General features: G+C 37.5%; 2 protein-coding genes across 3 annotated transcripts; one reads left to right on the top strand and one right to left on the bottom strand.

Moving 5' to 3' along the window:
* Positions 1–49,465: 49,465 nt before the first annotated feature.
* On the top strand, positions 49,466–89,782 carry LOC141504195 (tissue-type plasminogen activator-like). The gene is given in 14 exon segments (XM_074209025.1): positions 49,466–49,572; positions 66,891–66,984; positions 68,398–68,440; positions 69,779–69,916; positions 70,955–71,072; positions 72,262–72,435; positions 72,554–72,645; positions 75,001–75,178; positions 76,065–76,150; positions 79,051–79,249; positions 82,880–83,016; positions 83,328–83,474; positions 84,812–84,978; positions 88,842–89,782. Coding segments are annotated over 13 exon segments (1,698 nt in total). The 5' UTR covers positions 49,466–49,572; positions 66,891–66,924; the 3' UTR covers positions 89,001–89,782.
* Positions 89,783–92,962: 3,180 nt separating this feature from the next.
* LOC141504193 (AP-3 complex subunit mu-2) lies at positions 92,963–131,869 on the bottom strand. Of its 2 annotated transcripts, XM_074209023.1 has the most exons (9): positions 131,838–131,869; positions 129,238–129,566; positions 106,056–106,227; positions 104,645–104,782; positions 103,775–103,860; positions 103,405–103,538; positions 101,853–102,060; positions 101,310–101,454; positions 92,963–95,114 (listed from the first exon to the last, which is right to left on the bottom strand). In XM_074209023.1, the coding sequence occupies exons 2-9, from the start codon at positions 129,508–129,510 to the stop codon at positions 95,014–95,016; spliced, it is 1,257 nt and encodes a 418-aa protein (XP_074065124.1). In that variant the 5' UTR covers positions 129,511–129,566; positions 131,838–131,869; the 3' UTR covers positions 92,963–95,013. The 2 variants fall into 2 exon arrangements, with proteins under 2 accessions (XP_074065124.1, XP_074065125.1); XM_074209024.1 differs by lacking the exon at positions 104,645–104,782.
* Between the last annotated feature and the right edge of the window lie 12,310 nt (positions 131,870–144,179).

Below are 144,179 nucleotides of genomic sequence, written 5' to 3'. Positions count from 1 at the left end.
ACATAATAGTTGCAAATTCAGCCAAACAAAATCTTCTGAGTAAACCAAATTTTCTAATGCTAGTGACATTTCTTCATTTCTCACCTGACTGCACTACTTTGGGAAACCATCTCTGAAACCATCTCTCTTTCTTAGGGAACCTACCCAGGCCACCTCAAGAATCTTCCTTCTTCTTGGTGTTTTTGTCTTCTTTCCTTAGACTGTAGGGTTCTTGAGGTCAAGGAGTTGAGTGGCAGTACTTAACAAGGCACAGTGACAGGAACATAGTAGACACAATAAATGTTTATTGACGTTAAGTTTTCACTTTGTGATTCTGGTGAATAATACTGGAGGAAATTTGGTTCCTGTCCCCTTCCTTGAAAGTATCTCATTAAATAGCCTCTTCAGTAGATGGGTCCAGAGTCAGAGAACTCAGGCTCACATGATCACAATTTGTTAAACTTTGATAATATCTTTAATTTTCCAAGGCCTCAGTTTCCTTATCTATGAAATGAGAGAATTTATTACATGGTCTCACTGCATATCTACGATTCTATGGTTGATATTCTCTTTTAATTATAGGATTTAGACTTGAAGTGGTCCTAAGAAATTATAAGGGTCCAACTGAGACCTAAAGAGATTGTGATTTACTTTTCAGTCATTTTTTCAGTAGTGTCCAACATTCCATGACCCCATTTGGAGTTTTCTTATCAAAGAAAATGGAGTGGTTTGCCATTTCCTTTTCTAGCTCATGTTTTTTACATATGAGGAAACTGAGGTAAGCAAAGTGAGGGGACTTGTCCAAGGTCACATAGGTAGTAAATGACTGAGAGAAAGTGTTGTTAGAAAAGAGAAGAGATCTCAGGATGGACTCTTGGATTGTACCCACACTTTGGTGGAGACTAAGAAGGAGTAACCAGAAAGGTAGAAGGAGAATCATGAGAAAACAGTGTAATGAAAACTCGTAGAAGAAAAAAAAATTATCTAAGAGAAATTGTCAACTGTTAAATACTACAGAATTCAAGAAGAATGAAAGCTGAGAAGAGATCAACGGCAAACTAAGAGATCACTATTAATTTGGAGAAAATAGTTCAATGGAGTGATGATCCTGAATCTCAACTACAAGGGCCTAAAGAGTGAGAGGGGGAGAGAAAGTAGGGGAAAAATGTTTAGATAGCTGTTTCTAGCATTTGGCTATGAAAGGGAGAACATAGGATAATATATTGAGGAATAGGAGGGGCATAAAAGGGTACCTTAAAGATCTAACCATTTTGTAGGTAGTAGAGCAAAAGCTAACAGAGGGGAGGATATTGTGGATGTGGGTTGGGGGAATGATCTCCATAAGGAAAAGGGAGAGAGTAGAATCAGGATGCAAGTAAAGGGTTTGGTCTTTACTTGTAACCCTGATCCTATCCTCTCTAGTCAGAACCTGGAAGAAAGGAGAATATGGGAGATGATGTAGTAAAGTTTTAGATGGAGAGAATGGGAGAAAAATGGACCTCACGGTGATTTCTCATTAAAATATGAATTGAGGTCTCCTGTTGAGAGCACAGAAAAAGGAGTAGTGTAGGAGGATTAAGGAGAAAAGTTAGAACAGCTGGTTGGGAGTGTAATAGGAAATATTAAAAAAAAATAGTGCAGTGAGGTAAAGTTGAGATTAGGTAACATAAATTTATAGAGACCTGGATATTGACTGAGTGACTTCTTCCAGTCCTGACCAGTAGCATATGAGTAGGAGTGGAGAGGGCAGATGGGGGTGAGAATAATCTAGGACAATAATAAAACAAAAAGATGTCCAGGAAGCTATCATTCTGGGGGGCTTGGCACATTCTCTTCAGGCTAGCTCTGCTCAGGAAATAAAACTCATAGATCTCCTGCTCTGACATTACAACAGATTTCTCTGCTTGTTTTATTCTAAATATAAATTGTTTGTCCCATCCAGCTGCTCAAACCTCAGTTGGAAAGAAAGATCAAGAAGAAGGCCAGGCACAGCTGAAAATGAAGCTGTTTCCACAGACAAAAACATCAGACCCAACTATGACCTCTGTTACCCTGTGAGCTGGAAAATGTCAAGCTATATTCAGGGCTTCCTGGGGGCCTTGGGCAGGCCACAGCAGGGTAAAAGGGGAAGTGTCTTTCCATTATTTCTGTCACTGGAAAAAGTGGTCAATTTGGAGCATGATAGCTGGGGAAGGGAAAGTTACATAGTGGTACATACTTCACCAAGTCTGTTTTTCCCAACTAGACAAGAAGCAATGGGAATATGTCAATTAGTTTCTTTTCTATTGCCAGGTCTTCTTGATTGGGAATTTAGGGTCATGGAAGACTGGGATTTAACTATATTTATGTCAAATATATTATATATACACTCATATATACATATTATGATAAATTGGAGCTTATCTCAGAGGGAAGGCATTAATATTAAGATGGAATGGAAATGACATATTGAAGAAAATGGAATTTTAGTTGAAGGAGATCAGGGAAATCAGGAGACAGAGAAAAGGAAGATGAAAATTTACTGAAGGAAGCTAGTCAAAATACATAGTCAGGAGATGAGTGTCTTAAATGAGGGACTGCAAAGAAGACTAGAGACCATTGGAATGTAGAACATGTGAAGAGAAAAGTTTAAGAAGTTTATAATGGTAAGAATGAACCACATTAGGGAGTAATGGGAGTTTATTAAAAAGAATGTGACATGGCCAGATATGCACTTTAGGAAGATCACTTCGATTTGATAGGTAAATGGAGGATGGAATGGAAAGAGTAGAGACAAGAAGCAGGGAGGTGAACCAGAAGGCTATGGAATAGTTCAGGCATGAGATGATGAAGTCTTGTACCAGGGTGATTATGGAGTATCAAAGAGAGAAGGGTGTATAAATGAAAAATGCTGTAAATGCAAAATCAGCAGGATTTGGCAACAGATTAATTATAGGAGGGGGAGAAGAATGAGGAGTTGAAGTGATATCTGGGTTGGGAGCTGGATGATAAGTCACTAAATTGAGTATACCCTTTAATGATATAGCTTTAACCTTTAACCTAATGATATAGCTATTAAACCTATATATCCAGAAGAGATCAAAGAAAAAAGAAAAGAAACTTTATGACAAAAAATTTAAACCAACTCTTTTGAAACCAAAGGGGTGACCATCAATTGAGAATGATTAAAAAATTATGCTATTTTAATATAATGGAATATTACTCTACCCTAAGAAATGATGAAAGGAACAGTTTTGGAGAAACAGGAAGACTTATATGAACTAATGAAGAATGTAGTGAGCAGAACCTGGAAAAAATATTTATACAATAGCAACAACATTAGGAAAAACCCTTCAACTTGAAAAGACTTAAGAAACATGTTCAAAGCAATGACTGGTCTATGATCTCATTTACAATTCTCTTTTTTCTGTTTTACTTTGTATATGGAAATGCATGTTTCATTTAGTGTTTGTTCAATTCGTGTAAATTAGCTTTGTTAATTAAAAAAATATTGAAGAATTATGAACCTTACCATACAAGTAGAAGAATAGGAAAGGATAAGGTGAAGGTAGAGAGAGAGATACTTTGAAGTAAATGATTAATAACCAGCTTTCTGAAGAGCATGTTCTACTTTTAAGATTAATCTACATTATTAACATTTCCTAATTTCTTAGTTAAGTATAAAAATCAATAAAACAATAAATCAAATATTGATTTGTAGCATTTGCTGATTTTTCCTAGCCCACAATGAACAATTGGTTCTTGTGAAACTGGTACTAGCTGGTTTGGTTGTATGCATCTTGACTCTGGCCTTAATTTCCCTACTCACAGCTTCACTAGTAATCCAGATACATTTTCCCTTCAGAATTCTAAGGATACTTCTGGGATTCTTCTACTTGTTTTTAGTTTGAGCTCCCATCTTGTATGTTCCCCCTCCCTACAATCTATGATTAACACTAAAACAAGACTCAACATACAACTATTTCTGAAATTTAAGATGCCTTCTCCTTTTTAACCACCCTTTTGGTCTTGAGGAAAAGAGAGTACAGCTGAGATTCATATCTGGGTGTGACATACTTGATGTATGAGTTGCTTCTCTGTTTGCTAGTTGTGGTGGGTTGGCTACCAGGTGTATCACTGCTGGACTGAGGTCACTCCTCAGGGTTGGGTCCTTCTTGGGCTCAGCTGCTGGACATCTGCTGCCTCTTCTGCCTTTTTTTTTTGGAAACTCACAAAGTTGTAACCAGATCTGTTCCAACTACTATTCATTCACCAAGTGTAAGAAAGAAGTCCACATATGATCCCAGGTGAAGAGAGTAGATTTCTGGCAGCACCTCACTCTCCAAACAGAGGCATTGAGTAGATTTTGCTTTGCTTTCACTTGGGAAGAAAAAGACTGAGTTTTCCTATACACCTTTTAACCTAATTTGGCAGTTACTTAAGACTTTTCTTCACTATGCAAATGGATAGGAGACAGTCACAGAATACCTGCACATGCTCTTTTTTTTTTTTTTAGGTTTTTGCAAGGCAAATAGGGTTAAGTGGCTTGCCCAAGGCCACACAGCTAGGTAATTATTAAGTGTCTGAGACCGGATTTGAACCCAGGTACTCCTGACTCCAAGGCCGGTGCTTTATCCACTATGCCACCTAGCCGCCTAAATTTGTTTTTGTTTTTAGGTTGGTTTTTTTTGCAAGGCAATGGGGTTGAGTGGCTTGCCCAAGGCCACACAGCTAGGTAATTAAGTGTCTGAGGCCGGATTTGAACTCAGGTACTCCTGACTCCAGGGGTGGTGCTCTATCCACTGTGCCACCTAGCTGCCCCATCACATGCTCTTCTAATGGGGCAGGGCCCTTCTCTTGTCACCACAGTCTTATAGAAGAAAGTTCATTAAATCCACTACATGAATTAACAGCCGGCAGAACCTTTACCATACATATTTTGAGGACCAGATCACCACTGAGGTCTTCCCTTCTTTTCCCCTTCCCCATGTAGAAAAAGGAAAATGTGAAAACTCTGACTTTGAATTTTTTTTCTATTTGATATTTTATTTTCCCCAAAGACATGTAAAAACAATTGAGCTCCTTATAAAAAACAAACAAACAAATTGAGTTCCAAATTCTCTCCCCTCCTCCCTCCCCATCCACCTCATTGAGTAGTCAAGAAATTCAATATAGGTTATATATGTGTAGTCATGTAAAACATTTCCATATTAATCATGTTATGAAAGAAAATACAGACAAAAGCCTTCATAAAAATAAAGTGTAAAAGTATACTTCAATTTGTATTTAGCCTCCTTTAGTTCTTTATCTGGGGATGGATAGCATTTTTAATCATAAATCCTTCTGTGTTATCTTGGATCATTTTATTGCTGAGAATAGCTAAATCATTCATAGCAGATCATCTTACAATATTGCTGTTACTTTGTAGATAGTACCTTTCACTTTGCATCAGCTCATGTAAGACTTTCCAAGTTTTCTGAGGGCACCTTGTTCATCATTTCTTATAGTATAAGGGTATTCCATTGCAATCACATATCACAATTTGTCCAGCCATTGCTTAAGTGATGGACATCCCTTTGATTTCCAATTCTTTGCCACAAGAAAAGACCTGCTATAAATATTTTACATATAGGAACTTTTCTTTTTTTTAAATCTCTTTTGGGATATAGGCCTAGTAGAGGTATTGCTAAGTCAAAGTGTATGTGTGAGTTTATAGCCTTTTGGGCATATTTCTAAATTGCTCTAAAGAATGGTTAAATCAATTCACAATTCTAACAACAACATTTTGACGTCTCATTTTCCCCACATCCTCTCTAACATTTGCTATTTTCCTTTTCTGACTTGCTAGTCAATCTAATAGGTATGAGGCAATACCTCATAATTGTTTTAATTTACATTTCTCTAATCAATAAGTGATTTAGAGTATTTTTACACACGACTATAGAGAGATTTGATTACTTTATCAGGAAAACTTCCTACCTTTTAGTCATTTATCAATGACTTATTTTTATAAATTTAACTGAGCTCCCTATTTGAGAAATGAGACCTTTAACAGAGTAACTTGCTTCAAAATTTTTTCACAGTTATAATTGCTAAATATATTTCACACCATTCTCCCCCCATCTGTTTATTTTCTCTCCTCTCCTTTCACCCTGCCCCTCTTTGCTCCTGACTACTGCCACCCCAATCTGCCTTCCCTTCTATTACCTCCTTCTCATTCCTTTATTACCTTCCTTTCTTACTTTCCTATAGGACTAGGGAGATTTCTATACCTCATTGAGTAAATATGTTATTTCCTCTTTGAATTAATTCTGCTAAGAGTAAAGTTTACTACCCCTCCCCAATTTCTCCATCTTCCCCTCCACTGTAAAAACTTTTTCTTGCCTTTTTATGTGAGATAATTTACCCCATTCTACCTCTTTCTCTTTCCCTTTCTCCTAGTGCATTCCTCTTTCTCATCATTAGTTTTATTTTTTAGATTTTATCTGTTTTTATTCAATTCAAAGCTGTGGTCTGTATATATAAAAAATGTGCAGGTCCTTTATGGGTCCCTTATGATTATCTTTTTTTGTTTGCCTTTTTATGCTTCTCTTCAGTTTTATAAGTAAGTCAAACTTTTAATTCATTATTGATTTTTTTTTCATTAAGAATGCTTGAAAGTCCTCTATTTCACTGAATGACCATTTTCCCTTTGGAGGATTATATTCAGTTTTTATGGTTAGGTGATTTTTGGTTGTAACCCCAGCTCTTTTACCCTCTGGAATATCATATTCTAAATTTTCTGATACTTTAATGTAGAAGCTTCTAAATCTTGTGTTATCCTGACTGTGGTTACATACTTGAATTGTTTCTTTCTGGATGTTTCCAAAATTCTCTCCTTGTCCTGGGAACTCCAGAACTTGGCTATAATATTACTGGGAATGTTCATTTTAGTATCTCTTTCAGGAGGTGATCAGTGGATTCTTTCATTTTTTCCTAGAGCTCTCGATTCTAGAATATCAAGGTAGTTTTCATTGATAATTTCTTGAAAAATGATGTCTGGATTTTTTTAAAATCATGACTTTTAATCAATAATTTTGTCCTCAATCTATTTTACATGTCAGTTGTTTTTCAAATGATGTATTTCTCTATTTTTTTAATTCTATTGACTTTGTTTTATTGTATCTTAATTTCTAATAAAACCATTAGCTTTTATTTGCTCAATTCTAATCATTGAGAAATTATTTCGGACCTCCTTTTCTATTTCAGCAATTTTACTTTTTAAAGAATTGTTTTCTTCAGTGAATTTTTGTGCCTCTTTTTCCATTTGGTCAATTCTTCTCCTTATTGACTTGTACGCTTTTCATCATTTCACTTACTCTGTTTCTAAGGTGTTATTTTCTTTAGTTCTCTCTCTCTCTCTCTCTCTCTCTCTCTCTCTCTCTCTCTCTCTCTCTCTGTTCTTTACCAAGCTGTTGATTTTTTTAGGATTTCCTTGCTTCACTCTCATTTCTCTTCCCAATTTTTCTTCTACCTCTCTTATTTGATTTTCAAAATCCTTTTTTGAGCTCTTCTCTGACCAGAGATCAGTTCACATTATTCTTGGAAGCTTTGGATATTGGAGGTTTGATTTTTTTTATCTTCTTCCGAGTGTGTGTTTTGATCTTCCTAATCACCATAGTAATTTTCTATGGTCAGAATTTCTTTTTGCTCATCTACCAGTCTATTACCTGACTTTTAACCCTGTTAAAGTAGGACTGTGTTTCCAGGGTGAAGGGTAACTTCTATTTTCAGAGATACTTCTAACGATCTGTAAGTTTTCAGTTCTCCCAGGTGCTATGATCTAAGAAGATGTGTGTTGACTACTCTTCTGGCCTGTGATCTAGTCTTTTAGTGGCCACAAATACTCTTTTCTACTCTTGAACTGTGACTAGGATTCTGGCTTCTCTGAAGCTGCTACTGCTCCTCCTCACTCTGGGACTACCATCCAGGACTGTGACCTAGATCTGAATATGGACAAAACCACAGAGTTCTGCCACAGTGAAAGAAAGAAACCCCTATAATCTCCTTCTGATTAGTTGGTCTACCCCCTTAAAATTTATGGGCTGAGAGCTCTAGAAGCAGCCACTGCTCCCAAGAACTACCCTGGGTTTAGCTGGCAGTTCACTCTAGACTGCGCTCCATTCTCATCCAAGTGTGACAGACTTTTCCTGATGACCTTCTAAGTTGTCTTAGGATGGAAAATTATTTCACTCTGCCCTTTTGTGGATTTTGCCACTCCAGTAATTGTTTTATGTTATTATTTAAAGGTGTTTAAAGAGATATTTTATATTCAGGGGATGGAGGGAGATTGATATGGGAACTTTGTGGTTATAATTGTATAATAATTAAAACCTAAAATCAAAAAGTATAGCCCACAACGGAGCAAATGAGTTAGTTACACAGCTCCCTTCTCTGAGGTCCCTGTTGATTTAATATGTCAACTACCCCTGGGAAATAAGTCAATCTTAATCATACAATTTTTAAAAAAGTGAACCTGGCTTATTGCAGACCTACTTCCTGTCTAATACAGAAATGATTTCCTAATGATTTTTGTCTTTATATCAGGACAAAATTAAATTTGAAAAGAAAATAAAGGCATATATAGAATGTTAAGTGATATTTCTTATGTTAAGTGAAATTTCTTAACATTCTTCACTTGCTTTTATTTATGTTTGAACAGCTAAACTTTTATTGCTTATAGCAATCTATGAGAGAAAACAACTATCTAGTCTTAAGATGTAACTAGTGCAGTTTGCTATTTGTGGTAAAAGATTTTGGAACTATGATAAATTTTATTCTAAGATTTGACTTTAGATTTTGTGGTTTGATCTTAGAATAAAACTTATCATAGTTCCAAAATCATTAAGTCAGTAATCTACTATATGGAAGACTAAAGTCTACAGGCTAAGGTCCCAAGCTACTCAGAGGAAATGTGAACTTAAATTGTCAGAGGTGGAGGTGTCTGGAGTCATACTGAAAGCACAATCGTTGGTCTCAGTACAAGATAAGTCCCTTCTGGCTCAGTTTCCCCATTGTGTGCCTTTGAAAAGGAGTGTTTCCCACCTTGTAATTCCTGATTCACAACTATATGACTTACTTATATATTGATTTACCAAGGACTAATTTGATTTTGTTTTAATCATGTCCCAGTATTTTCTCTTTTTAGCAGATTCCCACAATCAGAGCAAGAGGTCAGTAAGAGACATGGATGCATATTCTATATACCCTGGCACCCCCCAGTGTTCCCCTACATACTGATAAGACCAATACTGCCTGGATTGGATAACTACCACATGATATATGCTATATACTTTGATTCAAGTATCAACTACCAAAGTCATGGAATACTACTTTATCCACACTTCTCTTTGTCATTGTTGTTCTTCCTTTTTGCTTTTGCTGACTGAAGATATCATGGAAAAGACCACAAATTAAAGACCTTTGCTTTCTCTTCAGGAAGTAAATGCCTGCCTCTGATGATCTCTGCTAAATGTCCCCTGGTACTTCTGTTTTTGCTTGTCCTCTTGTTTGTCATCTACTTTATTCTGCAAAAACCACTATCTATGTGGCCCTTGCGAATATCCCTTGGTCATGTCCTCCTAATTACTCCTTACTCTACTCCTTCACATCCTCTTTTATTGTCTGCTAATGATACTATTCATCTTCTTTACCTGACCTTCTGCTGACTGTGACCTAGGGACTTTAACTTTGTTCATGTAACCCCCATTGTAACAAATTGGGACTCAAGACCACAGTGTCAGGGCATCTCCCTAGCAAACTCCCTGTGAACTTACAAAGTTTCCTCAGGAACTTGCTAAAGTGAGAGTTATATTTTGTGGCTCATCTTCACCTCCTTACTCTGAAATTCTCTCCCTACCCCCCACATCAGCATGCTCAGTACCTTTTCTGTTTCCAGGTCTCTTCTTTCATGGGTACTGCTGTTGGAAACCTCACCTCTTCTCTCTGAACTTATTTCTTCCTCCTTAGAGCAGGAAATCCCTGACCTATCAAAAATCAACCCTCTGATACCACCCTCACCTCTAGACCCACAGTCACTCTGTCCAAAGGTTCTCTGGACCCTTCCACACATTGTTATTGCAAAATGACTGTCTTTTATCAAATTTCTAACTGCTGCTCTACATCCCTATTTCCCTATATCAAGTTGTTGCCTCCTTTCAATCCTTATGCCACCACTGACTTTCCTACATTGTCCCTCTTTATCAGGAAGCAGTCATCAAAGACTGGGTTGTCATCCCAATTCCCATGAAACATTCTATACTTTATATCTCTTTTGCAGCTAGGAATACCCCTCTCCTCACCAGGGTGTATTGTTAGAAACCCTCCAAGCCTGGGTTTGATGTTTGATTAGCAATACTCTGTCACCCTCAAGATACACACAAGGTACTGAAAGGCCCCTACCTCATTCCTTTCCTAGTGGTAATAGGGATCCTTTTCTGGAGTGGGCATGGGGGGGTAGGAGGTATCTCAACTTCTCTATATTACTTCCAAACTCTAAGAAAGTCTTAATGATATAGCCATGGTCTCCTACAAAATCAACATGAACTAGACTGAGAATTCAAATTCATAACTTAAGGGTTGCATTAAAAACAGTAAATGAAAAGGGGAAGGAAAACAAAACAAATGTTGGTCAAGACTATCATTGGTCAAGATATATCATCTATATGTTAGATACTTTGGTTCAACTATCAACTACCAAAGTCATGGACCTACTGATCTCTGAGTAAGGAGACCTTTGTTCCTGGACAAGGAATACTGTTTCTTTGTTAACCATTCTGGATTGGTCCAGGATTCTGCTAAAAATTGAATGATAGAGCCTCATGTGTTAGAAAAAAATTTGACTGCCACCTGGTCCAGTTTGTTCCAATCTTCCCACATATTCCTTTGGCTCCTCCCCATATTAACCCCATTAATCAGTTAGAAACAGCTCCAGAAGACCCAACAACCTTCTACCTCAATTCCCCTTCTTAAAATTAAAACAAAATGTATATAAAGGATGAAAGTATCTGGAACATAGAAGGATCCAAGAGGAATGCCAAACAAAAATACTAGAATGTTGGATCTAGGCCTTGTGTTCACTCTTGCCCAGTTGAGCCCAGTTGAGTATCATTTCCTGAGAAAACAAATCTTAACCTCCATATAAATGATCCACACTCTCAATTTCTATGAAAATCACAACATACTGCTTTCCTATAAAAGACATGCTCTCCCAACTACCTGGCACTGGAATCTGTTTGGACCCAGTCCACCATTCTTTCCTTCAAAAAAAATAGCTTTATACACCCCCAACCCCATTCACCTCTTGTTACTTTGCCATCTTACATCAGATCTAACAACAGGAAGGTTCTTTACTTGTTCTATCTCCTGTTCTCCCCTACTTTCTTCTTTCTTCAAATACTAAATCCTCAGGTTAATTTAATAATTTTTTATTTTAAAAATTCCTTATCACTCTGACAAACACCAAATAAAATGAACCTTTGATAAATAAAACAGAACAGAAAAAAATAATTTGCATACAAACTGCAAACATAACCTTTGCAGTCAGGCAAAGTCAAGTTTCTTTTAAGTCAACTAAAATCTCATCTTTTTTTTTAGGTTTTTGCAAGGCAAATGGGGTTAAGTGGCTTTCCCAAGGCCACACAGCTAGGTAATTATTAAGTGTCTGAGGCCATATTTGAACCCAGGTACTCCTGACTCCAGGGCCACCTACCCACCCCTAAAATCTCATCTTTTATTAGAAAATTTCCTCAACCTTTCTTAGTTTTAGTGCCTCCCTTCTGTAATTATTTCCTATTTGCAGCTTGCTTTGTATATATTTCTTTGTGTATTGTCTTCCTCATTAGACTGTAAGCTACTGGAGAACAGAAACTGTCCTTTTTTTTTTTCATTTTGTATCCCCACTATAGTGCCTGGAATATTTTATTGTTGAATATTTTCAGTTATGTCTGATTTTTCACAATTCTATTTGAGGTTTTCTTGGCAAAGATACTGGAGTGTTTTGCCATTTCTTTCTCCAGTTCATCTTCCAAATCAGGAAACTGAGGTAGACAGGGTTAAGTGACTCACCCAGGATTATATAGTTAATAAATGTCTGAGGCCAGATTTGAAGTCATTAAGAGAAGTCTTCCTAATTCTAGGCTCAACACTAGCTACCCTAGTGCCTGACTCATAGCAGGTTTATTGATTGGTTGACTCTACCATATAATAGCTTGCTTTTCCCTCCAAGCATACAACAAATTCAATATATAATTTTCAAATCTATCCTTCCTGTTTGTTTATATCTGATCTTCCTTCTGTTTTCTTCATGCATCCAAAATTAAAAAAAAAAAAACTTCAACATCCTTTTTTTTTTAATTTTGGCAACTATCATACACCCCCCTCTTTCTCACACTTCCTCCTTTTCCCTTTAAAAAACCCAAAGAAACAAATTAGACTCATTTCAGAACACAGTAGTGTTCTGAAAGTCATAGTTCAGGAAGGATGTTGACCGTCCTGGAGTGTATCCAGAGGAGGCCCTTCCAAGAATAATGGGGGAACTTGAAACCATTTTAATTCTAAATAACATTCTAAATAAGAACCCCCACTCCAGTCTATAGAAGCCACTCATGATCTAAAAGAATGTAAGGTATGCTGCAACATGATAGGAGAGGCATCTCGCCTTCCTAAATTTCACCAACTTTAGGTGAAAGAACCCAGGCACATAAGAGCAGCTGCCTCTGATATTTTGCTTCTTTCTGTTTGTTCATATATTCTACTCTTTGTTTATATCTTGCTTGTTTGAGAAATTAATTCATTGGTTTCTTATAAAATCTTCTAGGATGGATGGTTTATATATAACCATATTCACATAAATAATAATTTTTTCAATGCTTGACTGGGGGAATTAAATAGCAACATACTATTTCCTCCAAACAGTATCCCCAGCAGGTGTTTATCTTGTAAACATAGTTTTGTTTGCAATCATAAAATCTTAGAGCTCTTGAAACAGTTTCAACTTTAGGTTTGGGAACCTATTTTTTAAAGAGTATTTTGATAATTGAATTTTTAACATTATTAGTTTCTTTGTAATCCTATGTATTTTAGTTTATGCATTTAAAAACATTTTGGTGAGAAGGGGTTTGTAGGCTTCACCAGACTATAAAGAGATCCATGGCATGAACAAGGTTAAGAAGCTCCACCCTAGGGATACCCCAAGATCACATGTCAAGGTAGTGGACCTGTCTTTTGATTATATCTAGTGGTTTTCACCCTGTTCTATGATGTCTAAAGGAAAGGGGGGCAATAGAGGGATCTGAGAGGCACCTTTAAATCTTATGCAGAAGAGATGAAGGAACTCTTTCCAGAAAACTTCAGTTCCTTGAAGGGGACAGAGAGAAAGGGATGAGAGTGTAATTGTAGTCTTAGGGAAAGAGGAGCAGAATTAGAACAGCTGCTGTGGAGAATAGGATAAATCAATAAAAGATGAATAAAAACATTACCCTGAAATAGTAGTGACTCACTTGATGATAATTAGAAAAATTTGTAGTGGAATCATTCAGCACCCTCTTATTACTTCCTTTTAAAGAAGAGATTCAAGGTTTGGGCAACGGATGGATTAAGGAGTCGGATTGAGAACCAAGCATGGCAACAACAGAAGATTAAGAAAACAAGGAATTCAGGGGTGGAGGCCAGGACATAACTAAAATAGCTGCTCACCAGGTCAGGACTGTGAAGGGAGAGAGATAAGGCCAGAGTGGAAGTGGTAGAATAGGAGAAGAGAAAGTGATCAAGGGACTAGAAGTCCAAAAAGTAGACTCAGAAAGAGTGAGATCAAGGGAGAGATGTCAGGACAGGAAGTAGTCAGAGTTCAGGATTTAGAGTTTTAAGTGATGAAAAAGCGTACTATCTGATTCTTACTACGTTTTTAAGGATGGCTTTTTTCACTGAAGTTAAAAGAAATCAGAATTGAGTATGACTCCTGGATTTGTCACATCCAAACTGTGTGACCTTAAAAATTCACCTCTCCAAATGTCATTTTTCTTGCCTTTAAAATAAGGAGTTGAACTTCTAGTTCTAATACTATATGAAACTATGAATCTATATTGGAAGGGTTTTCATCTTTAAAAAGAAATAAGAATTGCTCTTGGTTTTAAATACAGAATTGGAGCCAAAAGACTGGGTTTTGGTTTATTAAAAGGTAGAAATTCCCATCAATTAAAGTTGCCCATCAATGGAATGGACTACCTCATTGGGTAGTAGGTTCCCTATCTTTGAAGGTGTTTAATCAGAGGTTGAAAGACTACTTTTCTAGGAATGTTGTTTTAAACATTTTTTTTGCAAGGCCATTGCAAAGTTAAGTGGCTTGCCCAAGGCCACACAGCTAGGTAATTATTAAGTGTCTGAGGATGGATTTGAACTCAGATACTCCTGACTCCAGGGCCGGTGCTCTATCCACTGCGCCACCTAGCCGCCCCAGGAATGTTGTTTTAATTACAACTTCATTAAGCCCTATAAAATTTTCATTTTAACTGTGCTTTCCTTGTTAAGTCGAAGTCCACAATTGCCCCTACCATTTACTTTCCTTTCTTTTGATGAATATTATAGAAAATCAGAAATTCATGCAGATTCATCAATTCAACAAACATTCATTAAGCACCTAAGTTTAAAGATAAATGAATTAGTCCTTGCCCTGGAGTTTACATACTAGTGTGACCTTTAACACATATGCAGATAGCCATAATGCTTAATATTATTTTTAGGGGCACAGTAAGATACAAAACAAAATGCTAAATGAATCTCCAAGGAGTTAGTTATTATCAATAGAGGAATCAGAGAAGACTTCATGGATGAAGTAACATTTGAATTCTGGACAAACATGAAGATTAGAAAGCACAGGACAGAATGTAAAAAGGTGGAGAAAGTGGCATAGTTTGATGTTGGAGGCAAGAAAACTTTAGGTACTTCCTTGCTATGTGACTCTACTCTTGGATTGTTAATATCTGTGATATTTAGTTCACAGTCATGAATGGCTAGCATCCCAATTCCATTGAACAAATCAGCAACAATTAGCTTATTTATTTATTCGCAAGTCAATCAGGGTTAAGTGTCTTACCTAGGGTTTTACAATTAGTGTCTAGTGTTTGAGGCTACATTTTAACTCAGGTCTTCCTGATTCTAGAGCCAGTGCTCTACCTATAGAGTCACAGTCACATAGTTGCTCCTCAATTAACTACTGGGGGAGAGTGGGTTCAGACTTAGCATAGTTTCTACTTAGCAATTATCTCCTCAAATTTACACCCAAATAACTTATGAGTGTTGCTGGGCAAGTTATTTCAGCTACCTCTGAGCTAGGTCTCAAAAGTTAAAGGCTGCTCTTCATCCCCTAATGGCATCATTGCTTAGTCAGCTGTAAAGCCCAGCATGAAACTGGCTCCCAAATTCTCCAGTAAGCTCGCTTTCCTGACCTTTTAAAACTCACAAAGCTATAGCCTCCTTTACATTTATGTGAAAAGAACAAAAGCTGTATTCATTAGACCACATGTTGACCCCCAATGGGTGGACCTTTCCTTTGATAGCACTGTCTTTCTTCTCTTATTAGAATGCTTCTACATGGGGAAAAACATAGCTGAAGAAAAGATGGCAAATTAAGAGAGGAAACTAAATAAATTGCTGCTTTTTTGAGTACAATTCTAGTTCTAACTCTGTAGCCAATCAAAGAGGTTCCTCTTAACCAGGTGATTAGCAGACTAGAACCAGTCACAGAATATTTATGTATCCTCCAAATTTCTCCAAGGCATTCCTATTACACAGTAACACAACTCTCTTGGAAGTGGACTCCCCTCTCTACTGTGTGGGGAATTTAATCAGCAGTCCTTTGGACATAGTCAAAAAGACTAGGTCCAATTGTCAGTCCCTCATTATTCCTCATAAAAATGCCAGTTACCATAGCTTCAACCCAGGATTTTTGACCCCAAATCCAGGAGTCAATCCCATTTACCAAATGTCTAACAGTCCCCAGAAGGGCTGTTCCTCTCAAACTCTAACCCCACTCTTCTCCAAATCTCCCTACCATATGGATTAGTCTTTGATATTATTAATAAAGTCAGTGGCTTTTGCTTTGAGCTTCTCCATCTTCCTTCCTTTTTGTCTGTAATAGTTTTGTCTCTTCACCAGGATCTTCAACATTTTTGTGCCATGGACTCCTTTGGCAATCAGTCAGGAACTTCTTCTCAGAATCATGTTTTTAAATGACTAATTAAAAAAAATTAAGATGACAAAAAGAAACCAACTATGTTGAAATAAGTATTAAAATATTTTTAAAAACTAAGTTCATAGACCTCTTCTTCATATCTCTGTCTGGTTTAGAGAAATAGATGACTCCTTTCTTTACCAAAATCAGTTCTCTTTCCACCACATTACAGAAGACCATTCTCATTTTCTCAATAATTTCTAGTTATTTCTAGTCATAGGATGACAGAACAAGAGTTGAAAAGGATGTTGAAGCCATTGTAGATGGGGAAATTGAGGCAGAGTGACTTGTCAAGGTACAGAAAGCTAGTTAAGTGTTGTGGGGTTTTTTTTTTAGGTTTTTGCAAGGCAAACGGGGTTAAATGGCTTGCCCAAGGCCACACAGCTAGGTAATTATTAAGTGTCTGAGACCGGATTTGAACTCAGGTACTCCTGACTCCAGGGCCAGTGCTTTATCCACTATGCCACCTAGCTGCCCCTAGTTAAGTGTTTGAGGCAGGATTTGAATCCAGATCTTTCTAACTTCAAGTACAATATTTTATCCATGATGCTACACCGTCTGTCATTTTAACTTCAATTTCTTTCTCAAGGATCTTTTACCTTTTTCTTCCGTATGTGCCAGTTTGATCTTGCTACCTCTAAGCTAACTTTTGATTCCTTTTCATCCTTTCACTGCCATGAATCTTGGATGAATGATTTCTTTCCATCTGCTGTTTCCAATTCCTATCCAACTATTTCATTCTTATCAGTTTATAGTCCTTACTTCTTTCCCAAAACAGTCCCCAAGCAAAGTCTTTTTCTTTAATGACTTCAGGGAGTATGAAACCACTGCTTCCAGAGGCCACCTATTCCACTTTAGGATAATTCTAATTATTAGGAAGGTTTTTTCCTTTTGTCCAATCTAAACTTGTGTCTCTGATCCTATTTATTGCTCCTTCTAGCCCTTGGGAGACAAGCAGAATGAATGTTTCCTTTTCAAAATGATAATCCTTCAAGAGTCTAAAAATATGTATCTGCTCATTCTCTTCTTTTTCTAGACTAAATGTTTTTAGTTCCTTCAATGTTTAAACAATGTCTAAATGTTATGATCATGATACCCTTTACCTTCCCAATTGCCCACTTTCTTGTATGATCTCCAGTTTATCAGTGTCATCCCTAAAATGGGGTACCCAGAACTGACTACAATACTCCATATCTTATCTGACCAGAGCAAAGTACAGGGGACCATCACCTTCAGTACTGTGGATACTAAACCTTTGAAAAATGATTTCTCCTTCTAGACACTATGACACCAGGCAACTTAAGATCAAATTTTTTTTGATGGTCATGATTCATTTCTATAAGCATGACTGTCAATGATATATTTCTCCTAATTTCTCTGCCTTAGTTCTTCATCTTTCTATGCATACTAGAGATTTCCACTTATATGTTCCACTGAAAACTCAAACTCAACATGTCTAAAATGAGATTCATCATTTTCCTCCTTCCCTACCAACTCGTTCAGTTTCCCTATTTTTGCTAATGATACTACTATTGTCTTTACTGCCCAGGCTCCAAACAAGTCATCTTTGACTCTTCTCTTTCCCTCATCACTCCTATCCAATCAGCCACCAACTTCTGTCATTCTTTATATTTTTCCATTCCCACTTCCACTACTATAGTCCTCAGCATCTCATATCTGTACAATTCCCATAGAGTCCTAAATTAACATGCTGTCTCTAATCTCATTCTATTCTGCATAACACTGACTGCTGATTCTTTTTAAAGATGATTTTCTCCAAATTACTTTCATGTTCAAAAGCCTTCAATTGCTACTTGCTGCCTAGTAGATAAAGTTCAAATTATTTTGTTTGACTTTCAAAGTTATATTCAACTTATCCAAGTTTATTTCCTACTACTTAAATTCAACTTACATTCATTCTTATTACTCCTTAATAGGCACTCTCCATTCTAATTAATTCCTCTAGACCTCCAAGTATCATTTGCTGTAACAGCAATGGCTGGTTGGAATCCTAAATGGAGAATCTCTCCAATAGACCTACCTCAATGAAACATATATGTTGAGGTGAATATTTCAAGTACCACTGACAAGGCCTCAGAATGTGGCTGCTATTATATTATATATAGTATTATATTAATAAATAAACACATACACACATATATATGTATATATGGTATCATATGCTCAAGGCTAAATTTCTCTAACTATTCTGAACACTCTTCTTGGCAAACTCACTTCTGTTTATCCAAGGACATCTCATAATTATTCTACAGTGTTTGATTGTTTGGGACTTCTCACCTTGTTAAGATTTCAGAGCATCTGACTGTAAATGGAATAAGGTGATTTGCTGGATTTACCCAATCAATCCCACCCTTCCATGTACAGGATTACAGAATATAGGGACCAGAAGTGGAGATCAGAGGTCCTGGTGAAAGTTCCTCTTGGAAAACAAGGTAGAGCAGTCATTCCCAGGATGCCTTTAGATCATTCTTGCTGAGATGTGTTGGAGCTCCTGGAAGGTAGGATATGTAAGAGAGTCAAAGACTCTTCATGTTTATCATTTTTCTTTTTCTTTTTCTTTTCTTTTCTTTTTTCTTTTTTTTCTTTTAAATTTATTTTTTATTCTCATTTTGTACAAATTTTTTTTACATTAATAAAATATTCTTGTTTGCAAGTAAACAAAATACCCCTCCTCCCCCATGAATATAGATAGACTTGCTTGGGTGAAAAAAGTAAAGGGGAGAGAAAAAAATTAAAATAAAAAAAATAATAGTAATAATTGTAGGTATGGCCAGGTGGCGCAATGGACGAAGCACCAGCCCTGGAGCCACGAGCACCCGAGTCCATATCCAGCCTCCTAAGCCCAACAATCACCCAGCCGTGTGACATGCAAGCCACCCGATCCCCACTGCCCTGCAAAAACCAAAAAAAAAAAAAAAAGTAAAGAAAGAAAAAGACCCAAAATAAAATAAAATAGTAATAAGAGTAGGGGTGGCTGGGTGGCAGACAGAGCATTGGCCCTTGAGCCAGGAGCACCTGGGTCCAAATCCGGCCCCAGACACCCAAAGATCACCCCGCTATGTGGCCCCAGGCAGGCTATCCAGCCCCACTTGCCCTGCACCCTCCCCCAGATAATAATAACAAAAAATGTGCTTGAGTCTTTGTTCCAATATCAACAACTCTGTCATGGGTGGATCTCATTCTTTATGATAAGTCCATCACAAAAGTTATTTCCATATTTTTCCACCGTTGCCATTGCTGATGGCAACTCCCTCCTTTCTTATTTCTCCACTATCATGTACTCTATTTTCTGTCTCCTTTTACTCTGATTCTGCTGTAGGGTCGCTGAGTGGTGCAGCAGACAGATCCCTGGTCCTGGGGCCAAGAATCCCTGAGCCCCCATACCACCCCTTAGGCCCAGAATCCACCTGGCCCTGTGGTCCTGGGCAGGCCTTCCAATCCCAGCCCCTTGCAAGAAGTAAGAAAGAAAATGTGTTATATCTGACCACTCTCCCCCCATGGTCCATCCTCTCCTCCTTTATTCACATCCCCACCCCTTCCTCCTGCTCCCCCCTCCTTCTTACTCCAGATGTCTATACCCCATTGAGTAAATTTGCTGTTTCCTCTCCTAGCCATCTCTGATGAGAGCAAAGGTTCCCTCATTCCGCCTTGCCTCCCCCTTTCCATATCATTGCAATAGCTCATTGTAATAAAAAAAATCTTATGTGAAATATCTTGGACTATTCCGCCCTCCCCTTTTTCTTTCTCCCATTCCATTTCCCTTTTTTCCTATTGGCTCCATTTTTACAGCATATTTTATCTTCGAATTTAGCTTTCTCCTGTGCTTCATCTATAAAAGCTCTCTCTACCTGCTCTATTCACTGAGAAGGTTCATATGAGTATCATCAGTGTCATTTTTCTATGCAGGAATGCATGCAGTTCATCCTCATTAAGTCCCTCATATTTCCCCCCTCTCCTGCAATCTCTATGCTTCACCTGAGTCCTGTATCTGAAGATCAAACCTTCTGTTCAGCTCTGGCCATTCCAAAAGGAACATTTGAAATTCCCCTGGTTCATTGAAAGTCCATCTTTTTCCCTGGAAGAGGACATTCATCCTTGCTGGGTAGTTCATTCTTGGCTGCATTCTAAGCTCTTTTGCCTTCCGGTATATTATATTCCAAGCCCTACGAGCTTCCAATGTAGTTGCTGCTAAGTCCTGTGTAATCCTGACTGCAGCTCCACGATATTTGAACTGTGTCCTTCTGGCTGCTTATAATATTTTCTCTTTGACTTGGGAGTTCTGGAACTTGGCTATAATATTCCTGGGGGTTGTTTTATTGGGGGTCTCTTTCTTGGGGAGATCAGTGTATTCTCTCCATTTCTATTTTGCCCTCTGCTTCTAGAATATCAGGGCAATTTTCCTGTAGTAATTCTTTGAAAATGATGTCAAGGCTCTTTTCCTGATCATGACTTTCAGGTATTCCAATAATTTTTAAATTATCTTTCCTAAGTCTGTTTTCCATATCACTTGTTTTTTCAATGAGATATTTCACATTTTCTTCTAATTTTTCATTTTTTTTTGGTTTTGAAGTATTGATTCCTGATTTCTGGTAAATTCATCAATCTCCCTGAATTCTATTCTTTGTCTGAAGGATTTGTTCTCCTCAGAGAGTTTTTATCTCTTTTTCCATCTGGCCAACTTTGCTTTTTAAAGCATTCTTCTCCTCAATAACATTTTGAACTGTTTTATCCATTTGACCTAAGCTGGTTTTTAGCGTGCTATTTTCTTCAGCATTTTTTTGGATTTCCTTGACTAAGCTGCTGACTTCATTTTCATGTTTTCCCTGCATCTCTCTCCTTTCTTTTCCCAGTTTTTCTTCCAACTCCCTCATTTGATTTTCAAAGTCTTTTTTGAGCTGTCATAGCCTGATTGCAATTTCTGTTTTTCTTGGAGTCTTTAGATGCAGGAGCTTGTGCTTCCTCATCTTCAAACTGAGGATTTTGGTCCTTCTTGGGCTCATTTGCAAAATATTTCTCAATAGTCTTCTTTTTGTTTCTCTGCTTGCTCATTTTCCCAGCCTGGGCCTGGTTTGGGGTGTTTCTTGAGCTTTTGGGACACTCCCACAAGGGTCTCAGTGTGTGAGGCCCTGTCCACCCTCCTGGTCTGTGAATGACCATAAGTGCCCCACCTCTACCACAGGGCTGAGGTGGGGGGGTCCCTGCTGTTCTATTGGGGGGGGGGCTAGACTGCGATCAGGATCTGAATGTGGTCAAAGCCCCAGAGTCCTGTTCCAGAGGCAGAGGACAGAGCTCTGCAGTCTCTCTTCACTCCCCTCCCTCAGGTCAATGGGCTCATGCCCTGGGGGTTCCTGCTTACTGGCTCTGCCTGCTTCTGTTTCCTGGATCAGGGCTGGGGAAAGACCATGCTGCTGGCTGTGTGCCCTGAAGGCTGGGCTCCACGTGTTCACTCTGGCAGAGGTCCCCTGCTGTTTCCCCACTTTGTGCCAGTGCTCCTTGGAGTACGGCTCAGGAGACTCCCCCGCTGCTGTGAGCTGAGACTCCCAGCGCCCTGGGGCTGCCTCCAGGAGTCTGAAGTTCTTTGGCTCTGGCAGGCCACCCCTCTGGTGGGCTGACCCTCTGACCCTGGGGAGCAGAGCCTTTCTGCTCTTTTTCAGGTTACCTTGAGTAGGAGAACTGCTTCACTGGGTCCCTTTGTGGGTTCTGTCTCTCGAAAGTTTAGTTAGAATCCTTAGCTGATGAATTTTATCAGAGAGCTCCTAAGACTTGATCCCTTCTTGTCGCCATCTTGGCATATTTTTCTTTTGGTAAATATCTTAATTTTTTCCCAATTGCATATAAAAATAGTTTTCAACATTCATTTTTGTAAGATTTTGAGTTTAAAAATTTGTCTCCTACCTAATATGAACAATACCATCCTCATCCAGAGAAAAACAAAAACACCCCACCTCCCAGAATGTGAATGGAAATTATGCTCACTTTAAAAAAAAAAAAACTTCTGTTTTGGGGCAGCTAGGTGGCACAGTGGATAGAGCGCTGGCCTTGGAGTCAAGAGGATCTGAGTTCAAATCTGATCTCAAACAGATAATAATTAACCTAGCTGTCTGATCTTGGGGAAGTCACTTAAACCCATTGCCTTGCAAAAAAAACCAAACAAACCCAGAAACAAAAACAAGCTTCTCTTTTGTTTCTCCTTCCTATCCCATGGTTTTCTTTCTTTTCCCTTAGTCCTACTTCCTTATATACAATATGACTAACATGTAAACATGTTAAACACAAATGTACATACACAACTTTTACTTAGACTGTTCACCACCAAGAGGAGAAAGTGGGAAGGGAGGGTGGTAGGAAAATGTGTAATTTATAAATATGGATGAATGCTGAAAAACTTTTATAACATGTAATTGGAAAAATAAAATTAAAAAAATTTCTCCTTCCTTTCATTCCTCCCCAAGACAGCAAAGAATCTGATATGGATTATACATGTACAATCATGAAAATGTATTTCCACACTAGTAAGATTATTTTCATAGAGGAGATGGAGGGAAAAGAGCAGGAAGAGTACACTTTGAGCTCTTTTCCAAACCAAGAAAGAAAGAAAACAAAAAATATAACTGCCCCTCCCCAGAAGAAGAAACACTATCAAAAGAGAAGAAAGAAAAAAAAAAGAAATAATTCACAGATATCATTATCAATCCTTTTGCTTTTGTTGTTTAGTTGTTTCAGTCAAGTCTGACTCTTCATGACCTTAATTGGGACTTAAGTGGCAAATATACTGGAGTGGTTTGCCATTTCCTTCTCCAGTTCATTTTACAGATAAGGAAACTGAAGTAAATAGGATGAAGTGATTTGCCCATTAAACACACATCTAGTATGTGTCTGAGGCCAGATTTAACTCTAGATCCAACACTTCAACTACTGTTTCACCTAGATGCCTTTACTTTCCACGATAAGGATGCCCTTTAATATGTTTTTTGTATTGCCCTTCCTCTTTCAACTGTCAGTCCCTACAAACTTTGTTTCTTCTTTACATATTCATGTTAGAGAAATAAGAGATAATTTTAGTGGTCTTCTTAGCGAATGGTGGAAGAGGTTCTCTAAGCAGTCTTCTTCAAAGATCAATCTAATTTATTGTGGAGGAGATTAGCTTATGGAGAAGAACACCTATGGCACTATCCATTTTTGGTCTGAAAATTAGATGATCTACAGAAGTTTTTTTCTTGTCCTTATGGTCAGATTATTGTGAATTACTGAAGTTAGGGTCCAATTAGTCCTTTGGGTCCTGTTGATATATTCTTAACTCTAAGCTCCCTGAGTCTCAGTTTTCTTATCTGCAAAATTAGAAGGTTGGAGTAAATGATGTTAAGATTCCTTTTAGTTCTCTCAGTCTTTGGCACTATGATCCAAATCAAAGCTAGAAATGAATATAGAGTCACTCATGAGCTTGTATTAAGATGACATGTTTGACCTTTACAATGTGATTCAGTCCATCAGACCAATTTGCACTATAAATAGGAAATGTAAAGATGCACAGACAAAAATGTTTCCTATGAGGTAAGCTAGAAAATAGATGATGGACGCCAAAGGAACTGGTGTAAGCTCCACAATTAGTAAACTCCAGAATTAGCAAGCTCGTCATGAGAAACACTATCAGATGATGATTAGTGAAAGGGAAACATTGAAAGGGCATCAGTTTAAGATAGTCATCATCACTTCCTTGAGGTGAAGAGGAGGGAGCTAAAAAAACTTACACCAAGCTTCATTCATTAGGCAAAAATTCTTGAAACAGGAAAAAGGCAACAGACATAGCTTCCTGAGATACTCCAATGAAATGATGAGTTCTGGCAGAAATAGTAAGTCCCTTGTCACCATATAGCTGCTCAGAGCCTGCTCACAATCTTCCCTATTGCTTTCACATCATTTACTGATATGAACTTCCCACTGCATAAACCACTACGCCCTGGGCCTGCTTCCCGTATCAGAAGTGACCTCACTATCAAGATGAGATTAACTTTGGCAGTTCTTCTGGTGGAGAACTTTTTGGCATGGAATATGGAGATTTACCAAGATGTTGTTCTTGTTTAGTTTATCACTCCTAATTTAGATTTAGTTATTGCTAGTATTTTGTTTTTGTTTTTTTTAAACTCAAAGAAAATTACCAAAAAAGTTATGAAAAAAATAAGCGAACCCCCAATAAAATGTGTGTTGCTCACTTAAGATATGTATGTCCATGTAGGTTGTTTATGTGTGGCTCAGGGGAGGCACTGAGGGGTAAGATTTGAGATCCATATCATACCCTGAGGAAAGCCAGCATGTTAGCTAAGTGTGGGGGGGGGAGGCAAGTGAGCTAAAGAGATAAACCCTAAAAAGAATAGCTACTCTACAACAAAGCAAGGCAAGGATTTATAGAAAAAATTTCCTGGTCACATGATTTACAAGAATAGATATAAAATGGAAAACTAGGGAAGAAGAATAGCAAAAGAAAATTGACACCTTAGAGCACATAGCAGGAAAACTTTACTCAAGAATTGAATGCTTGGAAAATTAGAATGGGCTAGACAAAACTGTGATTCAACAAGAGAAGAAATATTTTTAAATGGAAGAAAAATCATTTAATGGAAGAAAATCTAAGAAATACATTAAAAACTGCTAACCCAGAAAATAGATCAAGGAGAACAATCTAAGAATAATCAGGCTCTGAAAATTATGATCAGAAAAAAGTCTGGACACCATATTTGAGGAAATGAAAAGTGAAAATTACCTAGAACTTAGAATGAGAGGATAAACTGAACATAAAACAACTCTACTAGTCAGCTCCTCAAAGAAGAAAAAATTGCCATAAGCAGCCAAAAAGATGTTTGAATGCCAAGGAACTATAGTAAAGGTTACATAAGATTTAGCTGCTACTAATTTAAAGAAAAGGGGAGCCTGGAATATGATAATTCAAAAGGCAAGGGATAAAAACCATCAAGTTTATAATAAAGAATGAAAAGACATAGAAAAAAGTACAAAAAAGATTCTAATAAAACTGAATTCTTCAGCGGTAACATAAGCCTTGGATATAATAGATGATTTCCCAGCATCTTTATCAAAAGATAGTTGGGAAAATAAATGTAGACATGAATATAAAAATAGAAAGGTTCACAAAATTTTAACAATTGAAAGTGAATTTTTAGGAATAAATTGCTTTAGTGCTATTAGGGGAATAAGAAACAAATACATTTTCAAAACCCTAATATCTTTAAGGTTTATAGAGACAAGTTAAAATAACAAAGACCAGTAAATAGTTTTGTTCTGTTTTTGTAATTTTAGAAAAGAAGAAAGGAGAAAGAAGTGGATGGAAATCAGTAGTATACAAGATGAAGAATATATGACCAGGGATGATGAAGGAAGGGAAATGGGTATCTCATGAACCTCACTTCCATCTGAATTAAATAAAAGAAGGCCACTCCTCACCCACTCACTCCCATCAAAACACACAGACAACTCGGTATAGAAATATGTTCAAATCAAAAAGAAAATATAAGGGAACAGGAACAATGGAGAGGTAGAGAAAAGTGTAAAAGGAAAGCAGGATAGGTAAGGGAATAATCATAAGCAAAATAATCTTAAATATTGGAGGGAGGAATTTGAAGGAAGATTAAAAAGTAAGGAAGAAAGAGTAAAAAAAATGGGCATAGGAAGAAAAGAAGAGCTGAACAGAGAGGAAAGAGACTGTTTCATAAGATCACAAATGCCAGGCAAATTTCTTCTAACACCTAGTTATTTCCTTTTTTATTTTTTAAAAAGATTTTATTTATTTTGAGTTTTACAATTTTCCCCCTAATCTTACTCCCCCTCCCACAGAAGGTAATTTGTCAGTATTTACATTGTTTCCGTGGTATGCATTGATCCAAAATGAGTGTGATGAGAGAAAAATCATATCCTTAAGGAAGAAACATAAAGTATAAGAGATAGCAAGATCAGACAATAAGATATCAGGGTTTTTTCCCCTAAATTTAAGGTAATAGTCCTTGGTCTTTGTTCAGACTCCACAGTTGTTTCTCTGGATACAGATGGTATTTTCCATTGCAGACAGCCTCAAATTGTCCCTGGTTGTTGCAATGAAGGAATGAGCGAGTCCATAAAGGTTGATCATCACCCCCATGTTGCTGTTAGGGTGTACAGTGCTTTTTTGGTTCTGCTCATCTTGCTCAGCATCAGTTCATGCAAATCCCTCCAGGCTTCCCTGAATTCCCATCCCTTCTGGTTTCTAATAGAACAATAATAGTACCTAGTTATTTCTAAAGAGGGTGATGGTAAAGAGAGTAAAGAGAAGTAAAAACACAATCATAACCATGAATGTAAATGGGATGAACTTGAAGAGGATAACAGAATGAATTAGAAAATACTCTGATAATATACAGTTTGCAAGAAACACACACTTGAAATTCAAAGATTCACAGAGTTAAAATGGAGTGCTGAAACAAAATCTATTAGGCTTCAACTGAATTCAAAAAAAAGCAAAGTTTACAGTCCTGAATTCAGATAGAGCTACAGTAAATAGAAGAATGATAAGAGATAAATAGGGAAATCATGCTAGATCAAAAGTATCATTATTCAGTAATCAAGATCAGTACTTTATATATGCATATAATAACATAGTTTCAAACTACTTAGGTAAGGAAAAGTTAATCAAATTAGGAGAAATAGAAAGTAACATTATAATAATAGAGGATTTTAATGTACTTCTTTCAGACCTAGACAAATTAAAAAATACAGATAAGAAAGAAATTATGAACTTGAATGGACTTTTAGAAAAATCAGTGTTGATAGATCCTTGAAGATTACTCAATAGGAATAGGAAAGAATTTACATACTTATGAAATTGACCATGTTTTAGGTTATAAATATCACATCAAAAAGAATAAAAAAGCATAAATGCAAAATACAACATTTCCTATTGACAGGGCAAGAAAATCATATTAAATAAAGGTCCCTTAAGGAAAAAATTTAACCAGATATGGTTGTACATGCTTATAATCTCTGTTACTGAAGAGACTGAGGCTAATTGACAGTTTTAACTCCAAAGTTCTGAGAAGATTTTAAAAGTATATACACTAGCTCTAGCACAATTATGGTAAACCTCTGAGAGTAGAAGGCTACCAGATAGCCTAACACTGAGCAGGATTGCAATTGATTACATTAGTTATTCCTGTACTTCCAGTCTGGGGGAAATAGGAAGGTCTAGTTGCAAGAAAAAAAGGAAAGGAGGGAAGAAAGAAAGGAAGGAAGAAAAAGCTTTACATTATAATTCTAAATAATTATAATTCTACAGAACCAGCAGGTCAAATTACAGAAAAAATAGAACATATAGAAAATTATAATTATGAGATTCTACCAAAATATCTGCGATGCAGCTAAAATGATTCTTGAAGGAAAATGTTATAGTTCTAAATGCTTTCATTAACAAAAGAGAGAACTAATCAATGAATTGGATAAGAAATTTAAAAATATTTAACTACAGCAAATCAAATGCCCCTGACTAAATTGCAAAATAGAATTCTGAAAATTAAAAAGATTAATAAAGTTTCTAGAAAAACTGTTAACTTAGAAGAAATAGTTAAATACTTATGCAAACAACATACTCAGACTAACAAAAGATTGAATAAGCTATGTGAATAATCCAATCTCATAAAAATAAATTAAAAAAAATCTACAAATGAATTCCCAAAGTAAAGAAACTTTTTAGGATGAGATAGATTCAAGATTCTATCAAACATTCAAAAAACAATTCCAATATGATGCAAATTGTTTACAATAAGAAAAAAAGAAGATAACCTTCCAATCTCTTTTTATGATGCATATATATTATCTTTATACCTAAACAAGGAAAAGAAGCAGTATAGAAAGAAAATTATAAATCAATATTTCTATTAATATGAATTCAAGGTTGGTTCAATATATGAAGATTATACATGTAATAAATTATATTAATAATACATATAATGAAATCTATGTGATAATATAGTTGTGAAAAAGGTTTGACAAAATCTAACACTCATTTTTACTTAAGACTCTAGAAATTATAAGAATGATTATACCTTCCCTTAATTTGTTAAATGTAATAGTTTTTAAATCTAAATCTAAGAACAAACATTTTATGTGATAGAAAAAAGTTATAAGTCTTTCCAATAAAATGAGGATGCCATATCACCACTACTAGACCACATAATGGAATATAATAGATAGAGCACCAGCCCTGAAGTCAGGAGGACCTGAGTTCAAATCTGACCTTAGATAGTTGACACTTATTAGTTGTGAGTCCCTGGGCAAATCACTAATTCTCATAGCACCTAGGGTCTGCTCCAGTCATCCAGAGTCATATCTGGCCACTGGACCTAGCTGGCTCTGAAGGAGCAAGTGAGACTGGTGACTTAGTACAGCACCATCTAACTCAAATTCAATTCACTTACTCATCATGGAATCATCTCCCTGATGTTATGGTCTTCTTCAAGAATGAAGGATGAACATCAGTAACAGCAGCTATAGCAATAAGACAAGAAAAAAGGCATTCATTGATTAAACATAGGTAAAGAGAAAAAAAAATCAGATTTTTTTTGCTGAAGTCAATGATATTATTCTTAGAGAAGTAGAGTCAACAGAAAATTAATTGAAATAACTTCAGAAAAGTTGAAGGACATAAGATAAATTTGATATAATATGTGGTGAATGCACAAAAAATAACAAAAGGGGGGAAGAAGGAATTTCCATATGGTAAAATTAGGAAAGTATCCATAGATGAATAAGTATTTGATCAGGGATTCCAAGTACAGGTATTTCAATAGGATTTCAATTGGCAGAGGTAAAGGAAGGATTTTCCAGGACCAAGGAAAGCATGAACAAATACACAAGGCATGAACAACATGATGCATGTACAGAAGAGGGTGAGCAACATCAGAGACCATGGTGTGCTAGATCCTATTTGTCCTGGTTTTTGAGAACTGATTATTAAATTTCCAATGTGAGATTTATACCTCAGAAATCAGTGAACCCTACAAATAAGGGCTTGATTTATTTATTTAATAGACTTAAGAAAAGGAGAAAGAAATTGTTAATAATAAGGATTAAGCTTAAAAGCTTAAAAGCAGCTATGTGATGTAGTGGATAGAGTACTGGCATTGGAGTCAGGAGGACATGAGTTCAAATTCAACCCCAGACTTGCAAACTATATGACCCTAGGCAAGTCAGTTACCCTGATTCCCACCTCCACCTTAAAACATGTGCTATGCATATTTTTTTTTCAGAGCCATTTATCAAACACTTATAGGCACAACCCTGAATAGTGTACTTAAATGGAAAGGGAGAGATGATGGCAACTGTGATAGTCCCTAAAGGGAATAAGGGGCTTGAACTTTATTTGGTAGACAAAAGTAATATCTGATCTTTATAAAGAGCTTGAAGATTTGCAAAGTACTTCATACACAATATCCCACAATTCTTATGAGGTGGATGTCAGAAGTATAATTATACCTTTTTATCAGATGAAGACACAGAGGTAAAAAAGCTTAAATAATTTGATAATGGACTTGAAACTAGTAAATGTAAGAGGTAAGATTCAAATTCAGGTTTCTCAACTCCAAGTCTAATGTACTTTCTATAACACCATGTTCAAAGAATGCTTTTAATCACAGGAGTAACCTGATCAGAAAAGTATCATCCTGGCAAAGATAAGATGACTGGAATGGAAAAAGCAGAGGTGGAAAGATAGAAGGCAATATTATTTTACATAGTAGGCAGTAAACTTTCCAGGGTAAATTTGATTTGATACCTTGAAGTAGGGGTGAAAACTGAAAATATAAATAAGTTCAAGAAATGTTTAGACAAATTAACAGAAAATAGATTGAAGATCACTGAAAAAAATTGTAGAGGAAATATCCCAAACTGCTGAAGTGATATTTCTATGATCTTCCTGAATTTACATTCCTTATAGAAGCCCCAGTTCTGTGACTTTACTTATAGTCTTCCCTCTATTTTCTCTTTTTCTGTAAGGAAAAAAAATAATGGATTGCATGGACCATATGCATCTTGTTCAAAACACTATTTTTAACTTTCATCTTACTATTTGTATTGGTTGGCAAGTTCAGAGAGAGCTAGCATCTCTTATATAAAGTTTACTGAACCCTTTTTAAGGGCTGTTCACAGCCTTTGGTGTTCAGTTGATCATCAGCCTCATGTGTAACTCCCAGAAGGTATTGGATTTACAGTGGTCATACATAGCAAAACTGTCAGATGGGCTAAAACAAATTGAGTGTAATCAATAGATCTCAAATTCACTGGTAAATTAAGGGTCATCTAACCAAGCAGGTCATCTAACCAACCCCTACAGAATGGACAGATGAAAATGGTTCCAGCTGCCACAAAGGCAGCAGATATAGGTAATGTGGAACCCTTAGATCTTAGAGATCAGACATTGAGGACATTAAGGTCATTCATTACATCTGGGGCTATCATAAGTCATTCTTGTTTTTGTCTCACCATGGGACTTTGATGACTCTAGAAGAGTGGGGTTGATGACTTTGTGCAACTTTGCCTCACTTAAATCCAGTTCACATGCAAGACATCATTCTGTGATGTCATTGGTCCTCTACAAACAAAGGATGAACCTATTACTCATTCCATTCCAGGCTTCACACTCCAGAATTGTACCATGCCCCAGATTTTCATCCTAAAGTTTACCCCAGCCCTGGAATTCACACATTGGAAGTACCCACTAGTACATTCAAATAGAATGTAATCTCCTTGAAGGTAAGGATTGTCTTTCTTTCTATCTGTTTTTGTATTCCTAGTTCTCATATTGTTCATGAGAACAAACCCTAAAATCTGAAATCATGTTAGAAATTTGTTAGGTCATTTGATAGAGTAGAGTGAGTTAGAAAGGAGTTGTGGCTCCTTCTCATCCATGTTCTGGAAAATTTATATCATATAGAAATTAGACAAGGGTGCCTGCACACAATCCATACATAAGTCTTTTGACAAAGGAACCCAAAATGGGTAGACCCATCAAAAGTCCTGGATGAGGAAACCCAAAACAAGAATGATTTGGATGAAAACAGGATCAGGGGTAACCTCAAATACCTTGTAACTGTCTCCATTATTCCTAGAGAATTACAAGAGTTAGGTGGTATTCTGTGTGTGAATAATCTTTAATCACATAAAATTGGATTTAAAGTAGCAAAATAATTTTTCCCAAGGAGCATAATAAATCATTTCCCCCACAAGAACATAACGAATGCTTAATAAATTCTTGTTAACTGAATGATAATTTCAAATTTTCTCAATGCTGTGCAATCCTTACAGGTAGGGCTGGTCACTCATGTAGTTACTAAGTGTGGATCAGAAAACTGCAGAATTGGAAGAACTTCAGAGACCATTTAGGGCAGCTAGGGGCTCCTAGGTACAGTTCTAGTTTCCTGAGCTTTCCCCATCTATTATATGAAACAAACCTCTTAACAGAAATCTGACCCACAAAACCGAGAAAGAAAAGCCAGGAGAAAGAACATATATCTCAGGATTTGTCTCCTGCAGCAGCATTGGGTGAATTCAGGCAGGTGAGTTTGGGCACAGAGGGTGGATCAGCCCCGTATCAGCCAGATTAGCAGCTAAATTGGAGCCAGGGATTCTGAGAGCTGGACCTGCTGGATCAGTGGTGGGGTTAGATGGCAGGGGCTTGAGTCAACTAGGGAGCAGAGGCACTGGTGTTGATGCTGATCCTCTGGAGCTTCCTGACAGGGCTGGGGGGGGGGGGAGTTCTGGTGCAGGAGGGCTGTGGACATCATCCCTGGGCTCCTCTGGTCTGAGGAACTCTGAGTCCATGCTGCCATTGTGGCTGAGGCCTCTTCTGGAACAAACAATTGCAAACTACTTCTGCCTCGGGCACAGGAGTGAGAGCAGAAGAACCAGCCCAGCTGACAATAGGGAGAGGAATGACCTCACCCCAGGCTAAAGCCCACCATGGATTGAAGGCAAAAGAATTCAATAGCTCCAAACCCTCCCTTCAAGCTAAGGGAGAAGGCTTCAATCAAGGTCACAGACACACCAGAGAAAGCAACCAGCACCTCCTACTGGCCATCCAAAGAAATTGAATTGCACCCAGTGAGTAAAGCCTCTAGTGATCCCAAGCCCCTGTGAACCAGCTCCTCCCTTACTCAAGGTCTTAGAAAAATGAAGAAGGGTCAGCAGAAAGGTTGGATCCATAGAAAAATTCTTGGAAGGAAAGGACCCTAACTCAGAGAGACCTAGAACCTCTGAGGAGAATATGATCTGGTCTTCAGCACAGAAAGACTTCCTTGAAGAAATAAGGAAGGAATGCAAAAATCAACTGGGAAATTTGGGAGACAATTAATACCTTGCAACAAGAAAACAAATCCTTAGAAAATACAATTGGATAAATGCAAAATGAGAATAATTCTCTCAGATCCTTAATTGGGCAAATGCAGAAAGAAAATAATTCTCTCAAAACCTCAATTGGTCAAAAGGAAAGCTCTTTCAAAAGTAGAATTGACCAATTGGAAAAGGAGTTGCAAAAGTTTAATGAGGAAAACTCCTCCCTAAAAAAAAGAATGTAGTCTGCAGAAACTAATGACTCCATGAGACAGCAAGAGCCAATTAAACAAAATCAAAAAATAGAAAAAAATAGAAGAAAATGTAAAATACCTCATCAGCAAAACCACTGACCTTGAGAATAGGTCGAGGAGGGGCAACCTGAGAATTATTGGACTTCCTGATGTTGAAGAGAAAAAAAAAGCCTGGACTTAATATTACAGGATCTAGTGATGGAAAACTGCCTTGATATCATGGAACTAGAGGGCAAAGTAGTTATTGAAAGAATATGTTCATCCCCTCCAGAAAAAGATCCTAAAATGAAAACAGCAAGGAATGTTGTGGCCAAATTCCAGAACTATCAGATAAAAGAGAAAATCCTGCAAGCAGCTAGAAAGAAACAATTTAAATATCAAGGAGCCACAGTAACGATTACACCGGACCTGGCTGCATCAACATTAAGGGACTGAAGGGCCTGGAATGAGATATTTTGAAGAACAAGGGAGCTTGGAATGCAGCCAAGAATCTACTATCCCGCAAAGCTGAGCCTTCTCTTCCAGGGAAAAAGATGGACATTTAACAAAATGGAAGAATTCCAAAAATTCCTGATGAAAAGACCAGAGCTAAATAGAAAATTTGGACATCAAACAGGAGGTTCAAGAGACACATGAAAAAGTAAAAAGAGGGGGGGTGGTAAAAGAAAAAAAACTGCTATCTAATAAGTTTAAACTGGCTATATCCCAGCATGGGGGGGAAGATTCTCATAAATCGTGAGAATTGTAACTCTAACAGAGAGAATATACCTAGCCAGAAGTGATGGACATTCATGACCTATCCATGAGACTGCTATCCAATGGGATGTAACTGGCTTTAACCCCACTTGGGAGAAAGACTAATAACTCTCAAGAATTTTAACTCTATTAGATAGAATGTACTTAGCTAGAAGTGACAGATACTCAGAATTTCCTATGATTCAGATAGAATGATCTAAAAAAAAAGTTGCTCCTTAAAAAGGGGGACAGGAAGGAGATGGGAGGAGGGAGGGGATTACACTAAGAGGCACCTATGGTAATAGAGGGGAAGAAGGGAGGAGATGAGAAACACCTGAATCTTCTTCTCATCAGACCTGGCTTAAAGTCAACCTACACATACTTAGTTAACTTATAAAACATCTAACCTTTCAAGTATTAAAAGGGGTAAAGGGGAGGGGGGATGGAGAAAGGGAAGGGGAGTGGGGAAAAAAGGGGAACTAACAAAAGGAAGGGAAGGGGAGGGAAAAGGGAAAAAGGGAAAGGGGAAAGAAAGGGGGAGGGGGTGATATAGAAGGGCAAACTCACTGAAGGGGGTGGTATTCAGAAACAAAATACTGGAGAATATGGATAAGGGGGAAAGGGGGAAAATACAAACAGAGGGAAGATAGCATGGAGGGCAATAAAGAATTAGTAATCATAACTTTGAATGTGAATGGGATGAACTCTCCCTTAAAATGTAAGCAAATAGCAGAGTGGATTAAAAACCAGAATCCTACAAAATGCTGCTTACAAGAAACTCATTTGAAGCAGATATATATATATATATATATATATATGTATGGAGAGAGAGAGAGAGAGAGAGAGAGAGAGAGAGAGAGTAAAGGAAAAAGGTGGAGCAAAATATATTTTGCTTCAGCTGAAGTAAAAAAAGCAGGGGTAGCAATCCTTATCTCAGACAAAGCAGCACCAAAAATAGATAGTGGTAAAAGAGATAAGGAAGGAAACTTTAAACTCCTAAAAGGTACCATAGACAATTAAGTTATTTCAATATTGAATATATATGCAACTAATGGGATAACATCCAAATTCTTAGAGGAAAAGCTGAAAGAACTACAGAAAGACAGACAGCAAAACTCTATTAGTGGGAGACCTCAACCTCCCACTCTCAGATCTAGAGAAATTGAATCATAAAAAAAACAAGAAAGAAGTTAAGGAGGTAAATAGATGATTAGAAAAACTAGATATGGTAGACTTATGGAGGAAACTGAGTGGGGATAGAAAGAAATATACCTTTTTCTCTGCAGCACATGGAACTTATACAAAAATTGTCCATGTACTAGGACATAAAAACCTAATGATCAACTGCATAAAGGCAGAAATAATGAATACATCTTTCCTCAGATCACAATGCAATAAAAGTCATATGCAATATTGGGCCAAGGAGATATAGACCCAGAACCAATTGTAAACTGAATAACCTCATTTTGAAAAATGAGTGGACCAAAAAAAATATATAAAGAATTAACCATTTTATCCTAGATAATGACAATAATGAAACAACATACCAAAACCTATGGGATTCATTCAAAGCAACTCTCAGGGAATATATTATAGCTTTGAATGCTTACATGAATAAATTGGAGAAAGAGGAAATCAATGAATTAAACATGCAACTAAAAAAATTAGAGAAAGAACAAATCAAAAATCCCCAATTAAATAGCAAATTAGAAATTCTGAAAAAAAGGAGAAATTCATAAAATCGAAAGCAAAATAACTATTGAATTAATAAATAAAACCAAAAGTTGGTGTTATGAAAAAGCCAATAAAATTGATAAACCTCTGGTCAATTTGATTAAAAAAAGAAAAAAGAAAACCAAATTGCTAGTATCATAAAGGAAAAAGGTGAACTCACCACCAATGAGGAGGAAATTAAAGTAATAATTCAGGATTATTTTGCACAACTCTACCCCAATAAATTTGATAATCTAAGTGAAATGGATGAATATTTACAAAAATATGTTGCCCAGGTTAAATGAAGAAGAGGTTAAATACCTAAACAACCCTATCTCAGAAAAAGAAATTCAACAAGCCATCATTGAACTTCCTAAGAAAAAATCTCCAAGGCCTGATGGATTCACAGGTGAATTCTACCAAACATTTAAGGAACAATTGGTTCCAATTCTATATAAACTCTTTGGAAAAATAGGAAAAGATGGAACTCTACCTCACTCTTTCTATGAAACCAATATGGTGCTGTTACCTAAACCAGGAAGAGTTAAAACAGAGAAAGAAAATTATAGACCTATCTCCCTGATGAATATAGATGCAAAAATATTAAATAAAATCTTAGCAAAATGATTACAACAAGTTATCACTAGGATAATACATTATGATCAAGTAAGATTTATCCCAGGATTGCAGGGTTGGTTCAATATACTCAATTATATCAACAACAAACCTATCAGAAATTATATGATCACGTCAATAGATGCTGAAAAAGCTTTTGACAAAATATAGCATCCATTCCTACTAAAAACACTAGAGAGTGTAGGAATAAATGGATTGTTCCATAGAATAATTAGCAGTATATTTCTGAAAATATCAACAAGCATTATATTCAATGGGGAGAGGCTAGAGGCATTCCCAATAACATCAGGGGTGAAACAAGGGTGCCCATTATCACCACTACTGTTCAATATCATATTAGAAATGTTAGCTTCAGCAATTAGAGAAGAAAAAAACTGAAGGAATTAGAATTGGGAAGGAAGAGACAAAACTCTCACTCTTTGCAGATGACATGATGGTATAACTAGAAAATCCCAAGAAATCATCCAAAAAACTACTGGAAACAATTAGCAATTTTAGCAAAATTTCAGGTTATAAAATAAACCCTCATAAATCCTCAACTTTTCTATATATGTTTAGCAAGATACAGTAGGAAGAGCTAGAAAGAGAAATCCCATTCAAAGTAACCTCAGATAATATAAAATACCTGGGAGTCTATTTGCCAAGACAGACTCAGAAGCTTTTTGAAAACAATTATAAAACACTTCTCACACAAAATAAATCAGATTTGAATAACTGGGCAAATATCAACTGCTCATGGATAGGTAGAGATAATATAATAAAAATGACAATTCTGCCAAAACTAAATTATCTGTTTAGTGCCCTACCAATCAAAATTCCAAAAAATTACTTTAATGAGTTAAAAAAAATTGTAAGTAAATTCATATGGAGAAATAAAAAGTCAAGAATTTCCAGGAACTTAATGAAAAAAAGTGCAAAAGAAGGGGGCTTAGCCCTACCTGATCTAAAATTATATTATAAAGCATCAGTCATCAAAACTGTTTGGTACTGGTTAAGAAATAGAGTGGTGGACCAGTGGAATAGACTGGGTGCAAAAGCAGGAGACAATTATAGCAATCTGCTATTTGATAAACCCAGAGTCCAGCTATTGGGATAAAAAATTCTCTTTGATAAAAACTGCTGGGAAAATTGGAAGTTAGTATGGAAGAAACTTAGATTAGACCAACACCTAACACCCTTTACCAAGATAAGATACAAATGGTTACAGGACTTAGACATAAAAAACAATACTATAAGCAAATTAGAAGATCAAGGACTAGTTTACCTGTCAGATCTGTGGAAAGGGGAGCAGTTTATGACTAAGGAAGAGTTGGAGAACATCACCAAAAACCAACTAGATGATTTTGATTACATTAAATTAAAAAGCTTTTGCACAGATAAAACCACTGTAACCAAGATCAAAAGAAAGATAGTAAATTGGGAAACAATCTTTACAACTAATGATTCTGAAAAAGGACTCCTTTCTTTTAGGCTTTTGCAAGGCAAACGTGGTTAAGTGGCTTGCCCAAGGCTACACAGCTAGGTAATTATTAAGTGTCTGAGACCAGATTTGAACCCAGGTACTCCTGATTCCAGGGCTGGTGCTTTATCCACTACACCACCTAGCCATCCTAAAGGACTCATTTATAAAATATACAGAGAACTGAGTCATATTTTTAAAACAAAAAGCCATTCCCCAATTGACAAATGGTCAAAGGATATGCAAAGGCAATTTACAGATGAGGAAATCAAAGCTATCCATAAGCCATATGAAAAATTGTTCTAAATCATTAATTATTAGAGAAATGCAAATTAAAGCTTCTCTGAGGTACCACCTCACACCTCACAGACTGGCCAATATGACCAGAAAGGTTAATGATCATTGTTGGAAGGGTTGTGGGAAATCTGGGACACTATTACACTGTTGGTGGAGCTATGAACTCATCCAACCTTTCTGGGGAGATATTTGGAACTAAGCCCAAAAGGCAACAAAAATGAGCATACCCTTTGACCCAGCAATGCCACTGCTGGGTCTATACCCTGAAGAGATAATGAAAAAGGGTAAAAACATCACTTGTACAAAAATATTTATAGCAGCCCTGTTTGTGGTGGCAAAGGATTGGAAATCAAGTAAATTTCCCTCAATTGGGGAATGGCTTAGCAAACTGTGGTATATGTATGTCATAGAACACTATTGTTCTATTAGAAACCAGGAGGGATGGGATTTCAGGGAAACCTGGAGGGATTTGCATGAACTGATGCTGAGTGAGATAAGCAGAACCAGAAAAACACTGTATACCCTAACATCAACATGGGGGTGATGTCCTACCTTGAAGGACTCCTCATTCCATTAGTGTAAGAATCGGGAACAATTTTGGGCTGTCTGCAAAGGAGAGTGCCATCTGTATCCAGATAAATAGCCATGGAGTTTGAACAAAGTTCAAGGACTATTCCCTTTAATTTAGGAAAAAAAAACAGATATCTTATTGTCTGATCTTATCTCTTATACTTTTTGTTTCTTTCTTAAGGATATGATTTCTCTCTCATCACACTCAATTTGGATCAATGTACAACATTTAAACAATGTAAAGACTGACAAATTACTTTCTGTGGGGGATACCTGGGTCCCTGTGGGTGCCTGACCTACCAATCCAGGGATCAATCACAAAGGACAACTTGGATGGTCAGTGGGAAAAGTCTGCTAGAGTGATTGCAAAGCCCAGGATAGACCTGGCCCTGGGAAATGGAAGCAAACCTGCAGAGCCACAAAGCAGAGAGCCACCTAGTAGTTGCTTCCAGAGTGCTCAGTTCATAGACAGTAAGGGGGCTGGGGGAGACTGTCGAGGTCTCTCTGCTATCCCTGGGATAGAACTCTATTGCTTTGTTTATATTCACACCCTGGTCACAGTCTGGGGTCCCTTTTTGCCATAGTGGAGCAGGGACCCTTCTCACAGTTTCAGGGCAGAAGGGGAACGATTGTGGTCATCCCCAGACCAGAGCACAGACCAGGAGAGCTGTCAGAGTCTCTCATAAGACATTGAAGGAATTCAAGACCTTGGAGGTTGTGTCCCCAAAACACTCAAAAGCTTGGGAAGCATGGTAAAACCAGGTCATGGGCTGGGGAAATGAGTAAATAGAAAAAAAAATAATCTGGTCATAGATAATTACTTTGGTCCCATGGAAGATCAAGACATACACTCAGAAGATGACAAAGTCAAAGCTTCTGTATCCAAAGCCTCCAAGAAAAATAAGAGTTGGGTTCAGGCTTTGGTAGAGTTCAAAAGAGATTTTGAAAATCAAATAAGGAAGATGGCGACAAGAAAGGATCAAGTCTCAGGCACTATCTCATAAAACTCATAAGCTAAGGACTCTAACTAAACTTTCGAGAGGCAGAACCCACAGAGGGATCCAGGGAAGCAGTTCTCCTACTCAAGGTAACCTGGAAAAGAGCAGAAAGGCTCTGCTCCCCGGGGTCAGAGGGGCAGCCCACCAGAGGGGTGGCCTGCCAGAGCAAAAGAACTTCATCCTCCCAGAGGCAGCCCCAGGGCACTGGGAGCCTCAGCTCACAGCAGCAGGGGAGTCTCCTGAGCTACACCCAAGGGAGCACTGGGAACAAAGTGGAAGAACAGCAGGGGGACCTCTGCCTGAGCGAGCACGTGAAGCACAGCCCTCAGGGCACACAGCAGTCAACATGGTCTTTCAGCAGCCCAGATGAGGAAACAGAAGTAGGCAGAGCCGGTAAGCAGGAGCCCCCAGGGCATGAGCCCATTGAACCTAGGGAGGGGAGTGAAAAGAGAGAGACTGCTGAGCTCTGTCTTCTGACCCTGGAACAGGACTCTGGGGCTCTGACCACATTCAGATCCTGATCGCAGCCTAGGCTCCCCCATAGAACAGCAGGCTCCCCCCCCCCACTCAGCCCCATGGCAGAGGGGAGCGCTTATGGTCATTCACAGACCAGGAGGGAGGACACAGCCTCACATACTGAGACCCTTGTAGGAGTGTCCCAAAAGCTCAGGAAGCACCCCAAAACCAGGCTAAGGCTGGGAAAATGAGCACGCAGAGAAAAAAGAGGAACAGCATTGAGAAATATTTTGCAAATGAGCCCAAGAAGGATCAAAATGATCAGTCTGAACATGAGGAAGCACAAGTTCCTGCATCTAAAGACTCCAAGAAAAACAGAAATTGGGATCAGGCTATGACAGAGCTCAAAAAAGACTTTGAAAATCAAATGAGGGTGTTAGAAGGAAAAACTGGGAAAAGAAATGAGAGAGATGCAGGAAAAACATGAAAATGAAGTCAGCAGCCTAGTCAAGGAAATCCAAAAAAATGCTGAAGAAAATAGCATGCTAAAAACCAGCTTAGGTCAAATGGATAAAACAGTTCAAAAATTTATTGAAGAGAAGAATGCTTTAAAAAGCAGAATTGGACAGATGGAAAAAGAAATAAGAAAACTCTGAGGAGAACAAATCCTTCAGACAAAGAATAGAATTCAGGGAGATTGATGAATTTACCAGAAATCAGGAATCAATACTTCAAAACCAAAAAAATGAAAAATTAGAAGAAAATGTGAAATATCTCATTGAAAAAACAAGTGATATGGAAAACAGACTTAGGAAAGATAATTTAAAAATTATTGGAATACCTGAAAATCATGATCAGGAAAAGAGCCTTGACATCATTTTCAAAGAATTACTACAGGAAAATTGCCCTGATATTCTAGAAGCAGAGGGCAAAATAGAAATGGAGAGAATCCACTGATCTCCCCAAGAAAGAGATCCCAAAAAACCAACCCCTAGGAATATTATAGCCAAGTTCCAGAACTCCCAAGTCAAAGAGAAAATATTACAAGCAGCCAGAAGGACACAGTTCAAATATTGTGGAGCTGCAGTCAGGATCACACAGGACTTAGCAGCAACTACATTGGAAGCTTGTAGGGCTTGGAATATAATATACCAGAAGGCAAAAGAGCTTAGAATGCAACCAAGAATCAACTACCCAGCAAGGCTGAATGTCCTCTTCCAGGGAAAAAGATGGACTTTCAATGAACCAGGGGAATTTCAAATGTTCCTGTTGGAATGGCCAGAGCTAAACAGAAGGTTTGATCTTTAGATACAGGACTCAGGTGAAGCATAGAGATTGCAGGAGAGGGGGAAAATATGAGGGACTTAATGATTATGAACTGCATGTATTCCTGTATAGAAAAATGACACTGATAATACTCATATGAACCTTCTCAGCTAATAGAGCAGGTAGAGGGAGCTTTTATAGTTGAAGCACAGGAGAAAGCTGAATTTGAAGATAAAATACGGTGTAAAAATGGAGTCAATAGAGAAAAGAGAGGGGGAATAGGCCAAGATATTTCATATAATAAGATTTTTATTTATTACAATGAGCTATTGCAATGATATGGAAGGAGGGAAGGCAAGGGGGAATGAGGGAAACTTCACTTTCATCAGAGGTGGTTAGGAGAGGAAACAGCATATATACTCAATGGGGTATAGACATCTGGAGTAAGAAGGGGGACAGGGGAAAGGAGGGGTACATGAGTGATGGAGGAGAGGATGGGCCATGGTGGGAGAGTGTTCAGATATAACACATTTTCTTTTTTACTTCTTGCAAGGGGCTGGGATTGGATGGCCTGTCTGGGACCATAGGGTCAGGTGGATTCTGGGCCTAAGGGGTGGTAGGGGGGCTCAGGGCCTCTTGGCCCTAGAGCCTGGGATCTGTCTGCTGCACCACTCAGCTACCCTACAGCAGAGTCAGAGTTAAAGGAGAGAGAAAGTACATGGTAGTGGAGAAATACGAAAGAAGAGAGTTGTAATCAGCAACGGCAATGGTGGAAAAATATGGAAGCAACTTTTGCCATGGCCTTATCATAAAGAATGTGATCCACCTGTGACAGAGTTGTTGGTGTTGGAATAAAGACTCAAGCACATTTATTATTATTATTATTATTATTATATTATTATTATTATTATTATTATTATTATTATTATTTCGGGGGGTGCAGGGCAAATGGGGCTGGGTGGCCTGCCTGGGGCTGCATAGCAGGGTGATCGTTGGGTGTCTGAAGCCAGATTTGGACCCAGGTGCTCCTGGATCAAGGGCCAATACTCTGTCCACCACCCAGACACCCCTACTATTATTATTATTGTATTTTATTTTGGGTCTTTTTTTTTCTTTTTTCTTTTTTGTTTTTGCAGGGCATTAGGGTTCGGGTGGCTTGCATGTCACACAGCTGGGTGATTGTTGGGTGTATGGGGCTGGATGTGGGTTTGGGTGCTCGTGGCTCCAGGGCTCATGCTCCATCCATTGCACCACCTGGCCATACCTACAATTATTACTATTATTTTTTTTAATTTTAATTTTTTTCTCTCTCCCCTTTACCTTATCGCTCAAGCAAGTTTATATTTATGGGGGAGGGGGTATTTCATTTATTCTTAAACAAGAATATTTTATTAATGTAAAAAACATTATTTGTACAAAATGAGAATAAATATTAAATTAATAAAAAAAAGTTTAAAAAATTTAAAAAAAAGAAAATCAAATAAGGGAGGTAGAGGAAAAATTGGCAAGAGAAGTTAGAGTGGTGCAGGAATATCTTGAAAACTAAGTCATCACTTTGGTGAAAGAGAAGATACCCTTAAAATGCCTAAGAAAACATGTTAAAACAATTTTAGTTCAAATGGAAAAATCAGTTCACAAGGTCAGTGAGGAGAATGCCCTAACAAGCAAAGTTGGCCAGATGGAAAAGGAAATTAAAAAAAAAACTCTCTGAAGAACAGAATTTTTTCAAATGCAGAATGGAGCCAAGAGAAGCTGATGATTTTGTGAAAAATCAAGAAACAATAAAACAAATCCAAAAAGAATGAAAAAAATAGAAGAAAATGTGAAATATTTCATTGGAAAAAACACTGACCTGGAAAATAGATCCAGAAGAGAGAATTTAAAAATTATTAGGCTACCTGAAATTCATGACCAGGAAAAGAGCCTTGACTTCATTTTAAAAGAATTTCTCCAGGAAAATTGCCCTCATATCTTAGAAGCAGAGGGTAAAATAGAAATTGTGGAATCTACTGATTACCTTCTGAAAGAGATTCACCCCCCAAAAAAATACTCCCAGCTATATTATAGCCAAATTCCCAGACTCCCAAATCAAAGAGAAAATATCATGATGCCACAGGACTTAGCAGTGTCTACCTACATTAAGGGCTTGTAGGGCTTGGAATATGATATTCTGGAAGGCAAAAGAGCTTGGATTATAAGCAAGAATCAACTACTCAGCAAAACCGAACATCCCCTTTCAAGGGAAAAGATGAACATTCAGTGAAATAGGGGAATTTCTGACTTCCCTGTTGAAACAACCAGAGTTGAACAGAAAAGTTGATCTCCAAGTACAGGACTCAGGTGAAACATAGTGAGAATGGATTGGAAGGGAAAATTGTGAGGGATTTAATGATGTTGAATTGCTTGTATTCCTACATAGGAAGATGATACTGCTAACTCATATGAAACCTCGTTTATTAGAGCAGTCAGGAGGAGCATATATAGACAAGGCACAGGAAAGAGTTGAATATGAAAGTATAATAATACTATAAAGATGGAGTCAATGGGTGAAAAAGGAATGTACTGGGGGAAAGAGAAAGGAGAGGTAGAATAGCCTAGGATATTTCACATAAAAGAGACAAGAAAAAGCTTTTACAATGAAAGGTGGGGAGGTGAGGGGGAATGAGTGAGCCTTCATTCTCATTGGAAAAAGGCTCAGATAGGAAACAACATACAGACTCAATTAGGTTCTAGAAATCTATCTTACTCTAGGGAAAAAGGAGTGGACAGGGGAAGGGGAGAAGAATGTAGGTGACAGAGCAGAGGGAAGTTCATGGGCAAAGGTAGTCAGATACAAGACACTTTTTTTTGGAAAAGTGTTGGGATTGGGTAGCCTGCCTGGGGTCACACGTCTAGGTGATTGTTGGGTGTCTGAGGCTGGATATGGGCTCAAGCCCTCCTGGTTCTAGGGCCAGTCCTCTGAACCTTGCACCTCTTGGCTGCCCCACAACACACTTTTGAGGAAGGACAAAGCAAAAGGAGAGAGAGAATAGAATAAAGGGAAGTGGGGAGTAATAAATGGAGGGAAATAGAGTTAGTGATAGCAACTGTAGAAAAAAATATTGAAGCAACTTCTCTGATGGACTTATGATAAAGAATGGAATCCATCCCAGAGACAGAGCTGATGATATCTGACCACAGACTGAAATACATTTTTTTCTTTCTCTCATTTTATTTTTCTTGAGGTTTTTCTATCTTTGGGGGGGAGGGGAGATTACTTTTGCAAGACTATTTTAGCAATGTAAAAATAAATAAAATTATTTTAAAAAGAAAATTAGAATGCAAATAGATAAACTGGAAACAAAAACAGCTAATTCTTTGAAAAAATTAATTTAGCCAATCTTGATTGGGTTGGGAAAGAAAAAGACAAAAAATCAAATTATCAAAATATAATGAAGAGTGTGAAATCTTAGGAAATTTTTTTTTTTAAAACTACCATATAGGGGCAGCTAGGTGGTGCAGTGGATAAAGCACTGTCTCTGAAGTCAAGAGTACCTGAGTTCAAATCTGGCCTCAGACACTTAATAATTACCTAGCTGCGTGGCCTTGGACAAGCCACTTAACCCCATTTGCCTTGCAAAAACCTAAAAAAAAACTCCCCAAACTACCAGATATACTAATATACTAACAAAACTGAATACATGAGGCAGCTAGATGGCCCAGTGGATAGAGCACTGGACCTAGAGTCAGGAGTACCTGAGTTCAAATCTGACCTCAGACACTTAATAATTACCTTTGTGATCCCTGGGTAAGTCATTTAACCCCAATGCCTTGCAAAAAAAAAAAAAAAAACCCAAAACCAAAAATTAATGCAAAAAAGAAATAGAGGAAAAACTTCAAAAACATAAAATATCCAAACTAATAGGAAAAGAAATACAGATTCCATCCTGACCCCTCAGTGAAACTATATCAGCTTAGGTCACTCAGGCAGAAAATACATGGACCAACTAGTTGATGCAGTAGGTAACGTACTGGTCATGGAGTCAGGAGAACTGAAATTTGAATCGAGCTTTAGACCTAATTTCCATGCAGGGCCAACTCCAGTCATCCTGATTCATATCTGATCACTGGACTCAGATGGCTCTGGAGGAGAAAGTGAGACTGATGACTTAGCACAGCACCTCCTCACACAAATCCAATTTATATGCTTACCATGGCATCACCTCCCTGATGTCATGGCCTTCTTTGAGAAAGAAGGCCAAACATCATCGTCATCACAGGGATTAGTGTTGGCCAACCCTTCCATTAATGGTCCAGCATTGACCAACTTCCCCATTAAGGGGAAGAAGAGCATTGAATTCCTTTCTTTCTAGTCTGGGATGGTTTGTCCAAGCTTAGAAAGCCTTATGCCCTACCCCCACCTTGGTAAAGACTTATTATTTTGAAGAGACATCCAATTTCTTTAGCTTGTTACTGTTCAAAGCAATCTACTAAGCTCAAGCAATTAACTTGCCTTAGACTTCCCAGTAGCAATAATTAAAGGAATTAAAACTATGTATCACCATACTGGATAAATCCAGATCTTAAATAACCCAGTCTTAGAAAAAAAAGAATCAAATTACCTGTACAGAAACTATAAGTGATAGGGGTTGGGGAATAACTCCTGTTTCCGATGGATTAATAGGAGAATTCTATAACTTTTTATCAATTATTTTAAATAACTTATTTTAAATAAAATGAAAATAGTTCAGAAAAAAAGAATTTGATCAACAAACCTTAGAAAGTACTTTCCAATAACAGGGTCTCTAAAAGGTTTCCTTGGTTGATCTACCCTATCTTCCCAGTGGTACTTAAAAACCATAAGTTATAGACCCTAGTATTCTATCACCATATGAATATGTCTCCTCATCTCACGATCCTTAATTCTGTTTATATTCCTTTTCTACAGGCATGTTTGCCTTTCTGAGAACATGTATGTGCATGTATGTGTGTGTGTATTTGAAGTTGTTTTTAATAAAGCTGTTTCTAGCATTAAAATAGTACTCAAATGGATCTATGATTTTATTATTTTGATTGTTTCTTTCAATGACAATTTTTTTTATTTGTTTTCCAATTATATACAATAGAAGTTTCTTTTCTTTTTTTTTTTTTGCCAGCCAGTGGGGGTTAAGTAGCTTGCCCAAGGCCACAAGGCTAGGTAATTATTATGTGTCTGAGGCCAGATTTGAACTCACGTACTCCTGACTCCAGGGCCGGTGATCTATCCACTGAGCCACCTAGCCGCCCCAATAGTAGTTTCTACATATCATTTTTTGTAAGGCTTTGAATTTTACACTCCCCCCCAAGGCTGTCTGATAATCTTTGCATTGTTTCCATGTTATACTCAATGACATAAATTGCAGCCCCTCCTTGCCTCTTGATCCTGTGCAACTGGTAACTGAGAGTTGCTCATAAATTAAGCACAGAGGGCCCACCCAGGATTCTAACACAAAGTAGTTAGTTGATTTAGCTAATTCTCATTTCCAGGAATAATGATTCACATACCTGTCTGTAAGAAAAACTATCTCTAGTTTTAATTCATATATATTCAAATTTCATATGGTTAATAAATTCATTTCTGTTAGAAAAAAGGAATTTTGGGACAGCTAGTTGGCATAGTGGATAGAGCACTGGCTCTTGGAGTCAGGAGGATCTGAGTTCAAATACAGCCTCAGACACTTAATTGCCTAACTATGTGACTTTGGGTGTCACTTAACCCTACTGCCTTAAATTAAAAAAAAAAAAAGAATTTTGTCAAAGTCAAAAGTTTTCAAGTTCACAAGACTATTGAAATATAAATAAATGAAGTGTATGACCACAAGAGGATCCTTGCTAATAAAGTGCTCATACATCTTCTATTTGAAGACCTTTGTTGATGAGGAACTCACTGCCATTAAAAAAGATTATGCCACTTTTAGACAGCTCTAATCATTAAGAAGTTTTTCCTCCTATCAAGTATGAATCTGCCTAACCATAATTTTCACTCATTGGTCTTAGTTGTATTTTTAGGAATCTAATAGAATAAGAATGATCTCTCTTTCTTTTGAGTCATTGGTGTGGATGAAGATCTAGGAAGGTCCATACAGAAAGACTGCAGATTTCAAAACCATGAAGATCTTTTTCCCCCCAATATAAATTGACTTCCAGAATATACTCTGAAAACAGAATATATACCCTGTAAACTTCAAACTAAGTCACTATTTTCTTTCTTCCTTCTCTGTCTAAAGGCACCTTGTTCCAAAACTTTCATTTACCCACTTCTCTACTTCTTCTCGTTTCTGTAGACATGATGTCATTTCTATTTCAGATGATTAGGGTCTGATTTTAGTTCTGTTTTCTAATGCCATGGTCTCGATGTCTATTTAATTGATAACTGGGGCCCATTACTGTTAGATGTTCTCCGAGATGTTGTTCTGTGTCTGTGACTCATGGGACTTGTGGGGGGGGGTTGGGGGGGAAGGACACAAAACCACAGAACTCATGCCAAACTCGGGAGCTTTGGAGGAGAGAATTTCCTTTCTAGCTGCCCTTTGTCCCAGCAGGCCTTAGGATTCTATTTAGTCTAATTCATCAAAGTATCCTTAATTTTTGGAATCTATGTTGCCTGACCCTGCAGAAATCATTCTTTCTCAATGGGGATTTTTTCTCAGGGTCACAGAGTTTAGATAGGGGTTATGTTGACATACTGCAAACTTCTTTTTACTTCCTTCCCATACATTCTGCCAATCCAACAATAAAACAAAAATTTTAAAAGATTTCCAATTCCACAATAAACAATAAAACAAAAAAGTTGTTTTTCAAAGATGAAATTGCCTTGGACTTTGCTTAAATCAAACTTAATATTCAGTTTTTTCTTCTCTCCATCTTTGTCACAATTACAAGAAGAATTCATTTCTAACAATCCAGTAACTAATAATTCAGTGTTATTTTAAAGTATTCCTGGAATTCTGCTAACAAATACTTAATGAACAATTTATGAGTTTAAGCATTATGCTAGACCCAGAGGGAAGGAGGAGGAATACAAATTTTAGATGAGACATAGTTCCTGTCTTCATTAGGTTTACAGATGAGTGGAGAAAACAAGATGCAAACACAGACAATCACAATACTCTGTATTACAGGATGGGTGCATTAGAGATGGCTAAGACAAGGTGCTATGAAGAAGTCTTAAAGAGAAGGTTGCTGCTGGTTCCATGGAGGAGGTGGCATTCAAGTTGGTTTGGGTTAGGAGAGGTGGGACTTTAGCAACTGAAGAAGGGGAGGGAAAGACATTCCTCTGCTCGGCATGAGAAGAGGCATGGAAACTTAAAGAATCTGATGTGTCTGCAGTATAGAGGTGTGGAAGGGAATTATCAGATAAAGCTAAAATAGTGGTCAAGTGTCAGACTGTGGTGGACTGTGGTGAATTCACTGTGGTGAATCTCCAAAATGCTAGAATGACCCAATAGATGTTCTTTCCTATGCAAATCGATACATTAGCTCATCATAGCTCCTCATTTTTGATGACTGCTCCAGCTTGTATATATCTTTTATTCCAAGGTGTTACATGACAGCTCTTCACAAGCAGGACTTGCCAAATGGACAAAGAGGTCTACCTTTGATAATTTTTCTTCATTCCCTTATCTCTCCTATTTCTCCTTTCAGGGGGTCTTCTCTCTTTTGGACCCTTTGCTAATACTGATACAGGATAACCCAGCCCCAGAGGTATTCACATTTTTAATGTGAGATTCTGCAAAATCAAAAAACCTCCAAGAACAAATGAAATAAATCATAGGGTGGGATTTGAGGCACCATGACAGATGGTGAGAGATACTTTGGGGTGGGTGACCTCACTTTAGCCATAGGTGACTAGCAGGGTAGTGTAATGGAAAGAGCGCTAGACCTGGGTGGTTCTGCCCCAAGTGACCCTCAGCAAATCATTTCCTCCCTCTGGACATCAGCTTCCTCCTCTGCAAAAAGAGATGATTGAACTAGATGACTCTAAGGTCCCTTCCAATTCCTTTGACTCTATGGCAGGCCAGTGTTTCCCAGTTGTCTGACCATTGACTGTCTCTTCTCTTGGTGGTCTCATTCCTTGACTCCACTGAGTTTTGCTTGCTATGCTATCCTTGAATTGGTGGGTCTGCACCTGTCCAACCCTTCCTATCACATGTTAATGGAGGTCAAGTAACTGAAGTAGGAGTTCTTGTCTGAACAACAAAACTTCCCAGCACTTGTTTATTTATTTATCTACTTAGAAATTCAAGTGTTTCTTTTAAAAATCAAATCCAGTGAATAATACAGACTGGCTCAGGGCCAGCCAAGGCTGGCTCTGTGGACTATCTCTCATACTTCCTCCCCTCCCTAGAAAAGACAGGCCCGCCCCAGCTTGACTCCATCACTACAGCCTCTCCATTGGGCACTCTCCTGGAGGAGGGAACTCCGCCCATTCCATGCCACAGTCTCCACCTCTATCCTTGGAATTTAAAGGAGCCGGGAGCTGTTCAGGCAACTCAGAGCTGAGATTCAACCAGGAACCTGCAACTTCGGAGAAAGCTATTGGAGAGCTACAGAAAAGAAGGAGAGGTAGGTCGAATATTGGCCCTTCCTTTCAGCTGAACTACTCTTTTCCCTTTGTTAGGAGTCGGGAGGAAACCCCAGCAATGAAGGGATTTCTGAAAGTTAGGATTAGTTTTGCACTTTGAGAAAAAAGAGCGATTGAAGTGGGGATCCCCTTTTTTTGCAACTCTCACCATTTGCCCTGGGACTTAATAAAGTGTTGGGGCCAGGCTATGGGTTAATAGAGGGTGCTGTTTCTATTTTGAGGAAAAGAAGAAAGATAAAGGGAGAGGGGAAAGAAAAAAAAAGGAAGGAAAAAAATTGCCTGTCTAGCGTCTTCTTGTTCTGGGTCATGGGTAGGGAAGTTTAATAGGTATAGCCCTTGGAGAAGAAACCTCTGATATGCAGAGTCAGGGAAAAGTGGAAAGCAGTTTGAAAAAATGGTTTTAGAACACCTGATGACTAATGGACCTGAAGTCATTTTCCTTTGGGACATCAGCATGAAGTCAGATTACCTATCTGTTACTGACTGGGTGGCTCCTAATTAGTGGATACAATTGGAAAGTAAAGGGGGAAGGTGAAAGTCCCTTTAGCCTGAATTTAGTTTCCTGTTGAAGTGTGTTGGGTGAGAGTAAGAGGGTTGGGGGTAGAGGGGTGGGTAGGAGAAATGATCTGTACACACAAAGACCTCTGTGATTGTTCCCTAGATTTCTTCCTTATGCTTCCTACTGTTTTGTCCCACCCTTCTCACCTGGTTGATGATGGACAGAATTCTTTAAGGATTTCTTTTACCATTTGTGGAAGCAGAATAATAAGATTAATAGCCTTTAGTCATAGAGCATTTGCCCCCTAGAAGGCTATAAGCCTCTCTATATTTTCCCTTGTGCAATATTTACTTTTCTTAATCTTCCAAGGAGAAAGAAAGAGGTAAACCTGAGTCCACAGACCACTGTTGGCAAAAGCAGGAAGGAAGGTAATGACTTACTGAAGGCCAAATAGTAATTTGGTGGCAGATCTGTACTACTAGCTGAAGTCTCCCAACTCCTTGGTGACAGTTCAAATCATTAATGTTGTCCACTTCTCCCTCATCCTCTTTTGAAAAAAACAAAACCCCACACTATTAAAAAAAAAAAAGAAACAGAAAAAGAAAATAGTCTGCTGATTCCCCCCCCCCCACCATATTTTCAGCCCAGTGAAGAATATTCTCCTCTCCCCATGAAAATGTGCAGCAGAATCTGAGGATCTAGACACTGAGAAAGACTTGGATCAATAGGTGAACATTTAATTAAAAAAAAAAGAAAAATGCTTCCTGTTGGTGCATTAGCAAGGTTACCTTGGCTATTAAATTATAAATAGCACCATTCCTCCCTTTTGTGTGGGCTAGCCTCTGTTTTCAGAGATGCCAATCTAAGAGTCTCTGAAATTTAACCCAAGCAAATAATATCTTTCTTCAAATCACCTAAGTTTCTTCTTGTCCTATCTCCCCCAGGCCATTTCAGTTTATCTCCAAATGCCTGGAGACAGTTTTTTCTTGATATTTATGATAATTTTGCATTTGTAAGTATGACTTTGTGGAAGTATTCTATGCTCCCCTGGGACATAGTGGAGTATCATCTGAGATAGAGAGATGCTGCTTTGAGACACAAGAACTTTAAGAAGAGGCTGACTCATTAGCCTGTAAATTCCTGTGGGCCTGAGAAGCCTTACTCAGTAAATGAATGTTAATTAATTGAGTAGATTATAATAGTGTTATCAGCTCTCTCATCTGGTGGTTAAAGCACGGTCAGCTAAAGTCAAATCTACATGACGCCAAACATCTGGGGGGAAACTGAAGAAAGGGATTAATTCTATAACTAGATTCAATTATTTATTAAATATTCGATTGAAGTGTATAGCAGACAGTTGGGGATGAGGTATTAGAGCTCAGGAGAGAGGGATGAAGGCTAGATATGCAAATTTGGAAGCATTTGCACAGAGATGTTCTTTGTATCCATATGTATGGATGTTATCATCAAGCCCGAGAGTGAAGATTGAGAAGAAGGCACAGGACAAAGTCCTGGGGCAAACTCCTTGATAGGGTGTAGACCACCAATAGGTAGGTGTATGCTGCCAAATGTCAATCTTTTCCTCAACCACCAAAAATTATACTTGGCTCTTGAAGACTTTCAGTTTCTAGGTTGCTCACAGTGGACATGATCAAGTTGTTAAATGTTGTAAATGCCCTAGTCAGGATTTGAAACCAGGTTGCTTGACTCTACAGCCTGTGTTCATTCCATTATTATGTCTCAAGATCAGTACTTGGTCCTGTGCTGCTCCACATTTTTATCAGTGACTTGAATGAAGCATATGAAATTTTCAAATGGCACAAGACTGGAAGTCATCAACTAATTTGGGGGGAACAGGATCAGGATTCAAAAAACTAGAGAAGCTAGTCATCCAGTCAATCAATAGACATTTATTAAGTGCCTACTATGAACCAGGCACTGTGCCTTTAAGCCCTGGAAGACTGGGCCAAATATAATAAAACTATATTTAATTGGGATAAGTGTTGATTTCAAAGTATATGAGGACAAGATGTGAGCGTCATGATTACACAGTAATTTGTTAGAATAAAGTTGGGATTTTTTAAAAGTTTTTTTGCAAGGCAAATGGGGTTAAGTGGCTTGCCCAAGGCCACACAGTTAGGTAATTATTATTAAGTGTCTGAGGCAGGATTTGAACTCAGGGATTCCTGACTCCAGGGCTGGTGCTTTATCCACTGTGCCACCTAGCGGCCCTAAAGTTGGGATTTTAATGGATTATAAAACTTAATATAAATCAATAAGATTATACAGCCAAAACAAAAGTAAATAAATAGCAATGATCATGCCTTTTTAGTATACTTTTTTAGAAAACGTGTACAATCTTGGGTTAAACTAAGAGATGCACAGGGCCCAGAACTAGAAATGTGATGAGTCCTGCCAAGCTCTACCTTAGTCAGCTAGGTTTAGGCATCCCATCTTAGGGATAAAACTGATGAGAAATTAGAGGTGGGCATCCAGAATGGCAAGGAACCTTGAGGTAGTTCCATGAAAGGCTGGCTGAAGAAAGTGGAGGTGTTTTACCAGAAGGAGAGAAGAATGAAGGTGCTATATGAAAGCTCTCTTTTAAGATGTGAAAACTATTCTGTGGAACAGTAATTTATAATATTGGTTGTGTTTGCTTCCAGAGGGAAGACAGAGGATCAGTGGGCAAAAGTTAAAGTCAGGAAGTTTAACTTGATATATGTCTATAACTCTCTCTCTCTCTCTCCCTCCCTCCCTCCCTCCCTCCCTCCATCCATCCATCCATCCATCCATCCATCCATCCATCCATCCATCCATTTATCCACCTACCTACCTATCTACTTAATAAAGCTGTCCCAAAGTGGATGGTCTGTCTCTCATTATAGATAGTGAGATCCTCTTCATTGGAGCTTTCAAGTAACAACCTGCTGACAATTTCTCAGATATGCTATGGAGAGCATCCTTGTAGAGATGTGGGCTGGATGACCTTTGAGGTCAACTCTGAGAGTGTGTGGTTCTTTAGCTTTGTACAAATGATGTTTCTAGGCTTGACCAACTGGGAGGAAATAGGATTAGTTCAAGAACTCCTGTAGGTTCCTTTGAAGATATACAAGTTGTTTTTAGTCAGAGCTTTGTAACAGGAGCTAGTTTTCCACTATAGGGCATACTCATATTGTCAGGAATGAGTAGGATGGAGCTTTTAAATTCAGATAAATTCTTTACATGGGGGTGGCTAGGTGGCGCAGTGGATAAAGCACTGGCCCTATAGTCAGGAGTACCTGAGTTCAAATCCAGTCTCAGACACTTAATAATTACCTAGCTGTTTGGCCTTAGGCAAGCCACTTAACCCCATTTGCCTTGCAAAAACCTAAAAAAAATTCCTTATATGGCCTCAAATATTTGGATTTATGGAAAAAAATTTTTCCCCTTTTTAATCTGGTTATTTGGCCTTGTGTGGAAAAAAGTAAATATGTAGAAGGGATTTAAACTCAAAATACAAGTTTTTGGTTTTTTTTAACAAGGCAGCAGGGTTAAGTAATTTGTCTAAGGTCACACAGTAAGGAAATTATTATGTGTTTGAGACTGGATTTGAACTCAGGCTCTCCTGACTCCAGGGCCGGTGCTCTATACACTGTGCCACCTAGCTGCCCCCAAACCCAAGACTTTTAATGACAACAGAATAAAACTCTTGCTTCCTATTTGTGTTGAGTCATTTTCAATCATGTCCAATTCGTTGTGAGCTCATTTGGGGTTTTCTTGGCAAAAATATTGGTTTGCCATTTCTTTCTCCAGCTTATAGTTTAAAGATGAGAAAACTGAGGCAAACAGAAATAAGTGATTTGTCCAGGGTTAAAAAGTTAATAAAGTGACTAAAGCCAGATTTGAACACAGGAAGATGAGTCTTTCTGACTCTAGGCTTGCTCTGTCCACTGCACCATCTCTAAGGGTGTTTCAGTTCTACTCTACTCTTTTGTTCAAGTTAATAGAGCATGCTCCTAAAACCACCATTATGAAGAGAGATTGCATTTTAAAGTTAGCAAACTTTATAAATAATATCTTTTGATCTTCATAACAATCCTGGGAGGTATGTTATTACTATCTCTATCTTACAGATGAGGAAACTGAGGCAGGCTGAAATTAAATGACCTATTCAAGATCACACAGCTTTGTAAATGTCTGTGACCAGATTTGAGCTCAGGTCTTTCTGATTCCCAAGTCCAACATTTTATCCAGCAGAACTATTAGATAAATCCTACTTGGGAGGGAGAAAAAAGCTCTTTTCTCATTCTCAGAATCTGCTCTCTCTTAGCAACATAAGTATTGTCAGTCTTATGAGAGACCAGGTAAAAAAATGAAGACAGTTTATCAAGAGCTGTCACCATTATTGGAGAACAATGCACAACTATCCAGACTACTTATTCTACTGAAAGGACTATCCATTTACAAAGGACAGTAAAACTTTGTTGATTTCACTAATCTACATGTGAAATAGGCTTCTGGAGATAATCAAGTGACAAGGAACAAGAATGATTATAGTTAGTTAGAGAATTAGGTCTGAAAGGAAAGAGGGAAAGTGTTCCCCCAGTCTCAGGCCTAATTTGGCCTAGTTTGTTTAGCCCAGTATAATTTAGCCTGGCCCAACATTGCCTAACTTAATCTAATTAATTAAACCTTAACACAGTAATGACAGTAATAGTTGATATTTACTGTTTGTGTTGATATTTACTATACTTAGCTTAAGTTTACAAAGCACTTTATAACATATATTATTTCCTTTGAGCTATACAACAATAAAGATTTTTTATTATTCTTCCCATTTTACAGATGAGGAAATTGTGACTAAGCAAGGTTGTGTCTTGACTGGCTAATATGTTTCAGAGAAGGTATTTGAATCTGAGTCACCTGTCCAGACCCAAGTTGGTATGGCCTAACCTAACATTGACCTAGCTCAATTTAGCCTTTCAGGGCTGAAAATGGTTTTAGAACTCACCTATTCTATTCTAACTCTTTGAATTTACTGTGTTTTTAAAAATTTATTTAAGGCAATGTGGTTAAGTGATTTGCCCAAGGTCACACAGCTGGGCAATTATGAAATGTCTGAGTTCAAATTTGAACTCGTCCTCCTGACTCCAGGGTTGGTGCTCTATCCTACCTGCCTCTGAATTTACTGTTAAAGAAAAGGGGGTCTGTTTGCATAGCTGGTAGAAGAACTGGGACTAGAACACATTTAGATATTAATAGAGAGGTTCTTAAGTGAACAAAGAGATCCTGCTCTAAATGAACCCAGCTGTGACAATGCTATGGCTCATCTGCATGGTGGCTTTCTAATTGATACCTTCAGGAATTGTCCATAAGGCAGCTGAGAATAGAAAAAGGAATAACTTGGACAAAATATGCCAAAAATGGGTCTGTTTATAAATTTGCATAGTCAGGGGGGTTTCCAGGGTTGTGGGTAGAATGAGCTCGGCAATCCAGTTTGAATTGTGGCCCCTTGGAGGGATCCACCATTTGTTTCTATTAATACCAGAGACAGTAGAGAACTCCTCTAATGGGGACCCTGCCTTGATTCCATTTGAGCACGAAGGTTCCAAGAAGGTAGCAGGGAATCTAGTCAGAAATTTCCTAAACGTATAGGAATTCCTGAGACTTTCAGAGCCACATTGCCTCTTGGAGGACTCCCAGGTATGTCTGAGTTCTACCTGTTGCCCCTACTCCTACCCCCACCCCACTCCTGCCTTCAAATAATGTATCATCCCCAAAGGTGTCTGCCTGAACGTTGTGGCTAATTGTTACTTTGCTATTTCAGAGAAAAGCATTGAGCTCCTAAGCATTTTTTAGGAGGTTGTGGTTTTTTTGTCTCGTTTTCACTGCAAGCAGGCTAAGAAATAGAAGATTTAATAGATTAAGCGAGGAATGGTTTTAGCTGGGTATTTAAATTCTTATGGCTAGTGACAGGTTTGTTAGACCTTAGAATAGAGTGACAATATATCAAAGAAATTCTAAATCCTTTTCCTCTGGAGAGCCTCAAAAAATAATGAGGAAGGGGAGGAGGGCAGATTATAAATTGGTCACAAAGTATGGATTATTTTAAAAAAAGATCACACAGGAAATTACTTTTTACTCTTCCCTGCTTGTTAAAATAATAGGAAAAGGAAATACATTATTTTTGCTTGGTTATAGCTAAGATTATTCCAAAGCCAGGGACAGATATTCAGACCAAAGAAAGGAAAGGCAAAGGTGTTTTTTAGAAAGTTCCCATTTCCTTATTTTCCAGCTTCCCATTTTTATTCATGTAAAGACTTGTGTCCAACCTAACGACTTACATATGGTCCCTAAATGAGCATTATAAGGGATGGGATCCTAGAAAAGTCAGCTTCTTGTAATTAAAGGCAACCACTTGAGTTGTCAGTGTCCAGCCAATCTCAAGGCTGTAAATTACAGAACAGTGACAGATCTGCATTGATAGTAGAAGAATTTCCTCCTTGGAAATCTTTCTATATGGATGAAATCAGATCCAGACCACCTTCCTCCCCTCCCTCCCAAAAGATTGATCACTAGGTCACAGTTAATGTAGAGCAAATACCTCTGAATCAGAATCATGGTATCAGAAAAACAAAGAAAATGAAAATAAAATCAGGTAAGTTACCTTCCTTGAGCAGGAAACAAAATACACTTATAAAAAAATACTACGAGTGTATGCAATTGGTAGGAAAAATGAGATAAGGGTTTACTTAATCAATAGAACCAGTCACAAATTGACACAGAGTATATAAGGCATTTAAAGGTAACAGGAAATATACCCTTCAGTGTTTTGCTGTTTACTGATAAGCATTCTTTATAATTTGGAACATATTAAAACCTTATAAGTGGCTTTCTTTTGTAGTGCACCATCACAAAATTAGAGCTGCAAGGTAGTTTAGAGATTACCTAATCTAACCCTCTCATTTTTAAAGGAGGAAAATGAGAAGACATGGCTTTAGTAACACACAGTAGAGGGGCCATGTCTGTGACTCCAAATTCAGGGATCTCCTATTGAAACCCTCTTCCTCCTTATATATTAGTTATATTTCAATATGATATAATGGAAGGTGAATAAAAAAAGTTGAACTCATGTTACTGTATTATGTAAAACTTCAGTTCTCTGTTTCCGGACTGTCCAGCATAGAAATTTAGAAAGTAAAATGGAGTATTATTGTATTGTTATGTGTTTTATTTCCCATATTATGTGGATAGTATGCTTCACCATTTATCTTGGGATTGTCTTGGATCATTTTATTGCTAAGAAAAGCCATTCACAATTTTTCAACAAACAATATTGCTGTCATTATATATAACATTTTCCTGGTTCTATTCACTTCACTATGCATCAGTTCCTGTAAGTCTTTGAAGTACAATATTAATACTTGTGTAACCCTGTGTAAAGGGCATCCTTAATACTTCTGGGTCCCAAGAAGCTTCTCAGTTTGGCTAACACCCCTAAGTCTTGGGAACATCCTGACAGGTCTAAAACAGTTGACCCAGAGAGTCAAGAGATAGACCATAAATTTTATCTGGGACTCACCTAATGTTCTTGTTAACCTAATCTTTTTGCTGTTTCTGCAATATTCCTGCTCCCTCCTAAAACTGCCTCCCCCACCCCAGGTACAGCTGGAACTGTAAGATAGTAAACTCCACCCATCCTAGGTCTCCCTAGTATATGACTGTCCTGTACCAAAGGAAACATGTTAGACCCTCACCTCCCTTCTGTCTTTTATTGGCCTCTAGCTATTTTATGTCACATGTGTGTGTAATAGTCTGACAAGGAAATATATCTGACTGCTATTTCTACTTCTGTATCCTGCTTGCTCATGATACCCCTGCCCCTCAAAATACTATTAAAAACCTTGCTCATTCTGTTCTTGGGGTTGTTATATTTGGGTTTTACCCCTAGCAATCCCCGAGTAAATATACTCCATTCCAAAATTCAATGGTCTCTGTTTCTAGGTCTCTGTTTCTCGCATCTGATTTGGGGTAAAACATCTTTCCAGGACTTTCTGGAAAAATAGACTTGTCAACAATCAGATGAATCAGATTTTCCTGAAATTATCCTGTTTGTCATTTCTTATAGCACAATAATATTCCATTATAATCATATACCATAAGTTGTTTAGCCATTTCCTAATTGTCCTTTTAATTTCCAATTCTTAGTCCAGAGGGTGGAGCATCCTTGAGGAACAATAATTATTGTTCAACAAAAATCTTATGCTATGGTTTTCTCAGAATTTATTTAAATTCCAGGTTCAAAATTAACATTTCATTGAACATATTAATTAGAAGTTTCAGAAGGGAACAGAATTGTTAAATTTCTTTTGTGTTGTTGTTGGTGGAATCAGTCTACTTAATTAGCTTAGGCTAGACTGTAACTATTTAAATAATACTTCATATTTTTATAGCAATTTTATATTTGAAAAGTATTTTCCCACAACTGCATTGTATGGTAAGTAGTGCAAGTCTTATTATTCTATTTTAGAGGGGAGAAAATTGAGATTACTTGAATTGCCATTCATATATGTTTAAAGCCAGAATTCAAACGCAAATCTCTCCTGATTCCAATGCCATTTATGTCTAATTCCTTGTTACCCTAATTGGGATTGTCTTGGCAAAGATACTTGACTGGTTTACCATTTTCTTCTCCAGCTCATTTTACAGATATTTACAGGCAGAGTTAAGTAACTTGCCAAAGGTCATAATCTAGTCAGTGTCTGAGACTAGATTTGAACTCAAATCCTCCTAATTCCCGGCCAGCACTCCATCCACTGTACTATCTCATTTCCCTAAGATCTAGTCTAGTTCTTTTTCTCCCCTTAGTCTATTTCTTTTTCCACAACCAATCCCAGATGTCTTGGAGATTAGGTTGAGGATAATAGAGCACATTAAGAATTAATTTTTCCATGACAATTTGACTAATTTCCTATTTCACACCAAAACTTAAAAAAATTGGGGGGGAGGAAGAGAGAATTTTATCCCCTTTCCACTTTGGGTGAGTAGTTTAGTACTTTTTAAAAAATAATATTCTGTCTACTCCAGTCATCAATAATGAAAAATAGACTGGCATATTCTTCTATTCCTTTTCTCTTCCACTCCCCTAGTTTCCTCAGAGTTTATTTTGAAAGATTAGTTAAAAAGACAGAGAAGGAGCACTTGAAACATAGGAAGAACCTTTATGAAAAACTAAAAATAAATGAAAAAGGACTTATATATTTAAAATTTTCTTAAGAAACTGGGGTTCAGAGAAACAATGGGACTTACCCTTTTCACTTGTCTGGCAAGAGTCCAACAATTAAATGGGAATCCCTTTTTAACTCCAAGTTCAGGACACTTTTGAAATCAATTATTTATTCTTTTATCTGTTGTTTATACCAGTCATTATGAATGAGATCATCAGATTTTTTTTTTGAGGGAAGTTTTTTTAAAAGATCACATTTTTTTTGGTTACAAAGTTAACAATCACAAACACTCTCATATAAAACAACAAAAGAAGGAATTTGAAATGAAATCATTATATTCTGTCCCATAATTATTATTTTTTTTGCAAGGCAATGGGGTTAAGTGACTTGCTCAAGACCACACAGCTAGGTAATTACTAAATGTCTGAGGCTGGATTTGAACTCAGGTCCTCCTGACTCCAGAGCTGGTGCTCTCCACTGTACCACCTAGCTGCCCCCCCCAGTAATTAATTTTTAATTAGAACATATTAAGTTTAGCAAACTGGTAACAAAATTGCCATGTTTATTTCCCTTTCTGAAATTCTCTTTTGTATATCCTGTGTAATTTTTTTAAAAAGATGCTTTATTGTTTGAGAAAAGGATTTGAAAGAAGTTGATCAATGAACATGAGATCAGTGGATTCCTCAGAGGAAGAAGGAAGGAATGAAGAAGGAAGAAGAAATTAAAAATATAAAGTGTAGAATTGCACAATATTAGCCTTGGAAGGAAATGGAAGAGATTGTGTAGTCTCACATCCTCATTTCTACAGATAAAGGAAACTGAGACTCAAAGAGATGAAATGAAGGGATGTGAATTCAGGTCTTTGGACTCCAGTTGTCTCTCAAGTTCACTGTTTTGCCTCTTTGACTGGGAGGTATTTTGGAAACAGTACTAGCTATAGAGTCAAAGACTTGGGTTAGATAGAATCCTCTGTTTATTATTGATTGTATGAGCTTACAAAAATCACTTTTCTCTTTTAAAATTCCATTTCCTCATCTGGAAACTGAAAGGTCTGGATCAGATTGCAAACTTGAAGAGACATTAGAGTCCATCAAGACCTTAATTTTCCAGATGAGGAAATAGATGCAAAGAAAGACTTTAAAAAAAAAGCAACTTGCCCAGGTAGGATTTGAACTGAGGTTGTCCTGACTGCAAGCCTGATGCCCTATCTGGAAAATTAAGGTCTATCTCGTTGCCTGTTTACTTTCATATTTGAGCTGCTGGTCTCTCTCAAAACTCTGAAGTCTTTTCTCTTCTCTCTCTTCATTCTCTCCCTGAATGACCTCATTAACACCTCTGGGTTTAATTATCATCTCTATAAAGATACACCCAGATCTATATATCCAGTTCTGTGTCTCTCCTAAGCTCCAGTCATGCATCTTTATCTGTCTATAATGGAATGCTCTGGAGTCATTTTGAACTCTAAAAGTTCAAATCAAAACTCTGTCTTTTGCCTCAAAATTGGTGCTTTTGATTATTGACCAGCCTCTATTCGTGGATTCTTTCTCTGGGTTCTCCTGATGCTGCTTCTTTATCTTCCTATCTATTGGATCACCATCTATCTCCCACCCCCTAACTATGGCTATACCTCCCTGCCTCCAAGGCTCTATCCTGACCCTTCTCTTTCTATACTTTCTCACTTGGTAGCCTTTTTGACTCCCATGGATTCAATGAATCTCTGCAGATGATTCTGAGATCCATACATCCGGCACTCGCCTTTTTCCTGAGCTCTAATTTCATAGACTGGATATCCTGTCTCAACTTGGCATCGTCAAAATTGAATTCATCATTTCCTTCCCCACCCCTAAACCCTTCCTTCTTCTGAACTTTCTTATTTCTATCGAAGGCAACAATATCCTTCCAGATCACTCAGGTTTACAATCTGTGAATCATCCCCAGCTTCTCATTTTCTCTCACCTTTTATATTCATTCAGTTACTGAGTCTGGTAGATTCTATCTCCACGACATCTCTCATCTCCATCTCTTTTTCTTCTCTCCCACAGCTACCATTTTAGTACTGGCCATCATCCTCTCTCATTTGGATTATTTAAATAGCCTCTTAATTGATTGTCTTGCTTCATGCCTCTCCTCTTTCTAATTCATTCTTCACAAAGTGATATTCCCCAATTAAATTCCTGATCAGATCATTCCCTTGCTCCATAAACTCCAGTGCTCCCTATTATCCAGTTGTGTGACCTGGGACAATCTTCTTAATCATTCAAGACCTCAGTTCCTCATCCCCAAAGAGGATTGGGTCTCTTCTAACTTCAAATCTAAGCTCTGTGGATGCTTAAAGTCAAATACAAACTTCTCTGCTTGTCATTTAAATCTCCTCACAAGCTGATACTGATCTATCTTCCCAAACTGATTCCATGTGGCTTTGTCAGGCATTTGACTCAAGCTCCAGATAAATTGACTGCTTGCTGCTCTCCATCTGTGTCCTTGAATAGGCTGCCTCTCATCCCTGGAATGCCTCCCAGTCCCTCTCTTCACCTCTACCTCTTGGAATCCCTATTCTTTCAGAGTTCAGCTTAAGTGCCAGCTCCTTCTAAAAGCCTTTCCTGATTCCCTCAGTCGTTAGTGTTCTCTGCCTTACCTCAAATCACTGTATATACTTAGCATGTAGCACAGTGCTCAGTATATTTTTGTTGTTCAGTTGTTTCAGTCTTGAGTGAAAGATTAGACTATATATTTCCTAGCTCTTTGTGACCCCAAATGGAGTTTTCTTGGCAAAGATGCTGGAGTGGTTTGCTATTTCCTTCTCCAGTTTATTTTACAGATGGGAAACTGAGGCAAAGAGGTTTAAGTGACTAGCTCAGACTAGCTGGTAAGTGTTTGAGGTCAGATTTGAACTCATGAAGAGGAGTCTTCCTGATTCCAAGCAGAGAGTTCTACTCACTGCACCACCTAGCTGAATCTATGTTCAGTATATAGCAGAGTTTTAGTACATACCAGTTGAGTGATGATTATTCCTATAGACATGCCAAAACTCATAATGGCTATGTGAGCCTGGTTAAAAATTTGAAAGAGGGGGACAGGAAGGAGACAGGATTGAATGGGGTAAATCTCATTACATTGAGAGGTACAAAATACCTGTGGTAATAGAGGGGAAGAAGGGAGGAGATGAGAAACACTTAAAAGTTTGAAAGAGAGAGGTGACAGGGACTGGCCATGCAATTTTATTGATACAGAGAACTTCTCTTCCAGATGAGATAACTCCTTTTATCAAAGCAGGTATCAGCAACTTATAGCCTTAAAGAGTATTGTAAAGACTAAGAGGTCAAGTGACTAGCCAGTGTGTGGGTATCTGGGTGGAGGTGGGGAGGTAATTGTCCAATGGTCTTTTTGGCTCTGAGGTCAGCTCTCTAACCATTATGAATTCTGCCTCTTATTTGTAAGTGAGAATTAAACTGCCTTTGTAGTAGTAATTCTGCAGAATTGTTAAGAAGATCAAAAAAGATATTATATAGAAAGTGATCTATAAACTATAAATGACTAGGTAAATATGGATTCATGGAAGAATGGCATAGATAACCCATTTCTCCTGTCTCTAGTCTTTTGCTCATTCTACTACCAATCATTACCAATACCAGAATGTCAAAAGTGTGCTGTAGGTTTTCAAAAATCTTCACTGCCCATACCTGAAACAGCAATTTAGCTTTTTAGGACCATGGGCCTGGACTTCCCTCTCACTTTTGACACCTTTCCCTCGTGTCCTTAAAAGTTATGTATTTAGTGAATCTTTGCTGAAAAAATGAGGAATCCATATCACAACAGTGGATTTTTCTTGGTGCATTTCAGATCTGAAAGATCCTTTAAGTATATCCAGCTAGAAAAAAATCGCCTTATTGTTTGTAAAACAAACACCTGATGATATTATTTTTCTAAGATTGTCTTTTTAAAACATTTCAGTTTTGAATCAACTTCATTCTCCCTCCCTTCAGTCTCATCAACTTTCTCATCGATACCAGCAAGGAAGCTAAGAAATGTTTAAAATCTATCCCACAAATCTATTGTGTGACTTACTATTTTCTTTTATTTTGAGGGGGCATTACACTCTTCCCCCCATTTTTCTTTGTCCAGGCAGTTGTCCCTGACCCCTTCCTACCCCCAACTTCTCTGACAGAGGCCAGACAAGGAAACTTTTCATGTTCCATCCCCCCCTCCCCTTGTCTCTTTTCCATTCATTTCTCTATGCTGGCATGGTGACTAAGTTCTTTGTCATCTTTCCATCCCACCAGCCCTTCCAGCTGCTCTAATGGGCTCTGTTTATGCAGAATGGGTTCAGCTATAGTTCTGTTTGTGTGTGAGACTAGCTTGAATTGGATTAGTTGAGAGAGAGAGAGAGAGAGAGAGAGAGAGAGAGAGAGAGAATAATTTTCCCTTTCCCTGTTTTCTTGTGTCCTAAATGCAAAAGGGCTCTGTGGCCATAGTGCTGTTGGATATTCTTCTTTTCCAAATTTCCTTGTTGAAAGTGGACAAAGGGAATCATTTCCTCTGAGGGAACACTGATTTTTTTAGCTTCAAAAGAACTGGCAATGAAAGTGAGGGCATTCCTTCCATTCCTCTAAATAGATCAGAATCCCTCCACACTTTAGTAGGTGGTTTCCTGGGTTGCTGTGGCTAAGGAAAAAAAATTAACTCCTGTTGTCCAACCTCCTGATGAGACTTTATTCTTAGCTAGTCTAGTACTTAAATGAGGCACAGTTTGTTTTCCAGTCTGTTGTCAGGTTTTCTTTTCCAACTTGGTGGGATCTCCCAAGTCTCTTGTTCTATTGACTCAAAGACTTTGTAAACACAGAGTGGCCTCCTGTTCCAAAGGGGTGTTAGAGAAGCACTTTAGGGAAGGCAGGCTGACAGGTAAACAAAAGGTAAAAAGAGAATTCTTCCTTCATTTTTCCAGCATTTAGGATTATGTTCAGTGGGAGGTACCTGGGATGCCTAAAAAATGGAACAGTGGATGTCAACTTAGTTCAAGTACCTACCATGAGTTAGGTACTATATGTGATCAGTGTATCATGTACTATGCATGAGATCAGTGTTAGGAATGAGAAGATGAAGCTGAATATCATATCCTGGGGGGAAAAGTAGCATTTATATTGTGTTTTGAGATTTGCAAAGGGTTTTCTTATGTTATTTCATTTGATTCAGGAAAGACAAGATAATAATTATGGGGAGATGAGCAGGGAATAATCAGAACGAAAGGGCTGGTTAATTTAGGATGCATTAGTTGTACATATCTATAACCTAAATCAGATTACTCACTGTCAAGGGGACAGGGATGGGCTGGGAGAGAGGGAGGTAGGGAGAAAAATGTGTACTTCAAAAATCCTACAAGAAATGAATGTTGAAAACTAATTTTTATATGTAATTGGAAAAAATAAAAAATTTTAAAAGACACTATAAGAAATGGAAAATATCAATAAAAACTTATTTTTAAAAAATGCACGATTTGAGAATAAAGCAGTTAAATCCATATTTTCCATTCATTCATAAATGCTATTTTTATTTAGTTATCTGTACAGGGTGGCATCCTAAACACTGTACATTAAGTGTTCATGATCATGCTGAGATAATAACTTAGGGAGGCAGCAATTTTAAATATGTAAATTATATAAATACTAAGAAGAAGAGAAATTTATTTGAGAACTATTACTTGAGGAATTAGCAAAGGGTTGAAATCAGGAAGAGGAAATTAAGGGGGAAATTAGGAAAAATGGAAAAAAGGGAAAATTTAGGGAAATCAGGAGAAATTCCCTCCACTCAGAATATTCCGAAGTGTGTGCCAGTTTGGGGAATTCCTTGGAATTTTCCCTTCTTTCTTTTGGAATGACCAAGAAATGAAAATCCTGTGTATAAAGTTAAGTCATTCCAAAAAGCAGCAGGTAGAAGTATGTTTTTTTCTGAGCAGCCTAAGTTAGACAAAGATCCAAAAACTATACTTCTCTTTTCTTCAAGGCAGGGAAAGGAGCTGGGAGTGAGAATAGACACTGTAAGTAGGGAATCCCTCTGAGTTCATCCAGTATATTCTTTTTTTGGCAATTCTTCTAGATCAAATACCCCTGTCTAACCTCCCTCCTACCCTCCCAACCCTTCATCTCTATCAGTCCTTCACTATTTAGTTTTTCATTTGCCAATTGCCCAGGAAGAGTTCAGTCAGGTATAATGAGCCCCCTTGTCTTTCATTCATCCTGAAAAGATCAAGTGGGAAGGTGGGGGATGACTTAACTTTGGCAGGAGTTTTATAAAAGAACAAAGAGGAAGCCAGTAAAAGACAGGATAAAGGCTTGGAGAGCAAAGGTTCTGCTGGAGTTATCTCTGCATAGATGAGCTTGCTACAGCCTTGGGGGAAGAAAGAGGAGGTACGGAGGAGGGAAATGGGATCAAGAGATTGTTGTGACTGAAGGGAAATGAGTCAAAGGAAGAAAAGCATTGATTTAATTCTTGTGGATGAAGGAATGAAATGACTTGCCAGACCACAAAATAACACCCCAACCAACTAACCTACTTTAAACGCCAAGGACAAGACATGAGGGAAAGGCAAATGGAAAATAGAAGACTGAGATCCAGGAAGAGAGATGAATTGAATCCTGCAAAGGCTCTCATTTCTCCACATTCCCACAGTGCAGAAAATCTGACAGTTGGTTGGGCTCAGGGCAGAGAAAGGAGTCACATTTGTTATTAAGATCAGGAATGTATCTAGAATCTGTGTCAGTAGCAACAAAGGGGAAGCACTGAGGACAAATTAGGACTCGTCTCATGATGATGTGCCAGTAATAACATCTAAATAACTCAGTAATTTCTTCTGAAAAAGTGAGACAGAGAGAAAGATAGAGACAGAGTCAGACAGAGACAGAGATAAAGAAGAGAGACAAAGAAAGAGAGAGATAGAGATAGAGAACCAGGTAAAGACAGAGAGAGAGAGAGAGAGAGAGAGAGAGAGAGAGAGAGAGAGAGAGAGAGAGAGAGAGAGAGAGAGAGAGAGAGAGAACAGTAATCACTTCTCTAGGAACTCAGGCTGGGGTGCTTGATTGGTTGTAAGGAAGTGCCATTGAACACCTCTTTCAGCCTATAGATGACCACTGGTGCTGGTGTTTTCCATTCACTTTCCCTCTAAAACTGTTCTGTCTGACATCAATGCTTGTTTGGGTCACCATGTGCTACTATATATCTGGTCTCCCGTGGTTGAAACCTTGAAACTATCTTTGACTTTCTCCTCTCCCTTACCTCTCATATCCAATCAAATCCCAAATCTTTGTCAATTCTATTTTGGTACTATTTCTCAAATCTGTTTCCTCTCCTAGACTATAAGATTCTTGAGTGCAGAGACAATGTTATCTTGAACCTTTGTATCTCCTTTAAAGTGTAGAACAGTGTTCTGTATACATTAAGTGCATAACAAACATTTAATATTTAATTCAGTTTGGCCCTGGATCCAGTAATATTAGAGCTACAGCATCTTGTAGGTGCTACATAAATATTGCTTGATTGACTGGATTTCATGGTTGCTTTCCAGACCTCATATCACAATATTAATCCCTTTCTCTTCTTTAAGGATTTGAAGGAAATCAAAGAAAGGAAGAGTGAAAATGACAGGCATATTCTTTGGTTTTTTGTTGCTGTATGGAGTAGTCTTTCTCTCCAGTCAGGTAAGAAACCTGTTCACTTACATTACACAAATTGTCATATAAAGGTCAGTGTAAAGAACAAGGTGTGTTTGAGGGATTATCAGGTAGAAGAGGGAACAGGAATGTTCTTGTAGGTTCCAGAAGATAGAATCTGGAGTTGCAAAAAGGTAACTTGATGTCAGGAATAACCCAATATTCAGAAGTTTGGGGTTTCTTTATCTAAAAGGAAGCAAAAAGGTTATTCTAAAGTTATGATTGTAGATCTAGGTTTGAATGACTCATGGTGGTAATAATATAGTCCTTCTCTCTGTTTTTTCCCAAGGTGATAGAGGTAGTGAGAGGCAGGCTGGGCTTCCTTTGGAAGGATGTCACATGCTCTGACTTACTTGGGGTATTGTGCTAGGGATTTCTTTTTGGTTATGAGTTGGACCAGATGGTTGCCAGTCCCTTTATGGGAGAACATTGGAGTCAACAGACCTCCTCCAATAGGACTCATCCTACAAAGATAACTTACACTGGTTGCTTACCTTTACCTAAGCCAAACGATATCATAGGGATCTTTTTCTAAGGTTTATCAAATGAGAAACAGTTATAAAATTGTGGAAGATCAGGAGGTGAAAAGAGTTAGTTCAGATGGAATATCTAACCTGATACTCATCTCCAAGAATCGTGGTAAGCTCATTCCTATAAAAAGACACTCAGAACTTTACCTGGAACAATTCCTATGGAACAGAACAAAGTGGGCACTTTTATTATGAGTTGAAAATTTGTCCTCATAATACAGATGACTTCCTAAAATCATACTTCCTATGATTTTATAGCTTACAGGTTGAAAGGAATCTTAGAGATATCTGTTTCAATCACCTCATTTAGCAGAAAAGGAAACTTAAGACCCTGAAAAATTTGCCCAATGACAAGAAAAGTACCCATGTCTGCTGACTATAGTTCCAGTGTTCCTACCTCATGAATCAAGTGTTTGTTGAGAGTCTATAATACAAAGCCCAGATGTTTGGGGTGATACAGAAGTATAAGATTCAATTCCTTGCTTAAAGGAAATCATAGTCTAGCTGAAGAGATGGGGTATAGACTAGTTTGGAAAAGATACCCATAAATGCAAGATGTGTAAATACCAAATGAAAGAGGGAGTTAGGCAATAAGCAACACAAGAATCCATAGAAAGGTGGCACCCTTATTGAGTGAAGTGATCAGGGAAGGCTTCCTGGTGAAAGTGGACTATACTGGGACCTGGAATGATGGGCAGGATCTAAATAGGGGAAAGAAGTGGGACAGAATTCCCAATAATTAAGGAGAAATTACCTTGAAGAGAGAGAACAGGAGCCACCCACTGGAAAGGTTGTGGTGCATACTAAATAGTTATTTCCTGACATGGTCAGAATACATACAACTCTCTTCTCTCTCCTGATTTTTTTGTAGGACCCTTACAACCGTTTCAAACGAGGAGCTAGATCCCACTCAGGTGAGTGAGGTTTGAGAAAGCAGAGGGTCTGTACTTACTATATAATAAGTCAATTAAACTGGAGGGATGGGGGAGGAGAGGTAGGTAAGGATGTTCTTAATGTACCCTATTACCTGTTTGTACAAGCTTTGCAAAAGTTATGTTTTGCAAGGTGAGCAATTCCTTTGAGATAGATATGTATAGTTATATGTGTATGTAAATTTTTTTCAATTTATCTACATGCTATTAAAGATGTTAAACACTGATTGTTTAAACACTGATTGTTTAACAAGCATATATCAACTACTATATACCAGGTAGTCCGTTGCTTCATTTATTCAACAAATATTTATTGAACATCTGCTAAGGACAAGGATTTGTACTAGCCATCAAAGGTGATACAAAGAAGTCCAAGGCACAGTTCCTGTTCTCAAAGAGCAAGATAGTCATGGAATCATAAATATTAAAATAGATTAGGGATTACAGATCATCTAAATGTCTTTTACTTCCACAGTTAGCTAGTGGGTGCTCTGGAGTCAAGAGGATCTGAGTTGAAATCCCAGTTCAGATATTTGACACTTACTAGCTATGTGACCTTGGGCAAGTAACTTAATTAATCCTTATTGCCTCACATACAAGGCCATCTCCAGTCATCCTGATCCATATCTGGCCACTGGATTCAGATGACTCTGGAGGAGAATGTGAGACTGGTGACTTAACCCAGCAACCTCCTCACTCAAATCCAACTCATGTGCTTTGTCATGGCTTCACCTCCCTGATATGATGATCCTCTTGGACAAACATCATCATCATCATCATCATTATCATCACAGATAAGGAACCCAGAGAATGGAAGAGATTTGCCCAAGCCCAACCAGCTCACTGGTGCCAAAACTGTAACTTCATTTTTGATCCAGAACTTCTGACTTCTAGTCCAATATTCTTTCCTAGGCAATCATCCCAGCTCCACCAAGAATTGCTTTTTTTGGCTGAGAGGTTGTTTAAACCCTTTGTGCATCAGTTGTTTTTTTTTTTTTTTATTTGTAAAATTTATCTATTACCTTTGCCTGTCGCCTGTTTTACTCACTAAAGTTAAAAAAGTTGCCATTTGGAAGGGAACTTTATAGTTTTCTCATTTGTAAAATGGGATAATACCTATTTTAGTAACTATATCACAGAGTTGTTAATCGATATAATACATTAAAAGTGCTTTGCAAATTTTAAAGTACTATATAAAGGCAAACATTATTATTACTTGTAGGGGCATTGGGCTAAAAACTGTGAGATTTCTCTTTGTGGAATGAAGGGGACTCAGTAATGCATAAAACATAAAGAGAGTTGTCTTGCTTCTTGTTATAGTTACCTGCAAAGACGAAAAAACCCAGATGATTTATCAGCAAAAGCAAACTTGGCTTCGTCCTGGGCTCAGAAATAACCGGGTAGAATTTTGTAGGTGTGATAGTGGCTACACCCGGTGTCACAGCGTACCTGTCCAAAGTAAGCACTGTTATTGGGTATTGGGACTTGCCCTTAAAATTCCAAATACTCAGTTTCAAACACTGGAATTCTGACCTTGGAAGGTCACAGCCCTTTTGAGAGAAAGATAAAGGACAGACAGAGTCAGAAAGAAAGAGAAACAGAGACAGAGAGAAAGAGTCAGAGATAGAGAGAGGAGAGGAGGGGGAGGGGGGAGGGGGAGGGGAGAAGAGAGAAGGGGAAGGGAAGAGGAGAGGGGAGGGGAGAGGGCAGAGGGGAGGGAGAAAGTGAGAGAGAGAGAGAGAGAGAGAGAGAGAGAGAGAGAGAGAGAGAGAGAGAGAGTGTGTGTGTGTGTGTGAGAGAGAGAGAGAGAGAGAGAGAGAGAGAGAGAGAGAGAGAGAGAGAGAGACAGGTGTTGGGAAAACTGAGTCTTCTTCCCAGTGCCTCTCTTCATCTCAGCCTATCGAAACATTTTCTATCCTTTAAGGGCCAGGCAAAATGCTATTTCCTCCAAGTAGCTGATCCTGATATCCCAGCTCATATGGTGCACAAGTGCAAGGGTCTATATATATATATATATATTTTTTTTTTTTCGCAAGGCAATGGGGTTAAGTGACTTGCCAAGGTCACACAGTCAGGCAATTATTCAGTGTCTTGAGGACAGATATGAACTCAGGTTCTCCTGACTCTAGGGACGGTGCTCTATCTACTGCGCCACCTAGCTGCCCTAAGGATCTATATCTTAAGCTAAACTTTGCATCAAATCCAGTACCAACTACAGGGCTCTACATACAATACGTGCTTAATAAATGCTCGTTGAAGTATTAGTAACAAAAGGAATAACTGAACCCTGATAGAAGATCTATTGCTAACACAACCAAGAATGATTGGACCTGAAGTGATTGTAAAAATGTAGAGGGCCAAGAAAGAGGAAAAAGGATGATGGTCAGAAAATGAAATTTAGAAGGAAAGAAGTTGTCTTTGGTTAGACACTATTCCTCTTTTTTACCAATCAGGTTTGCTTTGAAAATTAACTTCATTTTTCTTTGCATTTAATAGGTTGCAGTGAACCAAGGTGCTTCAATGGTGGTACTTGCAAGCAGGCCTTGTATTCCTCAGATTTTATCTGCCAGTGTCCCAGAGGTTTTACTGGAAAACAATGTGAAATAGGTAAGAGGTGGAGGGAGTGGACTCAAAACCTAGCTCCACAGAAGGCAATGTGGGAACAAGAAAAGGGCCAGACAGGGAATCAAAGAGGGTAATTATTAAGGCTTTTAGGAGTAACAAGCTGTGGAACCTAGGAGAAGGAATTCTGTTTCTAGGACCAACATATAATGCAAATAGAAGAGAGAAAGGAGGGGAGGATATAGCTGGCTATCAATAGTGTTCAGTAGTTTTTTTGGTCGTTTGACTTCATGATCCCATTTGGGGTTTTCTTGGCAGATACTAGAGTGGTTTTCCATTTTGTTCTTAAGTTCATTTTATAGGTGAGGAAACTGAGGTGACAGGGTTAAGTGACTTGCCCAAGGACACATAACTAGTAAGTGTTGAGGTCAAATTTGAACTCAGGTCTTTCTGATCCCCAGCTCTACTACATTTGACTGCCCTTGGGGATAATAACTATGACTAGTTTACTTTCCCTTGGGGGTCACAGCTTGGGATTTGTCCCTTATTCCTTTTAAGGACTTTTTCTTTAGGGCCAGATCTGTCAGTTCCTTTCTCCCCCAGACAGAAGTTTGGTCTATGGTGCCTGGAAGTTCACTCACATCTCTGCCATTAACCATTTAAACTCTCTAGGTTTCTGTTTTCTTTGACCATTATTCTTATGTATTCAAGTAGTTGGGTTGGGAGATAGAAAAGCATTGATTTGAAACTGGAAGACCTGGGTTCAACTGCTGATTTATGTGCTTAATATTTTAATGAACTTGGACATGCCATTTAAATTCCCTCAGGTATTTCATTTCCTAATCTGTAGAATGAGGCTGCTAAACTCAATGATCTCCAAGGTTCTTTCCAGTTGAAAATGTAATCAAATATGTACTGTTCTGGGGAGTGAAGAGGGAATGGAAGGAGGGAAAAAAATAGAAATATAATCAAGGATTTTTTCCCACTTAAAAAGATATGCAGCAAAATGCTTTTAAAATGATTACAAAAGGGGGCGGCTAGTTGGTGTAGTAGATAAAGCACTGGCCTTGGAGTCTGTAGTACCTGGGTTCAAATCCGGTCTCAGACACTTAATAATTACCTAGCTGTGTGGCCTTGGGCAAGCTACTTAACCCCATTTGCCTTGCAAAAACCTAAAAAAAATGATTACAAAAATCAGATTATTTTATGCATTATTTTATTCTATTACTCTTTATAATCAGATACTGATGAATATGCTATGAAGACTTGGGCCTCACCTACAGGGGGACATGGAGTACCAGTGAAAGTGGGGCTGAGTGTGTAAACTGGAACAAGAGTGAATTGCGTTCCAAACAGTACAATGGACACAGGTCGGATGCCCTCAAGCTAGGACTTGGGAACCATAACTACTGTAGGTAAGGGAGATTTATTTTGACTCTGGGGAGTTTTCTCAGGGAAGGATCCTCACAGAAGGCAAAACCTTTGTAATGTTGGAGATAATTTCTAATCCTCCCTCTACCCTCTGCCATTTAGGAACCCAGACAAAGATACCAAGCCCTGGTGTTACATCTTCAAGAATGGATATTATATCTGGGAGTACTGTAGTATATCATCCTGCTCAAAGAGTAAGTGACTGAATATTCCCATTGGTCTTTATGTAGATAAGAGAAAGCATCAGGTTGTGCAGTAAAGCATTTGGGAGGACAGGCTGACAACCATTGCTTCCGAGAAGAATAAAAAGGGGAACAGGATGCTTTCTGATTTGTTTCAGTGGAAAGGGAAGAACAGGCTTTCTACATAATTTGTACCTATTCAGCAAACATTTTTTAGCATTAGCACAAACATCTGATCTCATCTTCTACTAAGGCCTTCTCTGTAACAGGGAACCCTGGGTTCTCAAAGTCTAGGTTAACAGAGGATGAATTCTGGCAGGTCCAGTTGAACCATGAGTATGAGCCAGTAATAGACTATATCTGTTGTTCAAGGATCAACCTAATTAAGTTCAGAGATGCTTTTTTACCATAAGGTATTTTATAAGTGCTGATTTAGAAAAACATTTTTTAACCATAGAGAATTAAGGAGATCTTTTATTAAGGTAGGTGGAAAAGATTGCCATCTGCATTGAATAATAAGGGTGAATCATGTATTGCTGCATTGTATGGGTGAATCATGACTCTGGAAGTAGTATGGGAAATGGTGGTAAGTATGTAAAAGGGTGGGGTTTGGTTTGCTTTTTTTTAAGGAATCACTTCTAGGGAAAACTTCATATAATTGATGACTTCTATGTTGGGCCTTAGAGGAAGAGAAGAATTTCAGTAGTCAGCAATGAACTCTATATTATTCACAACATAAGGAGAGTATATGTATAAGCACAAAGAGAGGAAGAAATCAGGAGAATGGAGAGCAGTGAATGGCAGAATGATGGTTGTGTGAAGGAAAGTAGTTTGAAATAAAACTGAGTCTGGGGGTAGCTTAATGGTGCAGTGGATTCAGGCCTGGATTCAGGAGGACTTCAGTTCAAATCCAGCCTCAGATACTTAATAATTACCTAGTTGTGTGACCTTGGGCAAGCCACTTAACCCCATTTGCCTTGCAAACAAACAAACAAACAAACAAACAAAGACTGAGTCCAGTCTTTGGAGGGCCTTGAATCCCAGATTAAAGAATTTGTATTTGGTATGTATTGGGTGATGACAACCATTGAAGTTTTTTAAGCAGAAACTTATTAGGTTATTTAGGAAGCTGATACAAGCATCTAGATGGCTAAATGGTGCAGTGGTTAGAGTACAGACCTGGAGTCAAGAAGACTCATCTTCCTGAATTCAAAACCAGTTTCAGAAACTTAAAACTGGGCAAATCACTTACCCCATTTGCTTCAGTTTCCTTATGTATAAAATGAACTGGAGAAGGAAATGGCAAACCACTCCAGTATCTTGTCCACACAAATGGGGTCAGAGTCAAATATGACTGAAACAACTGAACAACAAACAATAAAATCTTCCAGGCAAAAGAGGAGTGCTTGTATTAATGTAGAAATGATGTGAGTGGAGAGAAAGGGGAAAAGTATTATAAAAGATAATGTTGAGGGAGAATTGATTGGGATGAGGGAGGGTAAAGAAGAGGAAAGAATTTTTACATAAGACTTTAGGCCTAGATGACTAAGATAATGATGAAGAAATAGCAAAGTCAGAAAGAGAAGCAAGTTTAGGTTAACAGAAGCACATTTTATCACTACAAAACTTTTCTAGAATCAAGTAGTGTATATAACAGTAGGAACTCAAAAGAAGAAGAAGAAGAAGAAGAAGAAGAAGAAGAAGAAGAAAGGGAGGAAGGAGGAAGAGGAGGAGGAGGAGGAGGAGGAGGAGGAGGAGGAAACTCAAGGAGAAACAAATCATTACATTTTATCTTAACACTCCTCACTTTTAAGTATCACTAATACCTCATAAACTGAGTCTTGGCTTTGCCTGCCCTCTAAATCAGTCTCCCAAGTTACAAAATGGAGAGGTTTGAAAATGTGATTGATAAGGTTCCTTCTAGCACCAAAATGATAATGCCATTTATTTCAATTAGAGAGAAAAGGAAGTAGTTTCTCCTGGGACTTGAGAGAACAAAAATGAAAGGATAAAGTTTCATATCCTCCTGAAAAGGAAAATTTGGGCCTCTTATCTCGCCTTACCAAGTTCCAAACCTTACCAAAAGGACTTACTATTAATTTGATTTTTAATTATTTTTTTGCTTCACCTTCTTCCCCCTCCTCCTTCCTTCTTTTCTTTCTTCCTTTTCTCCTCCTCCTCCTTTCTTCTTCTTCCTTTTCCTCCTTCCTTCCTCCTCCTCCTTCTTTCTTCTTCCTCCCTTTCTTCTTTCTTTCTCTTTCTTTCTTTCTTTCTTTCTTTCTTTTTCTTCTTCTACTTCTTCTTCTTCTTCTTCTTCTTCTTCCTTCTCTTCTCCTCCTCCTTCCTCCTTTTTCTTCTTCTTTCTAGATACCTTTGAAGACTGCTATTCTGGAAAGGGCTTCTACTACCGGGGTACTTGGAGCAAAACTGAATTGGGCACATCCTGCCTCAGGTGGAGTTCCTTACATGTGAAAGACAAAAGAATTTTCACAGCATGGAGGAAGAATGCACATAACTTGGGTCTGGGCAATCATAATTTTTGCCGGTAGGTTTGTATTTGTATGACTTTTATGGCAGGAGAGAGAATAGGGGCAATAGTTGATGTTTCAAGTTAAATATTAATAGATTTTTTTGTGGTCTTGTCTGTCAGACTTTCAAGAATTTTCATATAGCTTATATATCCTCACAAATTTCCTGTGGAAATAGATTTCTTTTGGGGGTGGGGTGGTGGTGATTCCGAGTCAATGGGGTTAAGTGACTTGCTTCAAGTCACACAAGTAGTAAGTATCAAGTGTCTGAGGTCATATTTGAACTCAGTTCCTCCTGAGTCTAGGGCTAGTGTTCTATACATTATATCATATAACAGCCCCACTAATAGATTTCTACTCTCATTTAACTGACCAGGGAAAAACCTCAGGCACAGAAAGGTCAAGGACTTATCTTGAATTCACATAGATATTGAAAGAATTGATGTAGAGCCTGGGGTCTTGATACCCAGCTACTGAATTGGCCTATGATGTATTTTACCCAGATTCCTTTTCCCCCCTAAATCCTTTCCAAGAATAATAGCTATTTAAATCTTGCAAAGAACTTATACAAATATTTACTCATTTTATCCTCCCAATAGCCCTGGGAGGTAGGTGCTGCTATTATCCTCATTTTACAGATGGGGATACTGAGGCAGAGCAAAGTTAAGAGCCTATCTTAGGATCTCTGAGTTAGTAAGCATCTGAGGTAGGACATGAACTCAGATCTTCCTGAATCCATCTCCAGTGCTCTATCCACTGGATTCACAGGGATCCATTTCTATTTGAGTTTGACAGCATATAAAAGTCACAAGGTCCTTTTTAAAACTGAAATTTTATAAATCCTGTGATTTACTAATTGAGAAAATCTGGGTAGGTAAAATAATCTAACTTCTTTGCTTACAGGAATCCTGACAATGACGCCAAACCCTGGTGCCATGTTCTGGAGGGTGGCCAACTGACATGGAAATACTGCGATGTGCCCAAATGCTGTAAGAGGCATCTTTTTGGCATTTTCTTTTGTTACTTCCTCTAGCTCTCTCTTTCTCTTCCTTTCTAGTTGGTTTGTGATTGTAGCAGCCACTCCTCTGGTGGGTCAGGAACTTGGAGAAGCTCAAAATCATTCTGTCATATTTGTTTCTTTTTTTTCCTATTTCTTTTTTTTTAATTTAGTATTTTATTTTTCCCTAGTTACTTGTAAAAACAATTTTTAAGATGAATTTTTAGTAGTTTAAATTCTAAATTCTCTCTCTTCCTCCCTCCACCATTTCCTCATCGAGAAGGCAAGGAATTTGATATAGGTAAATCATGTAATCAGGCAAATTTCCATAATAGTCATGTTGTGGAAGAAAATACCTTCCCCCCCCAAAAAAAAACCCTCAAGAAAAAATAAAGAAAAATTTTAAAAAATATGTTTCAATCTGTATTCAGTCTCCATCAGATCTTTCTCTGGGAATGGATAGCATTTTTCATCATAAATCCTTTTGAGTTGCCCTAGATCATTGTATTGTTGAGAATAGCTATTATTCACAACAGAGCTTACACTATTGCTGTTACTTTGTAAACAGTATGTTTCACTTTGTATCATTATGTGTAAGTCCTTCCAAGTTTTTCTGAGAGCATCTTGTACATTATTTCTTATAGCAGAATAATATTCTATCATAATCACATATCATAATTTGTTCAACCATTCCCCAATTGATGGGCAACTCCTCAATTTTTAATTCTTTGCCACCAGAAAAAAAATCTGTTATAAATATTTTGGACAATGGAGTCCTTTCCCTTTTTGTTTTTTATCTCTTTTGAGATATAGACCTAGTAGTGTCATTGTTAGGTCAAAGGTTATGCATGGTTGTTTAACCCCTAGGGAATAATTCCAAATTGCTCTAAAGAATGGTTGAATCAGTTCACAACTTCATCAACAGTACATTAATGGGATGGCTAGGGGGCAATGCCGAGCACCAGCCCCAGAGTCAGGAGTACCTGAGTTCAAATCTTGTCTCAGACACTTAATAATTACCTAGCTGTATGGCCTTGGGTAAGCCACTTAACCCCATTTGCCTTGCAAAAACCTAAAAAAAAAACCCTAAAAAAACCAACAGTATATTAATGGCTCATTTCCCCTATATCCCCTCCAACATTTGTCATTTTCCTTTTCTGTCTTGTTAGCCAACCTAATAGGTATGAGGTAGTACCTTAGAATTGTTCTAATTTGCATTTCTCCAATCAGTAGTGAATTGGAGCATTTTTTCATATAACTATGGATTGATTTGATTAGCAGAAAACTTCTTATCTTTTGGTTATTTTATCAATTAGGTAATGACTCTTATTTATACAAATTTGAGAAATTTTGAGAAATGAGACTTTTATGGGATCTTTATTTCTTAACCTGACAATGGGAATAAACAAAGGTTTCCACTGTACATTGAGTAGGGTGGGTAGGAGGTGTCAGTAATCTCCTTATGACAGTCTCAGGAAAGGTTTCAAGTGGCTTTAACTCCCCCCCCCCATAAATACTCTATCTCTGAACCCTTCGTTCCCATTCTTCTCAAAAATCTCTCAGTTTTTATCATCTTCTTCAGCTTGTACAGATCTAATTCAGCAAGAGTAGGTGGGTAAAAGCAGAACAAAGAAGAAAAATACCGTAACCTTTCCAGATTGTTCTTTGTTGTTCTGTGGTCCAGTCAGATTGACTTATTTGTGAGTTTCCCAACAGAAAATTCCATCTTCTGCCTCTACAAATCTTAAAAGCTGTCTCTCATGTCCAGAATGGTCTTTACTCATTCTTTCAAGAACCTAAGACCTAACATAAGACCTAACTATATGATAGGACCAATCATATGTACTGGGGACACAAAAACAGAAATGAAATGGTCCCTGCCCTCAAGGAACTTGTGCTCTATTGGGAGAAACAATGTACATAGAAAATTAAATACATACATACATATATATATGTGTGTGTGTGTGTGTGTGTGTGTGTGTGTGTGTGTGTGTGTGTATATATATATATATATATATAGAGAGAGAGAGAGAGAGAGAGAGAGAGAGAGAGAGAGAAACAGAAACAGAGAGACAGAGATGGACAATCAAGCAGTCTGAGACAGAGAGAGAAATAAAAACAAAAACAGAATGCAATGCAAGTCATTTCTGGTGAAAATACACTACTGATAACTGAGGAGATTAGGTGATCTCTAATGAAAGCTAGGAATTCTATGAGATAGAGAGAGGAGAGTGGAGGTAGGAGATGAGTATTAGGGAATAGCAAGCGTACCAGTTTGTCTAGAAGGCAGTGTCCATGAAGGAGAATAGGGTACAAGAAGCATGGAAAGGTAGGCTGGAGCCATTCTCTTTCAGTTTCCTAGTTCCCCTCAAGCCTTGGCTCAAGTACCACCTCATTTGAGAGAGCTTTCCTAATTTACTCCAGTTCTTAGTGCCTCCCAATTACTTTGTATTATTTTGTATATGCCATATTTTCTTATTTGCAATCACAGTTTATCTCTTCTCTCTCCCAGTAGGATATAAGTTCCTTGAGGGCAGGGAAGAGATTGCTGTGACCTGATGCAGTTTACAGAAGTGGTGGTATTCAAATTGGGTCATGAAAGATAGGTAGAATTTGGAGAGGAGAGGAAAGGAGAAAAGAAGAGAAGAGAGAAGAAAGAGTAGAGAGGAAGGGAGAGAAGATATAGGAAATGAGAAGAGAGAGAAGAGAAAGCATTGTTTGCTAGATGAATAACATTTCCTGTAGACGTTTTCATCATTTTGTAAGCATATTGAAACTATTTTGCTAGAGTTCAGAATACAAAAATTGGGAACTTAAATGAGTTCCCAAGAACTCTTGTAGTCCTTTGCAAGGTCTGACCTTCTTTTTCTTTGTATTGTGCTTTTTTCCTAGCTAATTGTGGCAAACGGCAGTATAAAGAAAGCCAGTTCCGAATTAAAGGAGGCCTCTTCACTGACATCACCTCTCATCCTTGGCAGGCTGCCATCTTGGCCATGAACCGGCGAACCCCTGGGACAACACGTTTTCTGTGTGGAGGAATACTGATTGATTCCTGCTGGGTTCTCTCTGCAGCCCACTGCTTTCAGGAGAGGTAAGAATAAGGAAAACTCACAAGTTATTCTTCTCTGGATGATGAAACCAGAGGAAACTTTTAAGGACATCTGATAGCCAGGGGAATATTCATCTAAGGGAATGGCAATTTATCTGTAGCCATTCTTAATTTTCTTTTTTTTTGGACTAGACCTATGATTTCATTAATGTGTAGGGAAATTCCGGAGGAGAGGAAACTCCTTCTTCCACTTCAGATGGAAAAATTATTCCATAAATTATAGTCTTAGGAAATTGTCTAGGCATATTGAGAAGTTAGGTGACTTCCCAGACACATCACCAGTATGTGTCATAAGTGGACATGAAACCCAGGTCTTCTCGACTTTAAGGCCACCTCTCCATCAATTGTGCCATTATGTTTTTCTACAGCTCAACTATCTTCAGTGCATGAAGATGTCTAGTTCTGGACCAGTCTTAGGAGAACAGAGCTGGATAGTTTATTCCATTTCCTAGTTTGGAACTGTTCCGTATTATTATGACTGATTTCAGGAGATTGGGAAATTTACAGTCACCTTAGTAATCAGTGTCAGCTGTATAATCTTGGGAATCATTAAACAATCTTGAATAGTAGTGGGGGGTGGGGGAAGTTGCAGAGTTGAAGAATGGAAGTCTCCAAAACTTGGGCTCAAATCTCTTGAAACTGCTTGCAATGTAAGACATTGAACAATTTCTCATTATCCCTTGGTGACAGTCCAACTGGTTTATTCACATCAACAAAATAACTTTTTTTCCCCTAGATTCTTTTCTAAAGGTAATAGGAAAAAAATAAAAGAGAGTTGAGTGATAATAGGAAATTAATTTAAATCATACAGGAACTTGGGAGTATACTTCCATTACTTCAATTTTTATTAATTATAATTTTTTATTGTTTTTGAGCCCCTTTCTCTTCACATGGTTTTCAATAATAGATTAGAATTCAGAGATGAGAGAATGGTTCATACAAAACATAGGATTGAGAGCTAGAGGGGAACTTTAGAAACTAATATAAAATCCCATTTTATAGGTGAGGAAACTGAACTGTTCAAATACACTATTTCTAAAAACAATTAAAAATACAAATAACCCTAAGCAGTCACTAAATAATGAGTTTTGCAATGACCAATCTTGGTTCTGGAGATTAGGTGGATTACACACTTTCCTCTTCTTAGAGGAGTCATATTCTTAGGTACAGAATGTTATCATGTTGGTCATTTCTGCTTAATATTTTTAAATTGTTGTTATTAAAAAGGTTTCTCTGTGTGTGTGTGTGTGTGTGTATGTGTGTGTGTGTGTGTGTGTGTGTGTGTGTGTGTGGTGTGGTGTGTACAGAGGTATAGATAGCTGCAGTGAATGATTGGTGTGTAAAACAAAAGACATCAATCAATAATTTTTTTTTCAAAATTTAAATAAAAAGTTCAAAGGATATATCTTTTGGGTTGCTGTATATTGACTCTTCTTCCCTAACTCCATCACAGAATTTAAGACCAAATGCAAAAAATAAAAATAGCATGGGGTTAGGCAGACTGAGTTATAAGTTTTTTTTTCCCCTTCCCATTGGACTATTTCCACATCATGGGACATGCTCATTGCATTACAAACTGGTGATGACATACTTAATCTTTTGAGCCAAGAAAGGATTCACACTATTGTGTTAAGGAATAAAGCAAGTAACACCAGAGGTCTAATGTTCTCTAAGGGGATCAATTCTTCAAGAAAGCTTCTGAAGGTTTTGCCAAAATTCACCTGAAGAGTTGAACATTTAAGATCTTAGGCTACCATGGGATCTTCTTGTTCCTTCTCAGTGGTATATAAAACTTAAGTTCTTTCTGAATTCTAGTCACATATATCATCAACTGCCTACTTCATCTGCCTATCAGACATCTCCTCTTAAATGTTTCACAGGCATATCAACCTCAGCATGGCCAAAGCAACTCATTTTCTTTCACAAATCCTTCTCTCCAAATTTCTCTGTTTCTGATGATGGTACCGCTATCTTTCTAGTTACCAAGGTTCACAACTTTGGAGCCTTCTGATTCTTCTCTTCATCAACCCTTATATTCAAAACATACTCTAAAACTAGTCAATCGTCCCTCCACAACTCTCACTACTGTCCCCATATTTCTACTCCCATAGACTCTATCCTACTTCAGCCCTGCGGTAACATTAATTAGTCTTCTAGTTGGTCCCTCTGCCTTCAGTCATTCCTAAATCCAGTATCCCTTCAACAAAACAAAATAAAATGGTATTCCCTATTTTAAAAAAATCTTCAATAGTTCCTAATTGCCCATTGGATAAAATACAAACAATTTCAATCTAGCATTTAAATCCCCGTGCAATCAATTTGACTCTCACCTACCTTTTCAGTCTTATTTCCTTTTGTTCCCCTTTGCATATTTTCTGTTTCAAACTGACCTTATTTGATCTTTGTATACAAGATTCCATGTCAAGTCAATAAATATTTCTTTACTTTTTAAAAATATTTTCATTTATTTTTCTAAATATTTGCCATTTATAATTTAAATAGTATTTTATTTTTTCCAATTGCATGTAAAGTCAATTTTTAGCATTTATTTATTTTTGTTTGTTTTGTTTTTGTTTTTCAAATGGGGGTTAAGTGCAATGGGGTTAAGTGACTTGCCCAAAGCCACACAGCCAGGTAATTATTAAGTGTCTGAGGCTGAATTTGAACTTAGGTCTTCCTGACTCCAGGGCCGGTGCTCTATCCACTGTACCACCTAGCTGCCCTGCATTCATTTTTTAAAATAATATTTTGTCTTCAAAATTTTCTCTCTCTCTCTCTCCCTGCCCTCCTTCCCCCCCCCCAAGATGTTAAGCAATTTGATATAGGTTATATATGTATGATCACATAAAGCTTGTTTCCATATTAGTCATGTTGTAAAAGAAGAAGTTTGCAAAAAAATAATTACAACATTTATTTCCTTTTGCCTTCTTGTCTTGGCTCAAATAATCCCTCATGTCTGAAATATAAACTCTCCTCATCTCAATCTCATAAAACCCCCCTATTTTATTTCAATGGGCAGCTTAGATAAAACCTCCTACATGAGTTTTTTTCTGTTTGCTCCAGTTATGAAATTGCTTTATCTTTCCCTCTTGATATTATTCTGTATTACCTTGTATCTTTGAATATACTTCACATCTACATATTTGCATTTAGGTTGCATCCCTCTAATAGAGTGTAAGAGGCTTGAGGGCAATGACTTTCATTTTAACTTTGTAACTCTAGCACCAAGATTACATAGTGTTGTTTTTGTTGTTCAGTCATTTAACCTCATTTTGGGGGGTTATCTTGGAAAAGATACTGAAGTAGTTTTCCATTTCCTTCTTCAGTTCATTTTACAGATGAGGAAACTGGGGCAAACTGGGTTAAGTCATTTGTCTGGATCACACAATTAGTACATTTCAGAGGCTAGATTTGAATTCAAGATGAGTCTTTCTGACTTCAGGTCCTGCACTCTATCCACCACAAAACCTAGCTGCCCCAGTATATATAGTAGGCATTTAATATTTTTTAATTGGATTTCCAATCTTTCCTGTTCATATGGTCACCTAAGAATTTTTTGTGACAATAGTCATCTAGGATTTAGTATTAAGATCTTTTTTTTTTCCCCAACAGTTTGAAAGCCCATGAACTTAGGGTAATTCTAGGCAGGACCTACCGGGAGAAGAAAGAAGAAAATGAACAAGAGTTTGAAGTACAAAAATACATTATCCATGAAAAATTTGTTCCAGAGACTTTTGACAATGATATTGGTAAGATGGACATTCCCTAAAATTTCCTCCCTCTAAAATCTAAGTCTTTTCAACATATGTGTGCCCACCCTTTCTAGGTCCTTGTTTTCTGAAAATGGAAGAGAGAGAGAGAGAGAGAGAGAGAGAGAGAGAGAGAGAGAGAGAGAGAGAGAGAGAGTGTGTGTGTGTGTGTGTGTGTGTGTGAGAGAGAGAGAGAGAGAGAGAGAGAGAGAGAGAGAGAGAGAGAGAGAGAGAGGTGGGGAGAGGGGAAGAGAGACAGAGAGAATTTATACATAGTACTTAAGCATATTCCACCTTGTTTCTCTTCTCAGCTCTCTTGCAGCTGAGATCTAAATCTGACTCACTACAGTGTGCCCAGGAAACCAACTCAGTCCGCACTGTCTGCCTTCCTGATGCAGGATTGCAAATCCCTGACTGGACAGAATGTGAGCTGTCTGGCTATGGCAAACACTCAGAGAGTAAGTATGATGCCCACTGGTCATAGGGAGTTTCTAACCATAATGATTCTGTAGACCACTGTGAGATGCAGTAGTATAGTGAACCCAGAAGACAAAGAGTCAGGAGATTGGGAGTCTAGTCACTGCCCACTCCCTCCCTCCCTGGGACTTTCAGCAAGTTATCAAATCTGTTTCTTTACTTGTACCTCTCTTTGTCCAATGACACTGTGCTTACCTACCTTAGAGCAATATTGCAGATCAGAAGAGAGAATGACTATGAAAGTGCTTTTTGAAGAGTAATTTTTAGCATACTTCTCACCTCTTGGCAGAGAAGGGATGGACTGGAGGTTTAAGATGAGACATATAATTTCAGAAATAGTGAACTTGCTGATATATTTTATTGTCTAATGTGTTAAAAGGCAGGCTTCTATTGGGCCTGGGGTCAGGGGAGAAGTCAGTGAGTCAGTGAGTAGGCTACAGATACTAAAAGAAAAAGCATGAATAAAACCCTTTTTGGAAATACACAGAAAGAGAAAACAAACAGGCCAATTTTGTTACAACTTTGATAAATTTAACATTCACTTTTAAAACTCAAACTAGACATATTGATAAGAGGTAACTAAGTGGCACAGTGGGAAAAAACACTGGACCTGAAGTGAGGAAGTTCTGAGTTCAAATCTAGCCTCAGACACTCAATAGTTATGTGACCCTGGGCAAGTCACTTAGCCTCTGTTTGTGTTAATCCCTTGGAGAAGAAAATGGCAACATTCCAGTGTCTTTGCCATGAAAGCCCCAAGGACAGTATTTTTTTTTAATTAATTATTTTTTCCCAACTATATGCAAAGATAATTTTCAACATTTATGATTTTTTGTAGGAATTTGAGTTCCATATTTTTCTCCCTCCTCTTGACAACAAGTAACCTGATATAGGTTATACATGTATAACTATCTTAAACATATTTCCATATTAGTCATGTTGTGAAAGAAGAATCAGAAAAAAGGAAAAAACATAAAACATAAAAAAATTTAAAAGGTAAAAATAGTCTACATTCAGACTCCATAGTTCTTTCTCTGGATGGTATTGTCCCATGGACAGTATTGGCATAATATGAAACACAGAGTCGTGAAGAATCAGATATGTCTGATCAACAGCAATGTACTTAGCATCTTCCTTTTTGCTTTTCCTCATATATTGAAATGTTTATATTGATAATTAAGTTCACAATAAAAAGAGTAATTATGTGAGATGTCTAGCACTCTGCAGATGGTAAGGTTTGAGAAATAATCCCATTTCTTTTTTGTAGGAAGGAACCAAGGTTATACCAGAAACTATGAAGCCATTTCTCTCTCTCTTGCAGCTTCTCCTTACTACTCTGAAAGACTCAAGGAAGCCCATGTACGTCTGTTCCCAGCCTCCCGCTGCACATCACGTCATCTGTTTAATAAAACAGTCACAGAGAACATGTTCTGTGCTGGGGACACAAGAACTGGGGGAATGGAAGTAAACCTACATGATGCCTGCCAGGTAAATAGGTTTTTCTCCCTCACTCAGATTACTATAGTATAGTGTAGTGTAGTGTAGTGTAGTGTAGTGTAGTGTAGTGTAGTGTAGTGTAGTGTAGTGTAGTGTAGTGTAGTGTAATATAGTATAGTACAGTACAGTACAGTGCAGTAGACTACAGTATAGGAAAAGATAATTTAAACCAGGAAAACGACAGTTAGAATGAAATAAATGCATTCAGTCTCAAGAAGTCAATGTAAACCTCAGGGAGATAGGTGAAAGCCCTTGAGACTAGTGGTAGAAAAATATCAAAGAGTCCTAAACTAAATAAATTATAAGAAATTTCCTTAGTTTCTGGAAAGGAAACCCCACCTTGTGCTGGATTCCCTTCAAATCCATTTAGTGAATTCAATGATGCAAAGAAAAAATGAAATACAAACAGGGGCAATGTGATCCAATGGAAAGAGGGCTGAACTTGGGAAGAGAACCTTGGCTGAAGGTCCAGTGTCCACCTGGTTTAGTTACTGGTCCTTCTATTTACTTAGTTGTGAGATCATAGTGTAAAGTGCTTAGCATAGGGCTTTGACTAGAGTAAGCACTATAAAAATGTTAGCTAAGGTTATAACTATTATTTGTCATTTCCTCTCTCTGGGCCTCAAATCTGTATCTGTAAAATGAGAGGTTTCTTCTAGCTCTAATATGCTGGAAGTTATATGAGAGATTCCTGATTTCTACAAGTTGCTGGGAAATGAGTAGCTCCTTTGAAAAGGAGCAGGAGCTTTAGGCAGTGATGTAGTGCAAAGTGGAAACAATACTAGGCCTGGAGGCAAAAAGACCTGAGTTCAAATCTGAATTCAGACACTTCCTAGCTGTATGACCCTGGCCAAGTCACTGTTTGCCTCAGTTTTTTTAATCTCTAAAATGAACTAGAAAAGGAAACAGCAAACTGCTACAGAACCTTTGCCAAGAAAACTCTAAATGGGGTCATGTAGAATCGAATATGACTAAAATGATTGAAATCAGTGAAAGGAAAGAGAATAAAAACTTTTATACATGGAAGCCTTTCCTTTGTCATCTTCTAAGCTCAGTTCAAGTGCTAGTTCTTATGGAAACCTATTTTGAACTTTCTCAACTAATGGTCCCCCACCTAAAAAATACTAAACCATATTCACCTAGGAATAGCTAGATGGTATAGTAGATTAATGTTGCACCTGGAGTCAGGAAACCTTGAGTTCAAATCCTGCCTGCAGCATTTACTGTGTGACCTGGGCATTCTTTTGGCCTTAGATTCTCCCTGGAAAATGGAATTAATAGGTATGTTGTGAGGATTAAATAAGATAACATTATAAACCGCTTTATAAACCTTCAAGTGCTTAACAATTATAGTGAATGAAGGAATACCAGGTATAACAGAAGACATCAATAAAAACTTATTAAAATAATAATAATAATACTTATATAGCACTTTAAAGCTTGCCAGCACATTATAAATATGATTTCATTTGATCTTCATCACAATAGTCAAAGCTGCTATTATCATGATCATTTCATAAATGAAAAAAATAAGGCATAAATAGTTTAAATGGTTGTCTATTAAGTGTCTGAGGCCAGATTCCAAATTGGGTCTTACGCTGTAAGTCCCACACTCTATCCTTTGCACTGTCATGTTACTGGAATCCGTATTTATTAAGGAAAAGGGAACAAGCATTTATTAAAGGCCTAGAATACTTTACAAATGTTATCTTGTTTTATCTGCACAACTGCCCTGAGAAGAAGGTGCTGTTATTAAAAGGGGAGGAATCTGAGGCAGACAGACCTGCCTAGAATCACACAGCTAATAAATATATCAAGTGACATTTGAACTCAGGGCTTCTTGGCTCCAGACTCAGCACTCTATTTACTACCGCCTTGCAGTTTCTTACATGTTATTTTACTTAATAGAATAATAAGGAATATTTCATTTTTATAAAGACTAAAAACTAAAAAATGCATGTTGAAAATTATCTCCATAAAAAATTGGAAAAATAAATTTAAAAAGAGACAAAAATTGGCACACTAGGCACTTCATAAGTGCTTATCATTGATTAGCACCAACTCGAAGCCAAGGAAGTCAAAAGAAAGGGATGAGGAAGAAGTCTTATTCCAGACATTATGGTCAGATGGAGAAAAATCATTAGATGCAGGAGATGTAGTATCTTTCATGTGCAAGGAAAATACTATCTGAATCATACAGTACATGGAAAGAAGTAAAGCATAAGAATTTTGGGAAAGTAGGAAGGAGCCACAGTGCAGGTTTGGCTCCAGAAGTTGGTAGCAGATAGTTCTCTGATCACCCCCATTACTTAAGAAATAGTTGCAAGATTTCTACTCTGAAAGTACCAACAATATTTAGAGTACTGTGCCAATTGTCAGAGATACAAAGTTTTTCAAAGAACCTCAAGGAAGTTAGGAAGCTGGGACTAAGGATATAGATTTTATGTCCTAGAGAAATAATTCATTTTGGAACAACAGCAGCAAAAGGGCACAATCAACCAACTGAAACTCCTAAAAGACAAATTGTCCAGGAGTTATGTGGGCTGGCATTCATCTGTGGCAGAGGACTTCCATTCTCTAGTAACATGGTGCTGGGCACAAACTGATGATTCAGCATTGTCAGCTGGCTCTATATGGAAAGAACACTCTGGATTTGTATTCAGAGGCCTGGGGACTGAATTCCAGTTCTGTTATTGACTGAGGGAGTTAGACCAAGTGATCTTTGAGGTCTTTCTAAGGATCATTAGAATCAGAATGGGAAAGGACATATGAGATTTCTAGTACAACAGCCTTATTTTATAGATGAGGAAATTGAGACTGGGGGAGGTAATTTTAATTGCCCCAGCAATTAGAGACAGCTAAACAGTTGGATGGATAGAACACTGAGTCTAGAGTCAGAAGACCCAAGTTCAAATTGGATGTCAATACTTACTAGCTATGTGACCCTGGGCAAGTCTCTTAACCTTTTATTGCCTTCATTTCCTCAACTGTAAAATGAAAATAATAATAGCACTAGGGTTGTTGTGAGGATCAGATGAGATAATATTTATAAACTGCTTGGTACTACCAGGCCTGGAATATAGTCACACACAGAGAATTAGTTTAAAAAAAAATTCCCTTGACTTCAGATCTAGAGTTCTTCCCATTTTACCTTGATGGCTTGCCTGAACTTGGGAGACAAAATACCTGGGTTTAAATCCCAATTACACTACTTATTAGCACATAAAGCAATTAGGCCATCTAATATAACTACTTCCTTCTATAGATGAGGAAATGAAGACTTTAATGTAGTTAGATGCTATGTCCAAGGTCACACTGGAAATAGGAATTTTTTTCTTTTTTTTGAAAGGTTTTCAGAGTAGAAATCTTGCAATTATTTCTTAATGGGGGTGATCAGAGAACTCTCTGCTCCCAACTTCTGGAGCCAAACCCACACCATGACTCCTTCCTACCTTTCCAAAGTTCTTATGCTTTACTACTTTCTATGTATGACACTATGTCTCTTGCATCTGTGATTTTTTCTCTGACTGTGCTTCATGTCTGGAAGGTCTTTCCTCTTCATCCCTTTCTTTTGGCTTCCTTCAAGACCCAATTTAGCTTCTGCCTTCTTCAGGAGGTCTCTTCTATTTTTACCCCTCCCCTTTAATCCTTACTTTAATCCAGATTACATATCTGCCATGACCACTTCCTTGATGTCAGAGTCTTTTACAAGATTGAAGGACATTATTATTATTTATTATTATTATTAAATTAAGAAGTATTCAAAATTAACAATACTTCTTGAAATCTCCAAACATGATGGCAGAACTATCTGTGTGACAAAGATGGATGATTAATTTATCTTCCCATTGCAGGGTGACTCTGGAGGTCCTCTTGTGTGTATGAAGAATGACCGCATGCATCTGATTGGGATCATCAGCTGGGGAATAGGATGTGGAGAGAAAGAAGTACCAGGGGTCTACACCAAGGTTATCAATTACCTCAAGTGGATCGAGGACAAGAGGAAACTGTGACCAATTTAAAAATGCAAATGTCCTCATCATTTAATGGTCTCCCACCTACTTCCCTCTCAGAAGAAGCACTGAAGAAATTAAAATGCAGTTATTTTTTGAAAATCAGATTTCTCCATTAGCTGTCATACAGTGAAAATTGGAGAGGAAGAAGTAGGAGTGAGCATATATTTTCTAAGGTACTTTTCCACTTTGGAAGTTATCAGGAGTTCAATTTTGGTTTTAATTTGCACTCTGTCAGAAGGAGACACAGAAAGATGAATTGCAATCACCCTGGGGAAATACCACCACCTAGGGACAGACTGACAGACAAGCTGACTGGAAGATGGGGAGAAGAAAACGCATGAGGTTAGAAAAATGGGATCACAAAGATAAAAAAGTCACCATAGTGAGAAATAAGGAAAGACAAAAAAAGGGGGGGAAGTATATTATTAAGACAGTGTTCTAGGGGATCCAGGGAATGCCCCACTGGGACTTAAGGAAACAGTGACCAACTGGTTGGCCAGTACAGGGTTTTGGTTTTCTCATGAAAAGCCCTTCAAAAAAATTCCAATGTTGCTATGGTTTCTTTTCCCCGTTTGACAACTGCTATATGACATCCCTGGCTTCTGGGGACAAGGTAAATCTTTTCATGTGTTAATACTTTTTAATCTGCTTTTTTTTAGTTGGGCTGAAGTTGTTTCATTTTAGTGACTGATCTCTTCACCATATTTATAGCTATCAATCCATATTTTTGCTTGTATTCATTATTGATATAATTCTGTACCATATTTCTTCAATATAATAAAAAGATATATTTTTCATAATGTTATAAACAGTACTGGGTATTTTGTCACCCATCATGGAGTGGTAGTATTCAGCTCCCTATCCAACTATTGGGAAGCTTTTGTAAGTTCACTTTGTCTTAGATCTAAGTTTAGCCTTGATGACATACCTATAAGCCCTAATGTTGGTCTGGGTCAGAGGAGATAATATGAAACCTTCGGGGGAAAGAATCAATTTCAGAAATATTGTACTCAAGTACAGTTATCCCTTTTATATTACAACTATTGCAGTTGTGGTTCAATATATCATGGGTCAGCATAAGAAATTAAATGGAAATCTGGGGAGGGAGTTTGCAGAAGTTGTAGATGAAAGGCAAAGGCCAGCAGATGACAAAGAAATGTTGAGACACTCAGAAATATATAATATATACAAATATTTATATTATTGTATAATATCAACATATATTATCTTTGAATACACAATTCAGATTTCTTTTCTGGTACAAAGGGAGGGCCAATAATTTATACTCAGATCTTTTAGATCATGAGGAGGGGTGCCATACCTGTAACTCCCTCTCCCCCATGTGGAAGATATAAACTTTACTTTCTGTTCCCCTTATTTCCAGTTTACCTTTGCTCACAGATGCAGCCTAGCCCTCCTCCTCCTCCTCCTCCTCCTCCTCCTCCTCCTCCTCCTCCTCCTCGCAGCCTGGTTTTATTGTCTCTGGAGTCAACAACACCCTGTATCTAAGAATAAAACTGATGATCCGGTCCTAGCGGTTGAATATATGCTGACACAGTTGCAGAGAGAGAAAGGAGAGAGGGAAGGTGACAGTTTTCTACTATCTCTTGAGATACTGTCAGAACTGTTCAGTTCAGCATTTTCTTAGTAGAAAAGCAGGTTCAGCTAAAAAAAGAGGAGAAAAAGAGAGAAAGAGAGAGGCTCTTTACTGTTTGAAGCCTAGGGCACAATTTAGGAAAAAAGAACTTGTCTGAAAATTTAGTCCCCAAAGCCATTTAAATACACGCAGACCACAGAAACTTGAGTGATAGTTTTTTTTACTTTAGGTTTTAGCTTTCCCTGAACCCGTGCCAGACATGCAACTGAGCCATTTAAGAAAAAAAAAAAACATAGATCGAGGAGAGCAGTGTGGCAAGAATCCCAGGCCACTGCATCTGGCGAGAATTCGAGCGGTCCCCACCCCCATCCCCATTCCCACCCCCACCACACCATGCTTGGGGCAGGCTTTGTTCGGACACTCTGGTTTAATGAAATGAACTGAAGAAGTATGGCCTCCTGGGATGGAAATGCAAAGTTAAAAGACTCCAACATTCCTCTGAGTGAAGTCCTGGAAACCACAGACTATGTAGAGACAATAGCTCGGAAAAGGTCACTGACTCAGTTATAGGGCAGACACGGAGCCCAGCAAGAAGGGGTCATGTGAGTTGGGCTAAAATGTCCTCAAACAGCATGATGTGATCTGTTAGCAACCCTCTTGTTTAAGTCGGCTTTGGGCAGGATGATTCAGGGTGAAATATCCAAAGCAGGGAGAGGGGAAAGGCAGAGAAGGGAATCAAACATTTCTTCTTCCTATCACTAATGAACACATGGCTTCTAAAGAAGAAAGCTGCCACGACCAGTGAATTAAGGATGATTTTCTGGCAATGGTGCTGGGAGGCTCATTGAACAAAAGGGAAAGAGACCGCCATAGATGACTGAAGCTGGTCCATAATCCTAGGCCTGCCTATCAATGCATGTCCTAGGCTTCTCATACAGCTTTGAGTCAAAGAATTGGTTTAACAAAGCTCCCTAGTGTTAGCATTTTGAGGAAGTTTCAGAGCTTGAAGTTAAACTCCCCCTTAAAATACAAAATATTTTCAATCATTTGCTTGTTGCTGGCATTGAGTCACCACCTACTGGTCAGAGAAATAAAGTGCTAGTTTTGTAACATGTCTTCCAGTTACATTTATTTCTATCGAAATATCTTGGCTCATTTAAAAGCTACTAACATGGAAAGACTGGGTGTGGACATGCCAAGAGAAATCTGTGACTGGTGCACAATAGTGGGACTACTGTTCTGTGTTGTATCTGGCCATGCCAGCTCCTTCTTGATTAACATAAGTCTACCTATTCCCTCCAGGATCAAACTGAAAGATCTTTGTTTGGCATTTGAAACTCTTCCTAACTTTCCTGTCTGCTCCTCTACTTTCCATTTACTTTCCATCTACTCCATGATCCAACCAGGATACTTCATCTCCCGACCCTGACTGTGCCTTGGGCACTCCCTGGATACTCCTCATGTTTAGAATGCCCCCCACCATCCTTTGGTTTGGAGAATCCCAGAGTTCCACAGGACTCAGCTCAAGCATCATCTCTTCCATCTAAGGAGGTCTTTCCTGGTTCACCCAGTGCTAGTGCCATCCCCAATAAGGTTCCTTTCTGTCCTCTTACACACTTTACATGTCCCATTAGAATGTAAGCTCTTTGAGGGGACCTTGTTTTGTTTGTAACTCTCAGAACATAGTCAAACTTAATACTTACTGACAGCAACCCCCTAGGTATTTACTTAAGTGAATTTTTACAGACTGGGTTAATGCAACTAACAATTCTGAGGCCCTCAGTGACAGTCTCTCTCTAGAGGATGGTAATCTGCACTGTTATTCTAATTAATGGTGTAAGCACAAGTTAACAAGAAGGTGCTGCTGTATTAGGAACTAGATCTAAATTCTTAGATCTGGACTTGTCATTAACTCAGAGACCCTTAGCAAAACATATAAATATGACCATAAAATGAGGTTAATACTACCCAGCTTGATAGGAGACCCTATCAAAAACAAAAGTACTTTGAGATTTTTTTAGACAAGAACAGTAGGCATCTAAACTTACATATATAGTAAAATATAATGACTTAGTCATTATATGTTACCATTAAGAATTTCCTTTGATGGGACATTCATAGTGTCATACATAGGTTTAGAACTAGAAGACATGTTAGAGAGCATATAGTTCAACTCCCTCATTTTATGAATGAAGAAATTCACTTGTCCATGTGATTTGTCCATGATCATAGGGTAACTGGGTTGGGATACTAAGCCCTGTCCTTTGAACATTTGTTCAATACTCTGGCTTCCATGCATTTTTAGCAGGTGTTACAGCAGGTCATTTGAAAAGAAAACACTTGGACACAGTGTTCTGGTAAAACTAACCTTTATTGAAGCTTAGGTGGGAATCTGCTTCTGTATGTGCTAAACACATGGTGTTCTGAGACAAGCCTGCATCATTTATTCCACTGGTGTACAGAGCTGGAATGAAGGGACCACCATGCATCAGAGATCCATTACACAGATGAAAGTTGATGAGACAGTTGCCCCTTTATATGTTTAGCTTTGCACTCGGGAGGATGCTCCCCCCACCCTTGGGGGTTTTGCCTGAAATTCACACAAGTTGCTCAAGAGGAAAGACAACAGTCTCTTGAATTTTTGACTTAAAAACTCACACACGTGAAGCAACAATAATAGAATATGTCATACTATGAAAAATGATGCAATGATAACACTCTCATCCCAGGAAACCTAGAAGTCATTCAGAGACCTGAGAAGAGGTGATTCTAAATACTACAGAATTCCTAAAAAAGGGGAACTCCAAAGCTCCCAGGATTCCACAGCAGGTTTTGAGCTAAAGTCAGATTCTGAAGTGAGACTTGGTTGCTCTTTAGATAGTACCTAAAACACAAAGTGGAATGCCCAGGAGAGTTGGGGAAGAAACACATTTCACTATTCACAGCATAGTTTATCCCAGAGGAACAATACAGTGCAATAAAAAGTTACATACTATTCATTAGCAAAAACAAGACTGGAAAACTAAAGAGATAGGAAACTGAAAATTTACATAAGTATCAGCAAAAATAGGATCAGGAAATAGATTTCTTTCATTTCTTTCTATCTACTCCTGCCTGGAAACAGGGAATAGCACCTTCATTTAAGCTAAAAATGAATGTTCATGGCTTTTTAAATATCTAAATCAATACCATATATACCCTTGAACAGTTAGGAAAATTGCAAGCCACTTAGTCACCCAGTGACTGAGAACAAAGACTAGGTAACTGTTAGGCAACCCTAGCATATTTTTCATGATCCAGTTCTGACCTCCTTAAGAAAGGAACTCAATTTTTTTTCCTTATGGAATCTAGTCTTATAACCTATGCCCCAAAGAGAACCTTCCTTTTCTAGTGTGGAAATATTCCTGAACAAGCAAGGCTAGGATATGTGAGCTCGAATTTCCCTAGCCCTCTTCACCTTGTGAAAGCTAGAAGAGAATCAGGTATCAGAGTTAGTGAAGGTGTAGTGAATAAAATTATTTGGGGTTAGGCAAGGAGGAATGAGAATTGTATAGCTTGCCAGCCAGTATCCTATGGGAAAGGGCTCAGACATCTTCTCCCTTTCCATCATCAGTGATGAAAGATCTTATCTCTTCTGAATACAAAGATTAAAAATAACAGCCAGGACCTCATTAGAGTTATTTGTACATGATTTCAGATCAGCAAAGGTAATTTTTTCCCTATGAGTTTATGCATTTTAGGAATGGATAATTTTGAGAATTCCCAGTTTATTAGTGAATATTAGTGAATTAGTGAATATTTGACAAGTAGAGAAATCTATGGACAAGAAATGGACCAACTCAACTCTAATTTCTTTCCACTCTTCTCTGAATGGGGTCCTTAATTTCTTCCCATGCTATTCATCCTCCTACATTATAACCACCCTTACACAAAAGTGTCTTCAAGGGATTTCTTATTCAGTTCCTCCCATAGATGTCAGGTCCTTAGTTGACCCTTCCTTGGCTAATATTCACATTATTCAAATGATTGAGCTTTCTTATCACCATCTTTTAGAAAGGACTATTTTTCTAGCTTTAGAAAGATAAGTCAGGCAAACAACACATGCTAGCCTTCTTCAGGAAACAGGTTATAAAGAGTTAAATAGAGAGTCAAACAAATCTGCCATGTCCCATCTTCTCTTTGAGAATGAAATCATCAATAATTCCACTTTAGATATTCCCTTCTCTCTGGTGACCCTCCTTCTCCCTTGGCTTGTTTAGTGAGACTAAAGGCTCAGTAGATTCAACACAGAAAAAAGAGAGAATGTTGGCCCAAGAAGAAACGATGTGCAGAAGGCAGGCTGATTCTTTACTTCTGGCTAAGACAAAGTGGAAGCAGGACTTGTGGCTCTTCCCTCAATCCAGGACTCTCTTTTCAGGTTCGGACTTGGAACTTGCCAGCTTTGGTCATGTATTTTATGCCCTTGAATGGTTTATACTTTTCTCCATACATATCTAGACGGTTCACTTTCAACCCTAAAATAAATAAAGGGATATAATACAGGTGTTATTTCAAGAAGAGAGAAAACAAAAAGAGAATGATAAATAATAAGCAATGCTACCTTTGACATGATTGATCACCTTTTCCTGGACTCTCTCCCCTCTCTGCATTTTTGGGACACCATTCTCCCTCGGTCCTCCTCCTTTTACCTGTTCTGCTCCTTCTTCTGCTCTGCTGGATCATTATCCATATTAAGCCTCTTAACTAGAAGTATTCCCTTAGTTCCTATCCTAGGTCTTCCTCATCTCTTCAATCCCTACCTCAGGGTTCTTAACCTTCTTTTGTTTCACAGACTACTTTGGCAGTTTGGTAAAGGTTATGGACCCTTCTCAGAATAATGTTTTTTAAATGCATGAAATACATAAGATAACAGAGGGAATGAATTATTTTAATGTATATATATAATATATATACATATAATTATTTAAAAAACAACCAATTTTATGTATGCCAAATTAAGAATCTTCTAGTATACTCTCTTTTAGTACCCTCATCACCCATAGGTTTAGTTATCATCTCTACACAGCCAACTGACAAATCTATATACCAAACTATAGCCTTTCTTTAGAGCTTCAGTCTCACATCAGCAGTTGCTTACTGAACATTTCAAACTGGATATCTAAGAAATATGTCAAATTCTACATATTCATAGAATTCATTATCTCTTTCCTCCATATCCTCATCTATTCCATTTTCCTCTATTTTTGTTGAAGACACCAAGGGTTTGTCAATTTTGTGTGTAAGCCTGGTATTACCCTCAATATTCCAAACTTTTCTTCATCTCATATATCCAAATGGTTGCCAAATCTTCCCATTTCTATCTTCATAACATTTCCTTAATTCAGCACTTTTTCCAACAGCTACTATCTTACTTCAAGCCCTCATCTATCTTTTGCCTAAATGAGTACAAAAGTCTTCTGTCTGGTCTCCCTTCCTCAACTCTCTCTTCAGTTATTTTTCTCAGCTGCTGTTTAGAAGTGGTTTTCCTTAAGTATGGAAATGACCATGTCAGTCTCTCTTAATCAACTTCAGTATTTCCTTTTTTGCCTCTATTGGATACAATATCAAACTTTCTGATTTATTTTTTTTTAGGTTTTTGCAAGGCAAATGGGGTTAAGTGGCTTGCCCAAGGCCACACAGCTAGGTAATTATTAAGTGTCTGAGACCAGATTTGAACCCAGGTACTCCTGACTCCAAGGCCTGTGCTTTATCCACTACGCCACCTAGACACCCCTGATTTATTTTTAAAATAAACAACTTGACCCCAGTCTTCCTTTCTGGTCTCAATGGACATGATTTACTCTTCTGCTCTTCACATCTAGTCAAACTGGTCTTCACACATAACACCATGGCTTCAGAGACTGTGATTTTTTCCTTTACTGGTTGTCTCATACCTGGAATGCTTTCCCTTCTTACCTTTTCCTCCTACTTTTAAGACAGCTTAAATCCCATCTTCTTTAAGAAATCATTTTGGTCCCCTCCAAAGTTCTCTCTCCTCCCTCTCTAATCCCCTGCCACTTCTAGGGACTTCCCTCCAAAATTTACTCCCATTTACATTATATTTATCTTGTATATACATAGTTGTAGGCTCTTTCTTTGTATCCTCAACACTTAGTCCAGTCCCTGGTATATGGCAAGTCCTTAGTAAATATTTGATCAGGAGAATGAGGATGGTGCCTGAAATATATTCTTTCCTTAGTTCTGCCTCTCTTCTTCCACAATGCACCTCAAGTATCCTGTCCTACACCAACCTTTCCTGATTCCTTAATTGCTGGTGTCTTCCCTCCCAGACAGCCTTATACTTAACTGCTTTGAATTTATTTGTATTTATTGTCATTCTGTTCAGTCTGTAGAAATTTATAGATGTTCTGTTGTTTTCCCTACCATAATAAGGTCTTCATGAGGATGGACTCTTCCCCTCTTACTTGGCCCACAGCAGGGGCTTAAAAATGCCTGTTGATCAATTGATTATTATATGTAGAAAGTGAAGAATTGATATTATGCCCTTCCTTAAAACATAGTGGTCTGTTTTGGCAAGAAAATGTGAAAAATAAAAGTTTTTGTACAGTGTTAGGAAAAATTCCACAAAAGTTTTGCTTTGTTGTCATCCTTGTATAAAGGTGGTCTTCATTCTCTAAGGCTATACCAATGGGGCACAAGCTTCAGTAGATTCTATCAGATGGAACAAACCCAATTGCCCAGTGATCAATTTGGCAAAGTACTTAAAGTCTTATCATGAGCAAGTTGGCCATTAGATGATGATTCTTTGGCCATGGCAGCCCATGAAAAAAAGAAAAATAAATAACGGTTTTTAGCCCAATTCATGATAACAGAATAGCAGAAAAGAGAGAATAAAGTCCTACAAATCACACTGATTTTGTCACATATGATCATGAGTTGAACTGTTAGTATCCAAAATATGAAATTCTTGTCCAATAAGAATTTATGAATATTGTTGAATTCTTAATAAAGAGAATTTCCACTATCTTAATATACTCACTATAAATTAACTCAAAAGCATAAGAATGTTGTACCTACATGGAAAGATGGCTCACCAGATCTCACTGAAGAGCAAAAGAAGGAGCTAGCAAAATTGTTTTCAGTGTGTCCTCAAGGTTATATTATTAGGTCACTGCACCTTCCAGAACTCATGATGAACATAATCAAAACAACCCTTAATAAAGATAACTGTGGTTGACAAACCAAAAACTATTGAAGAGGTAGAGATATATCTCATTACTTGATGAATTTAATGGGGGAAATAGTAAAAAAAATTGTTGAAAAATACAATGTCGAATTAAGAACCTAAAGAAGCCAAAGGCCTACAAGCTTCATGTTTCAATGCTATTAATATTCTTTGAAATAATAAATATGACTAATGAAGAGATATGAAAATGAACTTTGTCTCTTCTTTGTAAAGACAAAGGATGTAAAGAACAATGTAAATGTCATACTTGGTTAAAGAGTTGATTAGTTTTATTGATTTTTTTCCCTCTCTCTTTTATTCTTTGTTATAAGAGAGAGATCTCTAAGAGGAAGGAAAGGGATGGATATATTGGGAAATAAATGAATTGTAAAAAATAAATCTTTTAAGAAAAATTTTAAAATATCGAAAGGCTTTGCATGATGAACAACAAAAATAGAACTATCTCAACTGACAGGAATTGACAGATTATCTGTGTAGATGTCATTTTGGAATCGGCTATTTGTGTGTAGTCAAAAAGACCATAAACTAGTTAGAACAAAAGTTAAAGTCAACACCCAAGTGGAAGAGAGGATTAAAATAAGAAAACACTGTGCATAACTATAACACTTCTGATGTGACCTATGCCAACCAGCTACTGACAATAAGAAATAGGAAATGGAGATCCAGCAAAAGATATTAATAGACAGATGATTGCCATCTTTCCTACAGAAGTTTAACAAATATAATGCAATCACAATAAGGAGACCAAAGAAGAGTTTCAACCTTAACCAGCAAACATTTGTTCTTGCCAAGGTGAGAGGCAGGGCAATGCTAATTTAGTGTGTATTCATTTACGAAATATGATAGAAGTGGACAGAATATAAGAAAAGCCTTACAAAAGAGTGAAGAATGATGGAAAGAGAATGAATCTTTAAAAAAGTTTGACATAAGCTAAAGTAGATAATTCCAAAAGAATTTATAGATAAAATTGAGAGATCAATGATAAAAGAAAAACAGAACAGATCTGTCAGCATTTTATAACAAACTATTTTCATCATCAATGACAGTAGAAATTCATTTAGACTCTAATATCTTAGTCTCAATGTGGTATATGACATAAATTACACTAAAGAAAATTAAACAATAGCTGGATCAGACCAAACACAAACAGAAGAAATTTGAGACAGAAGTGACAAGTCTGAAAGGCCTGAATGATTTTTTAGAGAAATGTCAAAGAAAGGAATACTAAGAAACTGCGGGTGATGGTTTTTTAAAAAGGGCAAGTGAAAAGACATTGATAACTACTGATCCATATGCCTACTTTGTCATCTCTATAAAATCTGTAAGAGAATAATCTATCTATCTATCTATCTATCTATCTATCTATCTATCTATCTATCTATCTATCTATATGTATGTGCATATATGTCAAGAGCATCCTTGATGAAATATGAGAAGGGAACAGGTACACTTCCATAAATATTTTTCTGAGAGTTTAAGTAAATTACCTATTGTCAAAGAGGTGTACCAGAGGCAGAATTCAAACCTGGATCTTTCCTGAGGATGTCTCTAAGCATTCTTACCCCAATATCATGAAGCCTCTTTTGATGATTATAAAAGAAAACATTTTACCTAGTACAAAAAAAAAGACAGCCTCAAAAACTCTCCTCTAAGGTATCAACCATGTATATATTATGATCACCCAAGATTCCTTGATAAAGACAGTCATGGGAATAACTGTTTAATGATCATCTGATAATTAATATCAAATTGGACATAAGAGAGGGAGACCTGTGGTTTATCACTGTCATGGAAGATGACAGAAATTTAATGACTCTCACTACACATTTGGGGAGAACTGTCAGATGCTCCTATTTGTAGATGGTATTTTATTGTCTTCTTGATACCCCAAAATATTAATCTCCTCAATGAATTTGAAAACTCCTCAAAAGAGATCAATCTAACAATTCACACAGAAAAAAATCAAATGGATTAAGAATAACTATTGTTCAGATTGTGGCATGAAATTACAAGCTACCTGGACAAGCACTATAGGTGAATAATCAAATAGGCATATATATATGTAAGTAGGCTAGGTAACATGTGTGAAATTATGTAGTACTTTAATTATCCCAAACTGCTTTGTATGACAAAAAACTCCATCTTTTAAAATCAATATTCTTCCAGGGATGTTCTATCAGTAGAAAAGCCTAGGATACTTCAATCTTAAAAAAAAAAAGCAAAATTGTGGGTGACTCACAAGACAATGGAGAAAGGCAGGAAAGATATAAAAGAAGTGATAGTTCTAGTGGTACATGCTGCATTGGCACCCATGGAATGTTAAAAGATCTAGAGGAAATTCTTTAGGATGGTAGACAAATCCTTCATGGAAAGTTTATGGAAGTCAGAGACAAGAATCTCACAGGACAAGAGGGAATGTACAGCCTATATCATGTGAGGAAATAATCAATAAAATCAATAAAATGGTCAATAAGATCAAAATAAGATCAATAAAATGATCAATAAAATTGAAGTACAAGTTAAAAAATACACTCTTCTGTTCTTTGAGAGACTGTGACTTGAAAGTGATTTATTTGGAGGTTACAAGAAAAATCTAAAGAAAGAGCATGATGGAGCGGCTAGGTGGCCCAGTGTATAAAGCACCGGCCCTGGAGTCAGGAGTACCTGGGTTCAAATCCGGTCTCAGACATTTAATAATTACCTAGCTGTGTGGCCTTGGGCAAGCCACTTAACCCCATTTGCCTTGCAAAATCCTAAAAAAAATAAAAGATCATGATGAATAAATCAAATTCCAAGTTATCTGTGATTAATAAGCTAACTATTGTAAACAATATTCTAACTGATAGACCTAGTATAATGGCTAATGATCTCATGTTCTAAATTAATTCTAATCACTAACTCAGTCAGTAGACTTTAGAAAGAATGATTTTTAGAGTTGTCAGAGCACCTCCAGGGTATGGTATGCTGATGTGGGTGGGTTCAATGGGCCTAAAATAAGTGATTATCAAATATAGGTTAAAAAAAGCAATTTCTGATCAAAGCCCCCATCTAAAAATACAGATGTACCTTCAAACTGTGGACTTTGGAAACTAAGGATAAGAACATTCTCAAATAAGAAGGGTTTTAAGTACAACCTCATATCAGTATTTATTCCATTCTTGTTTGTAGCTAACTCTTTTCATCTAAATGATTTTGGTGATTTTATAATAAAGGATTATAAAAATTTATCCTAAAGAAAAACCTAGTATACTTCAATCTTAAAAAAATAACATAATTGTCTCAAAAGACAATGGAGAAAGGCAGGGAAGATATAAAAGAAGTGATAGAGCCATACTTTCTAATCTAAAGCTTATATTTCAGCTAAAAAAGACAAAACTCTATAAATAAATAGTAAGCTTACAAGAAGGTTTTTCAGATCAGAAAGCCATTTACATCTTTTGACACCTAGTTGTTTTCTACTTACCAGAGATGGCCAGCTGCTGGATTTTAAATTGAAGATTGATGGTAGGATTCTCATCAGGTTTGGAAGCCCCAGCTTGAAGGCTCATAGTCCCCTTCAAACTTGGTAGCTTTTGGGGATTTATTTTTCCTACATCCCAAGAGAGCAACTTCAGAGAGATAAGAGGAAAAAAGATCATAGAATTGATGAGTTTAATGTGCAAGGAAAACACTTTCATTAATCCTGTTTCTACATAAAAAGAGTCCATAATATTCTTCTTGAAGAATTTTAGGTATAAACTCACAGAAAAAAAGTTTTTTAAACAAAAAAACTAGTTGCATTAGGATTGACATTTGAAGGAAGTTACTCTTAGAGTCCCAAGTATGTAACATAAGCTGCCCTTGTGGTGTTTTTACTTTTATGTTTTCTCTGTGATATTCCACTGAGGGCAAACTCTGTCCCAATTTCCTTTTCAATAAATGACATAATCATTTTGGGGAATGCCTAAATAGTTACTGTTGTATTAGACAGTTTCAACTCAAAATTTCCTAATCTATAATCACTTACCTTGGTAACAGGGTCAAAAGTGTGGGTGCCCTGAGATGGAGTAAGACTCATGTTCAAGACCCCTTTGGGCATTTGGCTGGTGACAATCACTCCCTCTATAGTTTTTCCCATGGTCTGCTTGGGTCCCACTGTAATCTCAAAGCGTCCTAGTGAGCTACTATCTCGGAAACTGATGTTATGTTTGACATACACTGGAATTGCAACCAAGCTGAGGGGGGAAAAAGTTAGGCAATTCAATTTTATCATCTCAATGAAAACATGCAACATCTCTTTACCTTTCCCTCTTTCTTCTGGCATCATATTTTTCATACGAATTAACTTTTGAAAGTACCAAGCATACCTTCAAGTTAGTTATTATTAGAACTATTGTAATTATATCCTCGTCCCTTACCTCAATCAATATACAAAGAGTAAAACAAAAATACTTTTCTCCCTTTTCTTTTTTCAAGGTAAAGATAACATCTAGTAGCTAAACTAGTAGATAAATAGCATGGATTATTGACTCTGTATTTCCAACTTTGCTGAGATAGTGGACTTCTAAAACACTAGCTGCAGATTCAGAAAACCAGAGTTTGAATACTAGCATTGCCTCTCAGTAACAGTATGGCTCTGGGTCCTCCTCCATTAAATAATGCAGCTAGAGCAAATGATCTCTGATACCTTTAAAAACAATGTTTCTGAAAGCAAAATCTACAAAATCTATAAATCTAGGTACCAGGTATCATGCAAGACATTAAGAAGTCACTGTATTACCATTTCTAGTTTTATGAAATGTGGTTAATACTTCTTTTTGTGGTTAATACTTTTCTTTTTGGTTTTTTCAAGGCAATGGGTTAAGTGATTTGCCCAAGGTCACACAGCTAGGGAATTAATAAGTGTCTGAGGTTGGATTTGAATTCAAGTCTCCTGACTTGAGGACTGGTACTCTATAATGCTTTTCTTGAGAGTGTAATTCTATCACTTTCCATTTCTATATAGTCCATTTCAAAGACCTTTTAAATTCATGATATAAATTGATCCTAATAAGCCAATGAAATAGGCAGAGCATTATTTTTTCCATTTGATAGTTGGATAAAGAAAGAAAAGTGAAGTCACTTAACAAGTTACTGGCAGGGGCAGCTAGGTGGTGCAGTGGATAGAGCGCTGGCTCTGAAGTCAGGAGCACCTGAGTTCAAAGCCGGCCTCAGACACTTAATAATTCCCTAGCTGTGTGGCCTTGGGCAAGCCACTTAACCCCATTTGACTTACCAAAATCCCTAAAAAACAAACCAAAAAAAAAAAAACAAAACAAAAAACAAGTTACTGGCAGAATTGGGACCAGAATTTGGTTCTCTGTACTTTCTTCTATACTTTATGCTCTTTTCATCAACTCACACTTTCTCTAAAGGAAATTAAATCTTCAGATTAAAGACACAACTGAAATCTTAACAATTATTGCTTCCTATAGTTTTAAAATTTTGATCATAAGAACACAAATTAAACAAGTATATTCACATTCTAAGTTGAACAAACATACATAGATGTTTCATTCACATGAAGAATTGCTGCTTACTTCTGAGCACTGACATGGTAGGAGAGCAGGCGAAAGTTTCCATCAGGAGGGATGAAGGAAAGGATACGCTCAGATTCCCAGCGCTTGAATCGAACGCAAGGATGAAAGCTGACATCATCCAATAACCTAGGGTTCTAAAGTTACCATATAAAGGAAGAGTAAGGAACAGGAAATAAACACTTATATATCTTCCAGGGAAATTGTTTAGATGCTTTTCATAAAAACAAACAAAAACCCTCTAGTTAAATAGAATGAATTTATTTTTTGACCAAACCTTTTAATTCCTCATTTTATTTCTTTCTCTTTCTTTACCACCAAGTATGCCAACATCTCTTTTCTCAAGCACTGTAGCTCTAGCCCATTGTTTTACCATGAAGGAAAGTGTGAGGTCTGGCATCCCAGTCAGCTTTACACAAGCATCAATGACTCCTTGAATCTCAGCAGTGATTGTAGAACCTAACACAAAAAAATAAACAGAAAGGAAAAGATCAGCGAACCAGACAAATGTCATCATTCTAACTAAAATTCCAAGATAGTTCATGTAAGCTAATGGACCATAATAAAATGCAATTTCCACATCTTCTAAGATGTTATATTTATCTCAAGATCTGCCAAATTAAATCAATGGGGAAAAGGTCTCATTAGCAATTCTGTTAGTGATAACCTTTCCCAGTCTGGTCCTATGAATAAACAGTAAAATATCTTAGGAAAGCAACCCTTTAGAAAATGAAATTTCTACTAAGAAAACGTTCTCTTTTTTTGGTACTTATAGATCTTAATAGAAGGTGTACAAGATGGCAGATAATTGTCAAAAGAAAGCTTAATCCTTATGAAATTATAGAAGTGCCACACTAAATAATTAAGTATCAAGGCAAACCTAATTAATTACTAATATATGGGACAAATAGACAAATATACCCCCATTACATACACAATAACAGTCAGTTAAATCATATAAGGGGAGCATACTTCCCAAATACTCCCAATACAAATAAATATTACATTAAAAAACATTGTTATCAATTTTCTTAGTGCTCAAACACTTTAGATCAGGGCTGTCCAAAGGGAAGGCCTGCAGTGAGATTTAATGCAGTCCCTGTGAGTTATTAAGTGCTTTAGCTACCTTGCTACCTCAGAACTGTCACTAAAATGGCAAGTCAAAATATGTTGTCTATTGTTTCAATAAAATCATTTAAAAGTAAGATTGGACAGAGCTGCTTTAGATCACAACTGCAGATACCTGATTTATCAATGATGGCATCAATCTCCTCAATGACATCAAAATATGCTTCATTATTAGTATATTTCACCCCAGTCCGTCGCCATGGTACCACTGATAACTGTCCAGTGGGAAGCTGATCACCCACATTTGTGCTTCCTAAAATAGTAAATAATGCAATTTTATACCTATTTGATTCCAACTTCCCACTCCACTTAACCAAACTTCTACACAATTAGTTGACATTTTCCAAACTAATAGTACAGACTTTTTTCTGCCTTATACAGGAATGACCTGATATATCTTAAAAATTCCTTATAATTATCTGGTCTGGCACTCTTAAAATGCACACCACCTCCCTTAGTCACTCCCCCCGCCCCGCCACCAGAGGAAAAATAAAGCTTCCTGAAGAACAGACTTCACTTTATGATTTTGAAAGTAACCTGAACTTACTTTCTCAAATTCCACAATAGCCTGCAGTTTAAATAATGCAATGGCTTCCATCAGAGATATCATTCTGTACAGTGGTGTACAATTTTCATGGGTAAAATCATCTTGTTCTTGTTGAGTTCTTGGGTATGTCAGCATGTTGGTATAAGAGTGAATCCATCTATACAATTTCTCTTAGACTAATATTAAGGCCAGGGGTTTAATGGCATAAAACACTACTATAATTCCTTTTCATTATATGTCAACTAAAGATGTATTTTTTTAGTTTTTGCAAAGCAGTGAGGTTAAGCGGCTTGCCCAAGGCCACACAGCTAGGTAATTATTAAGTGTCTGAGGCTGGATTTGAACTCAAGTACTCCTGACTCCAAGGCCAGTGCTCTAGCCGCCCCAAAAGATGTATTTTCAAGACATTTTTATGTTCATCATAAAAGCTCTAGTATTAAAATACTATATGACAAGCCCTTTTCTAAGTTTTTTTCCTCCACTCTTTCTAGCACCCTCTCAAACTGAAGGCAAAGAAAATGAATTTTAAGCCACATCCTTAGCAGCATCTTCAAAGTCAAGTATGGACAAATTGCTCCTAGACATTAGTTTCCTAGGACTGAATTGGATACAGGACATTTATGACTTTTGAGTATTTTTATAAATGAACTATACTTCATGAAAAAAATATATAATATAGCTGTAAAGCTTAATTCTAAACTTCAATGATCTATTTCTCTTTCTTGTCAGAATGCTCAAAAAATGTGATAAAAGTATTTTTTTCCTTGAAAAGGGATAGTATGAGTTCCTTGGAACTGAAGAAAGTTTCTGCTTAACACAGTATGATTTCAGTTCAATATTTAAAGAAGTTATATAGAAAGTGAACATTATGATTAAAACAACAAAAAAAATCAGAAATCATTTTCTCCTGAATCTAGAATACTTTAGAACAAGTAACATGAAGACTTCAGCAGTCAGAGTTTTGAATCCTTCTCCATACCTGTGATAGTGTTAACAACAGTTCGAAGGATTGTAGGGGGCTTTATCAGTTCTTTCAAGATGTTTGATTCAGTAGCCAATGGGAATCCGTTGTCTAGCATCTCTTCTAGTACTTCATAAACCACAACAACATTGTCTTTGATAACTAGCTCTGAACAAACTCCAAAATAATCCTGGAGAAAATAAAACAATTATGTTAATTACACACAGAGAATAAGTAACATTTCCAGTGAATAACGATCTAGTCTTGGATATATTACTTTTTGTTGTTTTTTTATTTAAAAATTTTTCAATTTATTATTTATTTTAAGCCTTATTTTTTACATTGAGTTGCAAATTCTCTCCCTCCTTCCCACTCTTTTCTACCCGCTGAGAAGATATCAGTTTTACATGTGAGATCATACAATTGGGCCAAATAGCCATATCACAAAAAAAGTTTTTTTTAAAACAAAGATATTTTTATTCAATTTTATTGAAAATTTTTATTCATTTGTTTTTATATCTCTTGGATTTTCCCCAGGCAGAGCAATTCCTTTTAAGAATTTAAAAAGGAAGACAGAAGAGAAAAAATAATATAGCAAAAGGGATCAATACATTGAAAACAAATCTCTCATTCCATGCATTCTATGTAACCATCCCCTTGGACTATCACTTCTGTTCAGGAGAGGCTAGGAGGAATCTTCTCATGTCTCTTCATTAGAAGCAATCTTGTTTTTAAAAATTTTTCAATATCATTTTTGATTTCAACAAAAACTTATTAAATAATTACTGTATATCAGGCCAAGAGCTAGCTTAGAAAAGGACAAAAAGATAAAAATGAGATGGTCCCTCTAATCAAAGATTTAAGCAACTATTGGTCGAGAATAGTTTCATATTGGACCCAGAGGTACAGGCACAAATTTAACCTATCATTTCATTGGCAGAGGAAATTCAGAGATGCAAGGTAGTTTTGCACCTTCCCTGCTCTGGGTTTTTTCCTTTTGCAAGTGAACTTTAATTTATTATTACTATTACTACAATCATTTTGTTATAAGAGTCAACATAACCCCCCCCCCAAGAAGATGAGAAACATCAAGAATAGAGAGAAAAAAATTATACTTCAGTTTATGTTCAGATTTCAATGTCTCTGTCTCTGGGGTGAGTTGCTTTCTTTATCATAAGTCCACCAGAGAAGTTGCTTCAATATTTTTTCCCACAGTTGCTATTACTAGCTGTATATCCACTCTATTCTTCCCCACTTTCATTTATTCTATTTTATCTCTCCTTTCATCCTGGTCCTGTCCATAAGTGTGTTGTATCTAAGTACCCTCTCCCTCAATTTCCCCTCTCTTCTATCACCTATTCTTCCCTTCCCTCCCCATATTTCTTCTTCTTCTTTTTTAGGTTTTTGCAAGGCAAGTGGGGTTAAGTGGCTTGCCCAAGGCCACACAGCTAGGTAATTATTAAGTGTCTGAGACCAGATTTGAGCCCAGGTACTCCTGACTCCAGGGCTGGTGCTTTATCCACTGCGCCACCTAGCCCCCCCCCCCCCATATTTCTTCGTATCCCGTCCCTTTCTCCTCATTTTTTTCTAGGGTGAGATAGATTTCCTTACCTTATTAATTATTTTTCTCTCTGATCCATTTCTGATGAGAATGAAGGCTCACTCATTCACCCTTGCCTACCCCCTTTCCACTCCATTGAAAAAGTTTTTTCTTGACTCTTATGTGAAATTTCTTAGTTTCTTCATCTCCTTTTCCTTCCTCAGTACTTTCCTTTATCACCCATTGACTCCATCTTTTTTACTATATTATACCAATACATTCCACTCTTTCCTATGTCCTGTCTATATATGCTCCTTCTAACAGCTCTTATAAATGAGAAAGTTCAAATGAATTATCAATATCTTCTTCCCATGCAGGAATACAAACAGTTCAATATCATTAAGTTCTTCATAGTTAGTCCTTCTCCTCCACCCCTTCCATGGTTCAGCAGAGTCCTGTACTTGGAGATCAAAATTTATGTTCAGCTCTGGTTGTTTCAATAGGAAAGTTTAAAAGTCCCCTGTTTCATCTTGGGGCAGCTAGGTGGTGCAGTGGATAGAGCACCAGCCCTGGAGTCAGGAGTACCTGAGTTCAAATCTGGCCTCAGACACTTAATAATTACCTAGCTGTGTGGCCTTTGGCAAGCCACTTAACCCCATTTACCTTGCAAAGAAAACCTAAAATAAAAAATAAATAGAAAGTTCATCTTTTCCCCTGAAAGAGGATGTTCAGTTTTGCTGGGTAGTTGATTCTTGGTTGTAAATCAACATCTTTTGCCTTCCAGAATATCACATTCCAATCCCTACAAGCCCTTAATGTAGATTCTGCCAGATCCTGTGTAATCCTGGCCATGGAACCTCAGTAGTTGAATTGTTTGTTTCTGGCAGCTTTTAGAATTTTCTCTTTGATTTGGGAGTAAAGTTTTTCTTTGAGGATCTCTTTCAGGAGGTTACTGGTGAATTCTCTCAATTTCTATTTTACCCTCTGCTTCTAGGATCTCAGGGAAATTTTGCTGTATTATTTCTTGAAAAATGAAGTCTAGGCACTTTTCCTGATCGTGGTTTCAGATAGTCCAATAATTTTTAAATTATTTCTTCTGGATCTGTTTTCAAGGTTGGTTGTTTTTGCAATGAGATATTTCACATTTTCTTCTAATTTTTGGCTTTTTTCTGAGTTTTATTTCTTCCTGATTTCTTGCAAAGTCATCAGATTCCTTTAGTTTCATTCTGCATTTGAAGGAGTTATTTTCTTCAGAGAGCTTTTTTATTTCCTTTTCCAGCTGACCAATTTATGCTTTTTTAAGGCATTCTTCTCCTCATTTGCCTTTTGTTTTGCTTTTTCCATTAGGCTTAAACTAGTTTATTTTTTCTTATTAAAGATTTTCTTTATTTTGAGGTTTTACAAATTTTCCCCCAATCTTACTTCCCTCCTCCTACCCCCCCACAGAAAGTAATTTGTCAGTCTTTACATTGTTTACATGTTGTACATTGATCCAAATTGAGTGTGATGAGAGAGAAATCATATCCTTAAGAAACAAAAAAGTATCAGAGATAACAAGATCAGACAATAAGATCTCTGTTTTTTTCTAAATTAAAGGGAATAGTCCTTGAACTTTGTTCAAACTCCATGGTTCTTTATTTGGATACAGATGGTATTCTCCATTGCAGACAGACCCAAATTGTCCTTGATTGTTTCAATGATGGAATGAGAAAGTCCATCAAGGTTGATCATCATCCTCATGTTGCTGTTAGGGTGTACAGTGTTTTTCTGGTTCTGCTCATCTCACTCAGCATCAGTTCATGCAAATCCCTCCAGGCTTCCCTGAATTCTCATCCCTCCTGGTTTCTAATAGAACAATAGTGTTCCATGATATATATATACCACAGTTTGCTAAGCCATTCCCCAAATGAAGGGAATTTACTTGATTTCCAATTCTTTGCCACCACAAACAGGGCTGCTATGAATATTTTTGTACAAGTGATATTTTTACCCTTTTTCATCATCTCTTCAGGGTATAGACCCAGTAGTGGTATTTCTGGATCAAAGGGTACGCTCATTTTTGTTGCCCTTTGGGTGTAGTTCCAAATTTCTCTCCAGAAAGGTTGGATGAGTTCATAGCTCTACCAACAATGTAATAGTGTCCCAGATTTCCCACAATCCTTCCAACCCTGATCATTATCCTTTCTGGTCATATTGGCCAGTCTGAGAGGTGTGAGGTGGTACCTCAGACAAAGTTTAATTTGCATTTCTCTAATAATTTAGAGCAATTTTTCATATGACTATGGATTGCTTTGATCTCCTCATGTGTAAATTGCCTTTGCATATCCTTTGACCATTTGTCAACCGGGGAATAGCTTTTTTTTAAAAATATGACTCAGTTCTCTGCATATTTTAGAAATGAGTCCTTTGTCAGAATCATTAGTTGTAAAGATTGTTTCCCAGTTTACTGCATTTCTTTTGATCTTGGTTACAGTGGTTTTATCTGTGCAAAATTAAACTGGTTTTTACATATTATTTTCTTCAATATTTTTTTGTATATCTTTCACCAAGCCGCTGATTTAGTTTTCATGATTTTTCTGCATTGCTCTCATTTCTCCTCCCAATTTTTTCCTCCATCTCCCTTAATTGCATTTCAAAGTCTTTTTTGAGCTCATCCATAGTCTAAGCCCATTTTTCTATTTCTCTTGGAGGTTTTGGATACCGAAGCTTCTAATTTGTTATCATCTGAATATGTGTTTTGATCTTCCATGGGACTAAAGTAATTCTCTGTGGTCAGATTCTTCTTTTTCTGTTGTTTACTCATTTTCTAAGCCCAAGACTAATTTATAGCACTTCCAAGGTTTTGGGACTTTTTTTTGGGAGGGGGACACCCACAACAGGGTCTTATGCTCTCTTGCCTGTGCTTTGATATGTAGATGACCATCTCCCTTCCCTCTGCCCTGGAGCTGTAAGGAGGAGTCCTGCTTGGCTATCTTAGTATGGAAACCCAAACTGCAACCTGAATCTGAGTGTAGGCTAACAGCAGAGTCCTTCCCCTAGGGAGAACAATTTCTGCAGTCTTCCCTGACCCCCCTTACCATCTGTGGGCTTTACTCTGGGGGTGAAGGCTGCTTTTTCCAGATTCTCACTGCAGGTTTTGTGGCTGGTGCTCCCTCACTCCACACTCATTCTGGTTAGCAGAATTCTCTCCCTGCCCCTTCAAGCTGTTCTGGGGTTGTGCTGTGACCAGGGCTTTTTCCGACTCCCGGACCTGGTGAAACACACTTTTCCTGCAGAATTTCTAAGTTATTGTGGACTGGGAAAATGTATCACTCAGTCTTTCTGTGGGTTCTGCACCTCTAAATTTTGGTTAGAGTAATAATTTGTTGGCTTTTGGAGTTTTGGGGGGAAGCAGTTCCTGGGAAATACTGCCTTCATGCTGCCATCTTGGATGCCCCCCCCATATATTACTTTTTAAACACCTTTTAAGTTTTTATTTCTTCTCAATTAAATGAAAAAATAATTTAACATCTATTTTATTTGACATTTAAGCTCCAAATTTCCTCCCTTCCTTCCACCCTCCTTAAGAATGCATTTTTATATAGATTATACATGTTACAGTCATGCAAAATATCTTTCCATATTAATCATGTTACAAAAGAGAAAGAGAAAAAAAAGAAAACCAAGAAAAATCAAATTTAAAAATATGCTTTGGTCTGCATTCAAATTCCATTCCACTTTCTCTGGAGATGGATAACATTTTTCATATTTCAAAATTGTCTTTTTTAAATGAACATTTTATTGGTTTTCCAATTATATATGATGGTAGTTTTTACTGATTTTGAATTTTGCAATTCTTTCCCTACCCTCCCATCCCTCCCCCCACCTCCCCACAGAAGGCAGTCTGATAATCTTTACATTGTTTCCATGATACACATTGATCAAAATTGAGTGTGTTGAGAGAAAAATCATATCCTTAAGGAAAAAATGAAATATTAGAGATAGCAAAATTATATAATACATAAAACAATATTTTAAAAAAACTGAAGGTGGGGCAACTAGGTGGCACAATGGATAGAGCACCATCCCTGGAATCAGGAAGACCTGAGTTCAAATTTAGCCTCAGACACTATAATTACCTAACCTTATTGCCTTAAATAAAATTTCTTTTTAAAATTAAAGGTGATAGTCTTTGGTCTTTAAACTCCACAGTTCTTTCTCTGGATACAGATGGCATTCTCCATCACAGATACCCTAAAATTGGCCCTGATTATTGCACTGATGGAATGAGCAAGTCCATTAAAGCTGATCTTCAACCCCCCCCCCCAATGTTGTTGTTATGGTATATAATGTTCTCCTGGTTCTTCTCATCTTGCTCAGCATCAGTTCATGCAAATCTTTCCAGGTTTCTCTTAAAATCCCATCCTTCCTGTTTTGGGTTTTTGGTTTTGTGTTTTTTTTGGAAGGCAATGTAGTTAAGTGGCTTGTCCAAGACCACATAGCTAGGTAATTATTAAGATTTGGACTCAGGTACTCCTGACTCCAGGGCTAGTGCTCTATCCACTGCACCACCTAGCCACCCCCCTTCCCGGTTTCTAATAGAACAATAATGTTCCATACCCTATATATACCACAATTTGTTTAGCTGTTCCCCAGTTGATGGACATTCACTTGATTTCCACTTCTTTACTACCACAAACAGAGCTGCTGTGAATATTTTTGTATAAGTTTTTCATGATCTCTTCAGGGAGATCCAGTAGAGGTACTGCTGGATCAAAGGATATGCACATTTTTACTGTCCTTTGGGCATAATTCCAAATTGCTCTCCATAAAGGCTGGAACAGTTCACAGCTCCACCAACAATGTATTAGTGTCCCAGATTTCCCACATCCCTTCCAACATTGATCATTGTCCTTTCTGGTCATATAGGTCAATCTGAGAGGTGTGAGGTGTCAGCTCAGAGGTGCTTTAATTTGTATTTCTCTAATCAGTATTGATTTGTAACAATTTTTCATATGACTATGGATAACTTTGATTTCCTCAGCTGTAAATTGCCTCCACATATCCTTTGATCATTTGTCATTTGGGGAATGGCTTATTTTTTTATAAATTTGACTGAGTTCTCTACATATTTTAGAAATTAGTCCTTTGTCGGAAATACTAGTTGTAAAAATTGATTCCCAATTTACTATATTTCTTTTGATCTTTGTTACAGTGGTTTTGTTTGTGCAAAAGCCTTTTAATTTAATGTAATCAAAATTATCTAGTTTGTTTTTTAATGCTGTTCTCCATCTCTTCCTTGGTCATAAACTGCTCCCTTTTCTATAGATCTGACAGGTAAACTATTCCTTGATCTCTTAGTTTACTTATGATTTTGTCTTTTATGTCTAAATACTGCATCCATTTTGATCTTATCTTGGTATAGGGTGTAAGATGTTGGTCTAATCCAGGTTTCTGCCATAGTAACTTCCAATTTTCCCAACAGTTTTTTATTGAAGAGAGAGCTCTTATCCCAAAACTGAACTCTTTGGGTTTATATATATACAATAATACAATATAATATAATATAATCATTTCCTGCTGTCTCTTTTGCAGCTAGTCTATTCCACTGATCCCCCACTCTATTTCTTAGCCAGTACCAGACAATTTTGATGACTGATGCTTTATAATATAATTTCAGATCTGGTAAGCCTAAGCCACATTCTTTTGCATTTTTTCATTAAATCCCTTGATATCCATAACTTTTTGTTTCTCATATGAATTTAGTTACAATTTTTTTCTAGCTCATTTAACTATTTTTTTCAAAGTTTGATTGGTAAGGTACTAAATAAGTTGTTTAATTTAGGTAGAATTGTCATTTTTATTATATTAGCTCTGCCTGTCCATGAGCAGTTGATTTTTGCCCAGTTAATTAAATCTGATTTTATTTATGTGAAAAATATTTATTTTATAGTTATTTTCATAGAGTTTCTGAGTCTGCCATGGCAGGTAGACTCCCAAGTATTTTATATTGTTATAAGTTCTTTAAATGGGATTTCACTTTCTAGCTCTTGCTGCTGTATCTTGCTAGTAAAATACAGAAATGCTGAGGTTCATGTGAGTTTATTTTATATGCTGCAAATTTGCTAAAGTTGCTAATTGTTTCTAGTAGCTTTTTAGATAATTTTTTAGGATTCTCTAGGTATATCATCATGTCATCTGCAAAGAGTGAGAGTTTGGTTTCCTCTTTCCCAATTCTAATTCTTTCAATTTCTTTCTCTTCTCTTATAGCTGAAGCTAACATTTCTAGGGGTTTTTTTTTTTAGGTTTTTTTAGTTTAGTTTTGGTTTTTTGCAAGGCAATGGGGTTAAGTGGCTTGCCCCAGGCCACACAGCTAGGGGATTATTAAGTGTCTGAGGCTGGATTTGAACTTGGGTACTCCTGACTCCAGGGCAGCTAACATTTCTAATACAATATTAAATAGTAGTGGTGATAATGGGCATCCTTGTTTCACCACTGATCTTATTAGGAATACCTCTAGCTTATCCCCATTGCATATAATGCTTTTTGATTGTTTCAGATAGATACTACTTATCATTTTAAGGAACAATCCATTTATTCCTATGTGCTCTATTATTTTTAGTAGGAATGGGTTCTGTATTTTGTCAAAGCACCGGTGCTCCAGGGCCAGTGGTTTTTCAGCATCAATTGAGATAATCAAGTCATATTATTTCTATTGGGATTGTTATTGATATAGTCAATTATACTAACAGTTTTCCTGATATTGAATTAACCCTGTATTGCTGGGATAAATCCTATTTGGTCATAGTGTATTATCCTTGTGATAACTTGCTATAATCACTTTGCTAAGATTTTATTTAAGATTTTTGCATCTGTATTCATTAGGGAAATTAGTCTAAAATTTTCTTTCTATTTTCACTCTTCCTGGTTTAGGTATCAGCACCATACTGGTTTCATAAATGGAGTTAGGCAGCAGAGTTCCTTCTTCACCTATTTTCCCAAAGAGTTTATATACAACTGTTCCTTAAATGTTTGATAGAATTCACTTGTAAATCCATCTGGCCCTGGACATTTTTTCTCAGGTAATTCAATGATGGTTTGTTGAATTTCTTTTTCTGAGATAGGGCTATTCAGGTATTTAATTCCCTCTACATTTAAACTGGTCAACTCATATTTTTGTTAATATTCATCCATTTCACTTTGATTATCAGATTTATTGGCATACAGTTAGGCAAAATAATTCTGAATTATTACTTTAATTTCTTCCTCACTGGTGGTGAGTTCACCTTTTTCATTTATGATACTAGCAATTTGGTTTTCTTCTTTCTTTTAGTCAAATTAACCAAATGCTTATCATTTTTATTGGTTTTTTCATAAAAGCAACTCTTGGTTTTATTTATTAGCTCAATAGTTTTCTTGCTTTTGATTATATTAATTTTTCCCTTAAATTTGGTGTTTAATTGGGGGGTTTTAATTTGTTTTTTTCTCTAATTTTTTTAGTTGCATGCTTAGTTCATTGATTTCCTCTTTCTCTATTTTATTCATGTATGCATTTAAAGATATTATATATCCCCTAATAACTGCCTCAGCTGTATCCCATAAGTTTTGGTATGTTATCTCATTATTGTCATTATCTAGAATGAAATCATTAATTCTATTTATAATTTGTTGTTTGATCCACTCATTCTTTAAAATGAGGTTATTTCATTTCCAATTAGTTTTAGGTCTAGCTCTCCATGGCCCATTGTTGCACATGATTTTTATTGCATTATGATCTGAGAATGAAGTATTCACTATTTCTGCCTTATTGCATTTGATTATAAAGTTTTTATGCCCTAGTAACCTGGTCATCAATTCATATAAGTCTTTCCAGGTTTTTCTGGAAGCAACTTTTTCATCATGTCTTACAACATAATAGTATTCCAATACAATCATATTCTACAATTTGCTCAGCCATTCCCCAAATGACAAGCATCCATTCAATTTACAATTCTTTCCCATTACAGAAAAACTTCTATAAATATTTTTGTACATATAGAACCTTTTCCTTTTTCTTTGATTTCTTTGGGTCACAGATGTAGTAATTTCTGGGTCATAGCCTAAGCACAGTTTTATAACTTTGGGAATTGTTCCAAACTGCTCTTCAAAATAGATTGGACCATTTCACAACTTTACCAAGAGTGCTTTAGTATTCCAATTTTTCCGTATCTTCGCTAGTATTTGTTATTTTCCTTTTCTGTCATATTCTTGTTGTTCAGTCATTTCAATCATGTTCAACTCTTCATGACTCCATTTGGGGTGTTCTTGGCAAAGATACTGGAGTGCTTTGCCATTTCCTTCTTCAACTTATTTTTTACAGAGGAGAAAACTGAGGCAAATAGGGCTAAATATTTGCCCAGGCTCATACAACTAGTAAATGTTTGAGACCAGATTTGAACTCAGGAAAAAGGCTCTTGCTGACTTCATTCCTAGCACTCTATCTACTGTGCCACCTAGCTGACTCTCCTATCATAGCAGCAAATCTGATAGGTATGAGGTTGTATCTTATAATTGTTTTAATTTGCATTTTTCTGATCAATAGTGTGATTTAAAATATTTAAAATATTTTTTCATTTATCATGACTATTGATAGCTTTGATTGCTTCTTCTGAAAACTGTTTATATCCTTACCTTATGAATTGTATTCTTAGAAATTTAATTCAGTTTTCTGATATTTGTCCTTTGTTCTCAAAGAAGACCAAGACATCAGGGAAATGACACCATGACATGCACATGAATTGGATTTGAGTGAGCGTTTTGCTATGCTCTCTTTCTCCTCTACAGTCATCTGGGTCCCAGTGGCCAGATATGAATCAGGATGCCAGGAGATGATCCTGGATATGAGGCAATCAGGGTTAAGTGATTTGCCCAAGGTCACACAGCTAGTAAGTATCTGAGGTAAGATTTGTACTCTGGTCTTTCTGACTTTCAGGTCTATCCACTGTGCTTTCTGGTTGCCCCAATATATAGAGAGAATATACAGAGAACTCAAGTTCTATATATAAATATATTTAAGAAATGAGACCTTTGTCAGAGAAACTTGCTGCAAATTTTCTCTCCCAGTTTCCTGCTTTCCTCCTAATCTTTGCAGTACTTGTTTTGTTTAATATGAAACCCTTTTAATTTAATACAATCGAAATTATTCATTTTACATCTGTAGAGCTCTCTATCTCTTGTTTGTCCATAAATTTTTCCTTTATTCATAGATCTGATCGGTAAAGCATTCCATGCGATCCTAATTTGCTTATAGCACCCTTTATTTATAAATTATGTACCATTTTGACCTTATCTATACAGTATGAGATGTTGGGTCTGCATCTAGTTTCTGCTAACAGTATGTGTCAAAAAAAACAAATTCTATTCCAAAATTTTGATCTTTGCACTTATCAGATATTAGAATACTCTGGTCTTTTGCTACTGTGCATGGTATACCTGATTGTGGAGATTCACCACCCTATTTCTTGGTCAGTATCAGATTGTTTTGATTAACCACTTTGTAATACAGTTTGAGGTCTGCACTTCTAGACTACTTTCCTTCACAATTTTTTCCCACTGATTCCCTTGATATTCTTGACCTTTTGTTTTTTCAGAAGAAGTTATTAATTTTTTCTAACTCTATAAAATAATTTTTATTAGTTTGGTGTGGTAAATTAATTTAGGAAGAATTGTCATTTTTATTATATTGGCTCAATCTGAATATGAGCTATTAATATTTTTCCAACTGATTAGATCTAACTTTGTGAGAAAAGTGTTTTTTTTTAACTAGTTCCTGGACTAGTCTTGGCAGGTAGACTCCCAAGTATTTTATAGAGTCTGCATTTATTTTATTTTATATTTTTTTTAGGTTTTTTGCAAGGCAAATGGGGTTTAGTGGCTTGCCCAAGACTACACAGCTAGGTAATTATTAAATGTCTGAGGCTAGATTTGAACTCAGAGACTCCTGACTCCAGGGTCAGTGCTCTATCCACTGTGCTACCTAGAGGTCCCGGCATTTATTTTAAATGGAATTTCTCTATCACTTCCTGCTGGACTTTGTTTGTAATTATATTACTTTTTTGAACACTTTCGCTAATATGTTTTTAAAGATAGGGTTTTTCCCCTATTTCTTTTCAATGTGTGTCTGTATATAAAACAATATAAAGCAATAACACAAACAGTTTATATTCTTTGTATTCTATTTCTGTTGATTGCCAAAACTCATTATAGAATCTTAGGCGTTGAAAGCAACTTTTACAGATCATCCCACTCAACTCCAATCTAGTGTGAGAATCATCTTTACAATAATAATATAGCCAAAGTATTGTGTCTTGAAAAGAAAACATAAAAGTCTTGCTTTATCTTTAGAATATCTTCCAATGTCTAGAAGCAATAAAATAAAAGGGGGGCATATGATTTTATCTTTATCGAGCATTTTATAGTTGATTCTAATAATCTAGTTCTGTAGACAGATATTATCACTCAATGATTACTTGTTCTAAAATTGAATGAACTATTTTGATAGGTAGCAAGTTTCTCATTCCTGGAAGACTTTAAGCAGAAGTTAGATGAGTACTTGTTGGGAGTATTTAAGAGTCCCAGATTTAGAAGGGACTTCATATGTCATGACAGTCCAATAACTGAATAAACAAAATTCAATAATTAAACAGTAATCTTATACAACACCCTTGAAAAGTAATCAACCTCTTTCAGAGGGATCTATTACCTTATGAGGCAATTCATTTCAAATTTAGGTAGTTCTAATTATTATTTTCCATATATCAAGCCTAAAGAAAGGCTGTCTCTTTGCAACTTCTACCTGTTGCTCCAAGTTTTATACTGAGGACCAAGCACAAATTTAATCATTCTTATATCAGAACCCTTCAAATATTTGAAATCAGTTATCATGTCCCTTCTCACCACAAATCTTTATTCTTTCCAGATTAAACATCCCTCACTCCTTTGACTGGAGAACTAAACATGGTTTCTAGCTTCCTTAGTATTCTTGTTGCTTTCCTTCAGATAAGCTCCAATCTGTCAATGCCCAACCTAAACTGTACCATAGAAATGAATACTATTCCAGATGTAGTCTGACCATGTAAGTATTAATTACTAATTCTGAACCCTGTGCCTCTTTTTTTGGTTTGGACTTGTGATTATATTGGCAAGAAAAATTTCCAGGGAGGAAACTTCCTCTATCAATATAGACTAGCCAATTGCTTTGCCTCTTATAGTCTTAAGGTTGACTGGAAGCTATGACTAGCCTAGGATCACACAGCTACCGGACTCAAATCTAGATCTTCCTAACTTAGAGGCCTACTCTCTGTTGTCTATTGATGGATAACCATTATAGAGTGAATTGGTGCTTCAAGTAAAGTTTAGTCTAGATTATATTCCTTCCAGCTCTGGGGATTCTATGAATACCTTTGACAAATAGTCAGTCAACCTTTTCTTGAACACCTCTAGTGAAAAGGAACTTATTTCCTTAAGAGTCAGTCTGTTTCACTACTGGACAGTCCTAAGTATTTCTTATGCTGAGCCAAAAACCTATGTCCTTGAAATCTGTACTCTCTGGTCCCTAGTTCTGTCTTCTGGAGTAACATAGATCAAATCTACTCTTTATTTCTATTGAAAGTCTGGCAAATATTGAAAACAATTATGCTCTACTGAGCCTCTCCTGGTCTATGTTAAAGGTTATATAGACTTATCAGAGTTGGAAACAATCTCAGAGATGATCTAACCAATTGTATGATACCTAAGCAAGCATTCACCTTACTACATACCTAACACACTGGTCATTCAGGCTTTGCTTAGAGACTGCTAATGAGGGAAAATTAGTCAATTACTTAAGTAGTTCCTTCTGCTCTGGAGAGCTCCAATTGTGAAAAAATTATTCCTAAAACCCAATTGGCTTCTTTGCCAACTTCCACCCAATGGTTTTAAAGTTCTACCCTTTGGGATAGGTCAAGGGATTCCAAGTCCTCTTCCATGTCACAGTCCTTTAAATACTTCAGGATAGTCCTTGAAAGTTGAAACATCTTCAGTCTCAAGTCTGCCTCTAGCCTATCCAATCCAACTGATTCTCACCTAACATGATCTCTAGACACTTCATCACCCTGGTTGCTCTCTCTTGTATATTTGCCAGCTTATAAATTTACTTTTTAAAATATGACCTGCAGAACTGAACACAATATTCTAGCTATGGGTTTGACTAGGGTGGAGCAGAGCTGAATTATCACCTTTCTAGTCCTGTACATAGTATTCTGTCTCTTATAACATAAAGCAACCCAAGGCTGAATTTTTTATGGTTTTTGGCTACAATATCACAACATTGACTCAGAGTAGCTTATAGTTATTTAGTCTTACCATCCTTTACTTATGAAAAAGAATAAGTAAAAATATTAATTTAATTGGGATCTTTGACACATGGGGTCATGAAGAGTTGAACACTGAATAGGAACTGAAAAAGGATTGAATAATAACAACAAAACTGATAGAGCTTGGGACTGAAAGCTTTGAGTCAAAGCAACTCATAGATTTGCAATAAGTCTAAATAAATGAGGGCCAAATCACATTAAAAAATAGGTTAAAATTTCTTTGCTAATTAGTTTCAGGATTAGGCCTCTGAATTGTTGCTGAACTTTTAATTTGAGCAATAAAGGGAGACCCAATCTCAAAATAAATTAATTGTATCTAAAGCATCTTCCAATCAACCAGTCAAACAACGTTGTCCAAAAAAAAAAAGGAATTTAATTTGATCTGATATAACCTATTCTTAAAGAAGTCACATTGGTTCTTCATGATCACCGCTTCCTTTTTGAAATGATCAGTAGCCCTTTGATAATATGTTCTAGAATTTTCTGGAAACTGAAATTAAATTCACTGGCTTAAAATTTGCAAGGTTTTTGTGGGGGGAGAGGAAGACGGGTGGGGGGAACTAGTCATCTAGTCTAGACAACAAGATGGTGTGTTGGAGGTAACATTGGGGAAAATATTTGTTCTTCTCCAGTTCAACAATATCTCTTCCATTCTCTAGTCTATTATGGATCAATGATGGTGAATCAGCAATGCATCTGATTGCCCTTTTAATACTGGAGAATAAATTTCCTTTGTGTCTTCATCTAGTCTTTATGACAAAAGGGCAGCTTTATAAGATTCTTTATAAGATTCTTTTATCTCATTATCTGCCCCCCCCACTTTAATTTATTCCTCTTTCTAACTTTCCTATTTCTGCTGACAGTATCACCATCCTGCCAGTCATCCACTATGAAGTTATTTTTGACTTTTTACTTCTGGATTTTCACATATATAATCTATTGCCAAATCAGTCTAACATTCTCAACATCTTGTATCTATCTTCTTTTCTCCTCTCTCAAATGTATTCTCCACAAAGTAGCCAAATTGATACCTCTAAGGCACAGGTTTGACTGTGTCATTCCCCCTCTCAAGGAACTACAATGGCTCCCTATTGTCGCTGGAAAAAGACAATCTTCCTTTGGGGGGTACTTTAAGCCATGACTGGACTCCAGCTTGTCTTTCCAAGCTCGTTACACAAGAGTCCTTTATGGACCCTATATATCAGTCCAAGTGGATTATTTAATATTGCCTGTATATAACTACCACTTCTGGACTGTGCCTTTGCACAGATTGTCTCTCACACCACCTGAAATGCACTCTTCCATCTCTTAGAATCCCTAGCTTCTTTCAAAGTTCAGAAATTTTTTTGCTACTACCTATAGGAAGCCTCTCTTGATATGTTTGCTAATTCTTTCTTCCCTCAAATGATCACATATGGATATGTGCTATCTTCTCATTACAATATAAAGTCCTTAAGGATGGATACTGCTTTTCTTTTTGATTTTATCTCCAGTGCTTTGTAGTACTGTAATTTTTAAATATTTATTAGAATAAGTCACCTTACTAATATCGGATACTTATTTTAGGTACCAATTCTCTATTAACCATTTTAATATTGTCTTTTACAGTCCAAAGAGCAATTTTCTTGCAGACAAAACAAATGCACAGTAATAGTTCAGCTGCTCTACCTAATGTCCCCGTGTACTCAGAACAGTGATTTAATTCCTCTTGGATTCCAACCATCCCTTTGTTGTTCTTAATTTTCCTTCTAGCCTTTGCTCATTCTGAACTTTCAACCACCCCCCACTACTATTCTAAACTTTTGTATTTAATCATCTATAACCTATCTTTGCTTCCAACTGTGCTTTTTTTAGGGATCCATTTGGTCACTTAATTCTCTGTGCAAAAACATCTGTCTCTTTAGAGAACTTTCTCTTTTCCTCCATTTCTATGTCATGAGAATATCATTCTTGAAAGTTGCCCATCTCTTCTGGGCTAACTTGTCCTTTACAATTTCAGTCCATAAAATTCATAACTGTTCTTATCCTGACCCATTTGAAATCTCCTTTCCTCAAATTTTAAATTCATTTCAAGGTATGTTCAATTTTCTCCTTTTCTATCACAAACTTTTAGGTGGAATGGTCACTCTTTTCTAAGGTTTATATTAATTTCATTTCTATAATGTGTTATCAATGGTGAGAATCAGATCCAGAATAGAGTTTTTTCTATGTTGATTTCTTCACCTTTTGAAGGATGAAGGTCAGTGACCACTAAGGCCAAGAAAAGAAATTATAAAATACTCCCCTTTTGACATAGTGAGAGAACTCCAGCAAATATCCAGATAATTGATATCCAGATAATTGAAGTTTTCTATTACTCTAGAATACTCTGCCAATCCTGTGATTTCTTTCTTTAACTTTTTCATCTAGTTCCTCTTTCTGTTTAGGGTGTCCTTGTATGTTCTGAAGACAATTTAGCTTGTTTCTGTTTCTCTTGATGTTTACTAAATGTTTTCCACCATGCTTCTCCCTGGGGGTGTCAAGATTTTCCTCACTAGATTTTTCCCCTTGAGATCAGGGACTGGCTTTTTTGCCTTTTTTTTTTTAAAAAAAACCTTTTCAAAGTTTACTACCTTTCCTCAATTTTTTTTCTCTAGTATTTCTAATACTGTTAAAAGAGTGATAATAATGGATTTCCTTGCTTTACTTTTGATCTTAAGGGAAAAGTCATTTATTATATTGATTTCTAGAGTTTTTAATAAAAATCTGATTATATTTTGCCAAAATCCTTTCAAGCATCTATTGACACCATAGTTTTAAAAAACTATTTCTACTGTTAAGATGGTTTATTGTATTTCTAGTCTTCCTTTTGTTGAACCAATCTACATTCCTTGTATAAACCTTCATACAACCCTGGTCATAATATATAACCTTTATAATATGTGGTTCCAGCTTATGTGATACTTTAAAATTTTTGCAACAAGTGAGCAGAACTAGAATACTGTACATAGTAACAATGATATTATAAGAATGATCAGTTATGAAAAATTTAGCATCTCTGATCAATACAGTGATCCATAACTATTCCAGAGGAATTATGATGAAAAATGCCATCTACCTCCAGAGAGAGAAATGATGAATTCTCAGCCCAGATTGAAATATATTTTTGACTTTATCTTTCTTGATTTTTGTTTTTGTTTTGTAACATAGCTAATGTAGAAATATATTTTGTATGACTTCACATGTATAATGGGTATCATATTTTATGCCTGTCTAATGAGTAGGAGAGGTTTAAGAAAGGATTTGGGATTAAAAAAAAACCTTTGAGATCCAGAATTTTCATTTGTCTTCCTATCTAATAGTTTTATTTCTTTACCCTTAATCCTAATTTCTCATACACAAAATGATTAATGTGCAAACATGTAAAGAGGGAAAAGCTGCTTATATCACAACAGTTTTATACATTTATGAAATGCAATCACTTTATCCACCTCAATAGTTCAAAAAGCATTAAGCATGAAAGGAACAATAGACTATCACCCTATCTATAACTGATTAATTATAAAATGAGAAGAACAATAATAATACTGAAATGTATATAGCTCTTCAGGGTTTATAAAAACACTTTACACCTGAGGCACAAAAGAACCCTTTGATCTCTACTTTATTTGATTTGTTTTTCCTACTATGTGTATACTATGAGATATTTAGTTTTTCCAATATATAAGTTAATTTAGAAACCATAATATGAATAATCATATTTTATCTCATAGATATTCCTAAGATTTGATATGATTGGATCTAAGATTAGAATACAGTTCTGGTAAGGTATATCTTATTCTAAAGAAATGGGATGGGTAATAATGGAGGTTCATCTGGGTGACAAGAAGAACACTATAAATTAAGAAGATATATTTTTATGTGGAAATCTGAGAATCAGTAAAGTTTAGTATGGCAAAGAGCATTTTGTTAAAGAACAAAGAAAGAAGGACTTCTTGTGCCAACACAACAGAATGAGAAAGGAACTCCCTGAAGTCTTCCCAAATTCCCCTCCAAACAATCTTGGAAAAGTGCCTCAGAGAAGTCACATGTCTCCAGAGAAAATTACAAACCACCTGCCCCTTAACTCTTCAATCCATTCGCTACAGAGCTGCCAAAGTGATATTCCTAAAACACAGATCAGAACATGTCACTCCCCTACTCAATAAATTCCATTGGCTCCAGGATCAAATATAATTACTCTGACATTTAAAGTCTTTACAACTGGCTCCAACCTAGCTGTCTAGCCTTATTATATATTACTCACTTTCAAGTACTCCTTGATCCCACCAAATTGACTTTCTTCCTGCTCCTCGCACACACAACATACCATTTCCCATCTCCATACCTTTGTATAAGCTGTCTCCCATGAATTCCTCACCTCTGCCTCTTAGAATGCCTAGTTTCCTTCAAAGTTTTGTTCAAACATTACCTCTTAAAAGAGGCTTTTCCTGACTCCCCTGACTCAGCTACTAGGGTACCTCCCTTTCAAAACTACCTGGTATTTAGTTTATATATATATATTACCCTTTGACTCAGGAATACCAGTACTAGGTCTATATTCAAAAGAAATCATTTAAAAAGTGAGAAAAGTTCCATTTGTTCAAAAATATTTATAGTAATTCTTTTTTGTAAAGGCAAAGAATTGGAAATTGAGGTGATGCCCATCAATTGGTGAATGGCTGAACAAGTTATGGTATATAAACATTATGAAGTAGAATTATTTTATAAGAAATCATGAATGGTCAGACTTTAGAGAATCATGGAAAGAATTACATGAACTCATGTTGAGTGAAGGAAGCAGAATGAAGAGAACATTGTACACATTAACAACAACATTATGAGTTGATCAGCTATGATAGATGCAGTTCCTCTCAGCAGTTCAGAGATCTAGGACAACCCTGGGAGACCTGTTATGGTAACTTTATCCACATCCAGAGGAAAACAAAACAACAAACAACCAAAAAAAACTCAACACAGAAACTGAATGGATACTATGTCCATTTTTAAAAATTTCTCTTATGTTTTTCCTTCCTATCCCATAGTTTTCTTTCTTTACCTGCAATCCTAATTCCCCATACAAAAATGATTAATGTGGTAAACATGTTAAATACAAATGAACATGTACAATTTTTACTAGACTATTTGTCACTGAGGAGAGGAGGGTGGTAGAAAAAGGTGTGACATATATATGCAATTTATTCTACTCAAGTAAAGTAAATAAATGTTGGAAAACTTTCAGAACATGTAATTGGAAAAATAAAACATCAAAACAAAAAAAAAGAAAAATGTGGAATTCAAAAATATGTAAAAGGATTAATGCTTTTAATGTAATTGGAAAATAAATTAAAAAAAGAAATTCTAATTCTTTGACTCTGAAACTCTGGGTTCCACAGCCTTAGATAAGATCTGTCCTTACTAAAACAAGTCTTTCCTACTAAAATGGGGAGTTAAGGACAAAAGAAGTTTTACCTGCAGTTATCAAATTTTTATCCCAGATGTATTTTTTTAAAAAATCTTAAGACTTGATGTCACCCAAGACCTTGGAAAAGATGCTTCTAAGGTATAACAATTTCAAAGTAAATCCTTTTGTATCAATATATTAACCTAGTTTTAAATGCAATGTAATACCACTTTTCAAGTAAGACATAAAATTTAGGACTTGTCTGATTACTCTGGAAAACCAAACCTGAAACCTAACTAAATTTTTGTCTTCCTAAACTCCTCTGTGGTTTAACTAGATTGAGCAACTTTTCTACTTCCTGTATTATAATCAGTCATGTATAGTTGCTGTGCGGATGTTAACTAGCTGTCACATGTTTTGCCACAGAAACCGTTATATCAGGATAAGATAAAGTATCATATGTGGGCATTTAAACAAAGAATGTTCAGTTATTAAACATTAGCTATCATAGATCAAGTATCCGCATTCACAAATCTTCCCTTCCTACCTTACACTCCTCCCTAGGCCCTACTCCTTCAAAGTACAAAATCTTCTGCTATCCTACTCACTATATTTTCTTCTATCCCCTCCTGTTGTTAACAAATTCCCCTTTGCTCTTATATCTCTTTGCTTAAGTCTTGAGGGGGCAGGGCAGTAAAGGACCTGCTCCAAGTCTTCCCATATCCTAAGCCTAAGCATATCAAAGGTACTTAAGAAGCCTTTACTTTCCAGAACTCAGGGATTGGGAGCTTAATGTCTGCTCCAAAGGTGGAGTATCTTCTGGGTGTGCTTCATCCTACTGTTAAATGGCCCTGAATTCTGAATTTAGTCCAGGTTTCAAGTATCCATCATCATGTTATTCTCTCTCTCTGCCCTCAGGGTCTCAAAATTATAAACATCCTAGGCCTCTGGGGGCCCTAAATAGTCAAAGAACCCTTAATGACTCTGTATTCAGACATCAAAAGTGGTTTATCCATTGGACCTCTGATCAACTAGTAAGGATTTTTCCACATGCTGTGGTGGCCAAATTCTCAGGTACGATATTTTTCATCCTAGAGATTCAGGTAGAGTAAATGACTTCGGAAGTGAAAATCCTCTCCCTATTTTATGTATCCCTTTATGCTCATCCTTAATTATCTCAGTCTTCTTCAAAAGTCTTCATCTTCTTTGACTCTCCCATTCTACTGTATCTTCTAAAACTTCCACCCTATTGTTAATTCCCCTTAATCCTGGATTTCTTGACTTTCTCCAGAAGACAATGTATCTCTGGTTTCCCTCTTTAGTCCTGGATACTCCTTCTCTAATAAATTCCAAAAAATTGGGTCAAGAGGAAGAGCAAACTGATCATTGGACACCATCATTTGACAACCTCTCCTCCATTGAGGATCACTCCATCTACTTCATTTCACTCTAGAATGTAGCTAAGAGGCACAGCACCAATAATACATGAGTTCAAATATTGCCTCAGGACATTTTCTGGCTCCATGATCCTAGAATACCATACACACACACACACACACACACACACACACACACACAGCCCTGGACTACAATGACCTACTAGTGGGTCTGTCTGCCTCAAATCTTTCTCCACTCCAATTTTCCTAAAATAAAGGTCTGACAATGCCATCACCCACCCCTCCTCAATAATTCCATTAGTTTCCTATTGTTTCCAAGATCAAATACAAAATATTCTGTTTGGCATTAAAAGTCCTTTATAACCTATTTCTCCTATTTTCCTTACATTACACTCTCCAATATGTACTCTTAAATCCAGTGGTATTTAGCTCCTGACTGTTCCACCAAAAAAACACCACTCTATCTGGGCAATTTCCTTGGCTACCTCGCCCCCCACCTGAAAAGCTCTCCCTCCTCTGTTTTAACTACTGACCTCTCTGGCTTCATTTAAGTCCCAACTAAGATCCCACCTTTTAGAGGAATCCTTCCCCAACTCCTCTTAATTCTAGTGCCCTCCTCCTGTTAACTATTTCTTATTTCTCCTGTTTATCGTTTAATTTGTATATCTATCTGTATGTTGTCTACCCAAATAGATTGAAAACTCCTTGAGGGTAGAGACTGTCTTTTGTCACTTTGTATCCCTACAACTTAGTACAGTGAATAGCACATAATAAGTGCATAATAAATGTTTATTAACTGGTTGATTATGATCTGCATTACAGACGAAATGATACTACTCTGAAGTATAGAAGTAGTAGTGTTCCATGTCAATTTAAATATCTCAGAATTGCTCATTTTTCTGTACTACAAACCTTTAGGAGTCTGTGTGTGTATTATGCATATGTATATACTAAATTAAGATTATAAAATATGGTTTAGCTTTTCTTGGAATCAAAGAAACTTTAAGCATGTGATACAGCTGATCTTTGGCTATGCTCTTCATTTGTATTAAATGTTTCAGTGTTCATTCTTCTCGGCCAGTTCTCCAACTTCTTTATTCATATAGCTAATTCCAGAACTCACATGATGCAAAAGTTAAATCAAATAGTTCTTACTTCTTATTACAATGAAAATGCTGATCATGAAAACTGAGCAGAAAGTTTGATTTGGAAGGAATCAAAGTTCAGTAGATTTTACTGTCTGAAGTCAGACCTTGGCTAAATTGCTCAAAATAAGTGAGAAACTTGCATTCTACATTGTATTAATGGTCTTGTATTGCCTAACTTTCTCCTTAAAGACTTGAAGCCTGTCTCCCTTTGAAGACACTACCTTGTGAAACTTAAAAGCTATAGAAACTAATTTAGTAATGAAATCTTCTTAGATTTCTATCAGAAATAAAGTTTTTTCACTAGCATTATGAACACTTCAGTATTATTCAGTCATGTCCAACTCTTCATGACACTCATCTGGGATTTTATTGGCAAAGATACTGGAGTGGTTTGCCATTTCCTTTTCCAGATCATTTTACAGATGAAGAAACTGAGGCAAAGAAGGTTAAGTGACTTGCCCACAGTCACACAGCTATTTAAGTATCTGAGGCCAGATTTAAACTCAGGAAGATGCCCAGCACTCTATTCACTGTGCCATCTAGCTTCCCCATTATGGGCTCAGTCACAAGCTATAAACAATGCTATTTGTCCAAATTATTCACCCCTGCAGCTGGTATGCTGCTACAATAATAACTAAATTGTGGCACTAACTTATTAAAGCACCTGCCTTTCCTTTCTTTTAAATGCTAAATTACAAAGTATAAAATTTACATATACTCCTTTATGCTGTTTTCCTTAACTTTTCAATGACTATAACTTGTTGATTATTTGTTTGTGAAATTGTTTGCTATGTGAAACAAAATTTGTAAAAAAATATTTACTTAGTTGGTTTCTTTTCTCTTTAAAATCCTCCATGGCTATCATTGTTATGTAATTCAAGGCAATTTATTAATGTGGTTAGCTTCTATTGAGAACCATACTATAAAATGAAATTTCTAGTCATATAGATTAAAAAGGAAAATGAAATTCAAACTAGTCAGAAGAACTGAAACAGCTGTGATCCAGTAGCAACTCTAGTATCATCCAAGTATGCCTGGTCAAAGACAGGTTTACATGGTGTTTGAGGGAGTATCCAACTTTGAGTGTAATTGTTCTTCCTATTCTAAAGGTACTTGGTTTTATCATTTTAGAAGTAGTTAGTTAAAAGTGATCAAAGCATAATTTTCATCAGTTATTAAGCTGCTTCTTTGTTGAATAGAATAATAGCAAGAGTCTCTTGGGAAGACATTTCCCTCAATATTGATATTGCTAAAGGTGAATGCAACAGAACTGGTCAACTGTAAATTTTTAAAAGATTACAAGTAAGTCCCAATTCACTCACCTGGAATGTGTCTACCACTCGATGAAGGAACTCAATGACAAAAAGGGGTGGCACCTCTGTCTGGATCACAGCCACAAAAAAGATCTTGTGGCGATAAACACTTAAGAGATAGTGATGAGGAGTAGGAATCACAGGAGGCACATTTTCTGCCTCAGTAGCTCTCTCCTGGGCCTCAAAAAAGTAATCACAAACAGAACGACTAACCACACTTTTCCAGTGCTTCTCGAGAAAAATATCCCCAGAGGAGTTGATCAAGAACAGGCTGTGAATCATGATGAGAGAAGGAAAGTCTTTTTTCTGTATAAATGACTCAGGGACTTGATTCAACTCTGGAAAACAAAATGAGTTAAGTAAGAGAGTGATGCTTTATCTGTCTGGAATACCCACCCTCTCCTTTTTAACACTATCCAAATAATGCCTATCCATCAAAAATCATGAGACATTCCAACCTCTCAATAATACTAATAGCTACTTTCATTTTTTTAAACAATTATTTGTGTGGTTTCTGGTAGTAATTGATTATAAATCATCTTGCATAGTATCTCTTCTATTATACTGAATTATCATTTCAATCTTTTATTATTTCATTTTGAATGCACTTACTTATTGACTCCCAAAAGAATGTAAATTATTTACGGGGAAGTACTCTGCCTTACGTTTGCCTGTACTCCTTATTTAACAAATATAGGTTCCCAAAAGTTTTAGTGTAATGTTTTAAACATTGATCATTTAAAAACTAATTGAAGCTTTAAGCTCTAATAACTTTTAAACACTGCACTAAGGCTTTTGCAACACCTTGTATTAGGAGCTGACTGTAAAAAATACATTGTACTAGGTATGAGAAAGCTACAAAGTTTTGATAAAACAAGTAGCCACTTATCCTGAAAAAGTTTTGTACTCTTACCTTGATTCACAAGGTACATTTAGTTCATAATCATAAATTGTAAAGCTTAAAAATTCAAGATGACCTAATCTCTTTGTTTTACAGCTATGTAAACTGAGTCCCACTAAGGATAAGTAATTTGCCCCAGGTTCAACGAGTAAAAACTGGAATCTGGTTTTAACATCAAGTTCTGTTATTTCCACTATACTCCTGTAGCCTAGTCTGTCACAAAATGCAGCTTTAACCCATTCAAGCTCAACGCTGTATAGACACCCTGTCTAGCTGCCTTAGGTCAATAGTTTATTTTACCAAGTTGACCATACTCTACACAAAAATTAACTTTCTGAGGTTTAGCAGTTCAGACTTTTACTGCCACAGCAACATCCCTTTATCTCTGAGAGAGAAAGAGGGAGGATAGAAAGAGAGAGAAAGGAAAAAAAGAGAAAGGGAGAGAGAATGAGGGGGAGGGAAGGAGGGGGAGAGGAAAAGAAAGAGGGAGACAGAAAGGGACTGGGAAAGAGGGAAAGAGAGCTAGTTTTCAATATGGCTGAGCAGGGGCAGGGGTGAGTTCTACTTAAAACTGTTACAAAGCTCCTCAATGGCTCAGCTCCCCAAAGTTACAAAGGAAAAGGAGCAGGAGAGTGAGAACCTCAGCAGGTGATAGGAATGGAGGGAGGAGGTGGCAAGGGAGTAAGGGATGGAGGGATGAAAGGATGGAGGGATGAGGGAGGGATGGAGGGATGGAGGATGGAGGGATGAGGTTTGGAAGGATGAAGGGATGGAAGGATGGAGGGATGGAAGTTTGGAGGGATGGAGGATGGAGGGATGGAGGGATGGGGGAATGGAGGAATGGAGGATGGAGGGATGGGGAATGGAGGGATGGAGGATGGAGGGATGGAGGATGGAGGATGGAGGGATGGGGGAATGGAGGATGGAGGATGGAGAATGGAGGATGCAGGGATGGGGGAATGGAGGATGGAGGGATGGAGGATGGAGGATGCAGGGATGGGGGAATGGAGGATGGAGGGATGGAGGATGGAGGGATGGAGGATGGAGGGATGGAGGATGGAGGGGTGGAGGAATGGAGGATGGAAGGATGGAGGATGGAGGATGGAGGATGGAAGGATGGGGGAATGGAGGATGGAGGGATGGGGGATGGAGGATGGAAGGATGGGGGAATGGAGGATGGAGGGATGGGGGAATGGAGGATGGAGGATGGAGGGAGGTGGATGGGTGGCTGGGTGGCGGGGTTGGAGACAGTGGACGATGCCAGACCCGGTCATCCCACGCGGTGGGCCCGGCTGACACGGCAGGAGGGATGGATGGGGAGGGGAGGGCTGGGCGGAGGACCGGAGTACGGGCCTTCCCAGGTTCCATCGGTCCGCTGCCATGGCAACGAAGCTTGCCACCCCCTTCCCTGCCCGCAGGCTCCCCCACCCCCGCCCCCGCCAGCTCCGGGCAGGCTCCCGAGCCCCCGGCCCGGCTTCGCCTTGGCGCGGAGCTCTCCTCCCCACCCCCTCCCCGCACGTCGCCCTCCGGAGGGTCGGCTTCGGAAGCCGGGCACGACCCTGGCTCTCTCCGTCGCCCCCGGGAACGCGCCGCTTCCCCTCCGAGCCCCGCCCGGGGCCTCCCCGGACCCTCGGTCCCCGGCGGACGAGGTGGTCGCGCCGCCCCGGCCCGGCCCGGCCCGGCCCCGCGCAAACCCAAGGCCCCTCACCCGGCTCCGGCCGCCCCGCTCCGCCGCGCTCGCAAGCCCCGCCCCCTCCCGTCATCGCGCCCCGCCCTCCCCTGCGCTCATTGGCCCAGGCGGCCGCCCCGCGCTCCGCCCTCAGAGCAGCGAGAGGAGGGAGTCGCTGATTGGGTCTGTCATTCTTCTCCTCCTCCGCCCTCTGGCTGGCCCCGCCCTGAGGAGCCTCCTCCAGGGCCTGCGGGCTCCGAGCTGGGTGATGGGTTGCGTTGGTGCCACCTGTGATTGGGGCTGCCCAGTCGCTCGGGCCTCTGATTGGCCGGGCGGAGAGGGCGGCTGGGCGGAGCCCGGCGCTCTGGGGCAGGTCTGCGGGAGGGTGCCCTATTTTCAGCATCCTGGGCAGCTGAGTGTCGCAGCTTCCCGCATGGAAACCGGGGCAGGACGAGATGCCAGCTTTGAAGCAAGTCCATCCTATGCACAATGTGCGCAGGGAAACTATTTATTTGATCAGCATGGGGGATGGACCTACAGCCAAGAACCCGGGGTTCGAATTCTGACCACCACATATTACTTGTATGACCTTGAGCAAGTCTAAGCATCTCAGCTTCCCTGTCTAGAAAATGAGGTGGTTTTAGACTAGATGATTCCTAGGGTCCCTACCGGCTCTAAATCCCATGCATGATTTTAAATGTTTAGCGATTGGCAGATCTGATTTCCAAAACCATTCTTTACAATTGACTGAGCTGTTTCACTCTTATGTAATGCTGATGCAGTGCCTAAAAAGACTAAACTAGATAACGCAGTGATACAACAAGGGGCTGTGGACTTGGCGTTTAGGAGAGCTCATTCCATCTCTGCCAATAACTGGTTGAGCGACCCTGGGCAAGTCACTTCCCTTTCTGGCTCTCAGTTACTAATAGGATGGTTTGTAAGAAAAACAAAGAGTTAAAAAGTAAAAGACACTGTCGGGAACAAGTCATGCCAGACTGACCTCATTTCCTTTTTTGACAAGGTAACTAGACTGGTAGGTCAAGGGAATGCTGTTAGGCATGATCCACCTGGATTGTGGTAATTCTGTTTGGTAAACATTACTGAATAGGAGGCACTGCAGTAGGAACTGGGGAGAAAAGGGCAAAAATGAAAGTCTTTTGCTCACAGATTTTTACCTTCTTCTTGGGGCATAGGACATGTGCAGAGATGAATATAATAAAAGATAGGAAGTGAAGATAGGGAAGACAAAGGTACGGAAAAGTCTGAAAAGAACTAGGTTGCTTGACAAAATCCCTCAAAGTTATACTTTTGAACAATCTGTAGAGATCAAAACTAAAAGAAATTATATGTTAGGTGAACTCAGGACTGGTTGAACAGTGTAATCATTAACGCAAGCAACTCTGTCAAGTTAGAAGGAAATCTACAGAGGAAGAAGCATCCCAGAGATCTTGGTCCTATGACACTCAACATTTTCTTTTTATTAATTGCTTTCTTGAAACCATAGATGGCACTTTTTGGGCCAAATTTGCCAATGTTTAAGCTGAGAGAAATAGCTAATATAATAGGTGACAGAGTCAGTATCTAGAGACCTAAACAACACAAGATCAAATCTACTTTTTCTTCTATACTGCAAGAATCTGTAATTTCTTTGTTATTTATATTCCCTCCATGATGCAGCTCTTGTGTAAATTAGTAGGTAGTCTTTGAGAGATGTTGTGTCCCTAAAATTTATTGCTCTATAGCCAACCTTTCTAAAAGTCACTATACTGAATTTATTTTCTATTTTTCTTTATTATTAATATTCATTTTTAGAATATTAAGTTCCAAACTCTCTCTCCCTCTTACTTGCCCCCACCTATTGAGAAGGCTTAAACTGAATATACAATCATGCTTCAAATATAACTTAATGATGAAGTATGACTCTTGGGCCTTTACCCCAAATATCAATGAAATAAGATCCAACATATACAAAAATAATCATAACAGTTCTTTTTTAAGAGAAAAGAACTGGAAACTAAAGGTGTCCCCATCAAAGGGTTAATAGCTGAATAAAATATGGTATATGAATGCAATAGAATATACTACCATGAAGAAAGGAAAAGTTCCAGAGAAACCTGAGAAGACTTGAATAACCTCATGAAGGGTGAAATGAACAGAAACAGGAGAACAATTTACACGACGACTGCAATATCATTAAGGAAAACAACTGTGAAAAACTTAAGAACCTGGATCAACACAATGGCCACCAACATTTTTGGAGGACTGATGATAAGGCATATTATCCACCTCCTGAGAGATGCGAAGGATCCAAAATACAAAATAAGACATAAATTTCCAGTCAGAGACAACGTGGAAATACAGTTTGCTTAAGCAAAAAGAACAACAAAAACCTGTGTATTTGTTTCAGAGTTTTTTGTTTTTATTTTTAAATTGGAGATAGAGGAGTAAGAGGAGAGAATTAGAGATAAGTTAGCAAAAAAAATAAGTCAATAAAAATTTATTAGGCACCTACTGTGTGTCAGACACTGTACAAAGTATTGAAGATGAAAGAAAAGGCAAAAGATAGCCTCTGCTCTCAAGAAGCTCACAGTTTAAAGGGAAAACCAGCAAGCAAGCTAGATACAGGACAAATTAGAAATTATCAACAGAGGGAAGTCATTAGAATTAAGAAAGGAAATTATTGTTTGTTCTTCATTCTCAATGAGAATCAATGAAAGTGCTATCTTGACTTGTAAGTGAATCAGATTTAAGTGAGGCAGAGTTGTGCAAAGTCATGTCTTTCTCTCCACCAGAATTATGAGAATCTAGAGATAAGACAAAAGTCAAGATGACTGACAATGACCCAGTATGCAAAGGGTGACCTTGGCAATTTTCTTGAAGAAAGGGAAAAAAATTAAAAATCTGTGTTGGAAACTTTAAAAAAAAAACAGAAGAGGGGTAGCTAGATGGCACAGTGGATAGAGCACAGGCCCTGGAGTCAGAAGTACCTGAATGCAAATCCGGTCTCAGACTCTTAATAATTACTTAGCTGTGTGGCCTTGGGCAAGCCACTTAGCCCCATTTGCCTTGCAAAAACCTAAAAAAAAAAATCCAGAAGAATAAGGAAAAGAATGCTAGAATTACAGACAAGAACAATTTTGTGAAAGTTATGTGTTGAGTTTATATATTACATATAATTTACATTATATATTTACATATATTGTTTTGTTTTTGCAAGGCAATGGGGTTAAGTGACTTGTCCAAGGTCACACTGCTAAGTAATTATTAAGTGTCTGAGGCTGGATTTGAACTCAAGTCTTCTGACCTCAGGGCCAGTGCTCTATCCACTGTGCCATCTAGCTGCCCCAAATTTATTATATATTTTAAAAGAAAAGCAAGCTGTATATAAAAGGTTTACAATTTCATGTACAATCCTTTTTTCTGATCTATTACATACAAGAAAATGCTAATTTTATTTGATATTTCTTAATTTCATAATTTTTTTTAAATTCTATAAAAATCAGGTACATTAGTCCTCAATCTGCAAACATACAGTCAATCGATCTCTGAAAGCCTTCCCATCTTGATAGGACATGTCTAAGCATTGGGCACAATTTTCAAGAAGTCAAAAAAAAAATTAAGTGGGGCAGCTAGATGGCGCTGTGGATAGAGCACCACCCCTGAAGTTAAGACCTGAGTTCAAATTTGATCTCAGACACTTGATACTTACTAGCTATGTGACTCTGGGCAAATTACTTAATCCCAATTGCTAAGGCTTGTCTAAGATCAAGAGGTTTTTTTTTTGGGGGGGGGGGGGGGTGTGCAAAGAAGTCAAAGCAAAATTGTCTCATTTTTCAGTCGGTTCTCATGAAAAGTGACCATAAGTTTAGGTGTGGCTCCAAGAAGAGACTCCAGAGAAAGACCGAGCTAGACTCACAAAGAAAGAACTGCCAATGCCATGATGTTCATGTTTGTTTTGTACCAAGTCCAAACACTCCACCATGCCACCGCCCCTGATAAGAAGTAAATGCTATGACTCTCCCATTTTGGAAGCTGCCTGCCAAGTGACAGACATAAAGAAACTTATTGTTGTAGAGACTGCTCCTGACCTTTTTGGTTCAGTAATAAATATATATCTGATATTTTAATGCTGACCTCTACATCTCTGCTTGTGTAATAATAGTGTATTGAAGGTTACCCTGTGTGTGGCAGTGTCTTTAGTAAATAAAGTGGTGGGCTTGGAGTTAAGCTTTGGGTTCAAATACTGCCCCAAATGGTGATTTTGAAAACCTGAAAAAGTCATTTAATTTGGTGTATAGGGCAGCAGATGGCATCTTCCTGAGTTCAGATCTGGCCTAAAACACTTATAACCCCAGGTAAGTCACTTAACCCTAAGCTGGAGAGGGAAATGGCAAACCACTCTAGTATCTTTGCCAAGAAAACCCCAAATGTGGTCAGGAAGAGTTGGACATGACTGAAAACTATCTAACAACAAACAACAAAATAAAATGGTGGTTATGGTATGTCTACCTCATGAAGTAGCCATGTGGCTCAAATAAAGTAATTCATGATGTGATTTATAAGCCTTCAGTGCTACATGCTTCAGTCAGCTCATGTGTGGCACAATCAAAAGAGCTACCCATTGCCCTGCAGATTATGTTTCCTAAAGAAAGGAGCTGTCTTGTTTCACTTTACTGGGACCTTGTGATTTCTGACATAACAACTTCTTACATAAGCATGTACATGTTAAGAAAGCCCAGACATTGTGGAAACTAGAATGGGGGCAGGTGAGTAGTTTTTCAAATTATTTGCTAAAGATGAAATTCTACTGCTAAAAAGCTTCTATGAAAAAAAAAAGACTATGGCAATAGTCCAGGTATATGTTGATGAGGGTTAATACTAGAGTAACAACTGTACAAGTGGAGAAAAGGAAATTGTGCAAAAGAGATATTGTGAAACTAGAAATAAGATTTAGCAACATATTAGATATATGTAGTTGATGAAATGAGGAGCTGAGTGTGACACTGAGGTTGTGAGTATGGGCAACTGGGAGAAAGGATGATATCCTTGAAGGAAGTAATAAGGAAGTTAAAGAAGAAAGTAGATTTTATGGGGTAGCTAGGGGGCACAGTGGATAGAGCACCAGTCCTGGAGTCAGGAGGACCTGAATTCAAATTTGACCTCAGACACTTAGTAATTACCTAACTGTGTGACCTTGAGCAGGTCACTTAACCCCACTGCCTTGCAAAAAAAAACCCCAAAACAAAACCAAAAAAAAAAGAAAGTAGGTTTTAGGAGAAGATAATAAATTGAATTTGGGATACGTTGAATATGTGATGTCAACTAGATATCTAACTTGATCTATCCCAAAAGCAGTTGGTGATGCAGGATCTATCTCAGGAGAGACAAAGGTTGTATAATTAGACTTGGAAAAAAGGGGCAGCTAGGTGGCACAGTGGATAGAACATTGGCCCTGGAGGACCTGAGTTCAAATCCAGCCCCAGACATTTAATAATTACCTAGCTGTGTGACCTTGGGTAAGTCACTTAGCCCCATTGCTTTGAAAAAAACAACTAAAAATAATTAAATCTAGAAACATTTGTATGGTGATGACAATTGAATCTATAGAAGCTAATGACATCACCAAGATAGTGTAGATGGTCCTGAAACAGGACCTGTCCTGAAACAGATGAAGATCCAGCAAAGGAGACTGGAAAATGGCCATTTAAGAAAGGGGAAAGAGAACCAGGAGGGAGCAGTGTACTGAAAACCTAGAGAAGACATGTTCAGGAGGAAGTGGTGACCAGTGGTGTCAAAGGCTCTACAGAATGTGATCAAGAAGAATGAGATTAGGAAAAGGCCATTAGATTTGGCAAAAATAGATTGCTGGCAACTTTGGAGAGGATACTTTCAATGGAAAAAAGAAGGTTGAAATTCAGACTTCAGAGGGTTTAAAAGTAAGTGAAAAGAGGCAAAGAAAAGGACTTTCTTAAGGAATTTAGCAAAGGAGGGAAAACTTGCAGGGATGGTGAGAGAAAGTGGAGACTTTTGAACATTAGGGGAGACACTGGACTTTTTGTAGGTACCATGGAAGGAACCAGCAGATAGGGAAAGATTAAAAATTAAAAAGAGAGTAGGAATGTTAGTGGGGACAATCTCCTGGATTCTCAATGGGATGGGATCCAGAATGCATGTAGTGTATTAAATTGTCTTAGGGAGGAGGGTGGAAGAGAGAAAAAAATTGTAACTTAAATCTTACTTAAAAATGAATGTTAAAAAAAAGATACTTGTAAAAGGTTATCTCTACATCAGAGATAGGAATGAAAGAGGAAGTAGTAGGGGAGATGTCTGAGTGATGTGAGATAAGGAAGAAGGAGAGTTCTCAACAAAAGGCTTCAAATTTTTTTTTCCAATGAGGTGGGAGAGAAGGCAGGTTTAAAAGTGGAGTGGAAAAGGGATTCAATGGGAAGCTGGAGGAGGTACTAAAATATTTGAAAGAGCTGCTGTAGTGAGTGGCATAAAGAATCAGTTAGGGGTGCAGCTAGGTGGTGTAGTGGATAAAGCACCGGCCCTGGAGTCAGGAGTACCTGGGTTCAAATCCGGTCTCAGACACTTAATAATTACCTAGCTGTGTGGCCTTGGGCAAGCCACTTAACCCCATTTGCCTTGCAAAAAAACTAAAAAAAAAAAGAAAGAAAAGAAAAAAAAGAATCAGTTAGGGATGTGTAAAAGAATGGCCTCACTGCAGGGAGAGTCCAGTTGAGATTATGTAATATAAAGTTGCAGTGGATCCAATCACAAATTCTCTTTTTTTTTTCTCTAGCTTTATTAAGCAGCACATGAATAAAGGTAAAGAAATCAGATAATGGGAATAATCCAGAGGATCTGTGATAGAACAGGGGATAAGTGATTAGAGCTGAGTTGGTTTACAAAGGAATTGGGAAAGCAGGAGGATGTTACCAGTGCAAGGTTGATGGCCTATAAGAAAACTGAGGGGTAAAGGGAATGGAGGTTACAATGATGACCAAAAAATAGAGTTAGAAGGTCATAGAGAAAGATGGAATGATAAGAGATTATTATCAAATAAAGGCATTTTGGTATTCATGAATATACACTTCTATGAATATAGAAGTAGAACAATTGTGGATTATAGCAAGATCAAGAATATATCGTATAAAGTAGAATGAAGTAGATCTTGGAAATGGAATAAACTGAGGAACTACGAAGTTAGACCATTTGAAGGAAAATTCAACATTTTATATATATATATATATATATATATATATATATATATATATATATATAATGTATATGTATACATGTTGAAATCCCTTAACATGAGAGTAGGAGTTGGGGAGGAAAGAAGGACTGTGATTTACAGACTGAACTCATTGAGGCAGGAAGGGGAATGTATTGAGGTATTAAGGTATTATTATCTATTGCTAATAGCTACCAGGATCACCATTGAGTGATAAATTTGTATACTATGGATCTCAAAGATGTTGTTGAGTGATGGTAACAAGAGTCTCTGGAAACGGCAAAAGGAAATCCTCTACCATGACCACTGAATGTTGGAGGTTTGTGAGGTATGAGTGACAATCTAATTTGTGCTTGAAAAGACTACCAGAGATGTAGAAGGGGGCTAGCTCTCAGTCATTTCCAGAAACTGGAAACAATGAAAATAGAAAAAGTCTAAGATAAAACAAAGTTAGTTAATTATGGAAAAGGCATTTAGAAGGGTATGGTGGAAGGGGTGGATAGATTTGGAGTGGGATCCTCTGGGGTTTGGGTTGAGAAGTAAGGGAGTTGGTTTGGGGAATTGAGGTTTGTACATAGGTAGTGAGAGCTTCATAGGAATGAGATGATTGCGGGGTGGCTAAGTGGCACAGTGAATAGAGCACCGGCCTCGGAGTCAGGAGTACCTGAGTTCAAATCCCACCTCAGACACTTAATAATTACCTAGCTGTGTGGCCTTGGGCAAGCCACTTAACGCCATTGCCTAGCAAAAACCTAAACAAACAAAAATAAAAAGAATGAGGTGATTAGACTAATTCAAAGTCCTTCCTCCATATTATGGCTAGTAATGATGTGTCCTAGGAGGCTCCCAACAAAGAAGCTGGGAATGTGAGGAAAAAGACCCTGAGGAATCTGAGTAGAGGGCAGGAGGTGTCAGTATGAGGTGGATAATCTAACTAAGGCCCTATGGCAAAGGAGGAAGGCTCCTGAATTCAGTGATTAAGCCTGATATGACTAATAATTCTAAAGAAGGACCTGGGATGAAGATAGAAGTTATTAGGTTGACAGCTCAGCCTGGGAAAGCCTTGGGGTGGGGGGAGAATCTACTGGACTGTAAGCTTCAAAGGAGTCAACAGTATAACATGAAAACCAAAAAAGAGTTAATGCTTTACTTGCTGTATTAAGAGAGGAGCAGCACTCAGGTCAAATCCCCACCCTTGGTCAGATAACATCTGAAGTATTGTGTTCAATTTGGTATACCACATTTTATGAAGGAGGCTAAGAAACTGGCATGCTTCAAGAGTAGGGTAACAAGAAGAATGAGATGATTTGAGACCATGACTTTGTAGGGTACATTTTTTTATTTCACCCCTCATAAAATGCAGATCTGGAAAAAGACTACCAGAAACCCATAAACAGATAAAAAAAATAATAAAATATTTGAAATAGCCTATTAACTCTCCTTGGAAGGGAAGTGAATTTAGAGCTGCTAGTAGGTCACACTCTGATCATCCAGGTCTTCTACTGGAACATGATTCCCCCCACCCCAAGACTCAGTGCCACTCTCATGTTTGGTTCCCCTAGAAAGCAAACACTTTGGGGCTACCAGACAGGCTACCCTTCTCATTAAGGAAACCTTCACTCACTACCTATATATCTAAATAATACATGGCAGTAATAGAAAGGCAAGGTAAGTGGTTTACTCCTCCATCTCATAGTTTTATTACTTTTCCTTACTCTATGGAGGCTATGTGGACAGTCCTCTTCTATCTCCAAAGCATGTTGTTCACAATTTTCCCTTTTCTCCTCTAAATCATATCTTACAACTCTTGAACCCAGAGTTTCTTTTAAAGTAGAACCCAAGACTGCATTGCTCAAGCTATTTCCCCTCTAAGCTAGAATGCTGGATTCAGGGATAGTGCTACCTATAAAATTTAGGTTTCCTTTCCTCTACACAGGATGTCCAGGAACATTTTCTATGAATTCCCCATATTGGGCCCTGTGGATGAGTAACTTGTTTACTACTGTAGTATGCTCTGCAAGAATTCATGAAGCTTTTCTACTATCCCTCCACTGTTTCCGTCTTTTGGGTTGAGGAATTCATTATCAGTTCATAGGATCAGCTTCCTGGTCTCTGACCTTTACTCAGAAGGGGAAACAAGGGCATCAAGCAGCTATAAACTTGAAGCCTGTGAACTCCCTTTTCTGGCCATCTGGGCAAGCACATGAAGTTTGAGTCAGCCATCATGGACTCCTGTTTAAGTGGAAGATTAAAAATTCCTTCCCTTTCCCCCTGCCCAATCCATGTACTCCAAAGGAAAAGTTTAAGAGAAAAAGCAAAAAGAGGATAAGCTGACTTTCTTTTGTAGGTCATCACAGAGGAATGACTCCTCCAACAAGAATTTTTCTTCAGCCTGGCCAACCAAATCATCTTGGTTACAATTTCAGGCACTGAATATCATTTTCAAGAAGCTACAATGTAATTTCCTTGACACATACCAGCCATTTCATATTGTTGCAGCCTTAGGCTCTGAAACTTAATCAGAAATTATCTTTGTCCTTTTAATCGAGTGTCAATGGTCATGACTATATACCCATAGGAAGAGACAAAAGCTTACCACCAGTAAGATTATCATGTTAATTGGAAAACTCTACAGATGATTCTTACCCTCCTTAAATAAATAATTGATAAAAATTGTAAAAAGCAGAGGATCAAGCACCCGTCTCTAACCATTCCAATGGAGACTATTATTGACTCTTTTAAGAAAACGTTCTAGAATTTTTCTAGGAGGTGAAGTCAAACTTATTGGTCTACAGTTTTCAGGTCCCATTTCTCTGTCTCTCTCTCTCTCTCTCTCTCTCTCTCTCTCTCTCTCTCTCTCTCTCTCTGTTTCTCTCTCTCTCTCTCTCTCTCTCTCTCTCTCTCTCTCTCTCTCTCTCTCTCTCTCTCTCTCTCTCTCTCCCCACCCTCTCTTCAAATTAGGACAGTCAGTACCTGTTCCATTCTCCATGATCCTTCACAGATCACTGACAGTGATACAGCAATCATACCTGCCAGTTCTTGCTATTCCCAGGGATGTAATTCATCATCCAGGCCAGTTGATTTGAACTCCTCAAGGGCAATTAGGTACTCTCTTGCTATTTCCCTACTTACTTTGAACACAAAAATCATTTTTTCCCTGACTTTGGCAGTCCAGAGATCATTATCTTGAGCCAAGAAAACAGAAGCAATGTCTTATCTCCATCATCAGTTATAATTCTCTTATCTACTAATCCTGCCCTTTCTTTTAAAAAATATTTATTTTATTTTGTTACATTTTGAGTTCTGTCTCCCTCCCTTCCTCCCAACCCCACATTAGAGAAGGCCAATATCTCACACACACATACACACACACATACACACACACACACACACACACACACACACACATACACACAGACATATTTATATAAGTGGAACCATACAATATGTACTTCCATATATTGGTCCTTTCTCTGAAGGTAGTTAGCATCTCCCTTCAGAGATCCTTTGCTATTTATTTGCATATTCATATCACTCAGAATAGTTTAGTCATTCATAGTCACTTTTCAAACAATATTGCTGTTACTTTATACAACATACTTTTGGTTCTACCAGTTTTACTTTTCACTATTTCTTGCAAGTCTTACTATTTTTTTCCCCCTAACATCAATCTGCTCATCATTTCTAACAGCACAATGGTATTCCATCACAACCAAATATCCTCAATAGATGACCATCCCCTCAGTTTTCAGTCCTTTGCCACAACAAAGAGAGCTACTATAAGCATTTTAAAACATATATGTTCTTTTCCTTTTTCCCTGATCTCCTTGGGAACTAGAAATAATAGTGGTATTACAGAGTTAAGGAGTATACACAAAGGGGGCAGCTAGGTGGTACAGTGGATAGAGCACCAGCCCTGGAGTCAGGAGTACCTGAGTTCAAATATGACCTCAGACACTTAATAATTACCTAGTTGTGTGGCCTTGGGCAAGCCACTTAACCCCATTACCTTGCAAATATCTAAAAAAAAAGAGTATACACATATTTCCCACATGCCCTCCAATATTTGTAATTTTCTCTAGTCCCATCCTTTTCTCACCATGTAGTTTCAACTTTTTTTGTTAACCTTTTCCAGTCATCAATCAATCTGAATCTTAAGATTATTAATAGGACAATGCCATATTTTTGGATTTATCTTCTGCAATTGGACCCTGCCTCTATCTTCAGTATACATATATTTAAAAAATCTAAGTGGGTTGGTGAGGTCCCTATGCAATCAACATGGATTTGCGTTTAGACAATTATCTTCTTCTTCTCTGGAATTGCTTCTCTTTGTGACTTTAGTACTTTGTTTTTGAGAGTTTCTCATCCCTTTTGGATCTTTCTTTGCTTTGTGTCATGTACCTGTTATTTTTTTCCCTGAATTTTTTGAACTTTCCTTTTCCCAAATGTAGAATGCATGTCATATTATTCTCAGTTTTCTTCTCTTTCCTCTATCATAAATTGTCTGGTAGATCAGATCTCTAGATGCTGGTCTATTTGGAAACACTTTTCTAACCTATCTGAATGTAACAGCTCAAAAATATATCTCCAGACTAGGATAATTCTGTTACTTATGAATTTTTTTTAGATACTTGGATCTCCCCATCTCTGTTTTTTAATGCCATCAGCCTTTCTGAAGCCTATGGGAATAATTCTTTCCTACACCTCTCAAACAGGTCTCTATTTTTTAATTCCCTGCAAAATCAGAAAGAATCATTTCTGTTTTTCTCCCATCTTCCCCGGGATGAAGTTGGTATGCTCCTCATTTGCCTCAGTATCACACACTAAGTCATGAGATTTTAATGGAAGGCCCCTTTGTTTTCACTTCTCTTTTAATCCCATCTTCCTTGGAGGCAACTAATTTGGTTATTCAAATAACAGAGATGTTTCTGGAAAGACCTTTTGGGAAGCAGTGAAAATAGACTTCTGAATGATAGACTAGAGCCCTTTGAGTCAATAATATTTAAGAGAGCCAAGCCCATCATGCTCCTGACCTCCAAGGCCTGAAATTTTAGAGACTACTGAGACAGGACTTCACCTGAATGAGATAATTTTCTTTCCCTTGATTTGATTCAGATCTTATTTCTACTTCACTGGAAGAA

This window comes from Macrotis lagotis, chromosome 1 (assembly GCF_037893015.1).
Source record: "Macrotis lagotis isolate mMagLag1 chromosome 1, bilby.v1.9.chrom.fasta, whole genome shotgun sequence".
NCBI lineage: Eukaryota > Metazoa > Chordata > Mammalia > Peramelemorphia > Peramelidae > Macrotis > Macrotis lagotis.
The sequence above is the reverse complement of the archived record's forward strand: the minus strand, read 5'-3'. Positions and strand labels throughout refer to the sequence as shown.

Bases quoted from the DNA above. Each gene is read 5' to 3' on its own strand.
- LOC141504193 (XM_074209023.1), bottom strand. From the start codon at position 129,510: ATGATTCACAGCCTGTTCTTGATCAACTCCTCTGGGGATATTTTTCTC. The intron at 103,539-103,774 runs GTAAAACAATGG...TGGTAACTTTAG, and splicing joins ACCTCACACTTTCCTTCATG to AACCCTAGGTTATTGGATGA. The intron at 95,115-101,309 runs GTAAGTAGAAAA...TATTTATTTTAG, and splicing joins CCAGCAGCTGGCCATCTCTG to GGTTGAAAGTGAACCGTCTA.